The 144,179-nt window shown below is 37.5% G+C and overlaps 5 protein-coding genes across 6 annotated transcripts in view; 2 read left to right on the forward strand and 3 right to left on the reverse strand.

Annotated features, from left to right (window-relative positions):
• Positions 1-8,972: 8,972 nt before the first annotated feature.
• Positions 8,973-61,547, reverse strand: STX7 (syntaxin 7). Of its 2 annotated transcripts, none has more exons than XM_023230574.2 (10): positions 61,120-61,547; positions 51,703-51,853; positions 24,335-24,404; positions 21,016-21,109; positions 20,199-20,336; positions 19,309-19,361; positions 18,705-18,801; positions 17,172-17,244; positions 12,779-12,861; positions 8,973-9,724 (listed from the first exon to the last, which is right to left on the reverse strand). In XM_023230574.2, exons 2-10 carry the CDS (start codon positions 51,785-51,787, stop codon positions 9,632-9,634), a joined length of 786 nt encoding a protein of 261 aa, XP_023086342.1. In that variant the 5' UTR covers positions 51,788-51,853; positions 61,120-61,547; the 3' UTR covers positions 8,973-9,631. The 2 variants fall into 2 exon arrangements, with proteins under 2 accessions (XP_023086342.1, XP_023086343.1); XM_023230575.1 differs by lacking the exon at positions 8,973-9,724 and adding an exon at positions 10,348-10,698.
• Positions 61,548-80,721: 19,174 nt separating this feature from the next.
• On the forward strand, positions 80,722-81,767 carry TAAR9 (trace amine associated receptor 9). Its single transcript, XM_023230735.1, is given in 2 exon segments — positions 80,722-80,941; positions 80,944-81,767. Coding segments are annotated over 2 exon segments (1,044 nt in total).
• A 6,718-nt stretch (positions 81,768-88,485) lies between these two features.
• TAAR6 (trace amine associated receptor 6) lies at positions 88,486-89,523 on the forward strand. The gene has a single exon (XM_023230736.1). It carries the CDS (start codon positions 88,486-88,488, stop codon positions 89,521-89,523), a length of 1,038 nt encoding a protein of 345 aa, XP_023086504.1.
• A 17,096-nt stretch (positions 89,524-106,619) lies between these two features.
• On the reverse strand, positions 106,620-107,751 carry TAAR5 (trace amine associated receptor 5). The gene has a single exon (XM_023230738.1). It carries the CDS (start codon positions 107,706-107,708, stop codon positions 106,695-106,697), a length of 1,014 nt encoding a protein of 337 aa, XP_023086506.1. The 5' UTR covers positions 107,709-107,751; the 3' UTR covers positions 106,620-106,694.
• Positions 107,752-143,320: 35,569 nt separating this feature from the next.
• The window catches only part of LOC111554985 (trace amine-associated receptor 1-like), a 24,444-nt gene continuing 23,585 nt past the window's right edge, over positions 143,321-144,179 (reverse strand). Inside the window, 1 exon segment of the mRNA XM_023230737.1 lies at positions 143,321-144,179. This exon segment is cut by the window's right edge and continues 106 nt beyond it. Coding sequence (XP_023086505.1) covers positions 143,790-144,179 — 390 coding nt within the window. The 3' untranslated portion in view covers positions 143,321-143,789.

A 144,179-nucleotide genomic window follows, 5' to 3' on the forward strand; every position in this document is an offset into this window, starting at 1 on the left:
TAGTGTAAATATTCTTCATATATGAAGGGAAAATCAAGACATTTTCAGATGAAAGAAAACTAAGAGAACTTGTTGCCAATGGAACTACAATAATAATAATAAGGCTAAAGGAGTGTTCTAAATAGAAAGGAAACAATAATAAATGAAGGAGTTTTGGAATATCAGACATCAAAAGTCTAACAAAGTACAACCAAAAACTCTACATATAAATCTGACAGCTTAGATGAAATGGACTAATTCCTCTAAAAATATAAACTATCACAACTCAATATGAAACAGATATATTAAATAGCCATATAACTATTGTAAAAGTTGAAATGATAATAAAAAGAACTCCCTCCCCAAAAATCTCCAGGCCCAGATGATTTCATTGGAAAGTTCTATCAAATGTTTTAAAAAGCACTGACACCAATTCTATACAATCTCCATTAGAAAACAGAAGAGAAAGGAATACTTCCCAGTTCATTTTGAAGCTAGTATTACCCTGATACCACCAACCAGTATGTCTCATTAAAACAGATGCAAAAATCCTTAACAAAACATTAGCCAAAAGAATGACACTATATATACAAATATACCCCATGACCAAGTGGAGTTTATCTCAAGGATGTAACAATGGTTCAACATTCAAAAATCAATGTATCTACCACATTAATGGGCTAAAGAAGAAAAATGACATGATCATAAAAATTAATGCAGAAAAAGCATTTGACAATTCAACACAAATTCATAATAAAAACTTTCAGGAAAAAAAAAAGGAATAAAGGATAACTTCCTTAATTTTAGCAAGAGCATCTGCTTTAAAAACCTACAGCTAACATTATACTTCATGATGAAACACTGAATCCTTTCCTCCTAAGACCAGAAACAAGCCAAGGATCTCTACTCTCACTGCTCTTATTTCTGCTGGAATTTCTACTCACTGCTTTAAGGCAATGAAAGGAAAAAAAGGAATACAAGTCAGAAATGAAGAAATAAAACTATTTATTATTTGCAGATGACACGACTGTCTATGTAAAAAAAAAAAGTCCCAGGAATCAATCAAAATCCCCTAAAATGAGTAAGTGGGCTCAGTAAAATCTCAGTATACAAAATAGAAAAATTCACTTTATTTCTATATACTTAGAACAGACATGTGAACACGGAAATTCAAAATACAATGCCATTTGCAATCTCTCTCAAAAATTAAATTGCTTAGGTATAAATCTAACAAAAATGTACAGAACTTGTATGCTGAAAACCACACAATACTGATTAAGGAAAACAAAATAAAAAAGAAGTGAAGTGAAGTGATCCTGTGATCATGAACGGGAAGGCTTAACATGGTAAAGATGTCAAATCTCCCCAAATTGATGTATAGGTATAACATAGTTCCTATCAAAATCCCAGTAAGATATTTGGATAGATACAGACAAGATTATTCTAGAATTTATATGGGAAGACAAAGGAACTAAGTGGCTAAAACAATTTTGAAAAGGAATAAAGTGGAATAAATCAGCCTATTTGATTTGAAGACTTACTACAGTAATCAATATTCTGGTCTTGGTGGAGGTATAGACACATAGTCTAATGGAAAAGAATAGAAAACCCAGCTATAGACCCATACAAATGTGCCCAATTGATTTCTCGTTAACTCATTTTTGTTCAACTGATTTTTGACAGAGGTGCAAAAACAATTCAATGGAGAAAAGAGAGCCTTTTCAACAAATATCATGTTGGAGTAATTGAATATCCATAGGCAACAACAACAAAAATGAACCTAGACCTAAGTCTCACATTTTATACAAAATTAACTCAAAATGGAAAAGTAAAATGTAAACTCTAATACATTTAGAAAAGAACATAAAAGAGAACATTTTGGGGATCTAAAGAGAGAGGCAAAGTTCTTTATACCAGAAGCATGATCCATAAAAAGAAAAATGGACAGAATCGACTTCATCAAAATTAAACACTTCTGCTCTGTGAAAGGCCCAGAAAAGAGAAATGAAAAGACATGCTACTGACTGGGAGGAAATATTTGCAAATCACACATCCAACAAAGGACTAGTATCTAGAAAAAAAATACACACACAGACACACGGATACACACACACATTATTTAAAAGCCCTCAAAACTCAACAGAAAAAATTCCAATTAGAAAGAAAAGACATGAAGAAACATGTCACTAAAGAAGAGATAGAGGTGACAAATAAGCATATGAAACAAAGATGCTCAACATCATTGCCATTAGCGCAGGGTAAATGGCAAATCAAAACTGCAATGAGCTGTCACTATACACCTATCAGAATGACTAAAATAAAAAGTAGAGATACCACCAAATGCTGAAAAGGACATGAAGCAACTGGATCACTCATACACCACTGGTGGATATATAAAATAGTACAGCTATGCTATATAAGTTTGGCAATTTCTTAAAAACTAAACATTCAACTGCTATATGCCCCAACTACTATATAACTGCTGGGCATCTGACCCTGAAAACTAGATTATGTTCACACAAAAACTTGTACACACATGTTTATAGCAACTTTATTTACAGTAGCCAAAAACTGGCCCAATGTCTCTCAGCAGGTGAACAGTTAAACAAACGGTGGTACTTCTAGGCTATGGGATTCTATTCACACTAAAAAGTACCTGTCAATAGACTTGATACACACAATAAGCTGGATTAATCTCCAGAAAATCATGCTAAATGAAAAAAAGCCAATCCCAAAAGGTTACATATTATTATGATTCCAGTTATACAGCTTTATAGAAATGAAAAAAAAAAAAAACAAAAAAACTATAAAAATGGAGAACAGAGTAAGGTTGCCAAGGGTTAAGAAGGGAGTAGGGATGGGAGTGAAGTGGGTATGGTCATCAAAGGCAAGATGAGGGATCTCTGTGCTAGAAGAAGTTCTGTGTGGAAACGTTCTCTACCTTAGCTATACCAGCATCAATATCCTGGGTATGATATTGTACGACAGTTCCGAAAGATGTTCACTGTGTGGGAAAAGGTACACGAAAGAGGTCTCTGTATTATTTCTTTACTTCTTTTCTTTTTTTCTTTCTTTTTTTTTTTTTTTTGGAGATAGAGTCTCGCTCTGTTGCTCAGGCTGGAGTGCAGTGGCATGATCTCTGCTCACTGCAACCCATGCCTCCCGGGTTCAAGTGATTCTCCTGCCTCAGCCTCCTAAGTAGCTGGGATTATAGGCGTGTGCCACTGTGCCCAGCTAATTTTTTGTATTTTTAGTAGAGATGGGGTTTCACAGTGTTAGCCAGGATGGTCTCGATCTCCTGACGTCGTGATCCACCCGCCTCAGCCTCCCAAAGTGCTGGGATTACAAGTGTGAGCCACAGCATCCGGCAGGTCTCTGTATTATTTCTTACAACAGCATGTGAATCCAGTTTTCAAAAGTTTAGTTAAAAATACTAGCATTATACATATTTTACACTTTATAAAGAATGGGATCTTTATTTCAAATGTCCATACCATTCCAAAGGAAAGTATTGGTCCATTCTAGATTTAAAGAAAATTTAAAACAACATAGAAAATTTCTGAATAAGAAAAATGTTTGACAGCCGATCAGGAAAAGACATAAAGACAATAGTGTAGCCCTAATTTTGAACAAAAAATGTTTGTGTATTGCCTCCAAGATAGAACTAACGTGAATTTCTTGAACAAGAAATGTTTATTTATTGCTTCCAAGATAGAACTAACATGAATGATATATAAGTAAGGTTATCTTACTTATTAGCAAATTTTGGTATATACCCCACTATAAAATAGTACTTAAATGTTAAAACTATGGTAACCTTTATGAGGCTGAACATTAAATGTGGACCTGGAAAGAGGTTGGATGTGGTGAGGCACATTGAAAATGCCTCAAAATGAACTCAAAACGACCACAGCACCTAGGTTTGAAATAAGAATAAAATAAAATATAATATTCCCCATTAAAATCTTGTTTTATTTTTAAAATCATTACTGACAGAAGGATCAGCTTTGATCTGAGAGCTTTACACCATCTAGTTTTTAGCTATACAAGTTATTAAAAAAGCAAAAGCTTGTATCTTACTTGGATTAAAAACCTAATTTCTAGAAAATAGGTTCTTTTCTTTCTGTTCTGAGTTTAATATTTCAGATCTCCCATTAAACAACTGATTAAAAAACTTTCAGAGGGCATTAGAAAGTGAAATTAGGTATCAGAAAAATCTTAGTCTAGGCTAAATAACTGTATTTATAAGTTTTCTACCAATGCTATTAGATGTTGGAGTTAGTAACTACTGTCTAACGATACTTACAGTAAACACTTAAAAATTTGTACTTTGGGTTGGCCAAAGTGGGATTTAATGCCCTTTCAAGTTTATTTAAAGATTCAGTTCAGTTCTAGAAAACTCCCTCTCCAACAAGTAGAGGTGTTGTGCGTGTAACGACTGCACAGGAAATCTGGTTTTGCCTTCTACCACTTACATTTTAAGCATAAATGCCATCACTACATAAAACCTACGGGAATCCCACTCTGAGTAATTAAGTGACCAACCTCTTAAAAACTTGCCAGAAGCAACAGTGTCTAAAAAACCTATTTAGTGTGTTATTTAGCTCTATTTCTGCATTTAAAATTAGGATTTGGAGAAAAATATTATGTAATATTCATATTAGCCAAATGATTATCAAAACAAAGAAATAAAATTGGTGTATTGATACGGCATTTAAATTATGAGAAAATGCTCCAATAGGAGGATTTTATCTTTATTCCTATTTGATTTAGAAGACAAAGATTTGTCAAGGGATGGGGTAGGGTTAAATTAAAAACATTTTAAGATACGTTTCTTATATGGAGCATACTTACTGTTTTTGCTTTGAGTGCATTCTGATGAAATACAGATTCCAAATTCCCTTTGGCTCTCACCCTTCTGTCTAGTGCTTTGCCCTCTATTTGGGGCAGTAATTCTATACATATCCTGTAAATGTCTGTCCTGATGATCAGGATGCCCAAGCTCTGAATCCAACTGCTGTCACCAAGAGAACGGCTCCTTTTTGGAGCCTTTACACACAGATCATCACTCAAATCAGTAGTTTCTCTTTAGAAAACTAGTAATTTTCTGGTAGTCTGTCAATTAAGAAAAGAAAATGAAATTCGGTTACTTAGTAAGGAAAACTGGATAAACAGGAGGCTGGTCCAAAGGGAGATTCATACTTAGACATTTCCTTTTTTCCTTGCCTCCTTCCTTTCACACAGATATTTCCCTTCTTTTAACACACCAAGTGCTTTTCATATGCCAAATAACAAAACGCAAACTCCCTGAGGACAGGAAGCTTATTCTTTTGGTTCACTCTTAGAACACCCTGTGCCCAGGCATTTGGTAGCCCAGCAAAACCCTGGCCCCAAATAAGTGCCAAATTAAGTATTTATTAAGGAACTCCTATGGGAGGGAAGGAAGAAGGGAAGGAAGGAAACTATGTTAAGTCTTGGGGCCCCAGAAGCTTAGTATACGTATTTTTTATTTTGGTTGGAAAAAAATGACTTGCTTACCATCTAGAGCCAATGCTTCTACATTTGTCCATCAAATAATCTTTAATGAAAGTGAAGAAAATTCTGAGGCTTCCACTTCATGTGGTTTGAACTGTACATCTCAGTGCTCGTTTCACAATTATGCTAGACTGACAACTCATTGCTCTTTCTAGAATGTCCTCTGCAGTGCAGGTAGACCAGAAACCGCACTTCCCACAAACTCCTTCTGTCTCTGGTTCTAAGTTAGAGTTGACCAGTGACAGGCATTTCCAGGGGAAAAGGAGAGACCATCTTTCCTCAGAGGCCACTGCAGGCAGAAGTGTAGGCAGGCAGCGGACATGAGTTTCACGGCAGTTTCAAAATCTCTTGCAAGTCACTGGCTTAACAGCTGACAGCTGGGGACAGCTCCCTGAGACACACTGTCAGTGCTGCATGCCAAGATAGCACAGCCTTCTGGATGTTCTCAAGAGTCAAAGTAGTGCCTGAGCCAGCTCCTGAGATCCACCCACTTTGCAGCTGCAGACACCTCCCTCACCCACCATTTTGATGTCTAGTTCCCTATGTTAAAACACTTTATACTTATAATCCATCAAGTGGTTTCTATTTTTCTAACTGAATTGTTAAAATATGCAAAATTCACATTAAAGAAGAAGGTTTCCTACCTATCTTGTGATCTCAGTGAATGAGATGCTGCTTCATCCAATCTACTGACTTTGGAAAATCCAGCTGAAATGAGGAAAGATAATCATGCATGTCTGGCAACCAAGTAATTTCTTGTCCTATCTCTCATGTCACAGTATTTTGATGATGCAAATTCCTAAATACTCAGAAAAAATGGTTTCATCTTAATTGATTTATAAATTATGTTAGAGTAGCTGTTAAACAGATACTTTTGTCAAAGAAGCAGTATATTGTAACACTTTCAGGCTCCCATTGGCTTAAAATTTGATTTCTTTGCTGATGAGTCAAACTGTTCAAATGTTATGGAGGACTAAAAAGGCCTGGGATTCACAGGTTTATTTTTTGTTTTAACTGAATCATGAAAATACAAAACTTTTTTTTTTTTTTCCAAGAAAGACAGATGTTATTTACCACCAACGAATTTTTATCATATTTAAATGAACTTGAAAATGTCATTCAACTCAAATCCCTCAATCAATTTACTTCAACCCATTCTGAAACTTTATAGTGCAGCAAACCAGCCATGTGAAAGTAATAAATTCAATTTTGACTTTCAAAAAAAATAAATGCTGAATAAGTTACCTTGTGAACCTTAGCTATTAAGGTGGACAATGACTTTATTTTCTTTACATAAGTTTTATATTTTATTATGACATTCATTTTTCTACATGAAGACACAAAAATTATACCAACTACATAAACTGTTTTGTACTTTCCTTGCTAAACCACAGATGTATTTCAAGGAAAGAGGGGCCTTTAAAGGCACTTATTTATCATTGTAGGTGTGTCTAAAAAATTGATATTCAAAAACACAACATTTTGATATTCAAAAACACAACAAAATTTTACAATTTTTAACAAAAGCAGTGAAGACACTAAACGACCCAGTGGCGACCTCTTCAAAGTGCAGTGTCCTTGGTCACCGATGCAGATGCTACTGTGGCAGCCAGCGTGCTCAGAGGGTCCAACTCCAGACACTGCATCCACGGCTGTCCTAGACTGAGCTGTACTTGTAAAAGAGATGGTCCCACGTCTACTAAAAAAACAAGCTACTCTATATCAATATGACATCACTCTTTTACCATCAATCATATTGCAAGACCATAGTATTTAACGACGAATACAACAGCCAAATACTTAATGCCACACTGTCATTCAATGTACCTGGCTGGTTAATATCAATCTGTGTTTGAGAATTTCTTTTGAGCACACAAAAACAAATGTATAGTCACTTGAGGAGGAAATTCTTCAGTTTGACTCAAATGGACTCACCATGCCGTCAGTTATGAAAACAACTCTAATCTTATTCTCCACAGGGCAACCTTCACTTTTCACAGCAATTCTAAAACTGACCTACAGAAAAATTCAAATTTTTTTTTTAATTTGGCTACCATACTATGTTTCTTATTTAATTTTTTTCTAATCAATACTACTCTTACGTTCCAAATATTCTGTGGGAAGTTTTTCCCTCAAAATTAATGTTTCTTAAAAGAATTGAAACCACTAAAGTTCCTGTTTAAACCACTGATCACTGCCCCAGTTAAAATAATAATAATTTAAAATGATTACACTTCAAATAAAGGTACTAAAATCCCCCCCAATTTTAAGTGCTTTTGTTGTTACTGGGTACTCACTGTGAAATGAATAGAAGTAAATGTACTTGACCTGTATGAAAATAAACATTTTATCAAGTACAGCGAAAAAACTGAACTGATGGTGAAAGTCATGGGGCCGGGACTTTAAAACAGCAGTAAGATGCTGGTTTATCACCAGAAACCTCATGTGCCTCTGTGCACTTGAAGACCACATTCGAGAAGGCCTGGTGGGCTGGCCGGGCCTCAGAACAGGTGCTGTTTGTGTGAATTCTCCTCCCTGCATTGTCCATTCTGTTCTAGGGCGGTCTGATTCTGGCAACAGGAGTCTCTGAGTTCCAATCATTTACTCACAAAAGAGTTTTCTGTAATCCCTTTTGTGGAAAAAAATGGAGTTTTTCTGACATGCAAAGAAACTTCTATCAGTCTGACAAAGTAGGTAAAATCGGTGCCACCCTAAAATAAAAACCTGGAGTGAACTGGTGCTCCAGAAAGATAGTGAATGGCCACAGTGCATGTGGTGACGTCTCCATGCTGAGGTTTCAGGCAGCGCAGCACTAAGTATCAGGTGACCTGTGGTCCCACCAGAGCATAATTCTCATGAAATAGGCCTAACTAGATACCTTTTAACTCATCTTTATTTTGGTTGCAAAGATATGGTTTACTTAGCTACTTACTATTTGTTCCCATTTGAAGTCTCAGAGCTTGCTAAGTTAAGCACTGCCTTCAGTTCTGAACTGCTATACAAGAACATTATAAAATACAAAGCATAAACTAAGATAATCCTCTTTACAGAATTCAGATTAGTGCATTAAAACAACATTGATTTCAAAAGGGAAGTGAGATAACTGGCAAACATCCAATTGCTTTTCTAATGAAGGATGGCACAAAAGGTAAACACTAAATTTTAAGTGTCAGGCGCGCAGAAACAGTTACTTGTGGGAAAGTTACTTTCCAAAAGTAATTTGGACCTAAAAATAGTAGCCATTATTCTATAAGACATAAGAGAAGGTAAATAATGGCCCACAAAACCAGATGATACGGTTAAGATAACTAGTTTAGTGGAATAACAAACTGAGATCTTTAGAATCCAAACACGATAGGAATTGGTATTGGTTTTTCATACTCTTCTTCCAAATGATGTTAAACATTTATAATAACTACACTTTCCCCAGTAAACATCAGACTTAAATAGGCCATATGTAAAAACAACCTGTCCTTAGTAATTTTACTAGGCAATCTACAGCAAAAGCTTAATATATACACAGAAGTAGTATCAAATAAACTAGAAAAGTATTCACCGACTTCAGAGTAAAAAGGATCTTAAAAGAAAACCAACAGAAAAATGAAAGACACTTTGTGCTGTTGTGAACCAGAAAAATACACCCCATGAATAGACCTTAATTATTTTACATTACTGGGAATATCTTCCCTGCTGAAGCAAATCAAAATTAAATTTGAGAATTTTAATTGAAGTAACACAAATCTAGGTGTGTCACAGTGACAGGGAGATGCAGACAGAATGCACACACCTTTAAATTTACAAATTCCCAAAACTAAGTCAAGCAGGGTAAATAAATTACAAATGAAAGGCATATGCAATGTGGGCAAAAACTTAACAACTATTAAATTGAAGACCATGGCAGTTATGTCAGCCGTGATATTTAGAAAATCTTTCAGTATTAGAAAATATCAGATTTAATCCAAAGGAACCACCCCAACCTCCCAATAAAAATAACAAAGTATGGGAACCATCCTTTATACAATAGCTTTAAAATAATAATTTTAAAAAAAAACATGATTACAGGAACCTTCCTACATAATTTAGACAATGTAGTGCAACAGCGTGCTCCTTCATAACTTCAGCGGTTCAGTCCCCATATGATGAGACCAATGATCACAGCTCCAATGACAAGAATAAGAATGATGATGCACAGGGTTTTTCTGGATTTGCGCTGCAGATGCAAAAACAAAAAAACATGTTTGCAGATTTAGTGGAGTATCTCCACAGCAACTAAAAATAATTTGGTTCATTTCTAGAGTAAAATCAGTAGTAGTATATTGCCCTCAAATTTTTGACTGCGTTTTTTGTTTCTCAAAAATCTCTTTAATATATATGGCAATATTCTTTCAAAAAAAATTATTGAACTAATGCTACAATTAAGGGAGCAATTTTTCAACTTTCATTGGTAATTTTTCTAAGGGTGTGGCTGAGCTTAAGAAAGAAGACACCATGAATAAGTTACTGACTTAAGAGACTAAGGTTACCTATGTATGAAAACAGAACAGCTTAAGAGCTTCAACATTCTTTACCTTTTATTACAGTTTTTCTTAAAAATGAGTTCTCTGAAGATATAAGTATAAATTGGCAACTTTTCTTCACATGTATTTCTTTCTTTCTTTTTCCTTTTTTTTTGAGACGGAGTCTTACTCTGTCGCCCAGGCTGGAGTGCAGTGGCACAATCTCGGCTCACTGGAATCTCCACCTCCCAGGTTCAATTGATTATCCTGCCTCAGCCTCCCAAGTAGCTGGGATTACAGGCACCTGCCACCACACCCAGACAAATTTTTTTGTTTGTTTTTAGTAGAGATGAAGTTTCACCATGTTGGCCAGGATGGTCTCGATCGCCTGACCTCGTGATCCGCCCACCTCAGCCTCCCACAGTGCTGGGATTACAAGCCTGAGACACCGTGCCCAGCCCCTCACACATATTTCTTGTTTCCACATATTTCTTTGATATTAATGGGAAACCACATTCAAAATCTCAACAAACAAGTAAAAACCACAGAGCAAATAAAATCATAATGCTGTCACTGAAAACCGAATCGTTAAGAATTTTCTTTCATTCTTCATTCCTGGTCCAGTTGTAGATTTCTGTATTTCTTTAATGGCGTTTGTATCTCACATCAACATGCAGGAATCCTTTTTCTTACAAAGCAGAAAAATTTGTAAATTTACTTTGTGTCAAGTAGAAGTACCAAAATATTTATAAAAAGATACATTTCTGAGTCTGAAATTACCCTGAACACCATAGTTTGAATATTCCACATATTCATCTAATTTTTCCAGTGAATACTCCTCATGTATCAAACACAATTTCTCTAAAATTTCAATATCATGCATAAATATTGTTCCCAGACTCCACTTGGTTACCACAAACACACATGTAATGTACTTGTGAGTCATCACGGGTATCCCACAATGGTGTACCTGATGCCTGGGGTACTTCCCTAGTGTGGGGTAATGAGACTCTGGGGCAATGTGGTGATAAGCGAATGTATCACCTTCGTATCAAGGCTTCCAAACAGAACTATTGGAAAGCTGCCTCTTTTCTCAGCACTTGTGCTGCTTAGCCATCTCGTCCCCCTTTGGGAGCTGGAGGAATGAAGCCTGGGGACAGCTTCCAGTCCTGGGGTGTAGCTTGGGACATGTGCTTTTTCCTGTAGGCTTGGGCTTCCACAAGGAAGAGAAAGAGTAAAACTTGGCAATATATCCACATTCCCCCCAAATCCAAAAGCAAAATAAAATACCACGTGAACCTAGTCACTGATGGCTCCTGTTAAGTTTCGGCAGTTATATGCTAACAGCTCCATAAGACTTCTGGCATTTGCAGATCTGTGTGTGTGTGTGTGTGTGTGTGTTTTCAATTATTCATGAGGGATACCTAAAGTCCATGACACAGTGATATAGTGATACTAATTCCACTGAGCTGCGTATCTGAATGATATGCACAAAGATAATAAACAGGAGTGACTGTTGGTGAATACCATTGGTTATAACTCAGCAAACTCCATACAGCTTCATTATTATTTACTTATCACTGAATATGCAGTAATTTGTCCAGTAAAAGATGGACTGTGAAATGAAAGGCAACTACTAAGGTTAGTGAGAAAAGCAAGAAGCAATTGAAAATGTCTGAGAAGGTGACAATATCTTAGATAGTTTATAAGAAGTTAACAGCAGCTGGGCATGGTGGCTCCCATCTGTAACGTCAGCACTTTGGGAAACTGAGATGGGTGGATCGCTTGAGCCCAGGAGTTCCAGACCAGCCTGGGCAACACAGCAAAACTCTATCTCTACAAAAAATACAAAAATTAGCCAGGCGTGGGGGTACACACTATTCGGGAGGCTGAGGCAGGAGGATGTCTTCAGCCCAGATGGCAGCGGTGGCAGTGAGGCGAGATGACACCACTGCACTCCAGTCTGGGCATCAGAGCCAGACTCTGTGTCAAAAAAAAGTTAATAAGGCAAAAAAAAACCGATAATTACGAATGACAGCAACAACGGAATGGAGTTTTAAAAAGGAAATCAAATGCTACATGGTATTTAGGGGTTTCCAAAGAGCCTGGCCTTATCCATGCTGAACATCAAAGGTCTGCATATTGTATGATGTATTAATAGTTGATAGTTCTAATATTTGTATAGTACTTGACACATAATTTATATTTGACACATGCATGTGGGCTCCCCATATTAACCCGACTCAAGAAATAAATTCATTCCTGGTGAAGGGTCTGCTGCATGTGGACAGAATATATAATGAACAGTGACACTCCAAGCTAATACGATTTCCACAAGACCTGAAGCAATCTCTCTAGGACAAGGAAATTTACCTCTTTAGTCCAGAGTGTCAATGACAGAAAGAAAAAGTAAAAGGGAGCAGCAAGAAATGGAAGGAGGGGCCTATTACAAAAAGGTTTCTGAGTAGAAATGTCACAACGACATCAGAGATCCCCGGCCATCAGAAAAGCCTAGAATTGTCTCTGCGGCCCAAACACTAAACTTTCTCTCCCCGTGGGCCAACAATTCTGGTTCAACCCTAAGAAGAACAAAGGCTAAAACCAGTTCTAAACTGACTGGTATTATTTAAACAGACTTCTCTTCCATGGGATTTTAATTTTTAACATCTTCAGCCACTTTAAACCTAATCTTTCCCTGCTTCCCCAACACAAACACACACACACACATGAAAAGGCTGTTATAAGAAAATCGATAACAGTTAAATTACCTGATAATCTGCTGCCCTTGACAGCTGCTGATTTGCTTGCTGAACGTGCACCTCTGCATTTTCCACATTGGCTTCTATGCTATCTGTAAAATAAAATACACACACACCAATGTGTTAAACATGTATTGATGCTGTAGTAACAAATCACTAGATTTCATTCAAGGTAAGACTGAATATGCTCATTATTCAAAGGTTAATCATAGTATATCATAAAGTTGAATTTTTTTTAAGATGGCTGTAAGAATTATAGTATACACCTATACTATTTTTCAGGTGATCCAAACAATACACAAGCATTTGTAGAACAGAACCTTGATCATCTTCAGTACAGAGCAACTCTGGCTCTACCTGGCAACCCCTGAAAAGTATTGTCACCCTGACATTATCAAATCAGTGTCAGCACAAGGGATGTCTCAGTGTCAAACTTCACAGCTTGTTCTGTGTCAAGACCAATGCACAAGAGATCAACTCTCTTCTTTCTACTGCTGAAGATTTTGTTCATCATGTTAAAAACTGGTACCTTGATGTTTCAAAGAACATTATCTCCTCAGAGGGAAACAAACAGAAAAACCCAAATGCTACAACTTGATCCCTCACTCATTATGTTAGTCATCAATGTTTCTCAATTTCTTTTCCCTCTATGTCTTTGTAAATGGAGTGTACTTTAAGTTATTGGAGCATAATACCTACGCTCTACCTAGTTTGTGTTCTATAATGGCCGACTCAGTAGCAAGCATGTGACAGTATTTATTTAGGGTAAATACAGAGTGCTGAAAACCATTTACTCTGTGGTCATCAACATACTTCTGTGCTAAAATCTAGCCCTCACCAAGGGCCCATGCAGGCTTCTCAAATGGTGGCAGTTTTTCTTCCCACCCTCCAGGGGCCTGGAGGTGGAACGGGTATCATTTTGAAGCATGAGACCCTCGTCTCTTCCTCCCTACCAACTCTCAGCTTTAAAGCTCATGCTATCAAACTCAGCCAACCCTCCTTGTTGCAGACATCTATAAATTGCATGGCCTTTTCTTCTCATTCCTTGAATATTTTAGCCTCTGACTCACTGATGCTCTCTCAAATACTTCTCTTATACATACTGGTGACTTCAAGATCCAACTGGTGAGCCTTCTAACACCCCGGCCTCTCAGTTCACTGACCATACTTTTTCCAAAGACGAACACCTTTCCTCATCCACCTATTTCCATGGTCACATCCCAAACCCTGACATTCCAGTAACTGCAGTTGTTCCATAATCTCAATTTGAAGGGTCTCACTCTCTGATCACCACCTTCGATCTCTAGAGCTCACTCCTTCTAATTCCTTGGCTCCAACAATTTTCAGCTTTCATTGATCCTACCACTTTTTCACTGTCCCTCACATATGGCATGTCCTCACTTTCCTCCTTACCCTAGCCTTAGAGTCCTTGGACAATCACTTAGCCTCAGCTTACACTCATCCCCAGCTCCTTGCCCCTCCACTTTAGTCATATGACAAAACCCCAACCAGTACCCATGCAGCTGACAATGGATGTAAAAGGGATTAACCATGTTTCACTTTAAAGTCATGACTGCCCAGCAGGTCTCCTTCATTTCCCTGATTCCTGAAAGACTATGTCATACTTTCTCTTCTCTCTTCAAGCTTCTCAAGCCTCCTCCGGCATTATCATTCTCAGCCCATGACCTTGATTTCTAGTTCTCTGAGGCAACAGGAACCATCAGAAGACATTTCCACACGTTTTCACGACCCGATCTACATGCAATATCTGTGTGCCCTGACAACTTTCTTGTCGCCAAGAAGAACTATCATACCCCGAGCAAGAGCCAACTTTTCCACTTGTGCATTTTATCACATTTCCCATCATTTAACTCAAAAACCTCAGTCCAGCAAACTCCCTCCCTCTCTTACTTATCATCAATATTTCTTCCCTGGTAGATCACCTACATCAATCCTACCTTACAAACAAGCAAACCAAAAACCTCTCGTTTACTCCACATCCATTTTTGCAGCTATGCTTGCATTCTCTGTTTCACTTTCCCTCTTTACTCCTCGAAAGAGTCATCTATACTTGGTATCCACCACTGTTCTCCTCCCATTCTCTCTTGGGCCTACTTTTATCATGCTTTCACCTACACTATTTCACCAACGCAGCTCTTACTGAGGTCACCTATCCCTACACATTGTTAAATCCAGTAGTCAAATCTTAATCCTCATTTTACTTGACCTGACACAGCAGCATTTGAAACAGCTGACCAGCCATTGTTCTTGAAGCAGTTTTTTTCCCTTCCCTTCTAGGATGATACATTCATTTGGATTTCCTCCACATCACTGGCTATTCTTTAGTCTTTTTTATTTGTTCTCCTTCAGTTGTCTGGGCTCTAAATCAGAGGTTAAGAAGCTTTGTCTGCAAAGAGCCAGAGAATGAATAAGCTTTGTGGGTTGTATGATCTCTGTTACAAGTATTCAACTATGCCTTCACTGTGCAAAAGCAAACATAAACAATACATAAATGAATACATGTAGTTTGAAGACACTGTTCTAAACATTTAGAGGATCCACGGCTAAGTTCTCAGACCTCTTCTATTCTCTATCCAGACTTAATTCCTGGATTATCTCACCCAATCTTGTGGTGTTAAATACTATGTGTACACAGATCACTCCTAAATTTAGATTCCCTGCACAGACTTCTCCCCTGAACTCCATATTCACTTTAATAATGTCTAGAAAACCTTCACTGGGTGTAAAGGGGCACCTCAAACTTAACATATTCAAAAATGACTGATTTATACCCATCTAAGCCTGTTCCATTTACAGATTTCCCTATCTCAGAAAACAGTAACTCCACCATCATAGTGGGCCAAGCTAAAACCTTAGCATCACCCTCAAATTAACTCTTTCTTTCACACTCATACCCAGGTAGTCAGTAAATCTTTTTGGCTCTCCACTTAAAATATATCTGAAATCCATTAATTTCTCACCATCCCTCTAGTTCCAGCCTGATCCAAGCCAACAAGATTGTGCATCTGGATGACTGCAATAGCTTTTTAGGTGATCTCCTTGCTTTTGGTCTTTTTCCAGCAGCCAAGTGAGTCTTCTGAAACCTAAGCAGGGTTATAGCACTCCTCTGCTCAAATCCTCCTTGGCTTCTCATTCATTTGTAAAACCTGAAGTCTTTACATCGGCTCAGGGTCCTAAATGACGTCATCCCCTGCCCTTGGACATGATCTCCATCTCCTTCTTGCTCATTAAAAATGTCAGCTACACTTCTACCTCAAGGCCTTTGTACTTGCAGTTCTCTCTGCCTGGAACACTTTCTCTTACTTACTCCCTTACATATACTAAGGCTTCACTAAAATGTCACCTATCAGTAAGGTCATACCTGACTACCCTGTGTCAGGCAGCAACAATTTCCACCCCAGCAGTCCCATCCCTCTACCCTGGCCTTATTTTCTCCATCACTTATCACTATTTACTTGCTTTTCTCACCTTTTTAAAAAATTATCTTTCCTCCTATTATAAGACCAATTGAGATAGGGTATTTTATCTGTTATCTAATTTCAGCTGAATCCCCAATGCCTAGATTTGTGTCTGGACATAGTAGCCACTCCACGTATTTTGGATGATGAAAAAATTAGTTTTTGAAATTTTACCTGTGATCTAATGGGGATACACAGGAGGGTAAGAATAGATAAAAAATAGTTACACTGAAGTAAAGATGCAAATATTTCAGTTGGACCAAATTCAGAAAATAAACTACAAGCATCTTTAGATATACCAATAGCTAGCTCCAGATTTCAAGATGGTCAGGATCCTGATGAATGCTAACAACTACCCCCTAATTGAAATGCTATTACATTCAATATTTAAGGGATTCTTAGCAACTTAAAAAAATCACTTCTAAAAAGAATTCCTAAATTCTATGTAATACTACTAAATTCATCTACCAAAAAGCTATTAAAATGAATGACTAGGCAAATGGCTACCTATTCCCTATTACCTAAAAGACAAGATGTCATGCACAGTTACATATACCACAAGTTTCCCCAAAAGTGCTTAGCATGATGACAATTAAATTGGAGTAAGACTAAAATCGGAGGCCCTGGAAATAAGCTGGAATAATGTTTCATGGTGCCTTCCATGGTCTTGGCAGCAGTAGGCCCTGATTAAATTTGGGCTTCTGAAATAAATCAAGCTCGTTATTTCAACCAGCAGGAGTCAAAAATGAGATCTGTTTTAGATAATGCCAAGGGTGATGCTTACTGTGTTTTATAGACATGCTTTTGGTTCCAGGGAAACCAAAAAAGGGATGGAAAGTGGTTACTCTTGTGTGAGAAAGTTACAGCAGGTAAACTGCATGTAGCTTGCTCTCACCTCCAAAATCTAAGTCGGCAGGTCTTACCTATTACATCTCCTTGTTCATGAATCATCATTCCCAAATCTTTAAATATTTCATTAATATCCATAATATCAGCCTAAGAGAAGAAGGCATATATTATTATAATCAGAAATTCAGTCCCCATTCCACAAAAGAGGAAAAATTTCAAAAACCCAAACCACTACTCACACATGGGTGAGCATGTATCTATAATACATAAATATAATACATAAACTTTGGAAATATCAGGAAAATATTCGACAATAATTAAGAGGAATTTGAACAATAGCCACCAGCTCTCTAAAATAAGTTTGTGGCATTAAAAATACCAAGTGAGTGAGGCAGGATGGAAATAAAGGATCTATAATAGAGAAGAGCCATGGATTGCTGAGTTCATTTTATACAATCTGATAGTTTTGTTACCACAAGCAGCATCTACTTACAAGGGTATAAAATATTTTTGGCACGTATTTCTAGTAAAAATTTACATATCAATTTGACAATTTAAAATAAGAAAACACTAGATGTAAATTTAAAGTCTCACATTAATAATTTGATTAGTGAAATGTCACTACTGAATAAAAAAGTTATAAATTTAGTGAATCAAGAAAATATAAATTTACTTTTCTTCAATGACACAATTAACTACTTCATAAAGTTTTTATAAGGACTAAATGAGATAATTAACGTAAAGAATTCATCCCACAGTGCCTGGCACATGGAAGGTCTTCAATAAATTGTAGCCATTATTAGCTATTATTAGCCTTCTTTCTAGGAACTAAGTAGGTTCCATAAGAGCTATGACTTAATAAATCTTTTAGATCTCTTTGATGTCATAAACATAGTAAAGAGAAGTAGAATTCTTTGAAGGCTTTATAAAAGGTCTTACTCATGCACATATGATGTGTATCACGTATCCTGGGAAGGCATCCAGACTCTCGGACAGACATTTATCTCTACACTGGTATTTTCTCAATACTAAGGTAGTCCACAGATGGCTTAATAGAATAATAATAATTTTTAAAAAGCTGCAGTAGGAGGGAGTATGTTCCCTCATCCTAGCACAAACAGTAAGGACAATATTATTTTTTTAAAAAAGGAATTATTGTAATTTATACATTACAAATGCTACCAAACTGATACATTAATTTTCTTTCTCTGGGCCAGACATGGTGGCTCACACCTATAATCCTAGTACTTTAGGAGGCTAAGGCAGGCAGATTACTTGAGACCAGGAGTTTGAGACCAGCCTGGCCAACGTGGTGAAACCCTGTCTCTGCTAAAAGTACAAAAAATTAGCCGGGTGGGGTGGCACATGCCTGTAATCCCAGCTACTCAGGAAGCTGAGGCATGAGAATCGCTTGAATCTGGGAGATGGAGATTGCAGTGAGCCGACATCACACCATTGCACTCCAGTCTGGGCGACAGAAGGAGACTGTCTCAAAAAGAAAAAAAAAAAAATTCTTTCTCGTGCCCTCTCCCAGCATTACCTAAGCATTTTGAGAACAAACTCACTAAGAACAGAGCAGCAGCCCAAGTCTACAATGTAAGCCTTACTTCAAGTTGCCTGATAGAAGATTCTCTCTCATGAATAAGGCGGAGGTCATCCTCTGTAATTTCTTCATCCTGCACCTGCACCTGAGGTTGCGTTTGGCTAACAGAAAAAAAAGAATGTGGAAAAAAGCAAAGATTGGTATTCAAAACAATGAGATTCATTTCCTATTTAAGATATATTCATTAAATAGTACGTTTTACTCTTCAAAGTCACAGAACTACTCACTTAAAAAATTCTAAGAATATAACAGATACATGAATAAAATTTTATTCATTTTCCATTTCACTTATATCATTTTATCTAACATGAGTTTAGAGTTATTACTTAATTATTGGGAGCTATATTTGTCAACTGGGTATTTCTTCTTAGCTGATTTAAACCTCATATAAGGGAAAGTCTATATTATTAATTAAGTCCATAAACATTTATTTGAAAAATTTTATATATTTTATGATAAATACTTTATAATTAAAATTTTTTTCAAATTTACTCTGTTTTCAACATATAAACAACTTATATTGAAAGCTTTAATTCTGTTCCAAGGGCCTTAATGTATAAACTTTGAAAAATTACCTTTTGATCTGTAAAATGTTTTATATTTCTTACCTTTCCCAAGATACAAGATTCCTTTCTTTTGAGCTGTCCTCAGGAAAACCGCCCTGAATAATTTAGTAACAGGATGGAATGAGAAGTGGCAAAGAAAGCAAAAATGAGAAAAAATAAACAACACTCATATTTTCCCTAATAATCTAAACGATTTATGTACATGTCTGTGTGTGTGTGTGTGTGTGTGTGTGTGTGTGTGTGTGTGTTGTGTGTGTAGAGAGAGAAAGAAGTTCTTGTTCTAATTTTTCAGGTCAACTGCTTCAAGTAATAACATAATTATAAGTAATTTTATATTCTAAGTAAACAAACACTAATCATTCTCAAGGGCCAAATAAGTATTATTTAGTAAGCTTAATGTAGTCTTGGAATCCATATGTTAATGAATAAGAAAACTCGTGATAGTTTGTAAGGGAATTTAAAATTAAATTAATTCAAAATTCTATTGTAAAGCTTCATTGATTTTCTCCAGGCTCATGTTCATTTTCAATATTCAGACAACATAGTTGCGCCATTCATCTCCATCATCTTGGTGTAATCCAGGAGGAAAGTGCTTTCTATACGAGCATGTACACAAACAGAAAGCCTCCGTACCAAAACGATGTGAGAATACTACTCACGGTGTGATCCCTAATCTTTTTTGACAAAATACGTCTCTGTATTTTTATATACTCTGTAATCTTCTGTACAATGACACAGAAAAAAAAACCACAGTAATGTATAATTATCATCTTCCCTAAAAATGGAGCAGAAAAGCATAAAAATGAATATTCAAGTGCTGATTTCCAAGATATTCACAGATCTTTACGACTTAAAAAATTATGCTACTATAGACTTTGATAGGACCCTTAGGAAGTAAGGGTCGTTTCTAGAATGTCTTTTAAAATACTCACAGACACTCTGGAACTGGCTCTTACTCGAGCAACAAACTCTTTCTCTCGCTCAGCAGCTTGCCTCTGAACCTTTTGGAAGTTTGTCAGTGATGCTGTGAACTCTGCCACTAAGCGATCCTTCTGTATTTTCCTTTGACGCTAGAGGAAAGAGAAGAAAAAGCCAACTAGAATCTAGCTGTGAAGTAAAACAGTTTGCAGTAGTTGGTTCTTTATTTAATCCTGAAGTTTTCACTTGCTCCCCAATTACAGGGCCTTACAGATTAACTCTCAGCAACATTCTGATAGTATGTCAAATACTGAGCATATTTAACTGGAGGCAAAAGACCCATTATGCTGGATTTCTCACCTCAAGTTTTCATGCTGCTAAAAACTAGCTCATTATTTTGAGGCTATTTTAAAGTAATTCCTTTTCAGGCAAATAAAGCCTTATACTTTTAGCTAAGTAATAACTTCCATTAAATAAGCAGGGAAATAAATATGTGCCCCCAGGACACCTCACATCTTGAATGAGCCTGCATATTCCACGCACTCAGCCCCGGAAGGCCAGGAAATAATTACTCAGGAAGCCTTTTCTGAGAACTTACTTAATTATGGGTCAGGGCAAATGCATGGAAATAATTTTTGCTTTATTGAACCACAGGATACTACCTGAGCAATTAAATATAGTTTTGTGTTCTGTGAACTAATCTCAAACAGAATTATTTTTGATTTCCTTTCTAGCATAATTTCCTTTCTAGCGTAACAGTTCAAAGATCCTACAATGTATTTGGTTTTTTTCACATTCAATGCATCAACAATGTGTCTTAAAGCTTGATACCTGTTCACTGGGGGTGGTGGGCAGAGATCCAAACTCTTTAATGTACTTATCTGTTTCTTTGGCAAGCTGGTTAGTATACTGCTGCTTCTGTTGCCTAAAGTGAGAAAACACGCATTACAACCAAAGGACTAATATACTTCTTTAAGCTACAACTCTGCCATTTGAATCAACACTGACAAAGAGTTGTACAAAAAATTGCCTTTTCATAAACTGGCTCTCAACTTTCTCTATCAAAAAAATTTCATATCCTATTCTTTGATAAATATTGAGCAAATACTACATGTCAGGTTCTTCACTGACACAGGGTAGGTGAGCTTAGAGAAATCAGTATCAACGACCATTTAGAAACACAGATGACTCAAATCAGAAGGAACTTGAAGGAGAGACTGTTGGATGTCTGATCCTTTGTTTGAGATACTGGGGATGTGGCAACCCTTAATCTGCATCTCACACCTGGAAGGTCAGGTGAGCAAGAAAAGATTTGTTGCCTTAGACTTTGCCCAGTTCCCAGATCTAGTTATAACTGGCCTCTCTTATTTCTCTATGTGAATAGATGCTATTCTCTATATGCTATAGATACTTAAAAAAAAAAAAAAAAAAAAAGGTGGTGGTGGCCAGGCACACTGGCTCACACCTGTCATCCCAATACTTTGAGGGGCTGAGGCAGGCGGATCACTTGAGGCCAAGAGCTTGAGACCAACTTGGCCAACATGGTGAAACCCCATCCCTACCAAAAATAAAAAAAATTAGCCAGATGCAGTGGTGCATGCCTATAATCCCAGCTACTTGAGAGGCTGAGGCAGGAGAATCACTTAAACATGAGAGGTGGAGGTTGCAGTGAGCTCAGATTGCACCACTGCACTTCAGCCTGAGCAACAGAGGAAAACTCTTGTCTCAAAAAATAAAAATAAAAATAAAAAGGAAAGAGACAATATTGATACAAATTTACTATTATTTAAGTTTGCGCTGGAAAAAATAATAGCATTTCCTTATAAAGGGAAGGAACACAATAAATAAAAGAAGTAAATTACAGTTATTCCTCAGTATCTTCAGGGGATTGCTTCCAGGACCCCTGTGGATACCTAAATCCGTTGATGCTCAAGTCCCTGATATAAAAAGGTATAGCATTTGCATATAATCTATGCATATCTTCTCATATCTTTAAATCATCTCTAGATTATTTGTAATACCCAATAAAATAATGTAAATGCTATGTAATAGTGGCCATATTTTATAGTTCAGTTTTTGTTTTTTTATTATTGTATTGCTATTTTTTTCTTGAATATTTTTGACCTGCAGTTGGCTGAATCTGGAGACATGCGATCTATGGCTACAGAGTGCTGACTACATACCCATATTTTATCTAGCTAGCTTATAAATTGAAAAGATTTCCAATTCGAAAACATGACACTAAAGAAAAAGCTCATATTGTGATGTTTTACAAATTACAACATCAGTATCTCTCATATATTTCATCTCATTTTAAATGTGGTCTGGTCACACTTAGGGTCCTTTAAAATAACGAGATATTGTATAAGAATATGCTTAAGAATAGGGAACTGTATTTGGCTGACAAAGGGTAATTAAAATCTATTTCTATCTCTATTTACCAAATACCCTATCTTTAATGCATTTTTGTAAATCTTTGGAAATCATAACATAGTCAAAGTTTTAAAAAGAAAACCTTAGGCCGGACATGGTGGCTCATGTCTGTAATCACAGCACTCTGTGAGGTTGAGGTGGGGGGACTGTCTGAGTCCAGAATTGAAGACCAGTCCAGGCAACATGGCAAAACACCATCCCCACAAAAAATACAAAAATTAGCCAGGCATGGTGGACATGCCTGTATTCCCAGCTACACAGGAGGCTAAGGTGGGAGAATCGATTGAGCCTGGGAGGTCCAGGCTGCAGTGAACCGTGATCAAGTCACTGCACTCCAGCCTGGGTGACAGCATGAGATCCTGTCTCAAAAAAAAAAAAAAAAATTCTTAGTGACTACGGATATATATTCAGAATCTTCACTATTAACTCTATGAAAATATTAGAACTATTATGAATTAAGTGCTTCTATTCCATTTTAATTTAGTTTAATGAATTGTGGTTTGGAGCATTTTTACCATTCTGACACTTACCCACTGTGGAAAAATAAAATATAAATTGGAGATAATTGTAAGTTCTTCAAATTGTACTTCCTAAAAATATGAATTCCTATTACCTACCTTTTAATATCATTCTCTTTGCAATTTTCCCTCTATAGTTAATGTTGTTTAGAAGTATCGCTTACTAGATATATGTGACTTGAAATTTACAGCTGTAACAGTACTGAAATAAAATTTAAGAGTTAAGTTTTAAATGACATTGGGCAACTCATTAAACCCATAAGACACATGAACAAAACGGAAACAGTTCTTTTGGTCTATTTCTCTCACTCCAATTCTGTAAGGTTTAAATGAGAAAATATGTAAAAATACTCTAAATCCATAACATACCACAGACAAAATATTATTGCTATGACTGCTGGTCTTCTAACAGCATATTAATTTACTGGAATATGTACTACATAATTCATTATAACTTTTTTTTTAAACGGAAGCTAATGCTCTCTGAAATTCAAGGATGTAGGTATAAACTTGTGGGAAGACAGCTCACGTAGCTGGATATGTATTGGATCTAAACCAAATAAAACTCTGGTGACTGCAGGGATTGTTAGCTATGGAAAGTAAATCACATAAATTGAGATACTAGAGTATAATTTTTCAACGGCTGTCAAAAACAACCTACCTAAAAACTATAAGAAATGCAACTAAAGAAATTCTGCTTTGATAGGGTAAGCCTATCAAAGAATTTTCTTTTTTTTCTTTTTTTTTTTGAGACAGAGTCTTGCTCAGTTGCCCAGGCTGGAGTGCAGTGGTGTGATCTCGGCTCACTGCAAACTCCACCTCCTGGGTTCAAGAGATTCTCCTGCCTCAGCCTCCTGAGTAGCTGGGACTACAGAAGCCTGCCACCACGCCTGGCTAATTTTTGTGTTTTTAGTAGAGATGGGGTTGCACCATATTGGCCAGGCTGTTCTCAAACTCCTGAACTTGTGATCCGCCTGCCTCGGCCTGCCAGATTTTTTAAATAAAAACACCTTCCTACTTCAGACAGGGAAAAATCTACACAAAAGCTTGGTACAAATGTATGGATAAGGTAGCAGAAAAACTCCATTGGTTTTCCATTTTTTTCCTCCAATAAACATAACACTACATACTGTAAAAGCAACAGAATAATAGCAATAGAGTTTTTCCTTTCTCTTTTATTTGTTTAACTAGATACTTACAGCTGTTGCCTCAATTCAGGTGAATCTTGAGGTGTTCCAAGTTGATTCAGAGTTCTTTGTATTTCTACAGCTATTATAATAGAAAATTCATGTATTAATTGTCACAGAGGTTAAGGCAACAGAAACAATGAGTTAAAAATATGTATAAGCAATTGGGCAGTTGAAAACAGACAGAAAAAGATGAAAATAGAAAATATTAACTGGGAAAAAGAATAAATGGTTTACTTAAATCTAATTAGTAACAAAAATGAATTAATTTTCAAGAGGAAATTGTGTAGGAATGTTAACCTGTGAAAATGCACTTATGACCCCAAAATACTATCTTCTTCCTTATCCCATCAGGATATTAAATACAATGGCACACAGACTTTAATGCTACTAGCATAAAAATTGTGAGGAAAATAAGTAACGATTACACATTTCATTAGAATATAATGTAAATAAGTTATAGTTAATAAAGGAGAAAGGAATAATAGAATTAGAAAAAATCATTTTTCAATTATCCATGTAATAACTGATTTTAGCAAGATCATCAAAAAATGCTAAAATCACAGAACATTCACACAACTTAAATTACCACCACACAGATGACATTAATTACAAAAGACATAACTTTATCATATATAAATCTGTTGTCTGAAAACAAATGACCAAATTTAGCAGTGAGAATGGAAAAAACTGACATTATGAACCTTGTGACATGCTGCAGTGAGAAAGTCACAATATGATCTATGGGTTTTTCTTGCCAAAATATTTAACATGAATCTAATCACAAAAAGAAATTAGACCAGTCTAGATTGTGGGACAATCTACGAGATAACTTGCCTGAGCATTTAAAGAAGTCAATGTCAAAAAAGGGAAGAAAAAAGTTGACAAAGACAGGGATGCTTTCTAAATTAAAGAATTAAAATACCCAAAGACACTGTATGATTTTTGACTGGATTCTGAATCAGGAAAAAGCAAGTACTATAAAAAAAAAATTGTAGGAACAATTGGAGAAATTTGAATACAGAAAGTAAAAAACACATTAAACAGAAGTTGAAAAATGCCCACAACTGGTGAATCCAGATGAAAGGTTCATTGTACTATACTTTTATATATATTTTGTGAGGTTTAGAGTACTTAAAAATTTTAAAATAAGAAGTCCAGGGCTTAAAAGTCACGTTAAACTCACAATGTGGAAGTCTACGACTATTGCAATTTTTTTTTAAAAAAAGGCTCTACACAAAAGGGGAGGATCTATACAGTTTTATGTGGGGGAACATAAATAAAATGTCATGGTACATAAATAAAACGTCAAGTAGAAACAATCTGAAAATCCAAAGAACTCTTAACAATCTAACCCCCCCATTCTTTTTATTTAAATGAGTGGTTTACTTGTATAGCTTAAATGCTTTAAAAATATTCATTATTTACATGCTCAAGGGAACAATAAAGTATTACAAAATGCAGGATAAGTTTTGGTCACTGGGAATGAAGTAATAAACACTGCTTTTAAGTCAAAGCTGAAAAACAGAAAGACTAGAGAGGAATCAAAGCATATAGCAACTGTTAGCATTTGGCTAATTTAATAAGAATTTATTTTTGCTTTTTAGGAGTTGATTTTTCCTTTCATAAGATGAACAAATTTTGTTTGCTGTGTTTAACTTATGGCTGCTTGTGATTAGCTATATATTCCCTCTCAACCTCAACAGATTTTCTTGAACTGCCTTATAGGGGCTTTATTTTCTTAAGTGTATTGATAAAACAAACTGTAGTATGGGCATCGATAGGCTACTGGAAGGTGTTTATCTCAACTCTAAACGGTTATTGTTCTTTAGGAAAAAATCATAGCAAGTGAGAAAAAATAAATTATTTAATAAATGACACCAGGAAAACTGACTAACCATTTGGGCGGGGGAGAAAGAGCCCTACCTCCCAGCATATAGCAAAATACATTTTTAATAAACCATTAATTTAAATAGTAAAATTGAAAATATTAAACTGCTATTAGAAATATAAATGTTTTTATCATATGATCTTATATATGATCTTAGAGTAAGAGATATAAAAGATTAGCTAAGGATGATACAAAACCAAAACCCACAGAGGAAAATATTGACAAATTTGACTACATAAAAGAACTTTGTTAAATGTTATATAAAAAATGTGTACATATATCACAAGTACTTATGTAAGTGTGTGTTTATATACACATGGGAGACAGTAACTGCAGGAAATGAAGAGGAAAGAGGTTAAACTACAATGGTAGTTATTTTTGGTAACAGAAAAACAGCCCAATAACAAATGGACAAAGGTTATAATCTTGCAATTTACAAAAGCCAAATGTATATATAACAAAATTTCAACTTCACTGATAATTAAATTTTCACATTTCTGATTGGTAAAAATTATGAAAAGCAGTTGAGGATATAATTGCAACCAAAAGCCTTAAAAACAAAAGGTATAGACTACATAATATTTAAATAAGAAGGAGGGAGCAATAGTCAATAACTAGAAATAATTTAGAAAATGTCAGACAATCCAGTGGAAAAATGGGCCAAGACAACGTGTATACCTATGTAACAAACCTGCACGTTCTGCACATGTATCCCAGAACTTAAAGTATAACAAAAAAAAAAAAAAGAAAAATGGGCCAAGAATAGGAACTTTAATATTCATGAATAAACCGAATAGTACAAAAAGGACTGAAATGCATATCAATCTTGCAAAGTACAAACAAGTACACTACATGAATGCTATATAAAATTACTCAGCCAATTAAAGAATTGAGTAGAAATGGATTCTGACAGGCCCAGTGGGTGCCTAGTTCCACTATGTGGTAATTTCCGGTTTCTGAACAGGTAACAGATATACTCAGCAACCCCCAGTTCTCACTCATACTCCCTAAGTAAGGGCTCTTATGGAAGAAAGAAATCATTAGAACTCCTTGGGGACCCACTCTAAAAAAACAATAAAACCAAGGGCATTATCTGTTCCCTGGGAATTACTCAGAAATGCCACCAAAAAGGACAGAAAGAGCAGGGAGTGGACATGCCTCTCATTCCCATTTAACCGGCCTATCTGGAGGATGCAGAAGGCTAAAGCTCATGACAACTAGGAAAAGCTATTCAGGTGGTGACTCCAACTGCAATATTCCTCAAAATGTGATGGATGTACTACAACAGAGCATCACAATCTCTAGCAACTTGTATATACATGCTGATGTGGTAAATACTTTTTGCTCTATCCTAAAAGACAGAGAACATGAGGAAGGATTTGCTATCAATGGGATGGGACATCAGCAAGCCTTCACAGGCTTATCTCATGGTTATGTACACTCTCTATCTCTGTACTACAATTTCGTTGTCAAGGATACGGATCATCTCCTCCTACAGAACACTACATTAGTCCAATAGACTGGTTACATCTGCTTTCAGGACCAGAAAAGCAGGAAGCAACATGTACTCTTAGATGTCTGCAAAGCATAAGTAAGCCAGCAGGTAGAAAATAAAGCCACGAAAATACAGGGCAGTGTTTCCTGAGTGAAAAATCTTCATGAATTAATCTGTAGATAACTGACATACTTCTGCAAAGTGCTTTTCTTTGTAGACTCAAGTACGAATGAGAAACAGACTTTTTAATGCTGCTCCCACCCTTTACTGAATGACCCAAAGGTTACCAGCTTCAGCTTCAACTCCCAAAAAGAAAAGGCTATCCAGAGAGTTCAAGTGGTGGTATAAGCAGATCTACAACCTGGCTTTAATGACTCAGCTAATCCAAAGGTACACCAAGCCTGTGTAATTTCAGGGCACTGAAGAAAACTAGTAGCAAATCCCAACAGGAAAACCATAGGGGTCCCTCAGAATGTTGGAGCAAAACCATCCTTTTGAGGACTCATTCTGGCCTTGCTGCTGAGCCCTGGATAGAGTACACAACGGTACGAGGTAACCAAGCGAGCCAAGCTGTTCACCATGAATTGGGTGTTCCCTTGTTGGTACAGCCTTTCTACATTTTGCTCTACGTATGTCAGTCAGCCTATCCCTCACCCCAACTCCTGAAGCACTTGTTCAGTGAAATAATAAACTAGCAATGGTTGTCAGAACAAAAGCCAGAGGGAGGCTCACCAATATGGATTTCCCCTTACTCAGATGGACATGACCATGGGCATTGCCATACACCAATTTGCAGCAATAGCAATCTCATGTTATACCCTAGTAAATTATTTTTGATTTTTTGTATTAATGTTTTCATTCATCCTTTGGACTTCCCAGATGCATATCCATATGCTCTACAGACATGATTTTACCCATTTTATTTTCTATGGCTAATTATCTTTACAAACACTTTGAATCACGTGCTAATTTAAAAATAAAAAGCAAACTAGTGATGTGACGTTGTTGAGGGTTGACCCAGCTAGCTGGTGACAAGATAACTGTGCTCCTTCCATCTTGGAGGAGGCAGAATTTTATATTCACTTCAATGGTACTACTCTGGGTTCTGTTGTGCATCCTCTAAGCACCCACTGCGCCCCCTGCTGCCCGTCCCCACTCGCCCCACCCCATGCTTCTACCAGACTCCTAGTCCACCTATTAGTCACAATCAAGGTGTTTCACACACTGATGCTTCTGATCAAGAAATTACAGAGAAAAAAAATTAACGGTGTTCGAAGGACAATGGGATTCACTGCTCTGCCACGCATTCTGTTATCTAGAAGCTGCTGGACTTCTAGAATGTTTATGGCCTACTGAGACTCAATCCTGGCACCACCTGGGAGACAAGCATCTTGGGAAACTGAAGTGCTGTCCTATAGGATTTTTATGGTCTCAAAGAACCAGCACTCCAGGGTGCTGTTTCACCTACAGCCAGAAAGAAACTTGGATTTGGGAAGTAGGGGGACAAAGTGCAGTATTTCACAATTACACCTAATTATCCATTTGTACAATGTTTTCCATCTCTCAAGGTGATTTAGAGACAATATTCAAGTGAGGAAAACAATCACGTTTTCAAGACTACAACTGGTCATTTAGGGCCAAGGTAGTATGTTGATTGAGGTAATTATTAAGCAGAAGTTGGGGTATGCTCATACACAAGTAAAAGGGAGATGACCCGGAGGGGACCTGATAATACCGCCATCTACAATCATAAAAGTGAGTACCGCATAGCCTGTGAACAGGAGCAACAAGGACCCAGGGCTGAAAATCTGGGTCATCCCAAATAGCTGAGGTGCTGAAAGAAAGCAGAGGAACGTGGAATGGTTATTATAACAGGAAAATAGTAATACAAACTGCAGCCTGTGATCAGCTGTAGAGTGGCAACTGAGGACCTACCAATATTCTTTCTCTTGCTCTGCAATGTATATATTTAGATATATTAACTGTCTCCTTTCCTATCTATTTCCACCACTGTTATATATAGAACATACTGTTTGTGGTTACACTGAGACACTGTTCGACAGGCTAAGGGATACTGCTGTTCAGTTTTGCTGAAAGAGAGGAGCGCACAGGAATCACCCCCTAGATTTGGCATTGGCTACAGGAACTGAATAGACCTGTTTTATCCCTTCTGTGGAAATGGGAAAGGAGTTCTCGTTGTATGAGGGATAGCAGCAGTATGTCAGGCAGGAGCTTTTGTTTTTAAGCTTAGGTACAAAAAAAAGAAGTGTATTCACTGTAGAAAACAAAAGGGATAAATTACAGTGAAATTTATTTTGGGTCACCTAATACTCAAAGCTACTATTACACTGGGATCTTTTTGGTTATAATATTATGACCACTGAGAAGTAGCATCACAGAGCCAGTCTTTGGAGGGGGAAAAAAACTGATAGTCAAAGCAACAAAACTGTTTTAAGATTCTTTGAACATTGCTTACCTTCATTATAATTCAGGTGATTAATAATGAAAGTATTAGTCACTATCACTAACAATCTAGTTATAATCAAAAGCTACATTCACTCTGTGCTTTTGGTTTTGTAGATTTAGGTTTTATAGATACTGAAATTTCTTAAAAATCAAATGCTCTGGCTAACAACCTCCTTGTCACTCTGAAACAATTTTTTAAGATAATACAATGACTCATAAAATGAAGCCTCTTAGAAAACAACCATTATATTATTGCCTAATAGAATGCATTTAACTAATGAGAGCGAGTTGCTTCTCATGAATAGAAATGGAAGACAAGTCCCCCTACACTTATGCAGCATACAATCTAGAAAAGGACAAAAAGAAAGTACAAACACCATATAAACTCAGAGGGAGCAGCAGCAACAAATGCTATAACAATGTTTCAAACAATGACCTATAATATATGTGTTCTATTGGAGAACAATCCAAAAAGCTGTAATGAAGGTGGCATTTGTAATGGTTTGAAGGGTAAGAAATAGGACATTTCAGTTTGGAGATTCAAACCTCTAATGTCATACTCAGACATACACTGAAATGATCAGAATACCTATTAGTCAGCCTAACTAGAAGGCAAACTTCTTAAAGGCAAAGACTAAGTTTTATTCATTTTGTTATTTCCAGAATTTATCATATTGTTGACCCTCAATGAATAGTTTTATGAGTGAACCATAAAAAGAATACTGGAAAGACCAAAACTTATATAATAATATGTATTTCTAAAACATAAAGCATAAATAAACAGAGAGTTAAGAAAGGTAGTTATGCCCATTTATTATTCACTCACTGATTCATTCGACACACATTTACTGGGCATCTACTATGTACTAGGCACAATGGGAGGGCTGTTGAACATCAACATTAATTTGGTTGTGTTCCTTTAAATTGAGCAGGTCTACACTTGAGGATCAATCAAAGGCATCATCTGATCAGGTGATAAAGGGATTACAGAAACATAAATCTGAAACTACTAAATCAAATTTGGAAGAAATATTACATGGTATTAGTTCAATCCTATTTTATAAACAAAGATGTTGAGAACCAGACAGAATAACTAACTTGTTCCAACAACTATAGCTATTTATTAGAAGAGTTAGGGTTAGAATGTAGATTTCTTGGTTTTCAAGAAACTTTTTTCAGTGTGTTAAAAGGACTGAAAGTAAAAGATGTTAAAACACATTATTTCATAATCCAGGTGTGCAACAGTTGACAAAGCAAACAAAGAAAAAATAAGTGTGTCTAGATTGAAAAAGTAAACTGAAGGAGTTGAACTGAGATGTTTAGAGGTTTCCAGCAGTGCTCAAAGTAAGTTCAGGTCCGGCAGTGGATCACAGGGGTCCTTCTTCCAGCTGAAAGTGATCAAGAAAGAAATGCCTGCTCTTTCTCCGGGTTTTATGAACTGCCAAGATTCCAGAGACTTCATTTTATATACAACTAGCATTACCCTCCTATACCAGGGTCAACAAATTATGGCCCGTAGAGCCTGAAACCTGGTTTTGTATAGACTTCCAAGCTAAGAACTGTTGCTACAGTTTTAAAGGGTTAACAAAAAAAAAAAAAAGAAAATGCAAGAAAGTCTAAAAGTGTCTGCCCTTTACAGGGAAAGTTGGCCGGTCCTTGTCCTCAATTATTAAAAATTACTAAAACCTTGTATTTAAAAACTCAACTTGGCATGTTATTTGAATGTACTGTCATCCTTCACTATCCCTAGAGGATTGGTTCCATGCCTCCCTCCATCCACCTCCCACAGATAACAAAATCCACAGATGCTCAAGTTTCTAATATAAAATGGCAGAATATTTGCATATAACCTATGCGCATCCTCCTGAATATCATCTCTACATTACTTACCATACCTAATATAAAATAAATGATATGTAAATTGTTATAGTGTGCTGTGTTTTATTTGTATTTTTTATTTTTTAAATTTTTCTGAATATTTTTGTTCCATGGTTGGTTGAATCCATGCAGAACCCACGGAAATGGAGGATCTGCTGTAGTCACTACATTGTTAAGTCTATCTAGTAAAATATTTAACAATGTTACAAAATTTTCATTGAACATGCATGCATGTACACTGAGTTGAATTTATTTGATTCTCAGGTTATTCACCCATCATAGGTGCTGGCTTGAGTACCTCATTTTCATCTGTTGCTCTTATACTAATTTAGAAACAAAATACTTTTTCATTGTTTTGGATAAGCATTTTTATAGCATATTTGCTGCAAAAATATTGTTAGCACTCTATTATTTTATTACTCTCTGGTTTTTGGCTATCTCCTAAGTTCTTCCTCTTCTAGAAGGCATGGAGAGTAGGATATGTGGGTTCACAGGATCTTCTGCCACACCCCAATTGACCATATTCAAAAATGCTTGAGAAAAATAAGCTTAGAGAAAGGGAGATAAGAGGTTTCTAGTCAGATGACAAGCAGTATGGTGATCTGGAAAAATAAAAAATCCTCCTACTTTCTCCCAAGTCCAGTCTGTAGGATTTCACTTCATCATCTAGGCTTAGGTGCTATGAATTTATAGGACAGTCATCTTCTATTTTGATTGGCCTAAGTCCAATTAAAGAAAAAAACTCATGAAACAAGCTGCAGTTTTTCCAACCATAAAAAGAATTATTTAAGCATAAACAGTTTCTTGAAGAAAAGTTCATCTAATGCATAGAGATAGGATTAAATCAACATGCGTCTCTATGAGAATACAAAGAAAAAATTATTTTGGCATTATCTACAATTTTGAACTATCTGTACCACTACTCACTTCCACAGACCTGACTTTAAAGAGTATGTTACATTTTTTCATAACAGAAAAAGAATACCATTTCCTACACATCCAAAAATGAGGCACTACTGGGTCATCAAAAACAAAACAGTGTCCCATTTCTGGCTCTTCAGCTATAGCAATGAAGACCCATTCTATTCCACATGGATCTGCTGCCATCTAGTGGATTATTTAAGAAAAAAAGCTTTACAGTAAAGAATAGTTTGTCATAAAATTGTAGGCTGAATTTGGTATCAGGGGCTATTAATACATAATGTTACCACCTGTCAGAGTTCACCAGCGAATGGATGCTGTCTGACAAATGAGACTGGCCAGGCTGTGGCGGCATGGCAGATCAACCTAACACACACACAGAGTACCTTCAAAGAACTGTCTCCAAATAACTAGGAATAGCTGTCTTCTCTTTTAGCAGAAAACATCTGTTTTCAACATAAAATAACCAACTTGTAACAACCAAACATAGAAAAAAATAATGGTTAGTAAAATCCCTGGACAGGTGATTTTGAGATTCCAACACAGACTTAGCCACATCACACTGAGGAAAGAAGTACAATTGAAGGCTGACCAGCAAGCACAGTTGGAGCCAGAAAGCCTGATTTGGAAACCTTATCTCACTTCTTCCTGGCTGCTGACCCTGGACAATTTACCTAACGTCCCCAAGCTATAATTGCTTCAACAGTGAGAAAGCACCTATTTCTCAGTTGTCATAAACTTTAACCAAGAACAATATAGGTAGGCACCGTGTACTGGATATAGCAAGAGTTCAACAGAGTCTGTTGTTCTCTTGAAGGTCAGAAATGAATTAATAAGAATATTCTTATTAACATTGTTTTATTAAAATGCCACTTTATTGAGGTACAGCTGACAAAGTGCATATATATAAACTACAGTTTTACAAGTTTGGACATATGTGTACATCTGTAAAACCATCATCACACTTAAGACAGTTATTAGATTCTTCACCCTCAAAAGGTTCCTTGTTGTAGTTTGCAATTTCCTCCCTTCTGCATATATCTGTTCCTTCCTCCCTTCATCACCAAGCAATCACTAATATGCTTTCTTTATGTTATTTTGCATTTTCTGAAGTTTTATATCAATGTAATCACGGAGTATTTACTCTTTTTTGAAAAAGTGTGGTGTCTGGCTTAAGTTAGCCTAATTATTTTATGATTCATCCATGCTGTATATATCAACAGTGCATTTCTTTTATTGCTGAGTATCCCACTGGATGATACAACACAACTTGTTTATTCACCTATTGAAGGACCTTTGTGTTGTTTCCCGTTTTTGTCCATTACAAATAAAGCTCCTAGTAGTATCTGTCTACAAGTCTTTATATCGGCATATATTTAATTTTTATGTGTGAATAAACAGGAGTAGAATGCCTGGATAGTACGATAGGTGTTACATTTAGTTTTCTTAAAACAGCCAAACTATTTGACAAAGCGGTTCCATTTTACACTTCCACCAGCAGTGTATGAAAGCTTCTGTTCCTCAACATCCTCTCCAGTACTTGGTACGTTCAGTCTTTTAAATTTTGTCAACTAGGTTAACAGTGGTATCTGTGTGTTTAATTTGTATTTTCCTAATAACTAAGGATGCTAAGTATCCAAACATCCATAGTTGAGATGGTAAATATGTGCTATTTACCATCTGAATATCTTCTTTGTTGAAGTGTCCGTTCAAATAACAATACTGTCTTCTGATGCATGATCAAGGTATATCTTCCCACTTGTATAGGCTTTCTTTAATTTCAGCAATATTTTGTATTGTTCAGTGTTCAAGTATTTCACTTATTTTGCCCCCTAAGTATTTCATAATGTTTGATGTTATTGTAAATGCCAGCTTTTTAAATTTCAAATTTTTATTTTGATTGCTCATTGTCAGTATAGAGAAATACAATTTATTTTTGTACATTGATCATATATTTTGCAACCTTACTAAATTGACTTTTTTGTTCTAGTAGACTTTTTTAAATTGTAGATTCCATCAGATTTTCTAGACATTTATGTCTATGAAAACAAATGGTTTTAACTCTTTTCCTAATGTGAAGACCTTTTATTTGTTTATATTATCCATCTGCACTAGCTGGATCCTCCAGTACAATTCTGAATAGAAGTGGTGAGGGCAGACATCCCTGTCTTGTTCCTGATCTTATAAAGGAAAGTATTCATCTTTCACCATTAAGTGTGACACTGTAAGTTTTCATAGGTGCTCTTTTGTCAGGTTAAAGAGTTCACTTCTACTCCTAGTTTACTGATAATTATTGTTAGGAATGGAAGTAGAATTTCTCAAATACTTTTTCTGCATCTAATGAGATGATTATATAGGTTTTCTTTTTAAAGTTTGTTAATATAATGAACACCACTGATTGCTCTTTGAATATTAAACCAACCCTGAATTCCTGGGATATACTCCACTTGTTATATCCTTTCAAAATATTGGTGGATTTGATTAAATTTTGTTTAAATTTTTTGCATTTATGTCATGAAATGAAATTGATATGTAGTTTTTTTTTTTCTGGTTTTTTTTTGTTTTTTTGAGACGGTGTCTCACTCTGTCACGCCCAGCCTGGAGAGCAGTGGCGTGACCTCGGTTCACTGCAACCTCCCGCTCCCAATTCAAGCGATTCTCCTGCCTTAGTCTACCAAGTAGCTGGTGCCCACCACCACTGCCAGCTAATTTTTTGGATTTTTAGTAGAGACAGAGTTTCACCATGTTGGCCAGACTGGTCTTGAACTCCCAACATCAGGTGATTCACCAGCCTTGGCCTCTCAAAGTGCTGGGATTACAAGCGTGAGCCACTGCACCCAGCCTAGTGTTCTCTTCTTTTACTGTCTTTATCTGGTTTCAATATAAGGATTATATTGACCTGATAAAATGAAGTCTTCAATTTTTTGAAACAGTTTGTGTACAATTAGCTAAATATTTGATAGATTACACTAGTGAAGATATTTGAGTCTGGTTCTTTGTGAGAAGGTTTTAAGTTGTAATTTCAATTTGCTTAATATAGAGCTAGGCAGGTTACTGACTTCTTTTTGAGTGAACTTTGATAATTTGTGTCTATCAAGGAATTTATCCATTTCATCTAAGATGTCAACTTTATTGTCATAAAGTTGTTTATAATATTCCCTTAATTGCAGCCACAAAAAAAAAAAAGAAAAGAAAAAAACCGAGCTCACGTCCTTTGCAGGGATATGGATGAAGCTGGAAACCATCACTCTCAGCAAACTAACACAGGAACAGAAAAGCAAATACTGCATGTTCTCATTCATAAGTGGGAGGTGAACAATGAGAACACATGGACACAGGGAGGGGAACATCACACATCGGGGCCTGTTAGGGGATGGAGAGCAGAGGAAGGAGAGCATTAGGACAAATGCCTAATGCACGTGGGGCTTAAAAACTAGATGACGGGCTAGTAGGTGCAGCAAACCACCATGGTACATGTATACCTATGTAACAAACCTGCACGTTCTGCACATGTCCCAGAACTTAAAGTAAAATAAATAAAATAAAAACCATTTAAAGTAAAATAAATAAAATAAAAACCATTTCAAAGGAAAAAAAATCCTTTAAATGATAGATTCTGTAATGTACAGAATTGATGTAAATATGTATAGATTTTTACATATAAAAATATGTAGAATTTGTAATAGATCATCTCTCTCACTCCTGATATTAGTAATTTGTTTCTTCTATTTTTTTCATATTCAGTCTGGTTAGAGGTTTATCAGTTCTATTGATCTCAAAGAAATAGCTTTTGGTTTCATTGATTTTTTTTTTTCCCTTCGATTTCCACTATGACTGAATTTCATTTTTCCTGCTGACTTTGTAATTTCAGTTGTTTTTACTAAATTTCTTAGTGTGAAAACTGAGGTCATGATTTGAGACCTGTCTTCTTTTCTAATGCAGGTATTTAGTGCTCCCTTAAGTACTGAGTTAATACCATCCAACAAATTTTGATATGTGATGCTTTCATTTACATTCAGTTCAGAATATTTTCCAATTCCTCTGTTTGGCCTTCTCTTTGATCCACAGCTTATGTGAAATGTGTTTAGTTTTCAAAGATTTGGGGATTTTCCAGGGATCTTTCTGTTACTGAGTTCTAATTTCATTTCACTGTAGTCAAGGAATAGATCTTGTATGACTTGAATCTTTTAAAGTTTGTTGAAACTCTTGCTTAACGCCAGGAATATAGTCTCTCTTAATAAATGTTCTGGGTGCACTTGAGAAAAATGTGTGTTCTGCTGTTGTTGAATAGACTGTTGTATAAATGGCTGTCACTATCAAGGTGATTAGTACTTTCAATCTTCTGTATCCTGATTTTGTATCTACTTGTTCTATCAATTATTCAGACAGGGGTATTGAAAGCCATAATTGCGGCTTTGTCTATTTTTCCTTGCAGTTTTGTCAGTTTCTGCTCCATGTATTTTGAAGCTGTCTTATGGGGGAGTTCTGTCAGTTTTTTTAAGTGTTCAGCTTCTTATTTACATTTCTTAACTATCTAATGTGAACCATACTTGAGTGCTAATACTTAATAATCTATGATATAATTATAAGAACTACAGAGATGATAAATATCAATTGATACAAGATAGTTATAGCCCGTAATTGGGAGGGAGGAGTCAGCTACTATGTGACAGTGACATGTATCTAGTAGCTGCATATAAGTGACATATTTAAAACAGGACTAGAAAAAAAAACTTAAATATTAAAAGAAACAAACTCTGTTTTAGACTCCAATCTTTCCTCGTCTATCAAGCCCTCTATCTTTGTCAGAGGGTGGTTTGGAGTATTAAACAAGATGATATAGGCCAGGCGCAGTGGCTGATGCCTGTAATCCCAGCATTTTGGGAGGCCAAGGTAAGCAGATCACTTGAGACCAGGAGTTTGAGACCAGTCTGGCCAACATGGCGAAAACCCATCTCTTCTAAAGATACAAAAATTAGCCAAGCGTGGTGGCACATTCCTGTAGTCCAAGCTACTCGAGAGGCTGAAATAAAAGAATAGCTTCAACTCAGACGAGGAAGTTGCAGTGAGCCAAGATTGTGCTGCTGCACTCCAGCCTAGGTGACAGAGGGAGACTCTGTCTTAAAAAAAATAAATACATACATACATATATATATATATATAAACATTTTAGAAATGGCACAGATCTTTGTAAGAATAAAAGTACAAGATGGTATTACTAATAAGTCTTGGACAATTAGAGTTAGGATCCGGTTTCATTATATGGTACAATGTGCAGAGAAAAATGTATCATTAGAAATATCCACGTCTATCTATTTCTTTTATCAAGAAAAAACAAGAAAAGTGTATTAAAATTCTAAGAAGCGTATCACAAGTGGAAAACTTTCCTGGAGAATCTGAAGGATGGCTACCAAAACAATTTTGGCTTCTCCCCTCTAGCATTAGCATATCTCATGGTCTGTCTTATGACCTGAAGAGAACACGTGTCTTCTTTGTGAGCAAAAGCACTGATCCAAACTGCAGAGACAAGAAGGGGTGGAGGGAGATGGAGAAGGATCTTCTAAAGGATGAGTCTCGAGGCTGGAAGCTCAATGGAGAGTGTCCACCCGCAGGGCCCAACTACACTGGCTTCCTGTGCTCCCCTTCCCAGCACAGAATATCCGAAGGCATAGCCCGCTTCCACAAAGCAATCTCAAATTTACAACACATTTAATTTTCACTTTGTCATTAGTTTTCTTCCCAGATACTTTAAAGGCAGAAAGGCATAAAGGTCAAATCAGTGGAAATTTTGGGCATTTTAAAGCTACTGTAGATTAATAAAGGGTTAAATCTGAGGGCACCGTTCTTAAAAATAAAGTATAAAAACAAGTCATCTAAAATTGTATGTAAACAATAATTTGGACTTCTAGATGGCTGGAACATTACAAGCTGGGTCTTTTAGCAAATTTATTCACCCTAACACTTTTCACATGGACCTGCTCAGTTTACCTGCTCTGAGGTAGTCTGGAATCAGAAGCAACAACGGTTCCACGAAAATGTGATTTGTGTAAGAAGCAAACAGGTAAGGACTGGGCAGTGGTGAGGCCCTGAGCCCTGCAGTTCCCCAACCCCGCTGACACATCTTTTGCCCATCATAATGAGCTTCCTTCCTGTCATCCACTCAAGGGCCCAATAATTCTCCGACTGCTGCAAAAGCAGCTGAACTCTTGTCGCGAGTTCCCCTCTAGTTTACAGGCAGTGATTCCCAAACCTTTTACTTCAGTCATTTCTGATCAGTTCTAACTGCCAACACATGCTGGCAGCTGTATCTAAAACACTGAAAATCGATTTCTGCTTCTTATAGAAACACAGTAGAAGCATGTTTCTGAATATTCCTCCTTCTTCCCTCCTCAAGGCATATTACAGAATGGTGGAGCAGGGAGAAAAGCCACAAAAATTACATTTCAGAGAAATTAACACAAAATGTGTAAATACGGTAAAATTCTTGAAAACATGTAAATATGGCCAAAAGCAACAGAAAATAGTAGGTCCTGAGCAGGAAGCCGCATGGGTGCGGCGGAGAATAACCGGGGTTGCAGAGCTCCACACTGTCATCAGCAAATCATCAGAAGAGCTGATCCCACCCGGAGCTGGGAATGGGCAGAAGCAGGGATGAGAAGCACCTGGGACTGTGCTGGAAGTGGGAAAAGGAGACACAGAACAGATTCAGGAGGCCATGGGCTGCCGACCCTTCTCAAAAACCAGGGGAACACCTTGGAAAGAGGTGTCTGTGCATCTTGGGGCTGATGCAGTGATTGGGATGACATCAGGGGTGGAGCAGGAAGCCCTCCTACACCAGGCTAGGTGCTGAGAGGCAGAGGAGGAAAGAAACAGTCCTGTCAGGGCAGCACAGCACAGCACAGCAGAGAGAATGGAGCCCTTGAGCAGAGAAACAGGCACTTCCCTCTCCCTCCACTGTAATCTCCTGCCAGGAAAATCAAACTCATTCCATTGAAAAAAAAAAAAAAAAAAAAAAAATGGGGAGAGTAACCACACAAAAGACTATTTTAAAATATGGAAAAGAACAGTAAAACTCCCTAAGAGAACTCGCAGCAGGAAAACATGTTGCCACAAAGTGAATATGGTAAAAATTATACCCCAAAATACCCACAGGATTTAAAAAAAAAAAAAAAAAAAAACTCGATGAAGCAATCACAGTTTAAAGGAAGATCACAAGAGAACTCCTCAGAGACGGCCAGATAACATGCATGCACTGACAAACTAGAGACTGGAGGAACTCAGAAAAGAAGGACAAATTCAAAAATCAAGGCCCCATGAAAAGGAGCACAACAACAGACGGACACACAGAACACATCAGTCCCTATGATCACCACCCACTGCAGGGTTAGTCATTTTTGGTTCCTCGGGCCACCCCTCACTCTTCATTGGTTGTAGTTCCTGGCTCAACGCCATTCTGTCCAGTATGACTCCTGTCTTAATTTTTTTGTGATTTCAATCCACAGGTTGACGATCCTTCCACCATCCTGGCTGGCCTCCATTCTTTCAATGTCTCCTATTGAAATGATCCTGTCCTCCAACCTCCCTGAGCCACACACTCCAAGATCCCATCAAACACCTTCTCATTACCAGGAACTGTCACTCTTCCATCATCTTGGTTTCAGGCAATCTACTTACAAATCACCTGCATGTCCAGCTCAATCTCCTGGCCCCAACTCCAACCTGCCATCCATTGATCCTGCCACTTTGCCATGTTTCCTCACCTCCAATGTCTTCACCCACTCCCTACCCAACTTAAATTCTGGAGTCAGTCATCATATCCAGACTCTTGCATGTATCTTAAGCCCCTCTCCCCCTTCTTAACCACTTGACAAAATCTAAAACTCTGGTTGAGTCCAACATTGCACTGCCTCTGCACCAGCACTGCACTCCTCTCCCCGCAACCCTGGCTCCACCCAGAGTAAAAGTCCTTACACCAGCCTGCAAGGCCCTACCTGACCTGGTCCCAACTCTCTCTCCTTCCTCCTCTCCATTCCTCTAAAGGCCAGGGGTGCTTACATCTGACGGCCCATGGACATGCTATTTCCTCATCTAAAATACTCTTTCCCTAGATACTATGGGACATATTCCCTTCCTTCCTTCAAACATGTGCTCAATGAGGAACTCCTCAGTACGGTCCATCCCGACTCCCCATGCACCCTATTTGTCAAATGCAAACCCCTCTCCAGCACGGTGGATCCTTGCCGGTGTGTTTTTTGTCATTGTTTCTTTTCGTAACACTTAACATCTCCTTCTGACATACTACATAATTTACTTATTTATTTATTTTATGTCTGTCTTCTCTCACTAAAGATTCACTCCATAAAGGCAGATATTTTTATTTTATTCACTGACAAAGCTTTAGCATCCAGACAGTCTCTAGCACATCACAGGTGTTTAATAAATACTCAAGCAGGGAATAAACATAAATGCACAAGTAACACCCTGGTAAAATATACAGCATGATCCAAATGCACCATGTTATATGCACCAGACTCTCCTGGGCTCAAATACCAGCCTTGCCACTTAACAGCTGTACAAACTTGAGCAAGTGACAACCACTCCAAACCTAAATTTTCTCACCTGACCAGGGTGACTGGAAGATCAAAAACAACACACAAAGAAAGGAATAAAAGATACCTAATACAAGGCACAGAGTAAACAATTAAAAATAGTTTTAAAATACTAGCTTACATATCTTCCAGAAAGAGATTACTGAACAAAGCAGGGTATATAGGAAATACCATACAACTAAAATCACTGGATGTACTTGGGCCACCCTGCCCTACTCTCCTCCCATGCCCAGCAGCAAAGCAGTGAACTGGGTATTCACAAATAAGCAGGCCTTGGCTGGATATTTGTTGAAGGCTGCCAAGCAGGAGACTAGGACAGGATCTTGTTGATGTCTGTGGGCATTTTCTTTGACTTTGTATGGAATAAAAGGCAAACTATATCAAAGAAGTGAGTGGCCACACTCAATATCATTAATACATAACTTCAAATAATGATCATGATAATGATACTATAATGAGAAAGAAAAGTAAGAAAAATAAATGTACCAAGACTTGCAGAATAATACCTTGTATGACTTTTAGTTTTTCCTAAACAACTAATAGGCAAACAAATTAATAATTGCTTTAAAAAAAAAAAAAAACCCAGTTTGGATTAAGTATAAAGGGCAATCACTGTTTGACATGGTTTGGCTGTGTCCCCACCCAAACCACATCTTGAATTGTAGCTCCCACAATTCCCACATGTTGTGAGAGGGACCCAGTGGGAGGTAATTGGATCATGAGGGCAGGTCTTTCCTGCGCTGTTCTCATGATAGTGAATAAGTCTCATGAGATCTGATGGATTTTTAAAGGGGCGTTCCCCTGCACAAGTCCTCTCTTGCCTGCAGCCATGTAAGAAGTCCCTATGCTCTTCCTTCGTCTTACGCCATGACTGTGAGGCCTCCCCAGCCACGTGGAAATGTGACTCCATTAAACCTCTTTTTCTTTATAAGCTACCCAGTCTCAGGTATGTCTTTATTAGCAACATGAGAATGGACTAATACACTGTTTAATAAAAACACTATTCAGTAATTGGTCAAAACAACAAAAAGGGATCAAACTGATGAGGGTGATGATTGCCAAAATCACTACAGGAAACCAAAACTAAATGCCAAGCCTAACTCATACTGTTCGATTCCTACTTCAGCACCAAATCAACCAAAATGTACAGAGGATAGCCTCACAGGGCAGTCGAGTAGCCACTACACAACTAACGAATATGTGTAATCAAAGAGAAGCTACCCTGTCACACAATTACTGAGCATAGATTATGTTGGAAGAAAACTAATAATTATTATAGAAATTCTTAAACAAATGTAGTATCAAAACAGACATATGGGGATTTTTATCACATGGTCACCATGACACTTTATCTACAGAGAACTCAGAGGAGTCATTTGTGGCGGCAACACAAATGGTTAAGTTCTCAGGTTTTTAAACATATACACCTAGGACAAAATGTCTGTTAATGGCGAATTAATTAAATGACGCATGGCATAACCACATAAAAAAGTAAGCAACCAATAAGAAGAGAAAAAAAAGTAAGCACCAAAAAACCTGTATAGTGTGATCTCAATTTCATTAAAAAAATGAAAGAATAAAATTATGTGTAAATACTTTTGTAGCCAAGATATATTAAGTTCTTTATCTCTGGGGGCCAAGATTTTAGCAGGAAAGTCAAAAAATAAGTAAACACTAACAGTACTTTAATTTACTGATAAAAGGCATTATAAAAACAAAACAGGTTAATGAGAAAAAGAATGACTGGAGGAAGCAAAACGATAAGGCAAGGAAGACATTGCTAAGGAAGTGAGCTTTGGGCCCTGAGACCTGAATGCCAGAAAGGAACCAGTTACACGCAGAACTGGGAAGATGTCTGAAGCAGAAGAAGAGCAAGTGCAAAGGCCCTGAGGAGAGGATGAGCTGACTGTTCACTAAGCAGAAAGAAGATCTACCTGGTGGAATGTGGAGCAGCAGAGCAGCACCATGGGACAGAGTGGTAGTTGACAAGTGGGGGCAGGGATCAGATCTTGGGGATATTGTGGGGCATGGTGGGGATTTATATCTGATTATAAAAGCCACAGAAGTAACTGTTGCCTTTCAAGCTATAGGATGACATGATTTGATTTATAGTTTTAAAAGTTTACCTTGGCAACTATTTGGAGAAGACTGAAATAGGTGGGAATGGAAGTGAGGAGAACAATGTGGAGACTGCAGACATTCAAAGAAATAGCAGCAGCTTGGGCATATGTGATAATGGCAGAGATGGAGAGACACAGATTTGACCAGCAGAACCACTAAGATTTACACTTATATTGAATACGGGGAATGAAGACATCCACTACTATGGTTTGGGGTTGGAACCAAGGGTAAGAAAGTTCATGTTCAGGGCAGAAGCATGTGTACAGTTCACAGACAGGAGAGTGAGGGATAAAGCTCCCTGAAGCATCCTGGAGCCACATCTTAAAGATTTAGTTCATAAAACAAAGAATTCACTCATATCTGGCCATAAACACCATGTTCAGTCATATAGGAAAAGTCACTGAAGAGAAGAAAAGTTGTCATACTGTTAAAATTTCCTTGGATAAGATATTAACCTTCACATCTATCTCTGCTTTATGTCAGCATGTTAGGCATGAAGAAAATCACAATGAAATAAAAACTACTGAAGTTTTTCTCCTCCAAGGCGGGGAAAAAAAACCACCCACCACATATTTTCAGATGTGCGATCTTAGACATAAATACCTCAAACAGCATTTTAGGAAGGGGGAAGGGACAATTTTTCAACTCTTTTTCCTCAAATAAACTGCCTTTCCATCCCACCAACAGACTACCCCGAAAAAAAGGAAACATTCTTAATTCCTGAGTAAATATACGGTTCCAATAAATTTATTAATTTCTCAGGACTGGAGCTCCTTTTTTAAAAAAATATTTTCCCTGGCACCAAAAAAAAAAAAAAAGCTGATAATATTAGCTTCCCTTTTGTGCAGTCATGTGTTAAAATGCAAAAACAAGTGTCCCCTTCACCAGACCCTAACTAATTAAAAGAACTGTGATCATTCTCAAAAGTAACAAAAGGGCTCACACTTTTATATAGTTTTAATTTCATCTCAAAGTCATAAGAACCTTATGGGGCCAGGAGCCATGCACCAATTCTTAATAAACAATTTTGAAACATACACTCGTAGCATGGGAAGCTAATTACGACACAGAGAAACCAACAGCATCTGTTTCGATTTGAAACTGAAGTCTGTAATCTGTAGGAGAGAGATGATTAAAAATGAAACAAGTGAAGATTCAACAAAAATATTTTTCAGTCACCTTCTCTTAGCACTTATAAGCTTATGTTCATACTTTATGTGCCCCTAGAAGGTTCTGTCTTTCCAAATTTTCTGGAAAAAACACACATACACAAGCCCATGTGATACATGACGCATATTTTAGCAGAAACTTCTATACTCATACACTCGGATGAGTAGATTTTATGTATCCAATATATCTGTTTTAATCACTTTCCAACTTTAGTCACACTACATCCTCCTCTTTCAGGTTATTATTTTAAAAAGAAATACTCATATGCAAGAATTCACATTAGCACAAGTGGAAAGGCTTACCATGTTATTTAGGGGTTAGGGAAATTTTTATCTCAAGGACTATGTTTCACAGTCAGCTATTCTCATTTCTATTCACCAATATCCTTCAATACAAAATTAATTCTGACAGGATTCAAACCTCTGTGCTCCAACTTTACCATCTCCTAACACTTAAAAATAATACATAAGCCTTGGTGGAACTCTAGCTAGTCTTGAGTGTGATGGCCTCTTCTATTATGGGTTTTTATGAGCATGAATTATAGATTCAGATATGGCAATTGGCCTCTTAACAACACAGAATAATTTTGTACCTATTAGAAGAGTTTCAGGACTCTTAAAAAATTTTGGTTACAATTATTGCCTGTTAAAGTTTGAAGAGACCATAATCTAGCCCACAGAAAATACACATGAGAAAACCATGTCCTGGAAGGCTCCAGAGCTTACTCAAGGTCTTACACTGCTTACACTGCTATTTGTATGATTTCAGGAAATGTACATGCAATCACATACAGCTTGCCTGATTAGAAACGTTTCCTATTATCTCACTGATTTCTTTAACTCAGCTACATTCTAAAAACTCTGATTCTAATCAGAGAATCGCAAAAGCAAATCACGAGAAACCTATGACTAAAATGAATAAAAAGCTGTAAACATCAAATGTTGGCAAGGACTTTGAGCAGCAAAATCTCTGATACACTGGCTGTACTCATGTCTGGTACAACCACTTCAGGACACTGCTTAGCTGTTATCCACAAAAGCTGAACATACACATATCCTATCAGCCAGTAACCCAATTCCTGCACATACATGCACCAAAAGAACATATAACAATGTTCAGGGAAGCACTGTTCATCCTAGCAAAAAATAAAAACAAAATTAAAAAATGGAAACACTACAAACAGTAGAAAGAATAAATAAAGTGTGGTATGTTTAAATGTGGAATACTATACAGGAATGAAAACAAATGACCTGCAGCTACATGGATGAATTCCACAAACACAATGAAAGAAGCCCAACAAAAAATAATTCTACTTGATTATTCATTCTATTAGACTAAGAAAAGGAAAATTAGTCAATGATGCTAACAGTCAGGACACTGGTTATCTCTGAAGGGCATGGAGGGGTGTAAGCACAATAAGGGTTTTAGGGGGCTAAGTAATGTCCTATTTCTTGTATGATGGAGAATTCATTGAGCTATACACAAATAATTTGTCTAGTACTCAATGTATACATTATACTTCCATTTTTTAAAAGTCTGAAAAAACAAGCCCGTGTTTACTTATGTGATGTATTTTGATATATTGATTCTGCTGCTTTTTAAAACCTGAGTTTCTCTGTGTGTTCTCAAGATATTTTTCTACATTGTTCGTGTTTGGGGAAGGATGAATGGCCCCTGTGAAAATGCCTACTCTGGGTTTACCTTTATGATAGGTACCTTATACCTATATGACGACCGAGCCTATCATATAGGTAAACCCACAAAGGCTTGCTTATCCTTATACTATACATCACAGCTAGGAGTATGTCTGATAGAAAATATGGAGAAATGATAGAAGGTAAATGGACATAGATGTTGCTAATAAAAATGTCACTTTTGAACATCTCAATCCAAAGTTTGAAAACTAAATCTAAGCATTTCTAAGAGGCATGATGATCTTCTAGACCTGTGAAGACCTAAACAAACAGTTTTGTTTGCCTGCCAACTCCAGTCTACTTGGAATGGTTGCCTGGAGCCTCGGGTTGAAAAAGACTGGATGGCATGCTAGGCCAGCAACAGAGAATACTGTCTATGCCATGGGCAAAAGACGGAGCATGTGTGGCACGAGGGCCTTGCTGGCTGTTATGGAGTCAACACTTTCTCTCATAGGACAAAAATATTTTCTTAATCATTTTAAACTGTCTACAGAACCTGTAATAAAGTCATAGCTTGTTATAACTATTTAACAGTTTTATTATTTTAATACAATTACATTTCTAATCTATTTTACATGTAAGCATTTACAATATTCAAATATTTTATGCTTAATATAAACTCTATCATTATAATATGGTTTAAATGCTTTACTAGTGAAACAGATTCAAAAAACTACAGATGATCTTTAACAGAAAATGGTTTAAAATATTTTTGACTGCCATTTTCTTTTTTTTGGTATAAACTAAACCATATAACTTAATATTTTATAAGTGTTTATTTATTTCATCAAAACTAATGTGAAAATAAACTTTCCCACCACAACATTCAAGAAGACTTTAGCTTTAGTTTGACAGATGCTGCTCATATTCTAATTACAGGTTACTTACAGCATCTTCTCTTTAGTTTTCTTTTGTAATATCAGATAATTGTACTGACACAATTTCAAAAGTTGCAAATGTAGTGTGAAGAGAACCTAAATGCAGTGCAAAGTATCATTTTATTCAGTCGCACCCAGTATTATTAGCATTACCAAATGGGGAAAAAAGTGAACTGAAATTTCACACTTCTGCCTTTCACTTCCACGTGATTTCTGCATAGCCCTTATCAGTACACATTCTTGACAGTAGTTAGATTTTTAACAATATTTTATCTAATCTAAACTCCCCTTCATTTAGACATTGAATCTCAAAATTAGAAAAAGTACAGTGATGACTGGTTTCACTAAATTCGTTACCCTAAATCTTAAATGTATACTCAACACATGTGCTAAACCCCCTTCTTTCCCTCCCATTCTCTATCTGATGACCTTGTTTCCCATTTCATTTAAGAACAGACCACTCAAACAGGAAATCTATGTTTGCCCACCACGTTTCCATCTGTTCTACACGTAGCCTCGCCTCTATACAGTGGATGAAATGTGAACCACTTTCTAGTGGTCCATTCCCATGCCCTCTCACTTTCAAAACATTTCCTTTGCAATTATACTCTTACGAGAATTTCTCTGTTGCAGTGTAAAACGGAACCCTTTCTTTGATCCTCTTCCTACTTTCATGGCAGAGTCTGCTAGTTGCCTACTAAATATTGATTCTCTCACCCTTCTTTCTCAAATAGAATAATCCCCAATTTTAGTGAGCACACTGAAATCCTGCTAAGATGTTTTCAGCCTCTCTGGCAGCTAGGTGTAGCCACATGATCAATTACATAAGCAGAGGTGAAGAGGAAATCTGGAAAGTCTCTATAAAATGGAAACAGTGGGTGCTTCTCCTTCCCTTCCTCCATCTACACTTGCAATATGGCTATGAGAACATTATTTTCAAAGTCACCAGTTTACCAAATCCAATTATCTGCTTGTACCTTAGTCTCTCAGCGGCATTAGAGACAGATAATGCCCCACTCATTCTTGAAACATTCTTTGTTTAATTTCTAGAAATCTACCACATCTTGATTTTTATCTTACCTCACAGGTCACTCCTTAGAGTCTTCATGCTACTTTCCTGATTTCAACATTTTTTGATGTTCCAGGCCTCTTCTCTTTACTCACTCTTACATGATTACTTTACACTCATGGTGTTAAATACCATTTATACTGTGACGACACTCTGACTTCCAAATTCCTGTATCTAAAGTAGATGCTTGATATCTCCACTTAGATATCTAAATGATATCTCAAAATATACTTAGTCAAAACAAAACTCTCCCCTACTTGTCCTGAACTATAGTCCCTCCCATCTCAGTACACATTTGCCACCAACTAGTTGGTTGCTCAATGCAAAAACTATGGAGTCATCTTTAACTCCTTGCTTTCTTTACCATCCCTACCCACATGCATCAGCAAGTCCCGCTGGCTCTACCTCCAAAATACACTCATTGCTTCTCTGCATCCCCACTGCCATCACCCTGGTGCAAGCCAGCATCTCTCTCCCCAGACCTCTGTGATGACCAGCATACCTCCCTGCTATTCCCCCAATGTCTATTTTCTAAGCAGCAGCCAAAGTAATTTTTTCACAATGTAGATCTGATTATGTTTCTCCCCTGCTTAAATGCCTCCAGTGATTTCCACTGCCTCGTAAAATGAAATCTAAACTCCCTGAATGACCTGCAAGGCCCCAGCTGACCTACCAGACTCCTCTGGTTTCATCTCCTGGCACTCTTTCCCCAGATGCTGTGCTTCAGCCACGTAGGCTTTTTCCCTTTTCCTTATTTTCTGAGTATTTCAAGCCCAGGTCTGCTTTTGAATTTTTAATACTAGTTATTCCTTCGGTCTGAAATGCCCTTTCTCTGAATCTTCTCACTACCAGTCCCTCTTCATCCTCAAAGACCATCTAAAGTAAAGGCAGCTTCCCCGGTCACTTGCTCTCACCTCACTTTCACTGTACTTTCTTTACAGAAAATTAAGTTGCTCATTATTTCTCCTTACTACACTGTAAACTACAATGAGAATAGGACCTTACAGATTGTTTACTGCTACATTCCTATAGTTTGGAACAGTATCTAGCAAGTACTATGTGCCCCCAAAATTATTTGTGGAATGAATCCCAACACAATATCAAAATTAAAACCCTCTTAGTCTGAACCATTATTCCTATGTTTAAAATTCTTATTAACAAATCTGAGAAATACCTGACCATCCTTTTTCTGGTCACTGATAAGGAATCTCATTCCTCCTGAGGGAGGCAATTCTCCCTTAACAACTTGGATTATTCAAAAGCGCTTCCCCCTTCTCAAGTTGAAATCTGACTACCTGTAGCTTTTGTACACTTGTGGAGGCTCCTACGTTCATGCAGAACATATGGCTTCTGTTTCACACATGACAGTGATTCAAATATCTGGAGATGGTAACTGTACCTTCACCTGCATGAACAGTCCCAGTCTTAACAGCTCTTCACATAGACTGTGGAGTATCATCGCCAGCCCTTCACATGCTCCAAGAGTGCCCCGAATGTACTCACACACTTAGCTACTAACTGTGCCAAAAATATTCAACTCTGGCCCAGTTTGTCACTTCTCATCCACTGAATCAACTGATCTCTTTCTTAGGGAACATGGCCTGATTTAAGTCAACGCTTTTCTCCTTCCAGTTCATGTTCACACACAATCTTCAATCCATGTATCTTTCATACTAACTACTGCAATCTCAGTACAGGACAGTCATTCCTCATCCTCAATTCCTGACACTGTTTAGCTTTCCCAACACAGGATGCTTATTCTAGTCTTTGGAGGAAGGCCTCTTGGCCTCCTTTCTTGCATAAAGGTCCTAATTTTCCACATATGTAATTAGAATTATAAACTTCCTTAATTTTTGCACAGGTAGCCAGATACACTTGGGGCAGATCAGTGTTATTTCTAATCAGCAGCAAGGGAGCCATTAAAAAAAGAAAGAAAGAAAAGAAAAGATAAGAAAAGAGGCTCTTCTGTGGCCACCATCAGAACAGATCTGATGCCAGAGGAGCAAAGCAGAGCCAATGCTGGTGGCCTGTGACAAACTGCCGCAGTTCTCAGTGTACCGTTCCTATATTCCCTGCTGTGGACAACACGGTGCCTGGCACTGTGCACTTTCTTGTTCTTCCAGGAATAGGTAAAAAACCCAGAAATCTCCCAAATCAGAATAAGGGTTATTTTATACCATTGTACACAGCAGCACCTTTTTAGAGTCTAGTTTTATTCTCTTTGCTCCTAAAACACACTGGCATCTCATTTAAATCATTCAGGTAGAGGAACAGCTGTTGGGGAGTTAATGATTAGGTAAAGAAACACAGTATGGTCATTTGAAAACATTATTTCTGCCATGTGTTAACATTCTGTAAAAAAGAATAGCCTTGTAAGGAAGTAGGCTGAAGAATAAAACTGTATTAACATACTCTGAAGGATGAAAGAGTTCAGGTAATGCCCCGAGGGCCAAACACTGAGAGCAAGATGACTAGATGCACCTGATTAGCCATAATTTAGAAACAAAAAACAAAGTTTAAAAAAAAAAAAAAAAACTTACCTGCTCCAATCTGCTATAATGATTTTTTTTAATACATATCCTGACGATGAGCAGTTCTGAATGAAGTATCACACTGCATCAGTCTACTGGTATTCTATCTCTGACAAGTATAGCAAAGAGTAGTTTGTGTGGAATGCAGGTCTGATTTTCTATAATATCTTCCTCAATAGACTAAAACTTCCCTCCTTAGGTCTTCTTGCTCCTTAATAAGGTACCACATACCTGCCTGTCCTAAGATTAACCTAACCCATATCCAGTTAGATTTTACTTTTAATAAGCTTTATGTTCCTTAAGCCCTTGGTAGTGCTACCTGGTTCCAAACCTATGAGACTGAGTCATCAGGTCTCATCATCTCATCTAGAACCAGATAGCTTTAAAGCAGATATAAGAATCCATTATCCTTTTAAATCTTTATTTTATTTAATGAAATAATGTATTATGTGCCTGGCCCTGACTTCCTATGGAAAAATGCAGTAAGTGTTATCTCAAATATAATTCTCTTGCATTCATTCTAAAGAGTGTGAGCCCTTTAAAACCTGTTGTTAGAGGAATGTTCCTCCCTCTCTCAGAGTTGTGCTTTTATGAACCTCTACCAAGTTCAGTTAAGAGTGGATACAAACAGTGAAGTCCATTTAAAACTCAACTCACAACATTGCGTGATCTTCTGGATGTTGGAAGAGATCCTCTGGGCCAGTTGGGCGGGGTCACCACCAACTCCTGGAGTGTAAGACATGGCTGATGTGCTTATTCGCTAATTTCATCAGATGTTGGTAGGCTGTGCAGTTTTCTAAGCAGTCACCTAAATAATATAAAAGGCACACAATTATATTTTTTAAGTTACTGGCTTACATTTTCCAAATTAACAAACTGTTGAAATCTGGCAAAGTGACATATCAAATAGCAAAACTCTCATGTCTATTAAAAAAACTGGACTTCAAAGGACAGAGTCATGTTAAACACATCAAACAATTAAAATAAGGTTTAAATTGCATATTCCCTTTGAAAACGTCTTTGATCTCTTAAAGAAAAATTACTAAATCCCTTTCCTGTATATAATTTTAGTTGTTGACATATTTTTTCCTTAACTAAACCCCAAACAATTATAAGGCAGGGCCCACATGCTATTTATCTTTCTCCAATATTAAAAACAACTCTTAGCACACACAGGCATTTAAATATTGATTAAATGGAACACAGACTCCAGCCTATCCCCAGAAATTTCACTGTATTAGGTTGGTGCAAAAGTAATCGCGGTTTTTACCATTACTTTTAATCGTGGTTTTTGCCATTAAAAGTAACGGTAAAAATGGCGATTACTTTTGCACCAACCTCAATATCTAATTTAACAAACACACAGGACTTGCTCAGGAATGTATGGTTAATAGGGCTCTAATTTTAATGGAAAAGGTTAAATTTGAAATAGCAGAGCCAACTACTGAGAAGCAAATGTCATATAAAATGTTTATCAAACCTTCCTGACAGAGGAAGGAGAATGAATGACTCTCCCCTTTCAGCAGCCAGCATCTCAGAATGGAAGAGACACTGAGATATTGCCACTGGAGGCAGGTGAGATGACATTCTCTACCTCTTCAATCCACACCACTCCAATCAGGGTTTGGAAAGAAGGTTGAAAAGGAATGTCCCTGCATACTGAACTGTGCACAGCAAAGAATTTCAACTACTGCCACTCCATCTTTTCCATGAATATGCACTGGAATACCGCAAAGTTGGTGGTCAATTTGTAAGCCAGCTCTCTACAAAGAGCCTGCTATATGCCCAGCATTAAACTAAGCACTTGGGAGGTGCAAACAAAACAAAACAAAACAAACAAACACACTGACACAGTATCTGCTTAAATCAAGTTTGTCATTTAGGAGGAAGGATACAGTTAATAATGCAAACCAACAAAAAAACCCACAAATCCATAAAAGATCACGTGCTAGGCTAAAATGAGAGGGGCTACAAAAAGAAAACATGACCATCACCCTCGTCTAGAAAGAATTTATGAAACAGAAACATAAGATCTGGATGCTTGGTTATGACCAGTATGCAGAACAACAAAGGCAAGGACACGAAGGCTGGGGTAGAGAGACCCAGAGCACATGGAAAGGCCACACACAGTATAGTATTTACTAAAGGAAGGGAAGGTTCCTGGTCAACCCTGGATCAGATGATTCACGGCCGGGACAAGGGGAAACAACAGAAAGGGAAAGAGAAGAATAGCCTAACATTTCTCACACATTTGCGACATGAAAAGTATTTCACATAGACTAATTTTCACAACCTCCTCCTTAAATTAAGTGGTATTATTCTTGTTTTAGTGATGAGCAAACAGCAGGCTTATTATGATTAAGTAATGGCAACCCAACCCACCCACAGGTGGAGGTGGGATTCAGTCCCAGGGTTCTGATGCCAAGGCTATCCATGCTTGCTACCACATAGAACTAAGGCCACAGAAGATTTCTGGGAGAGAAGAAGCCACAGTGAAATGTGTCTTCGCTCTAAGGGAGTGTTGGCAGGAAGCACAACAGCTGTACTGTTGAGACCATTAGAACAGTACTGGTTCCATGCCCGGAACTCTGGTGCACTTTGAATGTGTCTGGCCACCCTGAGAGCCCTGGCTGCTTTTAGATATTCTCCAATTTCCCTGTCAGGTACAGTTGATCTATTCTGCGCTCTTTGGGTGGCACCAAATCCTAGAGGTAGATCCAAAAGCAATTTCATAAAAGGATAAATTCAAACCTAAAGTCAGAGAGCTGGACCACTACAGTGGGGAGACAGGAATAAACTTCCTTCCAGGTAGCCTTGGACTTGGGCCCAGGCAGAACAAGAGCAGACATGGGGATTCATTGACACCAACACCATCCGGGACATCCTTGAAACCATGCAATTTTAAAAGCATCTCCAAGTCACTTAAAAAACAAATACAGGTTTTGAATAGCCAAAACAATTTTAAGCAAAAAGAACAAAGCTGGAGGCATCACATTACCTGACTTCAAATTATACTAAAAGGGTATAGTAACTAAAACAGCACGATATTCATATAAAAGCAGACACATAGAACAATGGAATGGAATAGAGAAGTCAGAAGTCAAGTCACACATCTACAGTCAATTGATCCTTTTGGCAAAGTTGACAAAAACATACACTGAGGAAAGGACACCCTTTTCAATACATGGTGCTGGGAAAATTGGATCACCACATGCGGAAGAGTGAAACTGGACCCTTATCTGTCATTATATAAAAAAAAAATCAACTCAAGATGGATTAAAGGCTTAAAAGTAATACCTAAAACGATTAAAATACTAAAAGAAAATCTAGAGAAAACTCTTCTGGACATTGGTTTAGGCAAAGAATTTATGACTAAGACCTCAAAAGCACAGGCAACAAAACAAAAAATAGACAAATGAGATTTAATTAAACTAAAAAGCTTCTGCACAGCAAAAATAAATAATAAACAGAATGAACAGACAACCTGCAGAATGGGAGAAAAATATCTGCAAACTATACATCCAATGAGATTAATATCCAGAATTTACAAGACACTCAACTTAAAAAAAAAAAAAAAAAAACCCCACAAATAACCCCATTAAAAAGGGGCCAAAGCCATGAATAGACATTTTTCAAAAGAAGACATACAAATGGCCAAGAAGCATATGAAAAACGCTTAACATCAATAAGCATCAGATAAATGCAAATTAAAACCACAATGAGACATCATCTCACAACAGTCAGAATGGCTATTAAGTCATCCACAAACACATCTTGAGCAGAAAAAAAAGAAAAAAGAAAAAAAAGTCAAACAAGTACAGATGTTGGTAAGGATGCAGAGAAAAAGGAACACATTGTTGGTGAGAGTGTAAAGTAGTACAACCTCTATAGAAAACAGCATGGCAAGTCATCAAAGAACTAAAAATAGAACTAATAGTTGATTCAGTAACCTCATTAGTGGGTATCTACCCAAAAGAAAACAAAAAAATTATACCAAAAAGATATCTACACTTGTATGCCTATTGTAGCATTATTCACAATAGCAAAGATTTGGAACCAACCTAAGTGTCCATCAGGTGTCTATTAACATTCTTGAAAGGATAAAGAAAATGTAGTGTATATAAACGCAACGGAATACTATTCAGCCTTAAAAAAGACTGAAGTTATGTCTTTTGCAGCAACACAGATGGAACTGGAGGCCATTATCTTAAATGAAATGACTCAGAAAAAAGTCAAACGCTGCATGTTCTCACTTGTCAGCGGAAGCTAAATAATGTGTACACATGGACAGAGTGTGGAATAATAAGACACCGGAGACTCAAAAGGATGGGAGGGTGAGGGATGAGAAATTACTTAATGGGTACAATGTACATTATTCAGGTGGTTACACTAAAAGTCCAGAATTCACCGCTATGCAATATATCCATGTAACAAAACCGCATGTGCACCCCTTAAATTTATATAAATAAAATGGTTTTATTGAGATATGGCAATACAATACACCTACTTGAAGAACACAATCCAATGGTTTTCCATATGCTCGCAACATTGTACAATCACTACTTTTAGAACATTTCTATTACTCTAAAAGGAAAGTTTGTAATCATTAGCAATCACTCTCCACTTCTCCCCAACCTCACTGGCCAAAGGCAACTCCTAATCTACTTTTGTATCTTTATAGGTTTGCCTATTCGGGACATTTCATAGGAATGGAATCACACAATGTATTCTTCCAGACTAGCTTCTCTGTCTTAGTATGCTTCCAAGGTCCATCTGTGCTGTATCATATATCAGTACTTCATTCCTTGTTATCGCCAAACAATATTCCAAGGTATGGATAAAGACAATTTTCTCTTAGTTCAATGACATCTTCCTTTCTCCTTTCCCTCTATCAAGTAGAGCTCTGGAAAAACTGGCTTACAAGCCAAAACAAACACATTGAGTGAAAAATTGTTCAGTTTGTTATTCCTGTACTCTCTGGGGACGCTCCTCCATACACATGGTTCCATTTTAATCTATACCTGAATGAGTTGCACATCCATGTATCCAGTTCATACCCTTGGCTTTCTCTCGTGTCTACATGTCTGTGAAGCTACAAGAACTCAGCCACTTCCTGTGCAGCACACAATGGAAGTAGCAACAAGAAACCTCTACTTTGGGCAAGACACGCAGCATTTGGGCCCATTGCCAGGATCAAAATGAGATAATGCACATCCAGAGACAATTGCTTTTCCACCCTACACAGAGGAAAGTTATGATCTGTTCTTGCGGCTGCAGGACCAACATCAGCACAAGATCATCAGAAACTCACCTGTCTAAAAACCATGCAACCACACCTGAGGCCTACTCTCTCTCCCATAAACAGTTCTATCAAGTCAAGGACAGTATTCTACAGCATTTTCCTTACCCCTAAAACTCACACCAGTGAAGTCCAAGTCTTCTCACTGTTTTCTTTCAAAGCCACCTTTTTTCCTCTCTGGAAAATCAACCACTTAGTCACAAACACAATCAATTTTCTTCATCACTTTCCTCAAGCTACTAAATGTGAGAAGGTTCCTGCTGGTGAGACAATTGGCAACTGGCTTCATTTACCCAAAGTGCTGCTACTTAGATTGACTGGAATCGTAAGTTTTGTTTTACTTTTTCTTTGTTTGGCATTGCTGTTGTTGTCATTGTTTTTTGAGACAAGAGCACCCAGGCTGGAGTGCAGTGGTGTGATCACGACACACTAAAGCCCTGACTTGCAGGCACAGGCAGTCCTCCCATCTCAGCATCCCGGGTAGCTGGGACCACAGGCACCTGCCACCACATCGCACTAATTTTTTGATGTTTTTTATAGAGATGGGGGTCTCACTTTGATGCCCAGGCTGGTCTTGAACTCCTGGGCTCATGCGATCCTCCCGTCTCAGCCTCCCAAAGTGCTGTGATCACAGTTTTGAGCCACTGTATCTAGCCAGGAATCACGAGTGAAGAATGAAAAGCAATTTGCGAAAGATAGAAAGATATGTAAAATAAAACAAAGTTAACAATGGCCAACACTCATCTAGGACTTATATTTCCTAAGCATTGTGCTTATGACTTTTAAATTTATTTTCTCAGTTAATTCTTATAAGCCTATGATGTGGGTATAATTACTAATGTGATTTTTTTACATGAAGAAATTGAAGCATAATGAGAATAAATAATCTGCTTAAGCAAAGGAGCTAAAATTTGAAAATAACCATAGAGCCGACATTTTTTAATCACTAAACCATACTGCTTCCTCGTACAACAAAATTGAGGGCAGATGAACTCACTCAGTTAGAAAAATCAAATTTGGGCTGGGCGTGGTGGCTCACGCCTGTAATCCCAGAACTTTGGAAGGCCAAGGTAGGCAGATCACAAGGTCAAGAGATCGAAAACATCCTGGCCAACATGGTGAAATCCTGTCTCTACTAAAAATACAAAAATTAACTGGGTGTGGTGGCATGCGCCTGTAGCACCAGCTACTCAGGAGGCTGAGGCAGGAGAATCGCTTGAACCCAGGAGGCGGAGGTTGCAGTAAGCCGAGATCACACCACTGCACTCCAGCCTGGCGACAGAGTAAGACTAGTCTCAAAAAAAGAAAGAAAAAAGAAAAACCAAATTTACCACTTTTCTGCAAGCCCCATATGAAGTTTTGCTATTCCCACTCCTAAGATGAAGGAACATGCTTGGGATAACTACAGGAGTTGATCAAGGTAACACAGAGGAACAGCTTACTCCTTTTCTCTATTATTCTTCTAATATGTGGTATCCAAAAGGCAACAACAGTTGGCTCTTTTGATAATGAGACACACAAAGGAAAGGAACCAAATGGTTGTCTTTAAAAAATATATATACAAATACATGCATAGACAGATAGGATAGGTAACTACAAATTGATTAAAAGCTTATGATCTCTGCATATAGGCTAAATGGGTGCTGATTCAGATGTCTGCTTTTCCACATTAGTCTCCATTACCTAGCCCAGAGCAGCTATGTACTAAAGTACTCTTGTTGAATACTTTTGAAAACTCACTCAGAATTCCTATTTCATTGCTCAGAAGAATAATTATATAATTCATTACCTAGACCTGCACTAATAGAGTAGCCACTAACTAAATGGGCTGTTAAAATTTAAATTATAGTGGTTACTAGAAGCAGGGAAGGATGGCGGGAGGGGGGATAGCCAAAGGTTGGTTAACTAACACCAAAATACAGCTAGGTAGGAGGAATGAAGTCTAGTGTTCTATACCCCTAAAAGGTGACTATAATTAATTACAATTTATTGCATATTTTCAAATAGCTAGAAGAATGAATTGTGAATCCTCTTAACACAAAGAGATGTTAAATGTTTGAGGTAATGGATATGCTAATTATCCTGATTTGATCATTACACATTGTATACATCTACTGAGGTATCACATGTACCCCACAAATATGTATAATCATTATCTGTCAATTAAAATAAAAGCAAAAAAAAAAACTTATTATAAGCTGCTAACAAGGTAACTGCAGTAAGAAACTACACTTTTACTCTACATTTCATTTTTTGATGTGGCAATTTACACCGTTTTATATTGTATATCACTTAAATTACATTGTAGCTCTTGTTTTTAAAAAATTAAAATTAATTAAAATTAAGTTAAATGAAAAATTCAGTTCCTCGGTCATACTAGACACCTTTCAAACGTTCAAAAATGCTGTGTGCCTAGTGGCCAGCAGCTTGGACAGCTCATTCACAGACTACATCCATTATCACAGAAAGACCTATTGCACAGTGCCAATCTCCAAATCGCAATAATCATCTTTCTATGAAGATATACAAACACCATAAAGAGAAAAACAGGAAGGGAGAATCAAAGTGCAACACTCAGATGAGCATCTTCTCAAGACTGCTTCTAAAGAACACAAAAGAATGAACAAAGGGAACGTTAAAATGTCATCTTAAAGTATCAAACACTACTCCCAGTTAAAATCAGATATACAGTAGAATCCTTAAGATTTCCATTTAGCATATATCTCATGCTCTATAAATCTACTCTGGGCAAAGAAGGGGTCACTTTCGCTTTCTTAATCATTAACATCAGCATAAACAACTGGACTTCTCTCTACCTTCTACCCCAAATAAGTTCTGAGGGGTGGGGGGGGGGGGGGGGTGAGCATTTTTTTGTCTGTTTTGTAGATTGCACTATTCTCAGTGCCTGGCTACATCATAAGTGCTTAACAAATATTTGTAGAATGAATGAATGTACCCACTTCCTAAGAACACACACCCAGCATGAGGGTAAATATTACCATTTCTAAAACATAAAATTCCAGTGCCTTCTTTCAGATCCCGAAGGTCCCAGGCTCCTTGCTGCCTCGGGCCTTTGCTGGGTGCCATTTCCTATTTCTAGAAGGCTCTTCCCATGATCTCCATGTGACTGGCTCCTTCTCCCCAGCAAGGCCTCATCACATGCTAGAGAAACCTTTGTGACCACTCTGATCTGAAAGTGAGAACTCACCACTGCTTCACAATACTCAATAGTCTAATTAGTTACTGTTTATTATTGATCCCTACACCTCTGGAATACAAACGTTTATTACTGATCCCTACACCTCTGGAATACAAATAGGAGCTACTTCTGGAATATAAACAGGGGATAGATGACCTTGTCATTCTGTGTAATCTATAGTGCCTGGTGCATACTAAATGCTCAAGGAACTGTCTACATAAGTATCCTCTGCACGAACTACATTAACTGCATTCTTTGGCATTTCTCTTCCATCACTGAACTTTTGTACTACTTGGTTTTAGTTCACAATATCAAGGATTATTTTTTTCACACTTTCACACACGAAACTTGCAAATTAAATGGAATCACAGCAAACTTTACTCAGACTTACTGTGGATATTTTCTATTATTTACTTTTCAATCATCAACACTTAAAGCTTGGGGTCATAATCAAAATGAGGATTGATTTTGTTATCAAGAGCAACATAAGTAACATATCTGAGGAAAAATGATGATGTTAATGAGTTAATATGGTATCATATTAACCTCTGCAGACACTGTGAAGTTAAGAGCATAATTCTTAACTAGTCACAAGTCTGAGGCCAACTTCTCAAAGCGGCCTATAAGGCCCGGAGACATCACAAACACAGTTTAACACCATTATCAGCCTCTGCCCAGGTGTGCTCAGAGAACCTGCAGAAGAAACGTTCACTTCCAACATTATTAAATAGCACAGCATTTCATAATTACTTTCTTTTCTTCCAGATTCTGGGCAAGTTTTATATACTATATATAATTATAGTCAGAATACAACGATCTGAGGTAAACAAAAATTAACACATATAGATAAGAGCCAAGCAAATGTGAGAAATTTGTGGGAGAAAACACACAGCATTTGATCAGAAATGCAACTTTTTTTTCTTTGTCTGAATTTAAAGAAAGTAAGTAACTAGAAAACAAGGTGGAGGAAATACTAGAAATATTTTATATATGTTTAAAGGTTTTTATGTAAATTAATTAAACGTGTATACTAAGAATGTCAAAGAAAGTATGTTAAAGTCATCAAGTCAAATAAAACAAATACTACGAGCCACTGAATAAACAAACATACGGTTTGTCTACTACAGCCATACATTTTTCAGTTCCTCTATATTCGGGAAGTTTAAAGTGTGTTTTTCAATCCGTGAGTTGAAAAGAGGAAGAGGTCATTTGCTCGTGTCTGGATTCCTGAGCTGGGCCCCAGCCGGGTCTGGCGCCCGCCCCGCCGTGCGCCTCGGGAGCGCTGCCCAGGGGACAGCGGCGGGTGCGTGGCTGGCCAGGCCCACCTAACCACAGCCGCGCGCTCCAGGAATGCGGAACGCGCCGCGCCCCTGCACCCGGCCTTGGGGGCGTGGGGAGCCGCAGGCGCTCCGGGAGCCGGGCAGTCCGGCCCTTCCTTACCTACCCAGTGCCTGCTGCAGAGCGCAGGGCGGCGGCCACCTGACCACGCGCACAAACAAGGAGGCGCAGCGCGGCAGGGGCACTGCGCCTCCCTGTCGCACGGCCAGGGAACCCTCCCTCCCCAGGGTCCTCTTACCTGGACCTCCGCGGCTCCCTCCTACACCTCCGACCACCGTCACCCACCGGCCCCGCAGCCCTCAGCTGCAATTCTCAGCTGATGGGCGGTGGCGTGGGGACGCCCAATGCGCATGCCCGCAGCACAATTCAAGGAAGAAGGCGGGGTTCACCCCTTTACTATTGGTCCGCGGGGCTGAGTGACAGCGGCCCTCACCGCCCCTCCGGTTCCAAGCTAAGGAATGGGGGTATCAGCAAAATTGCAAGGGAGCTGTTCTTTGAAGCCTGACGTAGAGATGGTGAACGCCTCTTAGCCTGCGTGCAAAAAAGCAGAGGACAGAATGGAGGACGGTTGTCTTCTTTATCTGGTGAAGCCAGCCTTCTTGCACGCGGGTCTTCACCCCGCCCCTTAGCTCCTGCCTATCTTGTTTGCTAAGCTTTAACTGCAGTAGATCGCGTTCACAGCTCTATCGAAAAATGCAAAGGCGAATACACAATCCTAGCGGGAACAATGAAGGAATAAGTGAAGAGTCATCTCTGGGTCCTCACTTAGTAAACAAGTTTTCCTAGTACATACAAGTCATTCGAAGCATTCCTGAAAAGCAGGGCGTAGTTTTCACAGGGTTTAAAACAAGCAGAGACTGTTCCAATGATAAATATGCAAATATAATGTAATTGTTAGATGAAAAGCATCAATTGCTACAAATGAAAGCAAGCCCTCAACAAATTAATTAGAAGATAGATTGGCTTAGCCTTTGCCTATATTAAGGAAACACTATTTTCTAAAATGATTACCCGGATATGTGATATCAAAAGTCCAGATGCACTTAAGTGGAAAAAAGCAAAACCCAGTGTAGAATTCTGGTTGGAACTCACCAACACTAAGTGTGGAATATTATCTGTTTAAGAGAGATGGACAGAGAAAGAATAACCCAGAAAAGGAGTAACCCACAAGATAGGAAATAAACCAGGAAAAGGCAAACTAGAGAATGAGGGGAAAAAAGAGGGAATGGTCCATCATGTCACCTGTCACAGAAAGTTCAAGTAAATAAAGAAATGAAAGTAGTGCATTGTACTTGAGAATTAGGAAGTCGCCGGTGAACGTAGGAAGAGACGTTTCAATCATTGAAGGAACTCATGAAAGGATCTTACCTCCGTGTGAGGTTTAGTGCACTTTCCAAATACCATTCATATTATCTTTGATAGAACTCTGGGCTCTGGGAGGGGAAGGTACAATGCACTACAGAAGAACCTGAGATTAAGTGGCCTCTTCAAGTTGCCCTGATAGTTACTGACTATGCTGGGACCAAAACTTAGCTGTCTGAGCCCTCATCCTGGGCTTATTGCAATTTCTTGCTTTAAAATATGTTATGAGTGGATTCCTTCCAGGTCTTTTGAAAACTTAAGAATAATATTTCATCCTTTGGTATTCAAATGGAAAAAAATAAATATAGTCTAGACAACCTTGCAAAATTTAGAAGTATTAGGATAAATGAATTACAAAGAGTTCCTGATACTTATAATATTTCACCTGTGAATCTGGTTGCTACCTTTAAATTCAGCCAGGTGTCTTGAACCTGGTAGGGCTTAAAAAGTCTCCTAATTTGATGAGTAATAATGTCACATCTCCCCAAATAAATCCTTTCCATGTGCAGAAGTTACCTGTGACTGAAGGCTTGTAATTTGGATTTTCAGAAATAGTAATTTGGAGATTTGGGCCTTCTTGGAGAGATTTTGAAGGAAACCAGAAGTTCTTGAGTGGGGAATGTTATATGCATTCCTGTTGTGTCCTTATTAATATAAATACCTCCTATGTAATGTCTCTCATGTAGGATGGAGAACTGTCCACTGCTATATCTCCAGTGTCTGGGATAGCAATTCCAGGGAATAGAAGGAGATAATTGCTGGTTCATTTAGTAGTTACTAAACTAAAAATATTTTTTACATGACCACTGTATGATCTTCTGGGAAAGCCAAAGAAGTATAAGACACAAAAAGGTGAATAGAGCAAGATAGGGACTTATTGGTAAGTGAGAAGTACAAGCTGACTTAGGAAAGTTTGTTTTTTATTTATAATACAGTGGGAAAACCACAACTAGTTTTAAAAATCTGTGCTAGATTAAAAGGAAGTTTAAATTAATACTTAATAAACAAGAGTTAGTTCAGTTGTACCTTATTTTTAAGCACCTTCCATGTCTCTCTACAGTCTACTTGTTTTCTGTTTAAGATCACACAAGTGCCTAGTCATATGCCAAGTACAGGATTGATTTTGCCCTAGCTTTTGAACACGGAGGTAATAAACAGGTATCCCATGGAAATCTTACATAGAGCATTATAGCATGATGATTGGTATATTTGTTTCTAATTTTACCTCCTGATGACTGGTATTTTCATTTCTAATTTGACCTCCTAAGTGTTTATATGTGCCCTCGTCTCTCTGTCCCTCACAGTTGACATTGCAATAGCCTCCTTGTTGGATCTTCTATCCCTGGGTCTTCTCAACTTTATTATTGTCAAAGCCACCACTGAATATTTGAAGCTCCAATCTGAGAATTTTGCTCCAGGCTTCATGCCATTTCCATGATTGCAGCATTCCCTGAACTGTAAATCTTAAGAAAAAAAACCAAAATGATTAAATTGGGGAGAGCCGGGGAATTATGTGGGTTGAAGTAAGGAATCAGGGACTTGGTCTACAAAGAAATGTTTGGGAAACATATTATATTACATTCTTGAAGATTCACAGAGCATATTTGTAAATTAAAGGCACTGAGAAGTGGTTCAGAAAAGAAACATGTATAAATTTCTTTTGCCTGGTATTTTATGAGTGTATTTGATGGTGGAACTTGTCTGTAAAATTTTTAAATATGCATAATGGAAAACACTGCTCTCAAAATCAAGTTCAAGCCCCCTGCATATACACAGGGTGACCACACATTTAGTTTGCTAGGACAGTCCTAGTTAATGCTTGTTGTCCTGGCCGCCTGTCTTCTGAGCATGCCCTTTCATTCTCAAACGTGCTTCAGTTCAGATGATGCATCATATAGTCCCTATACATATAAGGACCACGTGGTCTCAATCCTGCCTTTCCAAACATCAAAATTTATGCTTGAAATATGTTGACTTAAATAACTTCTCTATATCTGTCTGCTCACCCCTCCCTCCCAGCAGCTAGCTCCCCAATCACAAACCAGGGGTTTTCTTATTTCTTTGCTTCGCTCACATAGTTCCCATTAGCTAGAACGCATTTTTTCTTCTCCCCCATGTTTTAAATAATTCTTTATTTTGAAATAACTTTAGATTTATAGAAGAGCTGCAAAAATAGTACAGCGCTCCTATATATACCTCACCCAGGTTCCTCTAATGTTCTCCTAATGTTCCCCTAATGTTAACATCTTACATAACCATGGTCCACTTGTCAAAACTAAGAAATTAGCATTGGTATAGCAGTACCAACTAAACTAGCTTGTATTTTCCCCGCTCCAGCTCTAGAAGCCGTCATTTTGCTATTGAGCTCTTCTTCCTTTTCTTGGAAAACGTTATTTAGAAATCAAGGGCCAGGACCACCAGGCACAGTAGCATGGCTCACACCTGTAAACCTAGCACTTTAGAAGGCGAAGGCAGGCACATCCTTTGAGTCCAGGAGTTCGAGACCAACCTAGGCAATGGGGCAAAACCCTCTTGTGATCGTTAATACTGAGTATCAACTTGATTCGACTGAAGGATGCAAAGTATTGATCTTGGGTATGTCTGTGAAGGTGTCACCAACAGAGATTAACATTTGAGTCAGTGGGCTGGAGAACACAGACCCACCCTTAATGTGGTGGGCACCATCTAATCAGCTGCCAGCAAATATAAAGCAGGCAGAAAAACGTGAAAAGGCTAGACTAGCCTAGCCTCCCAGCCTACATCTTTCTCCCATGCTGAATGCTTCCTGCCCCCGAACATCCAAGTTCTTCAGCTTTGGAACTCAGACTAGCTTTCCTTGCTCCTTAGCCTGCAGACAGCCTATTGTGGGACCTTGTAATCATGTGAGTTAATATTTAATAAACTCATATATATATATAATTGTATATATATGTATGTATATATATGTATAATTCATATATATGTATAATTCTGTTCCTCTAGAGAACCTTGGCTAAAACACTCATTTCTACAAAAATTAGCTGGGTGTGGTGATGTGCACAGTAGCTGTAGTCCCAGCTACTCGGGAGGCTGAGGTGGGAGGACTGCCTGAGCCCAAGAGGTCAAGGCTGCAGTGAGCCAAGATCATGCCACTGCACTGCAGCCTGGGCAACAGAGTGAGACCCTGTCCCTCACCCTACCAAAAAATAGAAAAGAAGAGAAATCAAGATCAAGGCACTAGCCTTCTCATTGTTACTAGGGTGTCAATGCTTCTATGCTCCCCTCAATGGACAGAGCTAGGAAATAAATGTATATATACTAATTCATGTATGTAGGATATTTACTCCAGGCTTCATGCCATCCTCACGTTTGCTGCATGCCCCAAAATTTATTTGGTAAAAATAAAAGTGCTTGGACTGGGCAGAGGTGGGGTTTGTGTGAGTTGGGGCAGGGAATCAGGGAACTGGTCCATAGAGAAATGTATGTAGTATAAATTATATGCAGTATAAGCCTTATAAAAAATATGTCTATATATTTAATTTTACAAGAAACTGCCAAATTGTTTTCCAATTGTTTCATATATCCATAACTGTATCAGATTTTATCTATATACATAAAAACATGAATTCATCTAGGCATTCTCAACTCTAATCCAACATTATAGAGGTCATTCTAACCTTCCCTCATCCTAATTTTTAGCTTCTTCCTCTAGAAGTGAGAAACCTAGCTCCCATTATCTACAATTTATGTTCTTATTTGTATAATGTAAAAAATTAGGTTGGTACAAAGGTAATTGTGCTTTTTGCCATTATACCGCAATTACCTTTGCACCAACCTAATAGCTTCAAAATTGCTAACTCCTACTCTGTGTGAGAAAAAAGTATTTAGTGCAGTAAGTATAGTTCTTTTTGTCTTTAGTCTTATAATATTGAGTCAAAACAACATTTTCTTAAAAATCACCATGGTTGGCTCTTTACCTATCCCCTTCAGTGAAATTAGGTTATGTTTGCTTTGCAGTTAAATTCATTTGTCATAGGTCTACATTCTATCCTATGATCCACAAATATACTGATTGATTTTCTTGAAAATTGTATAAAGCTCATTGTGGTATATAGTTCTGTGGATTTTTGACAGATGCATAGAGTAATGTATCCATAACTCCAATAACATAGAGAACAGTTCTATCATACTGAAAATTGCCTTTCACAACAACCTTTATTCAACCCATCCCCCTCCTCCCTCCCTTGGCAACCGCTTGTGCTTTCTATTACCAAAGTTTTGCCTTTTCCAGAATGTCCTATAAATTCAATCATACAATGTATAACCTTTTGGGTCTGATTTCTTTCACTTAGCAGAATGCATTTAAGATACATCCACATTGTTGTATAAATCTATAGTTTTTTTTTTGTGGCTGAATAATATTCATTGTTTGGATATAACATGGCTTATTTATCCATTCACCTCTTCATTGTTTCCAATTTTTTGGCAATTATGAATAAAACTTCTATAAATACTTAAATACAGATTTTGGTAACAATAGAAGTTTTCAATCACTTGAGTGAATATCTAGAAGTAGGTTTGTTGGGCTGTATAAGTGTATATTTATTCATTTATTTTTGCTTTAAATAGTGCTCTGGGGGAGGGGCCACCACACTTCTACTCAATGAAGACAAATGTTTTTACAATCTAGAGGTAATTTTTTTACACCTATTATGGCATGAATTCATAGGAAATGAGTTCTAGCAGGCAAGCTCCTTCCTATTGGTTCTCACAAAGTGTGTTTCTCTGGATGGAGTAGGCTGCTGCTTTAATTGCACTCAGGTGACTTTCTCCTTGAGATCCTTCTTTTTCTGATCATTTTCCTTCACATGTTTCAGGAAGCTATCTTGGCACTTAGCGTACTTAATATGCTCAATATGCACATTAATTATCTTGGCAAGAATCATGCCCTTAACTTGTTTGTTTACAACAATGCCAACAATATGCTGGGTAACACTGTAGACTCTCCCAGTTTTTCCATGGTGACACTTGTGGGGCATTCATTTTTGAACAGCACCCATCCTCTTGATGACTACAGTATCACCTTTCTTGTAGATTTGCGTGTATGTGGCCAAAAGAACAACTCCATGTTTTCTAAAAGGCCTAGAGAACATGTATCAGGTGCCTCTCCTCTTTCCGTTTGTGTTCATCATTTTGGCAAATTACTGGAAGATGTCAGTTCTGGTTCTACATTTAATTTTACAAAATTCCTCCAAATTGTTTTCCAAGGTGGCTATATCATTTTGCATTCCCATCAGCAATGATTGAGGATCTCTGTTACTCTACTTCTTTGTCACCTTTTGATATTGTTGAATTGAAAAAATATTTTTCATTCTCATATTCTCATGGGTGTGTAGTGACATCTCATTGTGATTTTATGCATGCTTATTTGAAATCCATACGTCTTCTTTAGTGAAATGTTAATTCAAATCTTTTGCCTATTTTTTATTGGGTTGTCTTCCCACTGTTGAGTTTTAGGAATTATTTTTGTATTCTGGTGCTTTATCAAATTTATCATTTGCATGCATTTTCTCCTAGTCTGTAGCTCTGTAGCTTATCTTTTCATTCTCTTCTTTTAAAATTTTTAAAATTTTCTTTCAGAAAAGATCTGGGATCTGGCTATGTTGCCCAGGCTAGAATGCAGTGGCTATACATAGGCCTGATCATTGGACATACAACTTTTTAAACTTCTGGGCTCAAGCAATCCTTTCTTCCCAGCCTCCAGAGTAGCTAGGACTATAGGCACATGCCACCACACCCTGTTCATTCTCTTAATGGTGTCTTTCATGGAGAAATAAATCTTTAATTTTGATAAATTTCAGGTGGCCATATTTTTGTTTTATAAATTATGTCTTTAGTGATTAATTTAAAAGCTCATCACCAAACCCAAAGTTATACAGATTTTTCCTGTATTTTATTCTCAAAGTTTTATGGTTTTACATTTTACATATAGGTTTACAATTCATTTTCAGTTAATTTTTGTAGAATGTATCAGGTATCTTTTTTTTTTTTTTTTTTTTTTTTTTAGACAGAGTCTCGCTCTGTCGCCCGGGCTGGAGTGTAGTGGCCGGATCTCAGCTCACTGCAAGCTCCGCCTCCCGGGTTTACGCCATTCTCCTGCCTCAGCCTCCGGAGTAGCTGGGACCACAGGCGCCCGCCACCTCGTCCGGCTAGTTTTTTTTTTAGTATTTTTTAGTAGAGACGGGGTTTCACCGTATTAGCCAGGATGGTCTCGATCTCCTGACCTCGTGATCCACCCGTCTCGGCCTCCCAAAGTGCTGGGATTACAGGCTTGAGCCACCGCGTCCGGCCAGGTATCTGTTAAGATTCATTTCGTATGGTTTTTTGCATATGAATGTCCAATTATTTCAGTACCTTTGTTGAAAAGTCTACCTTTTCTCCAATGAATTGCCTTTGCATTTTTGCCAAAACTCAGTTGACTATGTTTCTGTGAACCTCTCTCTATTTTTCATTTTCTGTTCTATTAATCTATGTTTATATTTTCTCCAACATCATGCTGTCTTGATTACTGAAGCTCTCTAGTGTATGTTTTGAAATTGGATAATATGAGTCCTCTGACTTTTTCATTTTCCAGAATTTTTGATCATTTCAAAATTTCAAAGTTTCTTGGCTTTTCTACAGAGATTTTAGAAGCAGCTAGTCAATATCTACAAAATCATGCCGGAATTTGATTGGGATTGTTCTGACTCTACAGAACACATTGGGAAGAACTGACATCTTAATGTTGAGACTTTCAATCCATAAACATAGTGTATCTCCACATCTATTTAGATTTTCTTATATTGTTTTTCATCAGTGTTTTGTACTTTACAATATACAGATTCTGCACATATCTTGTGAGTCATATGTAGTTTATTCATTTGGGTACTATTGTACATGTATTTTTAAATTTTAATTTTTACTTCTTCTTTGCTGAAATATGGAAATATAATTGGTTTCTGTATAACATCCTTGTTTTCTGTGACCTTACTAAATGAAGGTATTAGTTGTATGAGCTTTTTGTGTATTCTTTAGAATTTCTACATAGACAGTTGTTCTGTGAAAGGGTATATATAAAAAGTGACCCCCAAATGCCAAAGAAGGCAAGAGACCAAAGAAGGAGGCAGACAAACCTAGTTCATTGATACTGGTATTGAGTGACTTATTAGAGGGAACTTACAGACAGCAGCATGGTCTTGGGTGGCCACAAGACAAATAGATCTCTGCACTGCAACCCTCGAGATCCAGGGCATGTATCTTGAGGGAAAAGTATATGTGCTCTGGAAGGAATATGTAGGTGGCTATGAGCATCAGGGCCTAAGATTTCTGTAACAGCATCAAGGGAGGTTTTGGAGAAAAACTTACAGTAAATAGGCATTTCTAAATAAAAAGTAATACATCAGCAAGACATTTTGGCGGCATTCCTGGACTTGGGGTTAGTCAGAAGTCGCATGGCAGATTAGCATTTAAAATAAAGTCACTCTTTTCCCCACAAAAACAAATATAATCTGTGAATATAGTTTTATTTTTTTCTTATCCTGTATGCATTTTATTTCTTTTTCTTGCTCTGTCAAAGTAATTAGAACTTCCATTATGACACTGAATAGTACTAATGAGAGAGGACATCCGTGCTGGGTTTCTGATCTTAGGAGGAAAGCATTCAGTTTCTCACCACTAAGCAGGAAGAACAGTATGATGCTTGCTGTAGATTTTTTAAGATTTCTTTTCCTACATTAAGGATGTTTTCTTCTATTTCTAGCTTGCTGAGAATTTTAATCATTAATTAATGCTAAGTTTTGTCAAATGCTTTTTCTCCACCTATTGATTCTATACTTTCACTTTTTAGTCTGTTAATATGGTGAAGAGATAGTAATTGATTTTCAAACATTGAGCCAGCCTTGCATTCCTAGGATTAATCCCACTTGGTGGTGATATATTATTCTTATTATACATTGCTGGATTTTATTTGCTAATATATTGTTGAAAATGCTTGTATTTGTATTTTTGAGGGCTATTGTCTGTAGTTTTTGCTTGTTTTTTACTTATAATATTTTTGTCTGGTTTCAGCATCATGACAATGCTGATCTCATATAAGTGGAATGTGTCCCCTCCTTTTCTATTTTCTGAAAAAGATTTTGTAGGATTGGTATTGTTTTGTCCTTAAATATCAGTAGGATTCACCAGTGAAACCACAAGGGCCTTACTTTGTATGTTTTTAAAGATTTTTAACTATACAGCACATTCATTAGATGTAGGACCATTCAGTTGATCTATCTCTTCTTGAGTGAGTTTCGGTAGTTTGTTTCTTTTAAGAGGTTTGCCTATTTCATCTAAGTTGTTGAATTTATATGTATAGGACTATTTGTAGCATTCCCTATTTTCTCTTTGATGTCTCAGGATTAGTAATAATATTCTTTCTTCTGTTTCTGATGCTGTAATTTGCATCTTCTCTCTTTTTTTCTCTTAGCCTGGAAACAGGTTTATTAATACTATTGATTTTTTTAAGCTTTTGGTTCCATTGATTTTTTCCCATTATTTTTTGGTTTTCAATTTTATGTATTTTTGTCCTAATATTTATTTCCTTCCTTCTACTTGCTTTAAGTTTAATTTGTTCCTTTTTTTCTCTTGTTTCTTAAGTTGGAAGCTTAAGTTACTGACTTGAGATTTTTCTTCTTTTCTTATATAAGCATTTACTGCTATATATTTTCATTTAAGTACTACTTTAGCTGCATCACACACATTTTGATATGTTGTATTTTTTACTTTCATTTAATTCAAAATATTTTTTAGATAACCCTTAAGACACCCTCTTTGACCCAGAGTGATTTTTAGAAATGTATTGTTTAATGTTCCAAATATTTGAGGTGTTTAAGATAATTTTATTTTATTAATATTTAGTGTATTTTTATGGTCAGAAAACATACTTTGTATGATTTCTATTCTTTTAAATTTATTAAGTTTTGTTTAATGGTCAGGAAATCATTACACCTGACTCTGAGTGGATCAAAGATGGCAGACAGGGCCCAACTAGGGGCAAGTTCGAACCTTGTCAGTTTGATATTTGGTGCTAGGCAGAGTGGCTAATGTCTATGTTTTGCCACATGTATTTTACTCTGGCCAGAATGGAAAACATTAATTCGGTTCCCCCATGCAATCCCTCATGTGGCGTCATACAAAATTGAGAGGCTTCTGCCTGTGGATCCATGAAACCAAAAAAGATGATTTTCCTTTGTATTGCAGTTTGAGCCCCAAGACTGTGGTGAAGCCAGCAGGGTGACTAGGGGCGCTCAAGGAAAGGGAACCCAGAAATGTGGCATGCAAGCAAAAATGGTAAGGATTTCTTACCAGTCAGACTTCTGGCCTCTCTGTCTCTTTGCAAATCAGTTGTAGGAATGGTAAAAAATCACTGTCTCCTCTGCAAAGTTTTAATTAATAAGAAAAAGGATGCATGAGGGTAGTCTTAAGCTGTAGTGAATCTGGTGTACTTTGTGCTAAGAATTTGTCTTTCTGTGTTGTTCTGTCATAAAAAGAGGTCCTTAGGATAGAATGCGGACCTAGGACCCCCATAAGCTCACTGTTCAAGCCAGCCCGGCAAACTGGTCAGGTACACACTTTGCTGCAGGTGCCTGAAACAAAAAAAAAAAAACTCATTAAGATTTTCCTCCCATCCTGTTTTGTGTCCTTGGGAGCTTCACCCCATAACTACATGGTGCTACTTTCTCTTGGTCTCTGCCATTCAGGAAACAAGAATTTTGGGGTTCATATCATAGTTAGCTCTACAAATTATCTTAATCAGTTAAAATTATCTTAATCACTTTTGCAAGCTCAGAAGTGACTGCTTTCAGCTCCTTCTGGGAAAAGCAATGGAAACTGCCCAATGCTATAGCTTGGTGCCTTAGGCTTTATCTTTTCACAGTGGCAGCCAGGGCTCAATTCCTGGCTTAGGAAATGAGACCTTTCTGGTTCGTTATCTCTGTGACTTTTGCCATTTATTGATTCTCTTCCCATTTATAAACAACTTCTGACTTCCCATCTTGAATTTTCCTTTCTCTGAGCATGTGGGAGGTTACCTTTGGTAAGTTCAAAAGTCAGAAATATTTTTTGTTTGTTCTGGCTAGAGTCTGGCAATAAGATATTTGGTTACAAGTCAGCTTCATTAAAAGCAGATATTCAAGCTATAGGTATATTTGAAAGGCCTTCATGGTTTTTTCTATTCTTGGATCTTGGTTTTTTTAGAAAAACTTTTTTTTAAAATTTCTTTTCAGTCATTTGAATTGTTTTACTTTATTTGTCTCCTTGCCATGCTTGATGCACACATGAGAGGACCTAAGAGAACTTCAGAAAGCCTGGGACTCCTTGGGGAAAACAGAGGAAGTGCCACATAACCGTTTTGGGAAAAACATCTGTTTTCCTCATGAAACCCCAGGAATTAAAGCTAAATATACTTTTGGGGATAGTTAATGGCACTTATGGGGGAATACATGGCTCTTTGCACATTTGGATCAGAGAAGCATGTTCTTGGCCACCTAGAAGATATGGCTATATCCCCATTCCCCTCTCCCCCACTGAGAGATGACTCCCATGGGAGATGGGTTGATTCCCTCTTTTTTGGGTGTGGGGAAGGATCCAGGATCTGGTATAAAAATAAGAGCCTTAATTTTTGGGGATCTCTTTTGCCTTCAGGATGTGCCTGCTTACTAGTCCCTAGAAACTGATGTCTTCCTAGCCCTGCTTTTCCAAGGACTCCACTCTGAAGCCAGTAATCCAATTAAGAAACTTGAAAACTGGCAAATGAAAAATCTTACCAATACTGGATCTTCTGTTTTTCTGTGTATTTATATGTGTTGTGTGTGTGACATTCATAAATAAAAGAGCTCTGGTTAATTGGCTTAACAATAATAAGCACTTAAATCAATTTTTTTTTTCAGAAAAATAAAAACTGTAATGTCTTTTACTTTACGTGACTGTAGTAAGCTTTGGGAGATAAAGAGTGTTAAAGACTATTGGTAAAACAAAGATAGTTGGTCTAAATTAGGCAGGTCAGATATTAGGTTTGCTAAATTCTTTAAGGTAATAAACTGCTTCTTTAACTTTTGAAAGTTGTTCAACTTACCTGCTTTGGAGCCATTAGATTCCAGGTAAGGTCTGGAGACATGTGGAGTTAGCTAAGCCCCTGGCTATGCTAAAAAACAGTCAGTCTTGTCTGTCTTGGGCCCTAGGCTTCACACTTAGTACATAATTAAAATCCACTTACTTAGCAGGTTTTTCACCAAAAACAAAAATCACTAAGAGTTTACACTGCAACATGTAATTAAGACACAGAAAAAACAGTTTTACATGCAAGCTGTGTGAGGCAGGTGAAATGTGCTTTTGACAAAAGATTATAAGAAAGTATGGGAATGTGTGTGTTTTCTTTTTGTTGTTCGTTTTCTTGTTTGCCTAGATTAAAGGGCTAATGGATTGTTTTAAGTTACAAAGGATAAAGCTGAAAGTTTGAGCAAGTTGTGGAAGGTTTGTGAAAAATTAATCTTGTAAAAGAAATTCTGTGTGTGAACATATTGGCTAAACTTAAAGGGGTATTATTCAGTTTTTCCATAAATTGAACATTGGAATAAAAGCACAACAGGGTTCTCTTAGAGCACTGATCTCTTTAACAAAAATTTATAAAGGATTATTAAAGGTTTATGAGAATCTCACCTTATGGTCAAACTGATTAAAATAGGATAGATTTGTCTATAAGATGCTATTAAAAACCGGGGTTGACACTAATAGTACACTAATGCAAAGGTGAAATTTGGCTTTCTCTCTTGAACAAGATTTTCGTAGAATATTAAAGAATGATGAAAGAATTTTGTTTTTCTTTTGAATAAACCACAGGAAAAAGAAGGAAAAAAAAGAGACAGATTGTTTGGAAAGTTAAGTCTTCCCTTATCAATGAGTAAATGTTTTTGCCTTTTTAAAAATTTCAGGTAACCATTTTGACTAAATGAATGACCTGTGGTGGCCTGGAATTCTATTTTATAATAGCAAGTGTTTTAAAGTTTTAATATATTCAACAGGCTTCATAAAATCAAATTTCAGTTTCAAAATGGTCTTTCCTGACCTCTAACTTCAGGATGCAACAGAGGGCCCTTGAAGCATCCCCAAAGAGAGGTAAACAGGATTATTTGACATGTTAAGTGATATGAGAAGCATTGTCAAAATAAAAAATAATGTTTAACCCTCTTTAGGTTACATTTTAGTGAATTTGATTAATATATGTTCCAAGCCGAATGGAATGTCTAAAATTCTAATACACTCAAGTATATGCTATCAATCATAGTTATGGTTAAGTTATTTCAGACCACAGAAATAACCAAATTTCTTTGTCAGTTGTGTCTTTAACTATGACTATTCAGTCATTTCCACAGTTAATTGCTTAAGGCTGATGCAGTATCTGGAAACTTCATAAGCATGGAAAAAATCCTAGAATATGGCGTCTTTTAGGAGGATCATGAAATGATGGAAAGGACCAAAAGCACCTTTGAATACAGGTTTTATTTATTTATTTATTATTTATTTTTTTGAGACGGAGTCATGCTCTATTGCTCAGGCTGGAGTGCAGTGGCATGATCTCAGCTTATTGCAACCTCCGCCTCCTGGGTTCTGCAGGGAAGGGAGAGAGTAGAGAGTAGCCATACGTTAAAGTATTTGGGTGGGGATGATTTTAAAATAGACATTTCCGTTTTGGGCATTTACCTGTTTAGCCTTGGCGTCCCGTCGTTTGATCAACCCAGTACTGTTCAGGTTGACCGCTAAGGGGCAGCAGAGTATGGGAAAATAAGAGGGCCATGAACAAGAATGACGTTATCTTAAAAATAGTTCAGCAATAAAGAAATGCCAAGGAAATAATGAGTAATAGGTCACAATCCCCTTTATATTTTTACCTACAACTTTAAAAATTTTATTTTCAATCACCATAATTTATAATATGGTTAAGTAAATTATTTCTAAATTATGAATAAACTTTCCTCAAAAATTAGTATTTGAAAATACTTTTTCAGAGAAATTAAGAAAACTATCATGACTTAATATTTCTTCCGATACTGATCAAGAAGTGGAAATTTTTTTAAGTTGTTGAAAAAAAATTATATCATTTGAACTCTGTAAGAATATCAATTAGATTTTGGTCTAGAAAGAATCTAATAATAGAAATTTCAGACCATTACTATATGATATGATTTGCCTGTGTCTCCACCCAAATCTCATCTTGAATTGCAGCTCCCATAATCCTCATGTGTCAAGGGAGGGACCCGATGGGAAGTAATTGAATCATCGGGGACAGGACTTTGCTGTGCTGTTCTCATGACAGTGAATAAGTCTCACTAGATCTGATGGTTTTGTAAAGAGAAGTTCCCCTGTACACGGTCTCTCTTGCCTGCTACCATATAACACATCCCTTTGTTCTTCCTTCAGCTTCCACCATGATTGTGAGGCTTCCTCAGCCATGTGGAACTGTGAGTCCATTAAACTTCTTTCCTTTATAAATTAACCAGTCTTGGATATGTCTTTATTAGCAGCACGAGAACAGACTAATGCATTGTATCTAACTAGTTCCATAAGTCATAAAGTAAAATACAGCATTTTGAACAATTTTGTTCAGGCCATAGTGCAGGATAGTAATTATTTGACTTGCGTGTGACATGAGAAAAGCAATTTCATTACTTTACAATGATATTTGGTAGATACCTGACACACAGTAGATTCATAATAAATAACCATTTCTTCAACTCTTAGTTTCCTGGGTGATTAATTGTGACATATAAGATGATGGCCCCCAAATAAATCTCTCTAGTCTTTTGAGCTCCACACAGATCTAGCCATTTGTTTATTGGACAGTTCCCAACATGATTGTTCCAAGGCATCTCAACATCAAGATGTGCCAACTGGAAATCTCCTCCCCTTCCACCCTCTACCCAAGCTTTTTCCTCTACCAGCTTATATAGGCCAGAATGTAAGAAATCATCCTGGAATTTTCATTTTTTCTCATCCACAACATCAAACCCATTTTCAGATTGTTTCAGGCAGAAACTCAATTTATTATAAAAGTTTCAGGAAGACCCCATAATTTACAGGAAGACATAAGAACCAGGCTCAGAGAGGAATCAGGCGAACATTCCACCACTGAATGATCTGCTTAGAAAGCCACTGCAGCAATTTGCAATCTTAGCTGAACCCTATCACCATCCCCATGGAACAGCATCACTGCAGGTGCTGGGAAGAATCTCTTACTCCCACTCGGTTTGTGTCACATCTTCAGTTTCTGAGTGGCTGTAGGGACAAGAATGACTTGACTTTAAATGCTAATCTGCTGACTAACCCCCAGTCTGGGAATGCCACCAAAATGTCTAGTTGATGTCTAGAAATGCCTATTCATTGTAGGTTTCCTCTAAAGAAATCCGAGATGCTGCTGAAGAAATCATAGACATCATGCTCATAATCACCTGTACGTTTCTTCCAGAACACATATACTTTTCCCCCAAGATAGAAGCCCTGGATCTGGGAGGTTGTAGTATGGAAATCTATTTGTCTTGCAGCTGCCTAAGACGATGCTTCTGTCTATAAGTTCCCCCAATAAAATATTGACAAACTGAATTTGTCTGCCTCCTTCTTTGATTTCTTGGCTCCTTTGGCATTTGGGGGTCACTTTGGCGTATATGGCCCTTTCATGGACCCATGTGCATGCATGCGTCTTGTAGACACTGGGGAGTCATGGTGCATGGAGAGGGCCAATAGCATAACTTGGGCCCTGATTTCCCCTCTCTTGATATTCCTCACCGATAGGAAGAATATTTGAATATTAGGCAATCAAATTAATACATATCCCCTACAATTCACACACTTTATCTCCCTCTACTTACATCTAAATGGTTTTCTCTTTCTGTTTATGTAATAATTCCTTATATAACCCCAAACACATTCATCTCTTACCCAATGGCAACTTAGTCATCCCAGTTACTGCTTCAGCTTCAAGTTCATGACTTCTAGGTGGCATATGTTCCTACTCTAGTCCTCTTAAAATCCTCTCTCGATAATTAATAACTTATTGACTAAATTTTACAGTTACATACCACTACACGTTGAGCATCTAAAGTCCAAAAATTTGAAATACAGAATTTCAAATCTGAAACTTTCTGAGCATCAGCGTGGCACTTAAAGGAAATGTTCATTGGAGTATTTCAGATTTTGAATTTTCAGATTTGGGATGTTTAATACGAAAGTACAAGTGTTTCAGATTTGGGTTTTTTGTTTTTTGTTGTTGTTGTTGTTGTTGCTGTTGTTTTTTGGATTTTGGAGTGCTTGCATTGTACTTATTTTTATTTATTTATTTATTTATTTGAGACAGAGTCTTGCTCTGTTGCCCAGGCTGGAGTGCAGTGGTGAGATCTTGGCTCACTGCAAACTCCACCTCCTGGGTTCACGCCATTCTCCTGCCTCAGTCTCCCGAGTAGCTGGGACTACAGGCGCCCGCCACCATGTCTGGCTTTTTTTTTTTTTTTTTGTATTTTTAGAATTTTTTGTATTTTAGAAGAGACGAGGTTTCACCATGTTAGCCAGGATCATCTCAACCTCCTCAATCTTGTGATCCACCCGCCTCGGCTTCCCAACTCTCTTGCCCTTTAGTCTCCTTTATTCTGGAGAAGTTCTTTAGGCTTTTACAACATTAACATTTTTGAGGAATATAACCTCAACCCCCACCGCCCTCCACCCTTTTAAAAATAGGATGTTTCTCAACTTGGGTTTTTCTGAAATTTCTTCACGATGAAATCCAGGTTATGCACTCCAGACTAGAATACCATGTACCGTATATTTTGTGCTTCTCACGGCATCTTATCCAGAGGCATACCCCGCCATCTGCCCTTCATTGGGGATATTAATTTTGATCATCTTGTCAGGGTCTTGTTTGATGTCTCCACTATATAGCTACTATTTTTTTCTTTTGCAGGTAATAAACAATTTCTTGGAAACATTTTAAACCATATAAATACTACCTGATTCTCATAAAACTCCACCCCTCCTCAATTTAGCATCTAGTGATGATGATTCTTGCCTAAATCAATATTAATGTGATGTTTCCAAAACAATGTTTCACATTTATACTCTCTTCATATGTACCAGTTGGCACTTTGCATTCTATTGTAAGAAAGAGCTTTCATTTATCATCTATCTATCTATCTATCTATCTATCTATCTATCTATCTATCATTTTATCTATATCTGATTAGTGTGGCCTCATTCTTTTTCAACGGTTTATAGTTTTTATTCCCCATAGTTACATAAGGGCTCAAATTGTCCCATATTCAGTCAGTAGGAGCTCATTTATGCTAGCAACATCATTCTTATTAAATACTCCAACATTAAAAAAAAATCCTCCTTAATTTTTGGCATCAAAATGTGTTCCAGTTTCCTCCTGTACTACCTTCCCTGTGCCATATGGGAATGAACCATTTCTTTGAATAAGAAAGAAGCACTCGTCGCTCTTACTGGTTAAAAGTATTAAACACCAATATGTGGGTCTTAGGGGTGCTCCTTGCTACTCAAGTGTCTTTGCTTCCAGGAATGGGCAAGTTTTAAGACACTCTACAAGACTGAAGGCTACTATTTTAGGGCTCGAGTATAAAAAACTGAGGAAAGTGGTCACTATCTTTTTGCACAATAGCAGCCTTAATTGGGTACTAGTGAAGTGGAGATTTTTAAAGTTTAGGAAAAGAGCATTCTTTAAATAGACATTCAGAATCTCTGGCAGAGCACCATGGATGTGGCAGTGGTGGAATTTGTTTAGCCATTCTGAGAGTAAAACAAGAGATGTGGTGGACCTTATCAGGAGACCTGGGGAAGAAGAGAACATGGGGATACGGAATGTCATTTTATTGGGTAGACTGATCTGTGTGCACATAGATGCACCCTTCTGAGGAATCCTAGGAGCAACCAGGAGACATTTTGCAAGGAGGAGATTAAGTCTTGTGCCATCAAACTAGTGAGGGCTCTGGTACGAACCAACTGGGAAATAAAAGTAAAAATAAATTAATTTAAAACTCATAGATCAGTGAAGCCAGGAAAATACTAGAGAAACCTGAAAATACCTGGGCACACGCCTGTACACACACAAACACACACACACAAACACACACACACAAAATTTAAAGTTCACAGACTAGTGAAGCCTATTACCTAAAAACTGTAGCTATATAGAGAAAAGATATACACACTTATATGTACACATGTAACCTTTTCTAGGAATCTACACTTTCAACAGAGCCCAGACCCATGGCATAGGGTTAATGCCAATAAAAGTAGTTCAGTCTCTAGCTCACAGATTAAGATTCAGATGCAAGGTTGCGCTTATTCATGGTTAAATGAAGTAAAACTATTCACTGTTGTTAGGTGAACTCTTTAAACCTTCTTAAGACCCTATGCCTCAGTATACCAACAAACTCACACACCTAGAGGAACCAAGTTAGTCTCTATTTGCGCCTTGGATGACTCAGCATGAATCTATTCTTCAAGGATATGGCTTATCTAAAAATATCCCTCTCTGGTCCACCCCAGTTTTTGTCCATTCTTCTGTGATAGGTTTAAAACTACACCATTTTTCTAAGCATGGGAAGGTGAGATGTTAGGTGAGTTATTGGTATTTTAATAAATTATTAATTTTAGACACCTAACACTGCCTATTAGCCTGGAAAATACTTTTACACTGACTAATATCAATTCAATAAGATTGGTTCTCTAAATCATCTCAAGCTGTCTGAATCATGAAATAATATAAAAAGAAAAAAACCCACAAATTCTGAAAACATAAGTAGTAGAAGAAATGTATTCCTAAAGTAAGTTTAAAGCTATAATGAGGAAACTTTTCCTCAGTCTTCACACTCTATACCATAGGGATTTTGAAGGTATAGTTTGAAGGAGATGTAATTTACCTCTACCTTCATGAATAAATGAAGCATAGTTTGTCATTAATGCTAAAGTGCTGCTCAGGGGAGATAATGTAATAAAGCTCAGCTTTGACAGCCAAATTACTTCTCAACTGTGGTGGTTACAGACGAGATTTTTCAGAAGGTAAAGTAACACACAAGAAAATATTTTTTTAATGATTAGCAAATTATATCTATATATCTCATTGGACTAAGTGTATTGCCAGCCATTTATTTAGGAGCATATTTGACTATATTTTTAATGGCTTTCTGCAACACATTTCCACTCTAAATATATTAAAATGTGAATGTGGGAACACTTTTTAGAAAGGTCAAGAGGTTATAGTTAATATGGAAAAATATTGGTAGAAATATCACAAACTTTTATCAGTTTAACTGGAGATTTTTTTTCCCCTCCTAGAAGACTTTGAAATTGCTGCCTTTTAAAAAAATTTTTGAAAGCAGGAATTTGAGAACTTTAAAATAGTTCAAACAAGAAAGCAATGGTGAACAATTTCTCCCAAGCTGAGCCTGTGGAGCTGTGTCACGAGAACGTGAACGGATCCTGCATTTAAACTCCTTACTCACCACGTCCTCGAGCTATCCTCTATGCTGTCCTTGGTTTTGGGGCTGTGCTGGCAGTGTTTGGAAACTTACTGGTCATGATTGCTATCCTCCACTTCAAACAACTGCACACACCTACAAATTTTCTGATCGCGTCGCTGGCTGTGCTGACTTCTTGGTGGGAGTCACTGTGATGCTCTTCAGCACAGTGAGGTCTGTGGAGAGCTGTTGGTACTTTGGGGACAGTTACTGTAAATTCCATACATGTTTTGACACATCCTTCTGTTTTGCTTCTTTATTTCATTTATGCTGTATCTCTGGTGATAGATACATTGCTGTTACTGATCCTCTGAGCTATCCAACCAAGTTTACTGTGTCAGTTTCAGGGATATGCATTGTTCTTTCCTGGTTCTTTTCTGTCACATACAGCTTTTCGATCTTTTACACTCAGGCCAACGAAGAAGGAATTGAGGAATTAGTAGTTGCTCTCACCTGTGTAAGAGGTTGTCAGGCTCCACTGAATCAAAACTGGGTCCTACTTTGTTTTCTTCTATTTTTTATACCGACTGTCGCCATGGTGTTTATATATAGTAAGATATTTTTGGTGGCCAAGCATCAGGCTAGGAAGATAGAAAGTACAACCAGCCAAGCTCAGTCCTCCTCAAAGAGTTACAAGGAAAGAGTAGCAAAAAGAGAGAGAAAGGCTGCCAGAACCTTGGGAATTGCTATGGCAGCATTTCTCGTCGCTTGGCTACCATATGTCATTGATGCAGTGATTGATGCTTATATGAATTTTATAACTCCTCCTTATGTTTATGAGATTTTAGTTTGGTGTGTTTATTATAATTTAGCTATGAACCCCTTGATATATGCTTTCTTTTACCCATGGTTTCGGAAGGCAATAAAACTTACTGTAAGCGGCAAGGTCTTAAGGAGTGATTCGTCAACAACTAATTTATTTTCTGAAGAAGTAGAGACAGATTAAAAACATTACTGTGGAGACCTCAAAACTAACTTGAAATTAAGGTCAAATGCAAAAACAAACACTTGGACATAGAGAGGCAAGCATGAACATCTGCCAGGTTGGAGGATGATACGTTCAATAGTTGTTCTAAAGCATTTGTTGTCTTCATGTATTTTGACATATTTTAGATTTAGTGATAGGTGAATAAGATCTGTCCATTCTTTTCCATTTAACATTCTCTTGTGGTTTTCTGGTTCCTTACTTTCTTCTCTGAGATTCCTACTTGTATCTTCAAATATTTTCAAGTTTTGTAGTTTCTCCCACACTCATGATCAGTGTTCAGCTGTCCAAAATACACAAAGGGGAAAATAAAGCTCCTGCTTTATTTATAAGTTAGATTCTCTGAGGACAAAAATCTTTAATGTATATCTTGCTTGAGAAGAAGACACAGGATTATAAATTCTTGAAACTTTATTTTAACGTAAAAAGACTTATAGAGAGCTGGAATGTAGAACTTTCTAGTGCTTGGAGATCATCTGAAAAACGCTTGAGCACTTTTATTTTCTGAACCCTGGCAGTTCTTTCTGCTCCTTTTACAAAGACTGTGTTAGCAAAGAAGATGTTTAATGATTATGTGAATACACACTACATCTTACTTTTGGAGAATATAATTTATTATTGTGGAATAAGCATGTGAACAAAAAGATGGTTTCTATAGTTCTTTTTTTGGCAATTTTAAATAAAATAAGAATTTTTAAAAGCCAATTCAAATGAGCAGTTTTTCACTTTTGAGTCCCTACTTTGTACCAGATATTGTATTTGGCATTGAAATTGTATAAAGCTGAGTAATCCAAATATAGCCAAGGATTGTTTCAAAATAGCAAATATCCAAATTGGTATTATACACTCTAGGAACAGCTTCAGTTTTCCCATCTGATTATACATTTCTCAATCAATAGAAATTTTAATTCTTTTAAACTAAAAGTATACATTGAGTGTTTCCAGATACAGTCAAAATTTGAAAAAACAAATAATAAAACGATTTGCCTTCTCAAATCCCTGAATCACAGCCTGAAATCTTTGTTTAGGTAGCTGATTTTCCCAGACAATTCTGTAATAGGTTTGTTTTATAAAATGAAAAGAAAAAGTAAGTGAGTAAATAGAGCTACACAAATATTACATGTCATACATTTTGTAGATGAACCAGTATGGAAATACTTTACACAAGATTAAGCTCTTTCATATTTATGTGTTAATATCTTTCAAAAAGATCAGATAATATTTAGGAGGAAAACAAATTAAAGGTAAAAGAGGACAAAAGGAAGATGCAAGTGTTCATACCAGGGTACCTATTTGTGGTTCAGATAATACTGTTAAGGAACAGCTTTATTGATCAACTTTCAAATGCTCACAATTAAGGTCCTGTATTCTCCTTCTTTAAAAAGGAGCTCAGAACTTGAGAGTCAGGTAATATCTTAATAGAAATGTGAGTTCCTTCCTTCAATTGCAAGTGTGAACTTACATTGACACATAAAAAATAAGGAACACAATTTGGGGGAACTTTAAAAATATATACCATTCCATTTACTTGTACTATGTAGAGTGTAATTTTAGATGAACAGATTATAGAAATAAATACTGTACAGTGATATTTCCAAGATTGTATCCACATCATAGTGGAGAGTACACTTCCAATCTCCTCTTTCTTGCTTATTTTCTTTTCCTCTTCTTGTGGTGCTTAAAAAGGAAGTCTTTTGATCAAAAATTTATTTTCCCCAAAACTAACTAGACTGTTAATGCAACACCACTCCTCTCTTCTACACATCATTTATTTATACAAATAAGCTATAAACTTCTTCACCAGCTGTATACCAGGTTGCTGCAGGGCCGTGTATATATTTGGAACAAGACACACTGAGGGTGGAAGTAGGCTTCACTCGGCAAGACTGTCTGCAAGTAAAATCTGACTTTGGAACATGCTGCTGAGCTTGGTCTCAATCCTGGAGCACTGTGGCTCCAAATTGTCTGCTTCAGCCAATGGGAGGTTACAGAACTATTGCAAAGAGGAAATTAATCCACTTATGTCCCACGTGGAGGCTATATAAATACTATGTCTCTTATGTATATGTACTATTATAAATAATACATGTTTATTTTTTATTGATAAAATACATATTTATTTAACACCATTGCTGAATTTATAGTAACTTTTGTCCACATGTATTTTTCTCAATTATCTGATACTAAAAGGACAGCTACTACATTACGTGAAGCTCTTCGTATTTTTAAAAAATATTAAAATAGAGAGTTCAGACATAGAAACTTATAGAATAATTGCTGTAGTTTGCCCCTGTTGGAGCAACTTTATCAATTATTTCGTGGCAGTGCTGTGAATAATCCATCACTAATTCATTATAGTAGATGATCACGATCACCTAGCTCTTCTCAGAGAGCTGTCAGTATAACTGGCTATTACTGCAACAGAGTTTCCTCATTTTTTACTGATGTAGTTGATGATTAGCTGGATTTCCTGAACTTCTCATGTGTTTGCAACCTTTTAAGATGTTATATTTATTTTTCTTCAGCTATGATGCCCTTGACTTATGTTCTCACTATTCATTTTTGATACATTACAACCTATTTAAAGGTCAGTCTTAAAGAATGACATTTCAGAATTGCATCTGAAAAAAGCAGAAATACATTAGTGATGTTAATTTAAAAATCAAATTATTTTGAAGTGAGCATTAAAAGCAACAGATATGCCCTTTGACACACAAACTGTATTCTGTTTACTATACTTAAATACTAAGTCTGTTACAGTACATCAGCAATAATTTTTAGATTATTTTCTGCCTGTAGACAGATATATTCCTATATTTTATAAATCAAGTAATTTGATGTTTACTGACTATATTAATTTGCTATGTACTTTTTGTTTGCTAGTAAGTCTTTGTTCATATTATTTCAATACCTAGCACAGTGCCTTGCACTTATTAAGTTCCTAAAGGTATATAACATGAATAAATCGCCCAGATACTGAACTGAGTGAAAGAAGCTGGTCACAGAGGAGTACATGTTGTGTGGTTCTCTTCACATGTGATTTTTAGAACAGGCAAAATAATCTATAGCGATAGAAAGGAGATCAGTGCTTGCCCATGGCAGGAGAAAGGAAGTGGGGGTAAGATTGGCTGCAAATGGCAATTAATGTGTCTAATAGCATCATCTTACACAGATAAAATTTGACATTGTAGTTTCTACAAAATCCTAATTAGTCTGCTTACCATAATTGTAACATAATTGGCATAATTGTCAATTTGAGTTTGATAAATGAATAAAACTGATTCTTATACTTTGATTCACAGCAGTCGACAATTACTTTTGTATACAAAGTTTCAGAGACTGTATTGTGCAATTTGTAAACCAAAAAATATTTAACTAAACAAATATGCATAAAATTTATTTTAATGTTACAAAATACAAAGTAATGTAGTTTTTAGGATTGTAGTTAGAGATAATTCATATTCATAAGAAAGATAAGTTTTGTTGGAATTATAATGGATAATAAGACATTCATGAATTTAAAATTATATAGTTAAAATGTCCTAGAGATTTATGATTGTTTTAGTATAATGTTACATCAATGTATCACAATAAACTTGGTTTTGAAAATAAATAAATTAATTCAAAAACAAAAACAATAGAATCCTTTGAATCAAGGATTCCAGTGCATGATTCATTTTTCAGTGGATCTAAGTGTCAGTGTGTTTTACAAATTTGTTTTGACAAAACACTTATCTAGAATTATTTAATTAAACTTGCAAAAATTTATATAGCAAATATATGAAAAAATGAAGAAAAATGACTGAACAAGTATGAGTTCTACTCAAGATACAAAACTAAGGGATAAAAAAGGAAGATTTGCTAGAGCTCATTTGGAGGCTGTGATTGAAGAAAAATTACTTTCATACTGTTTCTCATCCTACTCAAAGTATTCCACAAGCTGTTAATCTATATTTCTAAGAAATACTTGCCAAGCACAAATGGATTATGGATTGAATCAAGCTGAGCACTGACTCAGCTATGCTTAGACCATAACTTAGATAAATTGATTGCATATAATCAATGCTCGCCACTCTTCATTTACAGTTGAACACATTGACCCTGCTTTGTGTTTGGTTGCTTTTAGCCTCTAATCCAAAGAGACAAGAGTACAAAACAGTTGTCCCCCCTTCCTCTTATTAACAAACTTCTGAGTTTGGGTACTGCAACAACAGGGCCTCATTATCACATCTTCCTCCCACCTTGGTCATAATGAAGAATGTTTCACACTCTGGGTCACTGGGGAGATGGTTTACTTAGTGGACTTTTATTTTAGAAATGTCTTTAAGGAGTTCACAACCTGCAAACTAAAGAGCAAGTGTGGAAGTGAGACTGAAAACTTTAGCTGATGCAAGACACTCAAAAGTTTGCCTCTAAATTTTGCCCCGGGTGTTAGAATCATAAAACTCTGGGAAAGAGGACTTCTGCTTACTCTCAATCTTATCTGATCCAAATCCATTTATGATGATTGCCTTAGGAGCAAGAGTGAAAGAGTTGTATATGTGCAATAATTTTAGAGGCCCTGAAAACACCCTCAAATTGACATCCCATCTCAGAACTGGACTAGGGCTCTTTATTCACTAATCCAAAACATAAAAGCATAAAACAGAATCCTCTAGTAAGTTTAGATGGTACAATTAAAAAAAGAATATCTAAAATTCTATTCATATTAAAGTAGAATTTTTGTTTTCTCATGTTTTTAGGGACCCCTTTGTCTCATCTGCCTGACATTGTGCTTACTGTAGGCGCTATTGTCTTTCACCTGTGTAGTACTTATCACAATTTGAAATCATAAATCTGTCCTTCTATTTCCTTAAGTTTTGTTTCCCTCTCAAGATTATAAACTTCATGAGTATTGTGGTCATAACAGTTTTGTTCATTATCTTAACACACAGCTACTGGAATTCAATAAATACGTGTTGAACAGATGAATTAATAAATATCAGAATGATGAAGGGGTATAAAGTTATTTCTCTATTTGAAATGGAGGCATCATTTGACACTTTTTTATTGCGTACCACAATGGTCTTAATGAAGGAAGGGGGTTGATTTTGTCCCTTGAGGAATTTGGCAATGTCTGGAGACATTTTTGGTATCTCAACTAGAAGGATTTTACTGACATCTCACAGCAGGGATGCTGCTAAAAGCCATGTGATGAACAGAATAACTTCTCATATCAAAGAGTTACCTGAATGCAAATGTCTATTGTGCTCAAGTTAAGAAAGCCCTGAACAGGGTTTTGTCTATATAAGCAATTGACATCATTTCACAAAATCAGACACTCAGAAAATATTAAGAAGAATCTGAAAATTACTTGGTTAAGAGTGTTAATTTTATTGACTAGGAATCAGATAGCAAGATGAATTAATAATAACACTTATCACTCTTTATAACTTGAAAAGCAAGTTCACAAATGTCTCTAAAGTCACAACCCTGTACTGGAAAGAGAGGTGAACCCTTCTCCAGGAAGAGAATAATATTTTTCTTCACTCTGCAGTGTTTTTGCTTTCCAGGACTGGGAATGTTACTGAGGATTCTCTTCCTATTTTCTAGTTTCCTGTTCATTACTCTTATTTTTTGACTACCTTTAGCATCGGGAGCACACATGCCAGTCACCAGGAATTGCAAACAAATGTGTAGCCAGAGAGAGGGCTCATTGCCCATTTGTCATGTGGATGCAGACATGTTGTAGATGTGTTTCCAGTAACTGTCTTGAGAGGAGGACTGTTCTTTCCACCAGCATCTCAGAAATGCCGGTGTGTCTAAACACCATGTCGTTCTTTAATGCTTTCATGCAATAAATTTTATCAATCTCAAGTTCCTCTCGCTATACATTATAATAATTTCTGCTTGTTGGTAACCTGTGCAGATGGAAAAGTGATTCTTAACAGGAGAGAAAGAGGCAAGTATTGATACTTACTGTTTACACCCCATTGTATCTTTGTAACAAAAACCCGGGTGGCTAAGTTGTGATTGGGAACAAGGGAATGGTTTAAGTCTATGCACTAAAGAAAAATAAATCTTTGGCCTAAAATAATAATGGTAATAGAATTTAATATACAGTAGAGACCTATTTTGTAGAATAACTTTCCTAGTAGTCACTGTTGAAAGTAATCCTACTAGTTCACACCTCACACCACAGGGATTCCATTGAGGGATTTTCCCATTGAAGGCATTTATTTAGCTAAAAGGATTTCATGTTTAAGGCTGTAATGCAAGACAGATAACCGAGATAAAGGTAACAGGAGGTGATCTTTCAGCTCCGTGATTACATCCCATATCAGCGACTATTGCACAGAGAAACTCAAAAGGTAAAAATAAAATATAAAAGGATATTTATGACCAAAAGGGAATTTTATCAAATTAAGAGCATGAGACATTTGTCAGCTGAAACAATCTCCAGTAATATTGTTCAATATAATTTTGGTCAAATTTTATTTTGCCATAAAAAACATTTAGGATTTATAATACAAATGGAAACTTGAAAAATTATATCGGAGATAATATCTTATAATTTCCTCTGACATCCTGGTGAATATGTGTTTTTTTTTCCCCAGGAGCACTGAAAATCAGAAACAATCCTGTATTTTTTGTGACAATCAACAAGGACAAAACTTCTCTACGTGTAAATAACAGCGTTATGAGCAGCAACTCATCCCTGCTGGCAGCTGTGCAGTTGTGCTACACGAACGTGAATGGGTCCTGTGTGAAAAGCCCCTACTCGCCTGGATCCCGGGTGATTCTGTACATAGTGTTTGGCTTTGGGGCTGTGCTGGCTGTGTTTGGAAACCTCCTGGTTATGATTTCAATCCTCCATTTCAAGCAGCTGCACTCTCCGACCAATTTTCTCATTGCCTCTCTGGCCTGTGCTGATTTCTTGGTGGGTGTGACTGTGATGCCCTTCAGCGTGGTCAGGACCGTGGAGAGCTGCTGGTATTTTGGGAGAAGTTTTTGTACTTTCCACACCTGCTGTGATGTGGCATTTTGTTACTCTTCTCTCTTTCACTTGTGCTTCATCTCCATTGACAGGTACATTGCGGTTACTGACCCTCTGGTCTATCCTACCAAGTTCGCCGTTTCTGTGTCAGGAATTTGCATCAGCATGTCCTGGATCCTGCCCCTCGTGTACAGCGGTGCTGTGTTCTGCACAGGTGTCTACGATGATGGGCTGGAAGAATTATCTGATGCCCTAAACTGTATAGGAGGTTGTCAGACCGTTGTAAATCAAAACTGGGTGTTAATAGATTTCTTATCCTTCTTTATACCTACCCTTGTTATGATAATTCTGTATGGTAACATATTTCTTGTGGCTAGACGACAGGCTAAAAAGATAGAAAATACTGGTAGCAAGACAGAATCATCCTCAGAGAGTTACAAAGCCAGAGTGGCCAGGAGAGAGAGAAAAGCAGCTAAAACCCTGGGGGTCACAGTGGTAGCATTTATGGTTTCATGGTTACCATATAGCATTGATTCATTAATTGATGCCTTTATGGGCTTTATAACCCCTTCTTATATTTATGAGATTTGCTGTTGGTGTGCTTATTATAACTCAGCCGTGAATCCTTTGATTTATGCTTTATTTTACTCATGGTTTAGGAAAGCAATAAAAGTTATTGTGACTTGTCAGGTTTTAAAGAACAGTTCAGCCACCATGAATTTATTCTCTGAACATGTATAAGCAGTTGGATAGAAGAAGCTCAAGATACCTTTAAAATTACCAAGTGAACTGTGTTTTAAAAAATCAAGCACGACTATGAATGAATAGCAAATAAATTGCTCTTCAAATGAAACAAGATAAATCAATGTTTTTCAGTCTTGTTAAGATGTACACTTTCCTGTCCCTTCTGCAAAAGTATTTACTTGACTAATAAATGTTAAGTTCCTATTTGTCAACTGCTTAAGAGCTCAGCATATGCCACTCCCTGCAGATACTCTTTGTCTTTTAATCCATTGACTCTTCCCTCTCCTTTGGTATTTTTCCTAAAAGTATTTCTGTTCTTTTTTTAATTCCCTTTCCTCTTTTCTTTACAAAGCATTCTACTCTTTCTCAGCCTGCCAAAAATTTCATTTGTGAATAGCCTTTATCGAGTTCCTGGTTCCTTTTGCTTTGGTTATTTTACCACAGGAGCCCTTTTAGGTATCAGTTTAATCTATTCAATCTTGGGAGAGATCTCAGGGTGTGTGGGGCGATTTGCAAATGTAGACATCATCTTGACCAGGCTGTTGTAATTATCAAACCAGTTACTGCCATTCTTGTAATTATTTCCTCCCCCAAAGTAGGAAGTAGAAGCCACTGTACTTCCCAGAATGATGTTAGGATGATTATTTGGCTGCTGTTCTTGCTATTTCACAAAACTGTTTAAAGAGTTGGTATAAATAGAACTCTATGTTACATTATTCAGTTCATACACATTGAATATTACTTGTTCCTTTAGAGAGGATATCTTTTAAGTGCAGTCTCTAGCTTTCTTTTTCCTATAGTAAAACTTAATTACAGCAAGGAATTTGCAAGTTTTAAAAGCCATGTGGAATATACGTCAATGAGAAGCATTCAGGTATTCATCCATTTTTTTCCATTTACCAAACATGAAACCTATGCCTATATTTTACTGAAATCAGTGCTAGATGCCTTAGACACAGGCATAACATCCCACTTTTGTCTTTAATAAGCTGTGCCTATGGCAAGAAGCAATGTTGGTCACTGGAAATTTTAAAAACGGCAAACACTAACTCAACCAGGTAATTAAGGCTCAATATCAGTAGTAGTAAGGCATGTGGCTATTGTGTGTTCTTGACATTATGTAATGGGAATGGTTTTTACCTCTATGACCTTTCTTCTCCAAATCCATAACCCCCATGTAGTCATGAGAAAAACATCAGACAAAACTTTATTGAGGAATATTCTGCATAATATTTGATCAGTGTTCCTCAAAACTGTCAAAGTCATCAAAAATAAAGTATGAGAAACTGTCATGATCTAGAGGAAACTAAGAAGACATGACAACTAAATGTAGTATGGCATCCTAAATGGAAAGCTAGAAAGAAAAAGGACATTAGGGCAAGTGAGGAAATCCAAATAATGAATGGAAATTTTATTGCTATATTGATAACAATATTGGATCATTAATTATCACAAATGTACTATACTAGTTTAAGATGTTAATAATAAGAGACACTATTTGCAGGGTATATAGGAATTCTCTTTACTATCTTTGCAATTTTTCAGTAAGTCTACAACTATTCTGAAATTAAAAGTTTATTCAAAAAATATAGAGTTCACAATTCCTGCTTGATAAAGTTTCTAGCCTGTCTATGTGAAGACAACAACACACTTATCCTTCCAGGCATTCATTTATTCATTCCAAAAATATCTTTGAAGACTTAGTGTGTACTAGATTCTTGGTTCAGTGTGATCAGGAATAGAAAACCAGGAACTTCGAATATTTTGTGGCAAAACCCAAAATACCAGTGATTATGACTTGGAATGCATGGAAGTTTAAGCTATAAAAGGATGTGTTTAAGGAACACAGGAGAAAGGAGAATTCAGACATGGATGGAAAATGAAGGAGATGTATTAAAGAAGTGAAATTTAAGTAGGACGCTACATTTTAAGAAGGATTTCTATAGGAGGGAAAAGATGGGAAGGGATTTTCAGGCATGAGCAAAGAAACTGAGAAAGTGCAAAGTGTTCAGGGAATATGAAAATGAAACAACTAGACTGAGCGCAGTGGCTCACGCCTGTAATCCCAGCACTTTGGGAGGTCAAGGCAGACAGATCACAAGGTCAAAAGATTGGGAACAGCCTGGCCAACATGGTGAAACTCCATCTCTACTAAAAATACAAAAATCAGCTGGGCGTGGTGGTTTGAACCACCACGTTTGGTTGAACGAAACTTCAACCAAAAAAAAGAAAAATAAAGAAGGAAGGAAGGGAAGAAGGAAGGAAGGAAGGAAGGAAGGAAGGAAGGAAGGAAGGAAGGAAGGAAGGAAGGAAGGAAGGAAGGAAAAAACACAACTAAACAACCACCAAGAAGTAGTCACACTTTTATTTTTTTATTTTTTATTTTTTTGAGACGGAGTCTTGCTCTGTCCCCCGGGCTGGAGTGCCGTGGCGCGATCTCGGCTCACTGCAAGCTCCGCCTCCTGGGTTCACGCCATTCTCCTGCCTCAGCCTCCTGAGTAGCTGGGACTACAGGCACCCGCCACTGCGCCCGGCTAATTTTTTGTATTTTTAGTAGAGACGGGGTTTCACCGTGGTCTCGATCTCCTGACCTTGTGATCCGCCCGCCTCAGCCTCCCAAAGTGCTGGGATTACAGGCGTGAGAAATCCTCCCAAGGTTGGCATCTGAACCCTGCACCTCTACTTCTCCTGGGGATCCTCCATTGTGGTTTGGAGACATTCTCCCCACTCTGCTCAAGTTTCAACTCCCAGAATTTTCTTTTTTTCTTTTTTTTGAGACGGAGTCTGGCTCTGTCGCCCAGGCTGGAGTGCGGTGGCCGGATCTCAGCTCACTGCAAGCTCCGCCTCCCAGGTTTACGGGCCATTCTCCTGCCTCCGCCTCCCAAGTAGCTGGGACTACAGGCGCCCGCCTCGACGCCCGGCTAGTTTTTTGTATTCTTTAGTAGAGACGGGGTTTCACCGTATTAGCGAGGGTGGTCTCGATCTCCTGACCTTGTGATCCGCCCGTCTCGGCCTCCCAAAGTGCTAGGATTACAGGCTTGAGCCACCGCGCCCAGCCTCAACTCCCAGAATTTTCATTGTTTTCGAAGAAACATTTTTCAAATGAGGTTTTACAAAACAGTCATCACATAAAATATATCTGATTCAACAGGAAAAAGATACTTGATTCAACAATGTTTTGGAACTGTTGCATACTGTTTTCTGCTCTTGGAGAACAACACTATACATTGGCATATTAAAGACTCGGAGAAGCCCTGTTTGAGCAAAAACCTGTCCAGTTTTGTTTAGATACGCATTCTAAAAATTTATTAAACCATGGGGACCCTTCTGATGTGAGGAACTGAATAACAGAGCTATTGTCCAAGGAAAACATTTAAGGAACTCCATCTCTATCATTGATTTGGTTCTTACCAAATGTATTCTTAATTTTTGTATTGGTCTTTTACACACAATGTACTTCATTCAATTTATATTTCTAAAAGGTAGACGTGATTTTCCAACCCATGGTATAATAATGAGTAAGCACTCATAACATGTTTTTCTGTCAATTATGATGTATAAGATAAATTATACAGTATGTAAAATAGGATAAATTATGTGACTTTGAAGGAAGGACTGGGTACTATGGGCTGAAAAATCTCAGAAGGTTCCATGGAGAACTCAGAATATACTACCAGCTAAGCAGTGGAGGATTGGTTTTAATAGGGGAAAAAAAAACATAGAAAAGGAATTTCTAGGAGAATAAAATTTTCAAGAAAGGTATAAATTTAGTGGCACATCAAATGCAATTAAGCATACAAAAAAGGATAGCCAATAAGATCAGTCTGCCTGAAGCACACCATCTGGGTAGGAGAGTCACAATCAATCAATCCATCAATCAAGATACTATTTTAAGCCCTATATCTGCACTGTCCAATATGGTAGCCATGAGAAATATGTGCTTATTAAGGACTTGAAATGTGGCTAGTATGAGCTAAGATATTTTATAGGTAGAATTTACATATCAGATTTCAAAGACAAACAAAAGAATGTAAGATGTCTCTTTTTAAAATATTGATTACATTTTGAAATTATCAATTTGAAGATGTATTGGGTTAAATAAAATATATTATTTAGATTAATTTATCTTTCCTCTTTTTACTTTTAAAAATGTGGCTACTAGAAAAATGTAAAATTATGTATGTAGCTTAAATTATATTTCTGTTGCACAGCACTACTCTAGAGAAAATAAAAATGAGCCATAAGGCAATTCTAGCCCTCCAGGACTTAAAAATCAGGATGGGGAGACAACGTATAAACATAAACAATGAAGTAAATATACATGAACTATGGTAAAAGTTAAATAATATTCATTTAGCAATTGATGTTTAAAAACAGAGGTACAAAACCCATATTAATCTTATATTCTGGCCATTTTATAAATGAGGAAATTGGGACTCAGAGAGAAACAAATTAACCTGCATGAAATTACACAGCTAGTAGGCCAGGTGCGGTTGCTCATGCCCGTAAACCCAGCACTTTGGGAAGCAGAGGTGGGAGGATCACTTGAGTTCAGGAGTCTGATACCAGCTTGGGCAACATAGTGAGACCTTGTCTGTACTAAAAATGAAAAAGTTAGCCAGGCATGGTGGTGAATGCCTGTAATCCCAGCCACTCAGGAGGCTCAGGTGGGAGGATCACTTGAACCCAGGAGTTCGAGGCTGCAGTGAGCAGTGATCGCATCTAGAAACAAAGTAAGATCTTGTCTCAAAAAAAAAAAAAAAGAAGAAGAAGAAGTTATACAGCTAGCAAAAAAATCTTTGCCATACTTTGAACCCAAATTATTTGAATTCTAAGCTCTTTTTTTTTCCTCGACATGGAAATGAGAGTTTAGGAGAAACAAGAAGGGATATTACCAAGAAGTACAGTTAAATAAATGCTATCCACAGGAAGATATTTAGCACTTAAGAGTTTCTCTCATAAGTCAGTGGTTCTTGATAATTTTTAGATCATAGTCACAATGAAATATGCTGAAATCTATGTATTCTCTTCTCTAGAAAAATGCACACAATCACATATACACAATATTTAGTGTACTGCTCTGGGGGTTCCATAACCTTTGGGGCCAATTATAGGTCATGGATACACTGTTTAGGCATGGACTAGACATGGCTGAAGTGAAAATGACCTCAACTAACTCTGTGACTTAGCACAACAAAAGTTTATTTCCTGCTCATGTGAAGTCCACTATGAGTCTGAGGAGCTATCAAGGGCAGTTGTCTTCAACATAGTGCAGGCTGCTTTGATTTCATGGCTCCATCTTTTCAACAAGAGACTTCTATACTTCAGCCTGAAAGACCACATGAACACCTTAACCTATTAGCCAGAGCCAAGCAGACAGTCCATCTAATGGCTTGAAAAATGCAGGACAGTAAGCACAATGTTTGCTGCATGCTAGGGCCTCTTCCAAACACTGTTTTACTGAATGGGACATCACATTGTGTGAATGATGTATCCCTCAGGGTTTGAATTTGGCAGAAAATATTTTAAACACATTAGGGTTTATTTTAATTAATATTAAGTCTACATGAGATAGTTGCTGGCTTCGGGTGGGTGACTCAAGTATGTTAGAGTCAAGGATGCTGTACAGATTTTCCTGATGCTTGTCTAAATGGTTCCAAAGTAACTACAGGAGTTCCAGCCAAATCATACATGTTCCTGGAAATAGGGAGGAGGAAGACCCAGGCAGATGGGGCTCTCTGAAGCCCTACTTGACAACTTCAGTTTCCTCAAGGGAGAGAAGATTCTGATGCTATGGAGGAAATTAACCCAATGGTTGTTAGGTGGGAAATAAGCATTTCTGCCACATGAAGTAATCTGGAAAATGAAATCTAACAAGTGAAAATAAAACTTCTTACCAAATTCTCTCACAAGTATTTGCTGTATAAATCCAGAAAAAAGTGAACTGAGAAGAAGAGAATGGAAGAAATAACAGGTTTTCTTGAAGACCTCTATACCATCTTTTTCTTAAACTTCTCATTTTGTATTATTTAGTATTACATTTTCAGCCAATGAACATGCACTATATATGTATTACATAGTAAATGCCCTGTTGGCAATGAAGAAGTCCTGAGAATGAATGAGACTCAGTCACTTTAGTAGAGTTTTCAATATTTCCCAGAAGGTAGTGGTTACAAGCAGAGTCAGACAACCAGTCCTATTTTGGGACAAAGATACCTTGCTGGAGATCACACAGTGGGTCAGCACCAGGGACAGAGTCCCCAGAATTTGAAATAGCCTGGTTGTTACAGTCTTGGAGCAATCAGTAGAAAAACGTAAAGGCATATTATTTTATTTTACATTTCAAGGTACATGTGCAGGATGTGCAGGTTTGTTACATTGGTAAACATGTGCTATGGTGGTTTGCTGCACCTCTCAACCCATCACCTAGGTATTAAGCCAGGCATGCATTAGCTATTTTCCCTAATGCTCTCTGCCCCCACCCTACCCTCTTCCAACAGACCACAGTGTGTGATGCTCTGCTACCTGTGTCCATGTATTCTCATTGTTCAGCTCCCACTGAAGAATCAATATCATGAAAAAGGCCATACTGCCCAAAGCGATTTATAGATTCAATGCTATTTCCATTAAACTACCATTGACATTCTTCACATAATTAGAAAAAAACTATTTTAAAATTCATATGGAACTTAAAAAAAGCTCATATATTCAGGACAATCCTAAGCAAAAAGAACAAAGCTACAGGCATCATGCGATCTGACTTCAAACTATACTACAAGGCTACAGTAACCAAAACAGCATGGTACTGGTACAAAACTGGCACACAGACCAATGGAACAGAATAGAAAACTCAGAAATAAAGCCACACATCTACAACCATCTGATCTTCAACAAACCTGACCAAAATCAAGCAATGGGAAAAGTATACACCATTTAATGAATGGTGCTAACCATATGCAAAAATACTGAAACTGGACCCCTTCCTTACATCCTATACAAGAATTAACTCAAGATGGATTAAAGACTTAAATGCAAGAACAATTAATATTTCACTAGTAAGGCTGCCCTCTACCAGATGGGTAATGGAGTCACAATGCAGGGCTAGGAGATGGAGGGCAGGGGATGCTGTGGCTAATTTTAACCACAGCAGCAAACACAGAAAAACCCACAAGGTCCTATAGACTCCTGACTAACCCCAGCATCAGATCTTGGTCTCTGTGGGCTGTGTGATTAATTCATAATTCAAAGCCCAAAGCCTAATTTCTATTGTGTTTGGAATCAAATTCTAACTCTGTGATTCTGATATATGAGGTTTTGCATAGTCTTACCCCTGCACAACTCTCTACCCACTATTCTGTTCTCCCCTTACTTGCTATGCTCCAGATATATCTGTCCAATCCCAGCCCCTTGGCTACCCCCCACAGGATGCCTCAGGAGCTGTGCACAGGCTATCCCATCTATTGTACGAGGTCACTCAGGATATTTGCACAGGATATTTCATCTGCTGGATCACTCAGTCCTCAGATCTTCACAGGGTTGGTTCCTTATGTAGGTCTCAGCTTTCACATCACTCCCTCAGAAAAATCACCATCTCAGCTAATGTTGGTATCTATTTTTTATTCTTTTATTTACCTTGCTTTTCTTTCATTTCCTTAATGGTACAGATCAGAATGTGTTACAATCTTATTCATCTGTTTATTTTCTTGTGTTTTAACTGTCTGTCTCCTAATGACATGTAAGCTCTAGGAGGTCAGATACTTGCTGAAGTATCACTATGAGTAAATCAGATAGCTTGTACTGGTGTTTTATTTCTTTGCTACTTTGTTGTTGTTTTACCTTGGTCAGCTGAGTAAATAAATGAGTAAATACATAAAATAGGAATCGATTCCCCAGCGTTGGGAGGATACATTAAATCTTTTTTTTAAGTTTTGGGGTACATGTGCAGGATGTGCAGATTTCTTACATAGGTAAATATGTGCCATGGAGGTTTGCTGCACCTATCAACCCATTACCTAGGTATTAAGCCTGGAAAAATGTATTCTTTTTATAAACTTTTTTTGGGGCAGGGCAGAGTCTTGCTCTGACCTGGGCTGGAGTACAGTGGCATGATCATAGCTAACTGCAGTCCCAAACTCCTGGGCTCAGGTGATACTCCCATGTAGCTGGGGCTACAGGCATGTGCCACCATGCCTGGCTATTTTTTTTTAAAACTTTATTTTTGTAGAAAAGGGATCTCATTTTGTTGCCCAGGTTAGTCTCAAACACGACTTCAAGCAATACTCCCATTTTGGCCTCCTGAAGTGCTGGGATTACAGATTTGAGCCACTATGCCCAGCCTTAGATGCATTTTTAAAATAATAAAATAACTAGGTTGGCCTTATCTGAAGACTTGTTGAATGTGCCACTAAATCTCTTAACATCTAGTGCTCAGCAAGCTTTTTCATTCTTAGAACTCAATCAATAAAACTCAATAATAGAAAACTATTTCAAAAGACTCACTCTCTGAAATAAAAAAAAAAAAAATCTTCCTAAAGAGTTTATGGGGGCTGGGGATGGTGGTTCACACCTATTATCACCTATAATCCCAGCACTTTGGGAGGTCAAGGCAGGTGGATCCCTTGAGGCCAGGAGTTAGAGACCAGCCTGGCTAATAATAGTTAAACCCCCTGTCTACTAAAAATGCAAAAAAAATAGCCTGGCATGGTGGTGCACACCTGTAATCCCAGCTACTTGGGAGGCTGAGGCACAACAGTCATTTGAACCCTGAAGACCGAGGTTGCAGTGAGCTACGATCACGCCACTGCACTTCAGCCTGGGCGACAAAGCGACACTGTCTCAAAAAAAAAAAAAAAAAGAAAAGAAAAGAAAAAAAATTTATTGGAAAATATTTGAGACCTGAGATCTGAACCATTCATGAGTTTCACGTTACTATTAAACATATCTTTGCTTGCTAATCGTTTTCAGAGAAACCTCTAAGCTGTTTTCCAGCTTGCACTCTTTCTGAAGCCTACACAATTCAAGCAGCATGGCCCAGAGCAGTGTTGGTAAGAGGCAGACTGGGATTTGGAACCAATTCTGTTAACTCTAAAGGTCCTACTTTCACCTACTGTGTAATCCTCCTTCAAAGCAAGATTGAGGTGATGGAAATTGTGCTGGCCAAACATTAGGTTTCTGGGTTCTGGGTCCTGTCTCTACCAATCATAGTTTGTGGGACTTCAGATAAGTCAGTTTATCTTATTGGACCTTAATGTGAAATAATGTTAACTCCAATCCATGGCCATTAAAGTTCCTTCCAGCCCTAGAAATTCTAATACAAAGCACATGTGAGCAACATAGCAGGGCTTTCTCTGTGTACCCACAGTGGAGTCTGATGTGGTAAGGCTCTCAGAAGCCGATTTTGATGATAACCCAAGTTACTTGAGAGATGGTCAAGCCAACACTGGGACTGGAATTCACAGATTTGATCATGGGGTTAGATGGAAACCACCAAAAACAAGAAAAAGAGAAAAGATTACCCCAAGCACTGTCAGGGGAAGCAGTATTGGAAAATGAGCTCCAAGCAGGCAAGGAATTCACCTGAAAGCATGGATGAAGGGCAGGTCTGGAATGCACCAAATGACTAGGGTCAGGAGTGTCTGTAAGTGTCAGAATGTAGCAGAGAGCATTGTACAGAGTTCTACCTGGAGACTTTAATACACAGACTTTCAAATGCCATGCTACATTTACCATCAAATGCAGTCAGTTAGGAAGCAGATGATCTAAGCTTGCCTGACTGAGCTGCCGCATATTGCAGGACAGTCTCCTGTAGTGTAAAGTGGAGCAGTTTGAAAACTTGGGAAGAGAAAGAGAGTAGTGAGGGCTGTGGTGAAACTCAGCGTCAGAGGCCAGGGTAACCAATGCCACAGTAGCAGCAGAACATGAACTACCTGGGACTCACAGAAAAGAGTAGTGCTGAGACCTGGGGAGTTTTTTTTCTCCTAATGTCTTTTTGGCCTGAAATAAAAGAACACACAGAAACAGTCTTTGGATTGAGTTGCAGGGGCAACAGGTCAATGAAATAAATTCTCCTTTCCCATCACTTAACTGCATGAGGACTTGAGTCAAACTCATCTAAGCTACTGATTGTTCCTCAGGATGGTTGGTGTTATCTAGAAAGCTGCCCTTAACACACCCAACCACTGAAATGTCTCCCTGCTTGAGTTGTGCTTTCTTTAGTGTCATTTAGTAGCTGTGTTGTGCTTTCAGGCTAAAGCCACATTTTTTCAAGCTAGAATTGAATTAGGGTGTGTAGCTGGAAGCCAAGAGAATGCAGTCATTTTTAAGTCAGAAGCATGTGGGAATGTGTGGCTTTGATAGTACAGCATTCAAAGTAATTGATAGTGAAGATATAAGGTCTTGGATTAAATAGAAGGGAATAACATCCTAGGGGCCTGTGGTAGGCAGCACCATTCCCCCTCCCCCAAACATGCCCATATCCTAATCCCCAGAACCTGTTAATATGTTACCTTGCTTGGTCAAAGGACCTTTGTTGGTGCAATTTAATTAAAGATCTTGAGATGTGAAGATTACCCTGGATTATCAATATGGACTCGATGTAATGTAAGAGTTCTTATGAGGGAAAGAGCGAGGTAAGAGGGCCACGGTCAGATGAGATGCAATAATGGAAACAGAGGTCAGAGTGATGTAGCCACAAGCCAAGGAACGCAGGCAGCCCCTAGAAGCTGGAAAAGATGTGGAACAGTCTCCTCGGAGCCTCTAGAAGGAACACAGCCCTGCTGACATCTTAATTTTAGCCCTACAAAACCCAGTTCAGATTTCTGACCTCCAGAACTATATAATAATTTTTTTTGTTTTAAACCACTATATTTGTGGTGATTAATTACTGAAGCAATAGGAAACTAGCACATTGCCATTTGCTACCATTCATCTTTTAGCAAGGATGGTGTTTAGGTCTGTCCCATTTCCATCCCTACCATGCTGACATATCTGGAATCCTTAATTTGGTCTATCACTATGACCCTCTCCTGGAAAACAGAAAATGAGTATCAGCTTCACAAATTATTACAAACCCACAGAAAAATAAATATAGAAAAATACAATCAAAGAACTGTATTTCAAAACAGCATGCTTTGAGTGGAAGGACTAGAACGTATAAAATGTTGACAGCAGTTCTCTCTAGAAAGTGGGAGTCAGGAAAAAATTCTTTTCTTCTCTGTGCTTTTGGGCATTTCCTAAATTACACACATGTGCAATGAGTTATAATGTTTATAAACCAAAGAACTTATTTTAAAAAGAAAATAAAAAGCAAAAGCATATCATCTGTATTGTCTCAACCTTACCCATATCCAACAATACTCAACCCAGCTGAGTCCTTTAACTTTTGCTCCTGGAAAAGAGGAAGAGTGGTGTTCCAGAAATCACATAGACACTTCCAGAGAGCACAGATGGTTTAACTCTCAGCTCTTTTCCTTGCTGACTGTATGAATTTCGAACAACATTCTTAACCTACCTGAACTTTACTCCTTTGCAGAGATTTTCTGAATAAGAATTCAAGTTTATTAAAGGCGATTTTTAAAAAGTAGCTATTAGTTTGTATACTGCTCTTTTGCTTTAACTTCAAAGTATATTTTTCTACCTTTTATGCCTATTGGGAAGTGACCTATCTCTAAAACCCAGTTCAAATTTCACTTCTTTTTAAATTAAGTCTTTGTGATTGTGACAATTTATGGAGAACTTACTATGTGCCAAGTACTATGACAATTGGTTTATGATAATCACATGATTATCTGATCTCATTTTCACAACACAATGAGGTAGGTGTTATTATTTTCATTTTACAGATGACAAAACTGACGCTAAGGAGAGGTAAGTAACTCACCCAAGACACAGGAAATGCAAAGGCTTCAATTTGAAATTGGCCAGGCCTGCCTGACTCATTAGCCCTTGCTTTTGAATACTGGCCCCTCTAGAAAGAAGCCACAACTCCCTCCTGTGATCACAGTAGCTCTTTGTTCCACCTCTGTTGAGAACTGATTTTACACTGCTTTGTTCATTCTTATTTATAGTTATTTCTATTTCTTTGGACTGAAAGCTTTTTAGGTGCAGTGTTGACATTTCTGGAATTTTGGATTCAACAGATTTTAGCATCACATTCTGCACATAGCAGGTTTCCAATAAACATAGAGAGGCTGACAAAAATCACATTTGAAGTATTTGAAGTAATATTGCACTTCTTCAAACTTAAGGCCTGGGAGAAATCATTCAGGGCCATGCGCTCTGGACTTCCAGCCACATATGCAAGGCTTTCAGAGCCCCTGGGCTTTCTGTTCAGGACCCAGGTCCACAGTGGATGTCCAAGCCCTCCCTAAGAGGGAAGAATTGAATAGGCATGCAGGAAAATTGCCTGCCCTGTGAATTCAAACTATTCCAGGATCACTGGTGTTGCCCCTCACAATACACTTAGGTGAGATCAAGATATGGAAATTGAGAAAGGTCACTCTTAATGCTGGCAGGTACTTTCAATGTTAGCAGGACAGAAACAGAATAGGTAGATGGCAGCATGGAACAAACACAGGGATTTTGCCTACATTCATCAACTTTCCAGCACAACAAACAGACTTTCAGTGGTTTATGACAATAAACATTTATTTTTGCTTATGTTCCATCAGGGCTGCAGGATGGCTGCAGCTCTGCTCCAGCTGTGGGCTAATTGTATGTCTGCTCTTCTTGTCTTCTTACTCTAGGACCCAGGCTAAAGCAGCAGCTCCTACTGAGACAATCTGTTCTCAGGGCAGAACGAAGAAGTGCAAAAGCTGGACTGAACCGTGCAATTACATTTAAAGTTTTGTTTGAATATAGCAAGTGCCACATCAGTCTGTGTTGATGGATTGCGGCAAGTCACATAACCAAGCCCAACATCAGTGGGTCTGAGACATTTGCTCCTTCCAACGAAGTAGAGAGTGAGGAAAACTACAGTGAGAAAAGAGCATAAAATAGAGGTGGAAAGTGTAGAAACCAAACCTTTTAGTGACAACAGATGATAGGTGCCCAGGGCCAGCTCTGAGGATGGTAAATCCCTTCTTTTTGATGGTCAGAGGTTTCCTTTACATTTGCAACGTTGCAGCCATCAGAGTTCCAGAGACAAGGTATGCAACCTGTAAAGCTCTGCATAGGAGAAGGGGCCTCATTCTCTCTCACTTTGTAGGCTACTGTTAGTGCGACCTCTTGATTCTCGGTGCTCTCTACAGAACTAACTTTATGAAACAGAGTGAATCAGAAGCAATACAGAGGGGCCCTTGCTAGGGAAATTGCCTTCCTCAGAACCTTTGTCCATCTATATGGCATATAGGTCATATATTTCTACTCATACTCACAACATATACTCATACATATACACAGCTCTTTCTACTCATACACACATACACTCAAGTGTATTACATACTTAACACACGCTGCCAGTTGGGATGAGCTATAATGTGGTTTGACTGAGTTGTAAGAAAACAATATAATTAAGTTGAGAGATCTTTGTAGAAAAATATAATGGTCAGGTTTATATAAAACAAGAAAGATCTATCATGAAATTTACAACCATGCTGATACATTTAACGAAGCAGGAAGTTTTTTAAAATACCAAAAAATTCTAAGCAAGCACGAAAGCACCCAAAAATGATTGTATTTGTCCAGCAATCTTCCAGTAGAATGCTCTTGATAAACATGAGTTTTTATTAGGCTTCAGCCTTTCAGTAGTTAATGGTGAAGTGTGACTGTCACTGCCTTCTGTTCACATATGATCACAAAGCTTTCATGCTCAAAAGAATGCCCCAGTGTTCACATTTAAAGGAGATTCTTAAATCAGGAGGTCCCTGAACTTATATAGGAAAAAATTCTATCTTTACATTTACTAACCTCTATCTTAAATTTTATCACTTCCTTCCATTTTAAATATAGGCAAAACCACAGTGGTATTAGCACTACCTCTCATGTTTGTCACTAATAGAAATTAATGGTTTTATATCTCAATATAGTTGTTGTGGATATTATAAAATTTCATTTATGCTCATCACTACTTTGAAATTACAGTAGTTTTATTGCACCTGCCAGCAGATCTTGTTCTTTGATGCTTTCAGAAAGAAGCACGGATATGATTACATTACAAATTTGACTATTTTAAAGATTTTTATATAATAAAATTTTAATAATTGTTTTTCTTTATAATTCCATGTTTTAAAAATCTTTATTCCCTCAGAAGTTTTCATCATGAGTAGGGGTCTGTGGTCTTTACCAGAGTGTCAAAAACATCCATGGCACAAAAAATCGATAACACTTGCCTTACATGTGGTTAACTCTCACTCAACTAGAGAGAGTGAGTAAGGGTTGTTATCACCACAGACACTCTACTGAGATCTCAAGAGAATGTCATTGAGTACAGGCTTTCATTTGTCCAAGGGCCTAACCCAATTTTCTGGGTGCAACAGATTTGCTTCTTACATTCTATTCTCCTAACAAAGAGGATGAAAAAGCTGGACTTCAAATCCTGGGGTCGGGTGCCTCCCCTCTCCACCCATCAGCTCACGCTTCCCTTTGTGGTGTCCACCGAAGGTGCAATTCTTGTTCTCATCTCCCCTGGTTCTTTGGTGATGTAAACATTGTATCATGACACTCATGTCCTTGTGTTTCTGTGATTCACTGGAAACTGGAGTCTCCTACCTGCTCTTCAGTGTTAGTCCTATTCACATATTTGTTAGCTGTCCAGGTTTCCCCAAGATTTCAGAGAAATAGTAGACAGGTTAACAGCTTTCAAGTAAGAAGATAGGTTAAGAGCTTTCAAGTAAGGATGCCAAGGTAGATTACCAGATCTTTGTGGGCCTCATCTGTTGTGCCCTGTAAGGGTAATAATATCCACCTCACAGGTGTATAGGCATTAAGTGAGATGCAGAACATCATAGGTTCTCAGTAACTGTTAGTTCCTTCCCTTCTTTTCAATGGGGGCCTGTCTGGCTAAGGCAGCCTTCTCCACCTAACGGGAAACAATAATGTATGCAAGAAGCAGAATCACTTCTTGCTTCTATCTAAGTGACTAGTTCAGAGCTCCACCTTGTGAAGCAGCCAGGTCTCTTACTTCCAAGATGGAGACTGCTATGCCTAGTTGATTGGGAATGGGGTGGCTTATATCTAGAAAGGCAAGAGAAAAAAAAATGCTTTTTTAAAGTAATGACTCACTTATAGGTTGCAAATTATATTTATTGTTATACAAAAGACACAGTATTTCTAGCTTCTTAATAACTCAAAACTATATATACTAGGATAAGTTTTAGTTTATAATTTATCTGTAATTTATTTAATAATGCCTAAGAGTTAACAAAAAAGAAACTATCTTTACTTCCAAAGAAATATTAAGCACTAAAGAATACACAGAAAAATATTTTTACAACAACTTTTTTAAATAAGGAGGAAAGTTTGGGGTTAATAGCACTTCTCTCTCTCTCCATAAATCTATATATAAATAAATGGGATAAACCCATTTTAGCTAAATTCATTGACAAAATAAGATTTTTACTCCTTTAATGATTATTTATTTATTTATTTTTGAGATGGAGTTTCACTCTTATTGCCTAGGCTGGTGTGCAATGTTGCAATCTTGGCTCATTGCAACTTCCATCTCCTGGGTTCAAGCGATTTTCCTGCCTCAGCCTCCCGAATAGCTGGGATTACAGGCGTGTGCCATCACGCCCAGCTACGTTTGTATTTTTAGTAGAGACAGGGTTTCTCCATGTTGATCAGGCTGGTCTCGAACTCCTGACCTCAGGTGATGCGCCCTCCTAGGCCTCCCAAAGTTCTGGGATTACAGGCCACTGGGATTATGAGCCACTGCACCCAGTCATTCCTTTAATGATTATTATTGAGATGTGAATGGTTGTTTTAAGTATTTGTTTAATGGCTGCTTATCTGACTATTGACATATGAATTACTCTTGAAACACATTCACTCCTTCATTGTCTAAGTTTCCTGTTGAGATTGATACACCTGTGTCTGTATCTGTATCTATAGCTACACTTATCTGTGCATCTGTAGTTGAGAGGCTTTGAGGCTTTGAACTAACTCATAAAGAAGTTTTTCAAATAAGCAATTATTAATTTGAAAACATCTCGGTAATAAATATAAAGGAATGGTGATTAGAGGCTTTAGGAGAATATTCAGGAGAAGACAGGCAGGCTGTACATAAAGGTGCTCGGGCCCTTACTAGTAACGCTGCTGAGAAACCTTTGGTTCAACTCTGAGCAAGCATGTGGCACAGGGGCTTGTTTTTGTAAAAAGCAAAACCAAAAACATGTGCTGGTATTCCTGGAGAGATAGCAGGTCTAACTTGTGTGAGAAAAATTTAAAGGAAGAAATAATAAGATGAAAAGATGTGGATAATTACCACTTAAAATATTCCAAGTATGTTCAGGTTTAAATTATTCAAAAAGATAAGAAAAACATTCCTTCAAGAATATGATACTTTTACTCAGTGATCATCACAATGGACAAACCTGGCTGACAAATCAGCCTAGTGCTTGGGTTTTTAGGAGATGGGGATTCTAAAATGAGCACTTTGAGAAAGAGACATTCTAAACACTTGATTATGATTATGAAATATGAAATGAAATTATGATTCAAACCAGGTTTCTTGAAGTTAGATTATGCCATATTTTCACTTAAGAACCTAGTAGAAAGGAAATAGTACAAACACCTAATTTTAGTTGAAGAAACTCTGTGGTGGGAGGAGGGAGGATTCAAAGATCGTTGATATCTCTCCTGACTGCTCCGTGTGGCAGAACCAGTGTGAGAACTCAGAAAGCCAGACCTCAGTGCTCTGTTCCTTCCATCGTTGCATCTTAGTTGTTTCAAGGAAGCAATGAATGAGGAACCAAATACGTGCAGAGTGTTCAGGCTTATCCAGTGGATATTAAGATGATTTCTTGCTCTCCTTTTCCTCCAACGTACTATAATACCATTGAATGAGGGGAGTGCTTACCCTTTTCCAAATTAAGGAGCTTGTCTTTCTCTTCTACTTAACCCATGCTGTCCTGGAAGCATGCCCACAAACCCAACACCACACAGCCCACGGTCACAGTGCCGCTCATCCTTCCTGTGAGGTTCTACTCCTTGCCTGCATTTAGTAGAAGGAATCATTCTTGGTACAAGTCAACAGTGCGTGTCTGCGGTGAGAAGACCTTCTTACTCAGCGTGAGTTTCAGTGCCTTCCGAAACCACCGGTAGGAAAAGACATAGATGATGGGGTTGCAGGCTGAGTTGAAGTAAGCAAACCAGATAAAGATGTCAAAGACCAGTGGGGGTGTGATAAAGTGAAGGAGGCTGTCGACCATCGTGTCTATGGTGAAGGGTAGCCAGCACAAGAGGTATACGCCCACAGCAATGCCCAGGGTCTTGGCAGCTCTTCTCTCATGCTTGGCAGCCCCAGCCAGGCTATTGCTCGATGTAGTAATCTGCTGAGCCTGCCTGGTAGCAACCGCAAAGATCTTCACATACGAGCTTATCATAATAAGGCAGGGGACAAAGAACAAAGGGAAGTTTAACCAGCCCCAAAATTTATTGAGCAGCAGCTGGCAACTGCCCACACAAGGCGTCTCTTCCAGCCACTGCCTGAGCCTTGTCTCTACCACGTCTGTGTAGAGGAAGAAGGAAGTGTATGTTGCGGGCACCCCCCATCCTGCTAGGATGTACCTGAGGGCCACCCTCACTGTGAACTTGGAGGGATAGAGCAGGGGGTCACAGATGGCACAGTGGCGGTCAATGGAAATGAAACATAGATGGAAGATGGAAGTGAGGCAGAAGAGGGTGTCCAGGTAAGTGTGCAGGCGGCAGAGGAAGTCCCCGAAGAACCAGCAGCTCTCCACTGAGCGAATGGTGCTGAGGGGCAGCACGAGCAGACCCAGAAACATGTCAGCCAGGGCCAGGGAGAGCAGCAAGAAGTTGGTGGGTGTGTGAAGCGCTTTGAAGTAGGACACAGCAAATGCTACAAATAAATTCCCTAGCACGATAATCAGCATGCCTGCTGCACAGGCCAGGTAGATGACCAACTGGACGCCCAGAGTATGTACTGTCCTGGGGCAAGACCCATTCACCTGGTAGCAGAACGCCGCAGGGTGCTCTTCAGCACCTTGGATAAAGACAGCTCTCATTTATGGTTTCTACTCTTCCTGTCTGAGAGCTGGCCACCTTCTCCACTGGGGGACCAAAAAAAAAAAAAAATCTGTCTGCTAAATAATCACAAAGTGAAACGAAGAGGAGGAAACTAAAGTACAATTTGGAACCTAGTGCACGTCCCTGGGTACTGAATCAACTGTGCCCTGAAAATCAAATGCAGCATGGTATTCAAGGTTTCATGAGAGTTATTTCTGCTAGCCCTAGTTTATATGACTAGGTAGTTTAAAACGAGTGTAGATAGTATTCTTAAAGAAAGAAAAGAAGAATGTAAACTGAATGTTTCCTCAAAGAAACTTTGATTATATCAGTAGGTAGTATTAAATAATAGAGAGTGTCTCTTGCATTTTGATAAGGTACTTTTTGTCAAATGTAAAGTGAAATTTAAAGCAATGATCTGAATCAAGTGACCAATTAATTCTTGTTAAATTATTCCTTGGAAAAAGTGTAAGTTCTAGTTTCCCTCTTTAAGAATTACACACATTGACAATAAAATCAGCAGATTAGGCTTTTTAGTTACATGTCAACTGTTCCCAAGAGAAGAATTCAGCATGCAAATACTAATAATTAAAAGAGTAAAAAATTGCTCTATTTTAGTTTTAAATGCTGCACATTTTATGATGATAGTACAAAGTGTTTACACATCTTGGTAGAACTATTTGATAGGCAAAATGATTTTATCTGTTTAACAGCTTAAGTCTGTGAACTATTCACCAAGTCCTAATATATTGAATTCAGGGTTTCTAAGCTACTTACACAGGTAGGAGTCAGAATCCCTTGCTGGGAAGCAATGTTTCTTGGAGCAGGTGGACATAGGGAATGTTAGAGTACTCTTCTGTTGGCCACAATGACAGATGCGCAATCAGTTAATGATTTTATACTCTCAATAGAAACTACTCCTCCGTGTGCTATGATACAAATAAGCTGTGAAGAGGCACCAGGGGACCTAGTTTGCACTATTCGCAAGTCTCAGTTGTTTAAGGTTCCTCCTCAGTACAGAATCACTTACCCTGACAATTAATTACAGATAAGATTTAAAGACACTGGATGTATATATTCTTTTTTAGTTCTTCAGTTCTGGGATGTTTTGAAGGTATTCTTGTCTGCTGATGGCTACTATATATTCTCTAATTTCATTTTTAGTGACTTCCTTATTTCTCTCCAGCTTTAGGGTTATTTGTGCATATTTCTCTCAACATGAGAAATCGCTGAGAATAATTGATCATGAGTTTTTTGGTTCATCAAGGGGTGGTTTGTGACTTCCACACAGGATTCATTATTATGTGTTTTTTGAGCACTATATTTTGTGATGGTGAAAGAAAGCATGGTAGATGAAACAGTTTACCTGGAAAAAGAATAGTTAAATTACTGTTTCATCCTTTCCTGTGCCGTCACCTATCCTCTCTCTCTGTTTCCCCATTGGTAAGATTATGTACAATTATACCTGTGTAACTTGATTTCACAGGGATGTTATCAAGGAAAATAACTTGTTGAATCATATTCTGCTCTCTGCCTCTTGATATCTTAGAAGTTGGTATGCCTCTTTATGGTTACAGAGAAACCACTTCACAGTATCAGTCAAACTAAAGTTGTAAAAATGACAGAATTCTAGAGATGACACCAAATTACATCTACCAGAGAGGCCTGGAAGAGGAGGTGGGTCAGGTTATAAAGAAGGAAGGAGGCTGGTATGCACCTCTCCTTTCTCTACAAATCCATGGCTAAACCCAGTGTTTTCCAAGGCAAAGCTCCTTTGGCCTGGTGACCACTGGAATCTTGCCTTATCCCAGCTTCATATGTGTGGAAATAAGTTTCTGGCTCCAGAACTTAGTCAGACCAGAAAGAATATTGCATTACTATGTACCTTGAAACCCCTTTAGCTTAAAAGTCATAATGCACATATAATTGGCTAAGGAGTCCTATGAACTTATATTTAATTTGACCAAGAACTTGTGAAAAATACAAACAAATGTCTTGTAGTTGGAATAGGACTGAAGAAGAAACAGAGAAAGGTTTTCAGTTCTGGGATAGATTACATCAAACCTACTAAAATGTAACACAATTGTATTTGAAAATGCAGAATTTTATAGACTGTTTCTAGTATGATCTCTATGTCTCAGATTACTTAACACCACTGTGTCCAGTTTCCTCATCTATTAATTGAATATAATACATTATCTATGTCACAATTTTGTTGTGAATATTAATGAGTTGAAATTCATAAAGTGTAGCCTCTGGCATGTAGAAAGTTGAGTTGGGCAGACAGGAGTTTCAATGGATATCTAGTGCATATAACTCTTAACCTTCCCAAGTTAGGGCTCTTATCCCTTCTTCCACTGACTTTTAGAAATACATTCCATTACATAACAATCACAGGCAAAAGTAACTGGATTCTGGATCTTCTAAAGTTTCTCACTTACCTTGGGGATTCATTAATGTTGCAACAAGCTGCTAAAGGTCTTGAATAGAGGAACGTTTTGATTTCTTTTAAATCTCCCCACTGCATCCTGTGTAGCCTCCTCTGCACTGTACTCACATGTTGAAATAACTAGTGCCCAGTTCCCAAAGACCATACTATGTGTCCCACTCACATGCTTTGTAAATACTCCGTACTTTCTTCTTTTACAGCATCCTTAAGACGCTGGGTTACAGATTAGCATTTACTTCTGGTCCCCCATCCAGTATAACCTTCATGAGAGGATGTACTATGTCTTATTTACCAATACAGCCTAATACCTATCACAGTTCCTGGGTGTGTTATTATTAGTTATTATTATATGAAGGTTATTGTTAGTCACAAGAAAAACAAATTGAATGTAATTGATTAGTCCCTGAACAAACTAACATTGTAGGAATGCTATGAATAGATCACTCACATTGTGTGACTTTTATCAGCAGCTTTTCTCCTAATACTCAGGTACTAAATCTGCTATGAGACATGGGGAGCAACCCAATTTAGAAGTTGTACTGTTATTACATGATCATATATATATATATGTGTGTGTGTGTGTGTGTGTGTGTGTGTGTGTGTGTGTATTAATAGAAAACCTGAAAGACTCCACCAAAAAACTGTTAGAACTAATAAATAAATTCAGTAAAGTTGCAGGATACAAAATCAACACATAAAAATCAGTGTTTCTATATACTAATAGCAAACTATCTGAAAAAGAAAATCAAGAAAGCAATCCTACTTACAATAGCTACAAAAAATGAAATACCTAGGAATACATGTAACCAAAGAGGTGAAAGATATCTGCAATGAAAACTATAAAACACTGCTGAAAGAAATTTCAGAGAACACAGATAAGTGGAAATATATTCTATGTTCACGAATTAGAATAATTAATATCATTAAAATGTTCATACTACCCAAAGTAATCTACAAATTCAATACAACCTTATTAAAATACAGTAACATTTCTGACATAAATAGAAAAATAATCCTAAAATTAATATGGAACCACAAAAGACCGTGAATAACCAAAGCAATCTTGAGCAAACAGAACAAAGCTGGAGACATCGTATTACCTGACTTCAAAGTATATTACAAAGCTATTATAACCCAAATAGTATGCTATTGGTATAAAAATAGATGTATGTACCAGTGCAAAATAATACAGAACACAGAAGTAAATCTATGTACTTACAGCCAACTGCTTTTATCTATGTACTTACAGCTAACTGATTTTTGACAGTTAAGAACACACATTAGGAAAAGGAAGATCCTTTCAATAAATGGTACTGGGAAAATGAAATATCCACTTGCAGAAAAGTGGAATTAGACCCCTATATGTCACGATATACAAAAATCAACTCAAAATGAATTAATATATGTAAGACCTGGAGCTACAACATAGGGGAAACACTTGATGACATTGGCCTGACCAAAATGTTTTTAGGTAAGAACTCAAAAGCACAGACAACAAAAGCAAACCTAGACAAATGGGATTGGATCGAACTAAAAAGCTCCTGTGCAACAAAGAGAGCAAGCAACAGAGTGAAGAGACGACCTGCAGAATAGGAGAAAATACATGCAAACTCTACATCTGAAAAGAGGTAAGGAACTTAAGTGGCTCAATAGCAGAAAAAGCAAATAGTCCAATAAAGAAATGGGCAAAAGACTGAAACAGACATTTCTAAAGAAAAACATCGAAGACATACAAATGGCCAATAGATATATTAAAAAATGCTCAGCATCACTAATTCAGAGGTCCTCAATTCCTGGGCCACAGACTGGTACCAGTTCCTAATCCCTGGGCCATGGACCAGGGTTCCAAAATTGTTTTGGAACAAGGAATGGAGGTGGAAGTAACATATATCTTATAATGGCACCAGTAATGGTACTCGTTTGTGGCCTGTTAGGAACTGGGCCGCCCAGCAGGAGGTGAGCAGTGGCAAGAGAGCATTACCACCGGAGCCCTGCCTCCTCTCAGATCAGCAGCAGCATTAGATTCTCAAAGGAGCACAAATCCTATTGTAAACTGTGCATGCAAGCGATCAAGGTTACGCGCTCCTTATGAGAATCTAACTAATGCCTGATGATTTGAGGTGGAGCAGTTTCATCTTGAAACCATCGTCTCCACAACCCCATTTGTGGAAAAACTGTCTGCCACAAAACTGGTCCCTGGTGACAAAAAGGCTGGGGACTGCTGACTAATTATCAGGGACATGCATATCAAAATCACAGTGAGATATCACTTTGTCCCAATTAGCATAGCTATTATAAAAAATGCAAAAAATAAAAAATGCTGGTATGGATGTGGAGAAATGGGAATATTTATATACTGTTGGTGTGCATATAAATTAATATAGCCATTGTGGATAACAGTATGAAGGTACCTCATAAAATTAAAAATAGAACTGCTATCTGATCTAGCAATGACACTACTGGATATTTATCCAAAGGAAATTAAGTCAGTATGTTGAAGAGATATCTGCACTCCCATATTTATTGCAGCACTATTCACAATAGCCAAACTATGGAATCAACCTAAGTGTTCATATATGGATGAATGGATTTTTAAAAAAGGTACATACACACAATTGAATACTAAACAGCCATAAAAAAGAATGAAATTCTATTATTTGTAGCAACATGGATAAACCTGGAGGCCATTATGTTAAGTGAAACAAGCCAGTCACAGAAAGACAAATATTACAGTCTTACTCATGGTGGAATCCAAAAAAGCTGATCTACTGGAAGTACAGAATAGAATAGTGGTTACCAGAGGCTGGGGAGTGTAGGGAGGAGTGGATGGTAAGGAGAAATTGGTAAATAGGTACTATGTTGCAGTTAGGAGAAATAAGTTCTGGTGTTCTGTTTCACAGTGGGGTAACTATAGTTAACAATATTGTATGTTCAAAACAACTAGAAGAGAGGACTTTGAATGTTCTCACCACAAAGGAATGATAAATGTTTGAAGTGATAAATATGCTAAATATCTTAATTTGGTCATTACACAGTGTACGCATGTACCCCATTCATATGTACAATTATGTGTCAATTTACAGTAAAATTAAAAGAAGTTATGTTGCTGCTCTAGGAAAGGTTTTATTGGACAGAAGGGTCTGTGGCCCCCAGAGGGAGCACAAGAGCAATGGGATCCAGGAAGTGGTTTCAGAAGAGCAGGGAGGAAGCACAGAGAGGATGATCATGAGACTCACAAGAAGAGCATAGGCCCAGGGGTCAAGAGGCTGGAATTAATCTCCAACTGCATTTGACTGAGTCTTACAGCCTTGAACCATTATTGGTTACGGTGTCCTCATATTGCCTTTCCTAGTCTCATTTCCCACTTTGTTCTGTTTTCATTTATTTATAAACATACTTAAAAAAAAATCTAGTCAAGTCTCTTTTTCTTGTATACATTCATGTAAGCCATTCTTAAATCCTTTTGGAACAAGGGGTGGAAGTGGAAATAACATATATCTTATAGTTACAATGAATCCTTGGAACCAACAGTACCAATTCAAGGAATATGTCCCAGGGAGATGGTCACACAAGATAAACTATGCATGCTAAAGGATATTCTGTGAAGCATTATTAATAGTAGTAAAAAATGGAAACAACCTGAATGTTCTCCAGTAGGGGATGGATTAAACAAACTATAGTAACTATAGTACAATTCATGCAGAAAGATCTTTTGCAGTCATTAAAATTAATGATATAGTTCTATTGCTATTGACCAATATATTCATGACATTTTCCTGAATAAAATCAACAGATACCAAAAGACAGAAAACAAAATTAGCAAAATCGATCCCTGTGGGTCCATGTATATACCACAAATTTCCTGGGTTCTGTAAAGAATTACTTAAGTGTTCTCTTTTAATTATGTAGATGGGAGACAAGCAGGAGAAGAAGGTTAGAACTTAATGTGTATTTTTAACACGCAAAAATGTGTTAATGTGGAGCAAAGAGAATGAGACTTGTCAAGCCCAGGAGTTCAAAATCAGCCTGGACAACATAATGAGACCTCATCTCTACAAAAAATTGAAAAAATTAGCTCGGGACAGACCATGACAAATGGCAGGAGGAGAACCAGGATGAAAAGTTAAAATCAAAGCCCGGAAACAAACAATATACAGCTGAGCCTAAGAAAAGTCTTCAGAACCAGTGTCTCCAATCCTGAACGCAAGATTTAAGAATAACAGCTCTGTAGTGATGCAAATGTAATGAGTGCCAGCTCATTCCTCTTGGTTTTTTCTAAGCCCTCAGAAACCACAGCTTCTCCCCACAACCTGGTGTCTCCACATCATGGCAGTGGGAATGGCATCATCAGAGAGGGTGACCATCTATTTTCAACAGTGACACCTGCTGGCAGCCTGGGAAAACAGTCTTTGGATTCATCCCCAGAGAATATAACCAAAAGACAAGCCCCCAAGGGAAATGGGAAAAATGCAAATTAATTTGAATATTACAAAGAAATATGATCTTATTTTGTATCTTATGCTAAAGAAAAGGGGTATATCATGAACATAAGTTCACATTTTTTAATGAAACTCAGGTACAAATAATTTGAATTAATTACAATAATTATGCCAATTACGTCTTGCTCTCCTTATGTGTTTGTTTCTAACAAAATGAACATACATGACTATGAACTAGATTAACAATAGCTTGCATACATCTCTATCTCTATGGTACTTTCTGCCTATCACCTCAGGTAGCTACTCTCTTAACTTTTGTGCTTATCATTTTTGGTATTCATTTAATAGTTGTGTCGTGTATAGGTATATAAGTAAATCAAAACATTGTTTGGCTTGTTTTTCGAACTCTTTATAAAATGGATATCATGTTGCCTTTTGGAATGTGTTTTACCGTCTTTTGGAATTTGTTTTGCTCTTATTTTTTCATTTAACTTTATACTACTTGTAGCTGCACTTCTTTCATTTCACTGCCATCTAACAAATCTTTTCTAACAATTGTTATTTTTTTAGTTTTTTAGCTACTATGAACAGTGCTATTTTGAAAATTCTAATGCAAGTCTCCTGGAGCATGTATATTCAAGAAATTTCCTGGGAAATATACATGAGAAAGTAATTGCAAATTCAGATGGAATATGAATACTCATCCTCACAAGACAAAACCAAATTGTGTTTCCAAATGGCTATCCTGATTTATATCCTTATAATCAACATATAGAAATTCGATTGGCCTATATCCAATGCATAGTATTCTCAAAGTTAAATTTGTGACAGCAATTTAACAAGTAAAACATAGTATTTTATTGCAGTCTTGATTTGCATTTTCCTGATTACCAGTGAGGTAGAAAATGTATTTACTGTCCTTATTTGTTTATCCTTCTGTGGAATTCTGTCATTTTTTTTTTTTTTTTGGCCAATTTTTCTTTCCTCTTGGATTTATAGAAATTCCTTTTATGGCTGAGTACTGTGGCTCATGCCTATAATCCCAGAGCTTTGGAAGGCTGAGGCAGGAGCATCACTTGGGCCAAGGAGTTGGAAACCAACCTGGGCAACACAGTGAGAGCTTGTCTCTACAAAAAAACATTTTTTTAAATTAGCTTGGCATGGTGGTGCATGCCTACAGCCCCAGCAGCTGTGAAGGTAAAGGGAGGAGGATCACTTGAACCTGGGGAGGTTGAGACTGCAGTGAGCCATGATCACGCCACTGCACTCCAGCCTAGGTGACAGAGCGAGACTCTGTCTAAAAACAAAAAAAAAAAAAATTCTTTTTATGTCCTTAATAATAAAATTTTATTAGTTGCATACGTATCAAATATATTCTCCCAGTAGATAGCTTGCCTTTGCCTTTCAGGTATTTTTTGATAACCAAAAGTTGTTTCATATAGCTCAATTTTTCAATCTTTCATTTTTTTGTGTGTTTTTAATTTAAGAAATTTTTCACTACTTCAAAGTCAGAGAAATAATCATCTATATTTTCTACTGAAAATTTCAAACTTCTTCTTTTAACATTTAACTTTTTAATTTATCTGGAATTATGTGTGGTATGAAGTAAAGACAGAATTTAATTTTTTAATGTAAACCATTATTTGCAATTCCACTAATTGAGTAGACCTTTCTTTCCCCATTGATCATCCCTGCAGATATGTCATATATCAAGATCCATAGCTGTCTTTTGAGCTCTCCATCTAATTCAAGTTACTAACTTGCATATTGTTGCACAAACCATATTGTCTTAGTTACCATAGCTTCATGCTGCCTTTTATAATTAATAGACCAAGGCTTCTTTTTTTTTCTTGTTTTTGTTCTCCTTGTCTTCCTCCTCTTCTTCTCTTCCTTTCCTCTTCATTCTTCTTTGTCATGGTTATTTTTGTGTTTTAAGCACCTATATTAATTAGCCTTCTAAGTTTCATAAAACCTATGTTTAAATCTTGAGTGGATAGCATTAATATCTCTTCAGTATTAAGTCTTCCTCTCCATAAACTTGAACTAGCTTCACATTTATTTGGTCTTATGTAATACTCTTCAGTAAACTTTCTTAATAGTCTACAAGTAGGTCTTGTACATCTCTTGACAGCTTTATTTTCTAGATGCCTCATAACTTTTATTTATGGCTTTTTAAAAAGACATGTTCTATTTACAGACATTCAATAGGATTTTTGTATGTTGGTCCATGCTGTATCCAGGCAACTTGCAGAGTTCTTCCATCATTAAAAAAATTTTATCTGTAGCTTCTTTTGGTTTCCATGTGGTCAATCATATCATCTGCAAATCATGATTATTTTATTTCTCCCTTTCCAATCCTTTAAGTCTTCAATTCTTTGTTCTTAATATATTGCACTGTTTAAGACCTCTGGAATTATGTTGATTGAGGAATAATCATAAAATGATGAAACTGCTTTTAAAAAAATTCATACCTCTTATGACATTTAAAAAGTCTTTCAGAGATGATATCTTAGTTCAGAATCTTTTGGGCTTTCCTTTCTGCCAGTCTTTATTTCAGTCAAAAAAAAAATTAACTTTTCTCATTGTATCTTATGATGATATATAGAAAAGAAACATCACAGTTTATCCTCCAGTCAAATCACTGATACTTGGCTTGAAATGTTTCCTACTGTTTCTGAAACCCAATCCATTTCAATCTGAAATAAGTAGAGTTAGTATTACCTAGGTCTGATAAAGACTTGTTAACTTCTCTGAATTATTAAAGCAGTCGTTGTGAAAGCTTTTGTAGCCACTCAGATGTTCCTTATTGAGGTTTTTTGGGTACGCTCCTTGAGACTTCAGTAATGCAGTTTATGCTGCATTACTATACCCTGTTCCCACTTCATTTTTATCTGTGTCCTCCCCCACTCCAAATATACACTAATAAAGTAGATTTTAAATTAAAAAAATATACCACAAAAATGAGGAAAATATATGGGAAAAGGGAAGAAAGGAATCAAAGAAGAAAAAGAAGGAAGGAAAGAGGAAAGGGGGGAAAGATGCAAGAAAAGAAATAAGGAAGACCTGGAGGAAGAAAGATATGCATGACACGATTACCCTCAAAACTCACCAATGGTTTCCCTTCTTAAAAATGGAGATAGGGCTCTTACTTTGGCATAAAATCCTGAATGATCTGGCCCTCAGATATCTATCTGACCTCAATTCCTACAACTCCTCTCATCGATACAAAAAAATCAGATTTGATAGAAGAAGAAATATCTCACTATAAGTTGTCTTAAGCATAGATCTAAAACATAAGAATAAAGAAAATTTGGAAGTAAAAGATTTAAAGAGCATATACCAGAAAAATGTAAACCAAAGAAAGCATCTATACCCATATTAATATCAGATAACAAATATGTTAAGGCCAAAAACATTACAAGTTAAAAGGATAAATAGTAAAAAAGAGTTTCATTTACCAAGAAGATATATTTCTAGATTTAATAACAAAGTTTCCAAATATTAGGTAAAAGTGACATCTACAAGAGAAAACGACAAAATCTATATTTGTGGGACATGTTTTGATATACATCTAGCAAAATTAATAGAATAAGTGGATTAGATATTAGTAAGTTTTTTTATTATTATACTTTAAGTTCTGGGATACATGTGCAGAATGAGCAGGTTTGTTACATGAATATACATGTGTCGTGGTGGTTTGCTGCACCCATCAACCCATCATCTACATTAGGTATTTCTCCTAATGCTATCCCTCCCCTTGACCTCACCCCCTGACAGGCCCTGGTGTGTGACGTTCCCCTCCATGTATCCATGTGTTCTCATTATTCAACTCCCACTTGTGAGTGAAAACATGTGGTGTTTGGTTTTCTGTTCCTGTATTAGTTTGCTGAGAATGATAGTTTCCAGCTTCATCCATGTCCCTGCAAAGGAGATGAACTCATTCTTTTTTATGGCTACATAGTATTCCATGGTGTATATATGTCACATTTTCTTTATCCTGTCTATCACTGATGGGCATTTGGGTTGGTTCCAGGTTTTTGCTATTGTGAATAGTGCTGCAATAAACATATGGGTGCATGTGTCTTTATAGTAGAATGATTTATAATCCTTTGTGTATATAACCAGTAGTGGGATTGCTGGGTCAAATGGTATTTCTAGTTCTAGATCCTTGAGGAATCGCCACACTGTCCTCCACAATGGTTGAACTAATTTATACTCCCAAAAACAGTGTAAAAGTGTTCCTATTTCTCCACATCCTCTCCAGCATCTGATGCTTCCTGACTTTTTAATGATCACCATTCTAGCTGGCGTGAGATGGTATCTCATTGTGGTTTTGATTTGCACTTCTCTAATGACCGGTGATGATGAGCTTTATTTCATATATCTGTTGACCACATAAATGTCTGCTTTTGAGAAGTGTCTGTTCATAGTCTTTCCCACTTTTTGATGATTTTTTTTTTTTTTGTAAATTTGTTTAAGTTCCTTGTAGACTTTGGATATTAGTCTTTCGTCAGATGGATAGATTGAAAATTTTTTCTCCCATTCTGTAGGTTGCCTGTTCACTCTGATGATAGTCTCTTTTGCTGTACAGAAGCTCTTTAGTTTAACTAGATCCCATTCGTCAATTTTGGCTTTTGTTACCATTGCTTTTGATGCTTTAGTCATGAAGTCTTTCCTTGTGCCTATGTCCTGAATGGTATTGCCCAAGTTTTCTTCAAGGGTTTTATGGTTTTACATTTTATGTTTAAATATTTAATCCATCTTGAGTTACTTTTTGGATAAGGTGTAAGGAAGGGGTCCAGTTTCAGTTTTCTGCATATGGCTAGCCAGTTATCCCAACACCACTTACTAAATAGGAAATCCTTACCCCATTGCTTGTTTTTGTTAGGTTTGTCAAAGATCAGATTATTTGTAGATGTGTTGTTATTTCTGAGGGCTCGGTTCTGTTCCATTAGTCTATAAATCTGTTTTGGTACCAGTATCATGCTGTTTTGGTTACTGTAGCCTTGGAATATAGTTTGAAGTTAGGTAGCATGATGCCTCCAGCTTTGTTCTTTTTGCTTGGGATTGCCATGGCTCTGTGGGCTCTTTTTTGGTTCCATAAGAAATTTAAAGTAGTTTTTTTCTAATTGTGTAAAGAAAGTCAGTGTTAGCTTGATGGGAATAGCATTGAATTTATAAATTATTTTGGGAATACGGCCAATTTGATGATATTGATTCTTCCTATCCAGGAGCATGGAATGTTTTTCCATTTGCTTATGTTCTCTCTTATTTCCTTGAGCAGTAGTTTGTGGTTCTCCTTGAAAAGGTCTTTCACATCCCTTGTAAGTTGGATTCCTAGGTACTTTATTCTCTTGGTAGCAATTGTGAATGGGAGTTCAGACATGATTTGGCTCTCTGTTTGTCTGTTATTGGTGTATAGGAATGCTTATGATTTTTGCACATTGATTTTGTATCCTGAGACTTCGCTGAAGTTGCTTATCAGCTTCACGAGTTTTGGACTCAGACTATGGAGTTTTCTAAATGTACAATCATGTCATCTGCAAGTAGAGACAATGTGACTTCCTCTTTTCCTATTAGAATACCCTTTATTTCTTTCTCTTGCCTGATTGCCCTGGCCCAAACTTCCAGTAGTATGTTGACTAAGAGTGGTGACAGAGGGCATCCTTGTCTTGTGCCAGTTTTCAAAGTAAATACTTCCAATTTTTGCCCACTCAGTATGATATCAGCTATGGGTTTGTCATACATAGCTCTTAGTATTTTGAGATATGTTCCATCAATACCTAGTTTCTTGAGTGTTCTTAGCATGAAGGGGTGTTGAACTTTATCAAAGTCCTTTACGTCTATTGAGATAATCATGTGATTTTTGTCATAGGTTCTATTTATGTGATGGATTAAGTTTATTGATTTGCATATGTTGATTCATCCTTGCATCCCAGAGATGAAGCCGACCTGATTGTAATGGATAAGCTTTTTGATGGGCTGCTGGATTCGGTTTGCCAGTATTTTATTAAGGATTTTCATATCGATGTTCATCAGAGATATTGGCCTGAAATTTTCTTTTTTGTTGTATCTCTGCCATGTTTCAATATCGGGATGATGCTGACCTCATAAAATGAGTTAGGGAGGAGTCCTTCTTTTTTTATTGATTCAGAAAGAATCGTACCAGCTCCTCTTTCTACCTCTGTTAGAATTCAGCTGTGAATCTGTCTGGACCTGGGCTTTTTTTGGTTGGTAGGCTATTAATTACTGCCTCAATTTCAGAACTTGTTATTGGTCTACTCAGGGATTCTATTTCTTCCTGGTTTAGTTTTGAGAGGGTGTGTGTGTCCAGGAATCTATTCAGTTCTTCTAGATTTTCTAGTTTATTTGCATAGAGGTGTTTATAGTATTCTCTGATGGTAGTTTGTATTTCTGTGGGATCACTGGTGATACCTCCTTTATCATTTTTTATTATGTCTATTTGATTCCTCTCTCTTTTCTATTAGCCTGGCTAGAGGTCTATCTATTTTATCAATCTTTTCAAAAAACCACCTCCTGGATTCTTTGATTTTTTGAAGGGTTTTTTGTGTCTCTATCTCCTTCAGTTCTTCTCTGATCTTAGTTATTTCTTGTCTTCTGCTAGCTTTTGAATTTGTTTGCTCTTGCTTCTCTAGTTATTTTAATTGTGATGTTAGGGTGTCGATTTTAGATCTTTCTCACTTTCTCCTGTGGGCATTTAGTGCTATAAATTTCCCTCTAAACACTGCTTTAGCTGTGTCCCAGAGATTCTGGCGCATTGTGTCTTTGTTCTCATTGGTTTCAAAGAACTTATTTATTTCTGCTTAATTTCATTATTTACCGATTAGTCATTCAGGAGCAGGTTGTTCAGTTTTCACACAGTTGTATGGTTTTGAGTGAGTTTCTTAATCTTGAGTTCTAATTTCATTGCACTGTGGTCTGAGAGACTGTTCTGATTTATGTTGCTTTACATTTGCGGAGGAGTGTTTTACTTCATGTTACATGGTCAATTTTAGAATAAGTGCTATGTGGTGCTGAGAAGAATGTATAGTCTGTTGAGTTGTGGTGCAGAGTTCTGTATTAGGTCTGCTGGGTCCAGAGCTGAGTTCAAGTCCTGAATATCCTTGTTTGTTTTCTGTCTTGTTGATCTGTCTAACATTGATGGTGGGGTGTTAGAGTCTCCCACTATTATTGTGTGGGAGTCTAAGTCTCTTTGTAAGTCCCTAAGAACTTATTTTATGAATCTGGGTACTCCTGTATTGGGTGCATATATGTTTAGGATAGTTAGCTCTTCTTGTTTCATTGATCCCTTTACCAAAAGGTAATACCCTTCATTGTCTTTTTTGTTCTTTGTTGGTTTAAAATCTGTTTTATCAGAGATTAGGATTGCAACCACTGCTTTTTTTTTTTTTTTTTGCTTGCTTTCCATTTGCTAAGTAAATATTCCTCCATCTTTTTATTTTGAGCCTATGTGTGTCTTTGCATGTGAGTTGTGTCTCCTGAATACAGCACACTGATGGTTCTTGACTCTTTATCCAATTTGTCAGTCTGTGTCTTTTGACTGGGGGCATTTAGCCCATTTACATTTAAGGTTAATATTGTTATGTTTGAATTCGATCTTGTTATCATGATGCTAGCTGGTTATTTTGTCCATTAGTTGACATAGTTTCTTCACAGTGGTCTTTATATTTTTGTATGTTTTTGCAGTGGTTGGTACCAGCTTTTTCTCTCCATGTTTAATGCTTCCTTCAGGAGCTCTCATACGGCAGTCCTGGTGGTGACAAAATCCCTCAGCATTTGCTTGTCTGTAAAGGATTTTATTTCTCCTTTGCTTGTGAAGCTTATTTTGACTGGATATGAAACTGTGGGTTGAACATTCTTTTCTTTAAGAAAGTTGAATATTGGCCCCCACTCTCTTCTGGCTTATAAGGTTCCTGCAGAGAAATCTCTGATGGGCTTCCCTTTGTTGGTAACCTGACCTTTCTCTCTTGATGCACTTAACATTTTTTTTATTTGTTTCAACCTTGGTGAATCTGACGATTATGTGTCTCAGGATTGCTCTTCTCAAGGAGTGTCCTAGTAGTGTTCTCTGTATTTCCTGAATTTGAATGTAGGCCTGTCTTGCTAGGTTAGGGAAGTTCTCCTGCATAATATCCTAAAGTATGTTTTCCAACTTGGTTCCATTCTCCCCATCACTTTCAGGTACACCAATCCAACATAGGTTTGGTCTTTTCACATAGTCCCATATTTCTTGGAGACTTTGTTTATTCCTTTTCATTCTTTTTTCTCTAATCTTGTCTTCATGCTTTATTTCATTAAGTTGATCTTCAATCTCTGATATCCTTTCTTCTGCTTGATTGATTCAGCTATCAATACTCGTTTATGTTTCATGAAGTTCTCATGCTGTATTTTACAACTCCATCAGGTCATTTATGTTCCTCTCTAAATTGATTATTCTAGTTAGCAGTTCTTGTAACCTTTTATCAAGGTTCTTAGCTTCCTTCCTTTGGGTTAGAACAAGCTCCTTCAGCTCAGAGGAGTTTGTTATTACCCACCTTCTAAACCTACTTCTGTCAATTCATCAAACTCATTCCCCATCCAGTTTTGTTCCCTTTCTGGTAGGGAGCTGCGATCCTTTGAAGGAGAGGAGGCATTCTAGTTTTTTGAATTTTCAGCCTTTTTGTGCTGGTTTTTCCTCATGTTCATGGATTTATCTACCTTTGATCTTTGATGCTGAGCACCTTTGGATGGGGTTTTTGCCTGGGCATCCTTTCTGCTGATGTTGATGTTATTGCTTTCTGTTTGTTAGTTTTTCTTATAACAGTCAGGCTTCTTTTCTGCAAGTCTGCTTGAGTTTGCTGGGGGTCCACTCCAGACCCTTTTGCCTGGGTATCAACAGCAGAGGCTGCAGAACAGCAAACATTGCTGCCTGCTCCTTTCTCTGGAAGCTTTGTCCCAGAGGGGCACTCACCAGATGCCAGCCAGAGCTCTCCTGTATGAAGTGTCTCAGTCAGGAAGCACCGGGTTCTGGGACCCACTTGAGGAAGCAGTCTGTCCCTTAGCAGAGGTCAAGTGCTGTGCTGGGAGATTCTTCAGAGCTGGCAGGTAGGAATGTTTAAGTCTGCTGAAGCTGTTCCCACAGCTGCCCCTTCCCCCAGGTGCTCTGTCCCAGGGAGATCGGAGTTTTATCTGTGAGCCTGTGGCTGGGGCTGCTGCCTTTCTGTCAGAGATGTCCTGCCCAGAGAGAAGAAATCTAGAGAGGTAGGCTGACTACAGCAGTTTTGCAGTGCTGTGGTGGGCTCAGCCCAGTGCAAACTTCCCAGTGGCTTTGTTTACACTGTGAGGGGAAAACAGCCTACTCAAGCCTCAGTAACGGCAGAAGCCCCTTCCCACACCAAGCTCGAGTGTCCCAGAACAACTTCAGACTGTTGTGCTGCCAGCAAGAATTTCAAGCCAGTGGATCTTAGCTTGCTGGCCTCCATGGGGGTGGGACCCTCTGATCAAGACCACTTGACTCCCTGGCTTCTGGCCTCAGCCGCCTATCCATGGGAGTGCACAGTTCTGTCTAGCTGGCGTTCCAGGTGCCACTGGGATCCACAAAACAAACAAACAAAAACCCTCCTGCAACTAGCTTGGAGTCTACCCCAACGGCCGCCCAGTTTGTGCTTGAAACCCAGGGCCCTTGTGGTGTAGGCACCTGAGCAAATCTCCTGGTCTGCAGGTTGCAAAAACCATGGGAAAAGCATAGGATCTGGGCCAGATAGCACCGTCCCTCATGGCACCCTCCCTCACAGCTTCCCTTGGCTGGGGGAAGGAGTTCCCCGACCGCTTATGCTTCCTGAGTATGGCGACGCCCCACCCTGCTTCAGTTCGCCCTCTGTGGGTTGCACCTGCTGTCTAACCAGTCCCAATGAGATGAACCAGGTACCTCAGTTGAAAATGCAGAAATCACCCGCCTTCTGCATTGGTCTCTCTGGGAGCCACAGACCAGAACTATTCCTATTCAGCAATATTGCTCGGAACCAGCAAACATTAGTAAAATTTTTTTTTTTTTGAAACGGAGTCTCCCTTGTCGCCCAGGCTGGAGTGCAGTAGCAGGATCTCGGCTCACTGCAAGCTCCACCTCCCGGGTTCACGCCATTTTTCTGCCTCAGTCTCCAGAGCAGCTGGGACTACAGGCACCCACCACCATGCCTGGCTAATTTTTTGTATTTTTAGTACGGATGGGGTTTCACCATGTTAGCCAGGATGGTCTCGATCTCCTGACCTCGTGATCCGCCCACCTCAGCCTCCCAAAGTGCTGGGATCACAGGCATGAGCCACCGCTCCGGCCTTAAAATTTTTTTTTTTTTTTTTTTTTTATTTTTGAGACAGAATCTCGCTCTGTCCCCCAGGCTGGAATGCAGTGGCGTGATTTTGGCTCATTGCAATCTCCACTTCTGGGCTCACCCCATTGTCCTTCCTCAGCCTCCCGAGTAGCTGGGACTACAGGCACCCGCCGCCACACCTGGCTAATTTTTTTTTTTTGCATTTTTAGTAGAGACAGGGTTTCACCGTGTTAGCCAGGATGGTCTCCATCTCCTGACCTCGTGATCTGCCCGCCTAGGCCTCCCAAAATGCTGAGATTACAGATATGAGCCACAGCGCCTGGCCTAGTAAGATTTTAAATAAGCTACACCTGAGCAAAATCTGTAAAACATTGTATGAAGCAACTGCAGGAAACACACATTTCGGGTGTAAACAAAACATTCACAAAATTGATAAAAATGTTGAAATGTAAACTAAAGTCTCAACTAAAATCATTTATATCATGTTCTCTGAGAATGAAGCAAGAAGGTAAAAATAGGTCAACAAAAAGGTAACTAGAAATATTCCCTATTTGTGGATATAAAAAACACATACTTCTAAACAATTCATTAACTAAAGAAAGAACCAAACATTAAATTAGATTTTACTTTGAAATGGAAAACGAATAATTTATTAAGGCTTGAAAAAGGCAGCCAAAGCAGAACCTAGAGGGATAATTTTTCCCTCAAATTGCTCATGTTAGAAAAGAAAAAAGACTTAAAATTAACTCAATAATCATTCAAATTAAGAAGTTAGAAAAACAACAGTGTAGAACCCAAAGAAACAGAGGAAAGAAGAGTTGGAGCAATGATTGACACAGAAAACCAACACAATAGAAAGGATCAACAAAGCCTGGAACTTAGAAGATTAAGAAAGATAGGTTGTGGTGAGGGAAGATAAACAAACTCAGAAGTTAAAAATATGGCATATCTACATACTTAGCAAATATTTAAAAAGCAATAAGAAAATGTGTTGAACAACTTTTGCTGATACACTTGATAACCTATGTGAAACTGACAAATCCTGGGGAAAATGAATTTTGGGCAAACTGACCCAAGAAGAAATGGAAGATAGTCTGTGGTTCAACAGCATGTATTTCTATAAGAAAAACGTGTTCATATCTAATTGCTATGTAGGAGGATGATCTCAATATAATTCAGAATGATTTGTTGGTTCTTATATGATTTTCCCCAACACATTCATGTTTTCAAGTGATTACGCTAAACCTCACAATTGAAAAAAATGCCTTGACAGTATATGGAGACCTTACTGAAGTTCGAGCAGTTGCTGCTTTGGTGGCCATGAAAATTGCCAAAGTTTCTACAGCATTAAGCTGTCTGGTGAAGCTGAGAATTGAGATGGAAAAGCTGTGAAGTCATTTCCTCCAGCGTCGAAAAATTTTTTGATTGATAATGAATGGCACTCCATAGGCTAAGTTTTCAATTTTAATGTTTTTAACTAAATTGATCTCTATGGAAATTAAGTGCACGTGCGGACCCACAATTTAAAGGAACAAATGTGAGCTCTAGGCTCCAAGATATTGACTATGAACCTGAGTGCAAATGCCCACAGATATTCAGTCTGCTAGTGTTTTTGTAAGGCTTCTCATTGCTTTTGTTAGGTCCCTGGTTCCAGTGCTACAGTGCTACACAGTACTTGGGTGATCTGCCATTAATCCTATTTTCCATCAACTCTATTATTCTTTGTGCACAATATTAAGGACATTAGTTTTTCAGGTACCTGCACATTATGTCAAAGTAAGTAGTCCTTGACCATTACAAAGGAATTAGTTGTTTTAAGTATTCCTATGAAGAAAACTCCATGTCATGTCCAGGAGGTTTCAATGGTAAGCTCTACTGAATATTCAAGGAACAAATAATTCCCATCTTACACCAACTATTCGGGAGACCGAGAATGGTTAACTTGCCAATTGATTTTATGAAGATAGCATAAACTAGATACAAATCCTGACAAGAATGTACAAGACAGAAAAATTAAAGTTTAATCTTACCTATATATGCAACAGTAATAGAGTTCCAAGTTACTTGAAAAAAAAAAAGATAAATTATACCTACATTGGTCTACCCCAGGGACATAAGCATAGTTTGATTTTTTGACATAAAGACATTACTTAAAGTAATCTATCACAATATCAAATTAAGAGAGAACAATCATTTACTTATCTCAACAGACACATGACAAAATTCAAACCTATTTGTGATTTTAAAAAACCCTCTTGGCAAACTAGGAAAACATGGCAATTTACCTGATGAAGGGTATCTATAAAAACAAATAAAAAGCATTTTAGCAAATATGTTATGTAATGATGAAACACTGAAAGTATTTCCTTGAAGATGAGAAATAAATCTAGAGAACCCTCTAAAGCAGGGGTTTCCAAATCTTTTGGCTTTTCTGGGCCACACTGGAAGAAGAATTGTTTTGGGCAACACGTAAAATACACTAATACTAATGATACCAATGAGCTGAAAAAAAAAAGAATGCAAAAAAAATCTCATCATGTTTTAAGAAAGTTTACAAATTTGTATTGGGCCACATCTAAAGCCATCCTGGGCTGCAGGTTGAACAAGCTTGCTCTAAAGCCATTTCAATTTCTTGCTTTTGCTGGAGACCCTAGCCAGTGTAGTAAAGCTAGAAGAAAATTTACAAAGATTAGAAAAATGAAAAAAAATTGTCATGATTGACAAATGATATGAATGTCTATATAAAATATCCAAGTATGTGTATGCATTTTTAGAGTTAATATGAGAGATTAGCAAGGTTGCCAGTTAGGAATATTAAAATACATGTAACAAACCTTCATGTGTACACCCCAACCTAAAATAAAAGTTTTTAAAAAATTAAAATACAGAAATATATTGCTTTTCTGTCTAGTGACAAGAAAGGACTCAAAATCGTAATTTGTAAAATACAAATTATCTTTACATAATCAAAAAATAGAAAAAGTACCTTTAAAGACAGATGTACCAGTTGTTTATGGAAAAATTTTAAAATTTTATCAAAAGACATAAACAAACGCCTAAAGAAGGATTAAAAGAATCACTGTGGTAAAGATGTTAATTTTCCCCAAACTCATCTATAGATTTAATGCACTCTCTAACAAAATCTCAGAGGATATATGTGTGTATGTATGTTATTTGACAAGTTGTCCCCCAAATTTATAAGGAGTTACAAAAGGTTACATAAAGCTAAATTCTTCAGATGAAGAAATAAACAAGGAAGAGGAAAAGAAGAGAAAATAGAGTGAAGGAATTTTTCATTTTTTTTGAGATGGAGTCTCCCTCTGTCACTCAGGCTGGAGTGCAGTGGTGCAATCTCAACTCACTTCAAGCTCCTCTTCCCGGGTTTGCACTATTCTCTTGCCTCAGCCTCCCAGATAGCTGGGACTACAGGTGCCCGCCACCAGGCCTGGCTAAATATTATTATTATTTTTTTTATTTTTAGTAGAGACAGGGTTTCACTGTGTTAGCCAGGATGGTCTGGAACTCCTGACCTCGTGATTGGCCAGCCTTGGCCTCCCAAAGTGCTGGGAATGAAGGTGTGAGCCAGTGCACCTGGCAGGAATTTTTCTTAGCCTTATTTCAAGGCTTAAATTAGAGGTATTTGTAAAGCAATAAATAAATTGATAAATGGATCCTTTAAGGAACCTAAACACTCTCCCACCAGGTGTGTATAATAACTTATATTAATTATAAATTATAATAAATTATATTGCCAACATACACGTTGGCAATATAAAAATCTACACACACGTATGTATGTGTATATATAAATTTAATTTATTATAGTACCAACAGCAGGTTAAAGGGGAAAAGTTAGACTTTTCAATAAAAGGTGCTAGGACAATTAGTTATACAGAAATAATAAGGGAAATTAGGCCCTATCTCACATCATACACAAGAATCAATTCCAGAATTAAGGTAAGTTAAAAATCTAAATGTGAAAGGTATAACTATAAAACTCTTAGAAGACAATATAGAGAAATTTCCTTATGATCTCGTGGTAGGAAAGGATTACTTAAGTCACAAAAAGCACAAAACTTGAAGGAAAAGATTGATAAATTTGACCTCATTAGGATGAAAAAATTACGTTTAGCAAAGGTCATAATAAATGACTGAAAAAATAAGCTACTCATTGGGAAAGATATTCGTACCAAATATAATTGACAACAAATTAACATCGGGAATATGCAGACCTAAAAATCAATAAGAAAATTTTTAAAAAAACATGATTTTTCCTAAACTGGGTGTAGGCTGCAAGGATGTTCATTGTGAGTTTCATATCTAATATTCACACTTTATATTTATTCTGAAACTTATTTTAATCTATTTATTAAAAACTACTTTTTTTTTTTGGCCGGGCGCAGTGGCTCTTGCCTGTAATCCCAGCACTTTGGAAGGCCGAGCTGGGCGGATCACGAGGTCAGCAGATCGAGATCATCCTGGTCAACGTGGTGAAACTCCATTTCTACTAAAACACAAAAAATTAGCCAGGCGTGTGGTGTGTGCCTGGAGGCCCCAGCTACTTGGGAGGCTGAGACAGGGGAATCGGCTGAACCCGGGAGTTGGAGATTGCAGTGGGCCGAGATCGCACCACCGCACTCCAGCCTGGCAACAGATCGAGACTCTGTCTTAAAAACAAAAACAATAACAACAACAAAAACCTGTTTTTTGTAAGGAGAAATCATCACCATGCAATATGTTATGTACAATAATAAAACTATGCCTAAATTGCTTTTAGGTAACAGCAAAGGATACACCCTCCCCAGCCTGAATGGGATGACATCAGGAAAGCTTTAGAAAACGGTTGCACTTGAGGTAAAGCCTCAAGAACAAGTAACTAAATTATTTGGTGAAGAGCATTCTGAACAGTTGGAACAGAATGGCCTAGCCTAGGAGTTCTGAAAAGGCATTGGGGTTTTCAGGAAATTCAGGTAACTTGATATGGCTGAAATATAATACACTGGTAAGAAAGGGGCAGGAGATACAGAGACAAAACTAGGTCAGACAGATGACAGAAAATGTTTCATGTCAGCTGAGAAATGTGGACATTATGGTGTAACTCAGAAAGTAGTATATAACCATTTAAGGATGTTCAACAGCAGAAAGACAAGGTCAAATTCAGGTTTTAGATGAGTCAGTGGCTACTGTGGGGAGAATGAACTAGAAGGGTGAAGACTTGAGGAATGAAAACCAGTTTGGGGATTAATCCAGAGTTCATAGAACGGAAAGTTAAGACTTGCATGAAGATGCATTGCCCATCTTTGACTGGTGGATGGCGAGTAAGGAGAAGGAGAAGTGAAGGATTACCCCCAGGTTTTCAGCTTGAGCAATTGCAAGGAGAGTGATTCAACAGAGAACATGGGAAGAGAAGGGTGAGTAGTGAGATGATTCGGTTTAGTTCAGCACATGTGCAAAGGAGAAGACCCATTGATGGGAAAACACCAGTATATTTTATGTGGGTTGGACAGTCAAAGAAGGAAACTAGATGTCAGTAAGAATATGATCACAACAGTAAGCTTCAGAGTTTCCTACAATACATCATATAATGATATAGGATGATGTATAATGCTGTGATCTGGGCTCAGAATTGGCAGTTAGGGATATAGGTTTAAATTCTATCTCTGCACCTATGAACCAGGTACAATGACGAAGTGAATTGTAAATAATAATTATAAATCGAATTTATTGACAATGTGCTATGAACTACATGCTGTACATTATTCAAGCACATGACAAATATCTCACTTCATTTAGCAAAGATTATCATAAGTGACTGAAAAAAATAAGTGATACAAATAATTTCCATTTTGTGGGAATGAGAACTTCATTTAATTCCCATGGAAATTCCAGAAGATTGGAGAACATACTGGTCTTGTTCACATCTGAATCCTTAGCATCTAGCTAACACACCTATAGGCATATAATACATACACAATAAATACTAGCTATAGGAATAAATAAATAATTTAATTAATGAATCTCTTCACAAGAACTCTGAAAATTATGTATTATTTGAACCTTGAAAGCTATGTATTAAATATGAATATAAATATTACTCATATTTCTCTAGAAATAAGAAACCTGATAGTTAAAGAGGTTTAGTAAAACACTTTCTCTTGTGAAACATTGCTAGGCAGCCAGTCATCACAAGTGTTTGAAAACAAACTCAGGCCAGTATATTTCCAGGTATATCATAAGTAATGATTCTGGCTTCCTTTGTTTGTTGGTGGTAATAGAAGTGATGAAGAAGACAATTCAAAGGATTTAATTACCGAGGTAATGATTGCCATTTTGCATTTCTTTTCTTTCCTTTTTTTTTTTTTTTTTTAACATAGAACTAATCTGTGATCTGGCTGCACATGTTCTAATAGAGCATTGTGGTAACTCCACCTCTAGTCTAATATGGTTGTAAAACACATTGTACTGTGGCGTTTCATTGTGTTTTGTTGTGTGTTTTATTTTACTGTCCCTAGTAATATAAACCATGGAAGGAAGACCAGTTGATGATCTGTATGTTCTTCCTTAATCCCAAAACTTTCTGTAATGTCCCACATTTAGGAGAAGACACAGACAAGATGAAAACTTTAAGCCATTTGGGCTTAGAGTTATCAACACATTTCAAGCATATGAGATTGAGATCACTGTTTACAAACTCTCTGGTTGTTAAAAGTAGTCTTGAGAGGATTGCTTATAGAAGTAATTAAAGGTGTTGATTGGCTATTTACCAATGCCTACCTCAATTCATTTACAGTTTGACACTTTGAAGTTGTGATTTGGTAAACTTGAGTCCCCTGTCCAAAGAGACTCCTATAAACAGCATCTCTCTCACATTACTCTTATTTGTCAAACTTCAGAGTAAATAGAGACCAGAGGGCATCATTAACACGTCTGCTCTTTGGCTTTGGTCATGATGGGAAATAATTTCACACTAGAAGTCAGTGGGGAAGTAGGTGTACTTAGTGGAGATAGGAAAACATTTATCACCAAACTTTATTTGAGGAACCAAATACCTGGGGAATTCTCAGACTATTAAGCAAAGGTCAAATGTAAACCTGAGAAAGAAAACTTTAGCTGATGCAAGATAAGCAAGACAGTGACCTGTGCCTTAGTCTATCTACTTATTTTATGTAAATGTTTATAGATTTGGCACATGAGCAAAGAGCAAGGAATTTCTTATCTGGAAGATAACAGAAGGTTCAGGAAAACCATTCAGCTAACATCATGCCTCAGCCCTGGTTGGCTGATACAGAAAATCCTTAATTAAATACTCATTTGGTTTGTCCCTTAATAAGTAATTTCAAATATTAAAATTATAAGTATACTGCGCACATTGAATAAGGTAAGCTCCTCCACCAAAAGAGGGAATAATACAGAATAAGGTCAACTTTTTTCTTAGTAGCAAAAATTTACTTGTGTTTGGCTGTTGTCTTTGTCACCAGTCTCTAGTGAATTGTGACTGTGGGTTGTTAGGAGTCCCTGGGCCTTTACTTTCCTTGATAATTGGCACTGACCATAGTCTCCCTGGTCCTTCTCAAGCCCACTATAAGACCTTGTTGCCCCAAACACCTTTCTTGCCCCTAGGGCAATTGAAAAGCTGGAATAGTGCATTCTGATATTTCATTAATAAACTTTTTTTAAACTTAAGGAGACAAATGTAGGTTTATTCAATACCTTCTATTATCACTATATTTTCGTAAATGAAAAGAGCATATTATTCCCGGAAATTTAGTAAGGACATAATCTTACACAACAAACAGTCTATTAAATTGAGTAAGTTTTCCGATATGGAAAGCTCACCACATTGTTTTGATTTTCTCACTTTACAATTACCTGTATGAAGTTTGTCACAACCCACAGCAATCTTCATACTGAGAGGATTTGGGAATCCCTGACTTAGACGATCAAGGTACCATTAGTTTGAGAAAATATTAAAACGCTGAAATCTCAAGAACTAACTTTAGAAATAAATTTTTTCCTTGCTGGTTTGAAATTATTGCATTCTAGTCAATATATCTTTTTTCTCTCCCTTCCTTGAACAAATGTTCATCGAGCAGCAACTCTGTACCAGGCTCTGTGGCAGGGACGGGGGATGAATGAGGCTGCCTACAGGAGCTCATAGCCGAGGCTTCTGAGTGAAGTTTTAAACATTGTAGTCTTCATAATTCCTCTAAAATTTCAACCTACTATATACACTTAAAAGCTTAGAATTCCTTTTTATTAAAGATCTAAATCAATGGTTCTTAGAACTGCATTCATTTCAAAGAAACCAAGTCACTTATTAAAATTGCAGATTTCTAGGTCTCAATCCCATCCTCCCAGATAATTTCAATGCATTTAGGGCTTCCAACACAGTAAAAAGCCATAAGTCAAATCTAGTTAATGGTTTCAGAATATATGTTTTAATAACTTTGCTTTTAAAATTGTATTATATTAATAAAGAATACACTTTTTGCCAAAATTTAACCCATATAGGCACATTCTCTTAAATTTAATTGGGGATAAAATTATGAATCTCTATTTCCTGAGACAGGAAAGTGGGTAGAGTTTGTAGCCTGATGTGGTTAGGCTTTGTGTCCCCACCCAAACCTCATCTTAAATTGTTATTGCCCATGATTCCCATGTGTCAAGGGAAAGAACGGGTAGGAGATGATCGGATCATGGTGGCAGTGTTCCCCATGCTGTTCTCGTGATAGTGAGAGAGTTCTCTCCAGATCTGATGGTTTTATAAGTGTCTGATGGTTCCTCCTACATACACTCTTTGTCTTCTGCCACCTTGTGAAGAAGGATGTGTTTGCTTCTGCCATGATTATAAGTTTCCCGAGGCCTCCCCAACCATGTGGAATTGTGAGTCAATTATACCTCTTTTCTTTGTGAATTACCCAGTCTTGGGCAGTTCTTTTTAGTCATGTGAAAATGGACTAATACATAGCCTGACAGATTTGGGCTCAAATCCTATCTCTAACATTTATTAATTGTGTCCCCTTGGATATCTTATTATTCATTATTTATTCAGCTAAAAAACATGCAGTGAGTGACTTTCTCTGTGCCAAACATGATGCTAAGTGCAGCAGTACTTAATAAATCACTGTCCCTAGCTTCTGTAATACACTGTCTAGAGAGGGCAGAGGGCACCACAATGAATACATGCACTGACAGGGATGGGTGTGGGATATTTTGAGAGTTCAGAGAGACACTTACCTGGCCTGAGGGGATAACAGAGAGCTTCCTGGAGAGGCAATCCTCAAGATGAGCCCTTTCAGATGAGTAGATGTCAACCAGTTACAGCGAGGGATATGGGGGAGGCATTTCAGGCATATAGGGCTGTAGGAGCAAAAACACAAAGGGGGGAAAGTAAGGAAACTACAAAGAGAACTGAGATTTTAACCCCAGCTGACATGGTTCCAAAGACTGAGCATGTCCCCATATGCCAGGATGCTTCAGAGTGCTCTACACTAGTGTGCTTCAGAGAATCCACAGAGTTTTCATGAAGCTTAATTACATTGGTAGATAATGGGTGTTTTGCAGATTGATATCAAAATATAAATTACTTTCATGACTTTACAATTTACATATTTATAGATTATGTGCTATATGATTATATATACATATACCAATAATTTCTTATATAAATTATCTTATGTGTATATATACATACTATATAAAATTTTTTCAAAATAAAATCCCCCCAGTTTCTCAAATAACTGACATATCACAGACTATGCACAAATGTGCCACCAGGTTACTTCCTTTTGTATAGAGCTTGAAATTGATCTTCTGCTATCCTTTTTGCATAACTATAATTGTAAAATTTATTAGGAAGGAGGATACTGGGATTCTGCACTAGTTTTTTTTTTTTAAAGAACTGACATGTTATGTCTGTGTATGTCAACATCTCTGTGCGCAGCACCATAGCATATGCTGAGTGAACACCACTACAGCATACACCGATAAAATGACAGAGAATATTACTAATAATATATTGTTCACCAAGGGTTTTTTACATGTAAGACCCATGCTAGGCGATACTTCTCATCTGGTAATCAATAATCTACTGAAGGAGGTGAGATCATTGCCCTCACTTTATAGCTGAGTAAAGGAAGGTTTTGCATTTTTAAGTAACTTTGTCCAAATAATAGCTGATAAATATTGGAGTCAGAAATGCAGACCCATGGCGTCTGGCTCCCAAGCCTGCCCTCCTCACCATAGTTTATCTTCAATGATGAGGGCTTGAATATTCTCAATTAAAATCTCCCTAGGAGCAGCCTGGCTTGAAAAATACTACTTTACCACATCACATTGTTAATACATTGATCAAAAAACAAATTTTAGAGTTTGGTATCTCAGTGATTTCGTATCTGACTTGTACATTTATTAAGAGGGGTACTGGGGGATTCCTGGACAGGATGGCCAAATAGGAACAGCTCCAGTCTGAAGCTCCCAGTGAGACCAATGCAGAAGGCTGGTGATTTCTGCATTTCCAACTGAGGTACATGGTTTATCTCACTGGGAATGGTTAGAGAGTGGGTGCAGCCCCCAGGATGAGCAGAAGCAGTGTGGGGGCATTGCCTCACCTAGGAAGTGCAAGAGGTTGGGGAACTCCCTCCCCTAGCCAAGGAAAGTGCTGAGGGAATGTGCCGTGAAGGACAAAGCTATCTGGCTCAGATACTACACTTTTTTCACAGTCTTCACAACCCACAGACCAGGAGATTCCCTTGGGTACCTACACCACAAGGGCCCAAGCACGAAACTGGGTGGCCATTTGGGCAGACACCGAGCTAGCTGCAGGAGTTTTTTTTTTTTTTCATACCCCAGTGGCGCCTGGGATGCCGGCAAGACAGAAGCATTCACTCCCCTGGAAAAGGGGCTGAAGCCAGGGAGTCAAGTGGTCTTGCCCAGTGGGTCCCTCTCCCATGGAGCCCAGCAAGCTAAGATCCACTGGCTTGAAATTCTCGCTGGCAGCACAGCAGTCTGAAGTCAACCTGGGACACTCGAGTTTGGTGTGGGAGGGGCATCCACCATTACTGAGGCTTGAGTAGGCTGTCTTCCCCCTTACAGTGTAAACAAAGGCTCCTGGAAGTTTGGACTGAGCAGAGCCCACTGCAGCACAGCAAAGTCGCTGTAGCCAGACTGCCTCTCTAGATTCCTCCTCTATGGGCAGGACATCTCTGAAAGAAAGGCATCACCCCTGTCAGGGCCTTATAGATAAAACTCCCATCTCCCTGGGACAGAGCACCTAAGGGAAGGGGCAGCTGTGGGAGCTGCTTCAGCAGACTTAAACATTCCTGCCTGCCAGCTCTGAAGAGAGCAGTTTATCTCCAAGCATGGTGCTTGAGTTCTGCTAAGGGATAGATGGCCTCCTCAAGTGGGTCCCTGACCCCCATGCCTCCTGACTGGGAGACTCCTCCCAGAAGGATTTGACAGACACCTCATACAGGAGAGCTCCGGTTGGCATCTGGCAGGTGCCCCTCTGAGACAAAGCTTCCAGAGGAAGGAGCAGGCAGCAATTTTTGCTGTTCTGCAGCCTCCACTGGTGATACCCAGGCAAACAGGGTCTGGAGTGGACCCCCAGCAAACCCCAGCAGATCTGCAGAAGAGGTGCCTGACTTTTAGAATGAAAAACAGAAAGCAATAGCATCAACATCAACACAAAGGATGACCACGCAAAAACTCCATCCAAAGGTCACCAACAGCAAAGGCCAAAGGTACATGAATCCATGAAGATGAGGAAAAGCCCAGCACAAAAAGGTTGAACATTTCAAAAACCAGAATGCCTCTTCTCTTCTAAAGGATCACAGCTCCTCACCAGTGAGGGGACATAACTGGATGAAGAATGAGTTTGACGAACTGACGGAAGTAGGCTTTAGAAGGTGGGTAATAACAAACTCCTCTGAGCTAAAGGAGCTTGTTCTAACCCAATGCAAGGAAGCTAAGAACCTTGATAAAAGGTTAGAGGAATTGCTGACTAGAATAACCAATTTAGAAAAGAGCATAAATAAACTGATAGAGCTGAAAAACACAGCATGAGAACTTTGTGGAGCAAACACAAGTATCAATAGCTGAATCGATCAAGCAGAAGGAAGGATATCAGAGATTGAAGACCAACTTAATGATATAATGTGTGAAGACAAGATTGTAGAAAAAGAATGAAAAGGAATGAATAAAGCTTCCAAGAAATCAGGGATGATGTGAAAAGACCAAACCTATTTTTGATTGGTGTACCTGAAAGTGATGGGGAGAATGGAACCAAGTTGGAAAACACACTTTAGGATATTATGCAGGACAACTTCCCCAACTTAGCAAGACAGGCCAACATTCAGATTCAGGAAATACAGAGAACACAAAGGTACTGCTCAAGAAGAGCAACCCAAGACACATACTCGTCAGATTCACCAAGATTGAAATGAAGGAAAAATGTTAAGGGCAGGAAGAGAGAAAGCTTGGGTTACCCACAAAGGGAAGCCCATCAGACTAACAGTGGATCTCTCTGAGAAAACCTACAAGCCAGAAGAGAGTGGGGGTCAATATTCAACATTCTTAAAGAATTTTCAACCCAGAATTTCATATTCAGCCAAAGTAAGCTTCATAAATGAAGGAGAAATAAAATCCTTTACAGACAAGCAAATGCTGAAACTATTCCAAACAATAGAAAAAGATGGATTCCTCCTTAACTCATTTTAAGAGGCCAGCATCATACTGATACCAAAACGTGGCAGAGACACAACAAGAAAAAGAAAATTTCAGGTCAATATCCCTGATGAACATTGATGCGAAAATCCTCAATAAAATACTGGCAAACTGAATCCAGCAGCATATCAAAAAGCTTATCTACCACAATCAAGTCAGCTTTGTCCCTTGGATGCAAGGCTGGTTCTACATACACAAATCGATAAATGTAATCCATCACATAAACAGAACCAACGACAGAAACCACATGATTATCTCAATAGATGCAGAAAAGGCCTTCAATAAAATTAAACACCCCTTCATGCTAAAAATGCCCAATAAACTATGTATTGATGGGACATATCTCAAAATAATAAGAGCTGTTTATGACAAACCCACAACCAATATCATACTGAATGGGCAAAAGCTGGAAGTATTCCCTTTGAAAACCGGCACAAGACAAGGATGCTCTCTCTCACCTCTCCTATTCAACATAGTATAGGAAGTTCTGACCAGGGCAATTAGGCAAGAGAAAGAAATAAAGGTATTCAAATAGGAAGAGAGGAAGTCAAATTGTCTCTGTTTGCATATAACATGAATGTATATTTAGAAAAACTCATTGTCTCAGCCCAAAAACTCCTTAAGCTGATAAGCAAATTCAGCAAAGTCTCAGGATACAAAATCAATGTGCAAAACTTACAAGCATTCCTATACACCAATAACAGACAGAGTGCCAAATCATGAGTGAACTCCCATTCACAACTGCTACCAAGAAAATAAAATACCTAGGAATACAACTTACAAGGGATGTGAAGGACCTCTTCAAGAACTACAAACCACTACTTAATAAATTAAGAGAGGACACAAACAAATGGAAAAACATTCCATGCTCATGGAAAGGAAGAATCAATATCATGAAAATTGCCATACTGCCCAAAGTAATATATAGCTTCAATGCTATTCCTGTCAAGCTACCATTGACTTTCCTTACAGAATTAGAAAAAAACTACTTTAAATTTCATGTGGAACCAAAAAAGAGTGCCTATAGCCAAGACAATCCTAAGCAAAAAGAACAAAGCTGGAGGCATCACGCTACCTGACTTTGAACTATACTGCAAGGCTACAGTAACCAAAACAGCATGGTACTGGTACCAAAACAGATATATAGACCAATGGAACAGAACAGATAACTCAGAATTAACACCACACATCTATAACCATCTGATCTTTGACAGACCTAACAAAAGCAAGCAATGGGGAAAGGATTCCCTATTTAATAAATGGTGTTAGAAAACTGGCTAGCCATATGTAGAGAACTAAAACTGGACTTTTTCCTTACACCTTATACAAAAATTAACTCAAGATGGATTAAAGATTTAAACATAAGATCTAAAACCATAAAAACGCTAGAAGGAAACCTAGGCAATACCATTCAGGACATAGGCATGGGCAAAGACTTTATGACTAAAACACCAAAAGCAATGGCCCCAAAAGCCAAAATTGAGAAAAGGGATCTAATCAAACTAAAGAGCTTCTGCACAGCAAAAGAAACTATCATCAGAGTGAACAGGCAACCTACAAAATGGGACAAAAATTGTGTAGTCTATCCATCTGACAAAGGACTAACATCCAGATTCTACAAGGAACTTAAAACAAATTTGCAAGAAAAAAAAAAAAAACCACCCCATCAAAAGTGGGCAAAGCACATGAACAGACAGTTCTCAAAAGAAGACATTTATGTAGCCAACAAACATATAAAAAAAAGCTCATCATCACTGGTCGTCAGAGAAATGCAAATCAAAACCACAATAAGATACCATCTCATGCCAGTTAGAATGGCAATCATTAAAAAGTCAGGAAACAACAGATGCTAGAGAGGAAGTGGAGAAATAGGAATGTTTTTACACTGTTGGTGGGAGTGTAAATTAGTTCAACCATTGTGGAAGGCTGTGTGGCGATTCCTCAAGGATCTAGAACTACAAATACCATTTGACCCAACAATCCCATTACTGGTTATATACCCAAAGGATTATAAATCATTCTTCCATAAATTCACTTGCACATGTACGTTTATTGCAGCACTATTCACAATAGCAAAGACTTAGAACCAACCCAAATTCCCATCAACGTTAGACTGGATAAAGAAAATGTGGCACATATACACCATGGAATACTATGCAACCATAAAAAAAAAAATGATTTCATGTCTTTTGCAGGGAAATGGATGAAGCTGGAAACCATCATTCTCAGCAAACTAATACAGGAACAGAAAACCAAACAGAGCATGTTTTCATTCATAAGTGTGAGTTGAACAGTGAGAACATATGGGCATAGGGAGGGGAACATCACACACTGAGGCCTGTCAGTGGGTAGGGGGCAAGGAGAGGGATAGCATTAGGAGAAATACCTAATGTAGATGACGGGTTGATGGGTGCAGCAAACCACCATGACACCTGTATACCTACGTAACAAACCTGCACGTTCTGTACATGTATCCCAGAACTAGAAGTATATTTAAAAAAAGAGGGATATCTGCCATTGATAAAACATTGTGGGTGGCCTAATTTTAAGCTCCTACATCACTTTAATTTATAAATATGTTGAGAACATTTTAATTTGTGTGAGTCAATAATGTCTTCCCACTGTGAAAAATGAAAGAAACAAAGGAAATGCCAAAGCTAAATCAGAACAGAGCCAGCCTCAATGGAATGAATGTTAGAGCAGCCTAAGTTCACTGGGAGCTTAAAGGCTTGGGGCAGAAAGTTTAGAAGGATGAGAGATGTGGAGAAGGTGGTGAGGATCTGTCAAGTTTACTTCCAATATTTCTTATAGCTGGCCACATACTCCATGAGTTATATTAAAGCACTTTGGAAAATGCATATGTACTTTATCTTTTAAAAAAGCAAAAGACAAAAAACAAAACTCTCAATCTGAGTCTTACATCATCTAGATTTTCTGAGTGCATATCTCAACTACTAAATAATAATTTTGTCAGTACACTTTATTATCTACTAAATATAGAACCATAAATCATTCTGCATGTTTCTTTACACCTTTAATGTTCAAATTCCTCTTGGGAACTAAAGGGAAACTGGCTCATCAGAATCGACAACGAATTGGAGTTCATCTGCTTTGCACTACTTTTTTGGCAAATATTTATGAGTCTCTAAAGATTGGATTATTGACTTCAAGAACTGATTTCAAAATCAAGATGGATTCTAGTTCACTGATCTCTTAAGATGGCATTATTATTATCATTAATAAATCAGTTCCAACAAGCTTCCCTGCTAACACTTCTTTTACTGATCTGGAGTGGAAATTTATATGAACATTCCTCTTTGAGAAGAGGGTGAAAGTTGAGACAGTTTTGATTGCAAATTATCTTGACCTGGGGAAGGAGTGGCATTGAAATTGCTTTCCTGGTATTCACTATAATCTTGTATGTCAAGTTAAGGTTCTTTCTGTAGATGCAACCAAAAACTATTCTCAAAGGGAATTAATTAGAAGGCTATCTATAGGGACTCATGGAATCCATGCTGGAAAACTGAATTTGGAAATGGACAGGCGGGTAGTTCTGGAGTTGGGGAAGAAAGAAACCTTGATATTACCATGAGCAGTCTGCTCATGATCTTACTGCTTGGATAAAATGGACACCCACATGATTTCATTGTTTTCTGCTAATTATTCTGCTAAGAATCACTGTTTCTATCCCTTTGTGAGAGATTCAAATTCTAGAGAAAGGTCTGAAAATATAAGCTTGGGTAATTTACTCATCTGTTTAATTAAAGGGAGAGGCAGGGGGTCAATTTTTTTTATTACAGTTCCAATGAACTATAAATAGTTGGGATAAAAAACATCTCAAAAATGAATTGGATTCCAGTTGTTAAATAGACTCTGGAAAATCAAAAGACAAAAACACCTCTGCATGAGGAAAGGGAAGCTACAGCAAAGCTGGGAATATGGAAAGACAAAGCAAATCTTTCTTCCTGTTGTGCTGAGAGGGTCAGTTATTACATATTATAAATATTAAAAACAGAACCAACAATAAAGATAGACTGTAAGAGCTTTAGTACCGAGTGAACAAATGTAAAATTGAGTCGTGAACTTGTCCGAAGATAAATGTGGAATCAATGCTAAAACCTGAATAGTACTTTAAAGTAAATGTAAGACAAAGATGATTGTTATCACCATTATCAATATTGATTTAGAAATTCTAACTAGTGAAGTACAGTAAGGAATATAAATCAGAATCATAATTATTGGAAAGAAGATAAAACAGCCTTGTTTGAGGATAATATGATTTGTATAATGAAAACCCAAATGAGTCAACTGAAAAGCTAATATAAACTTTGTTATAAAACCAGCAGTAATGGTTACATAGAAAACATAATGGTTTTAGAAAAAAATTCAGAATAGGCAAAACATACATACAGAAAAGTACAAAACACTTCAGAGTAATCTTAAGAAGAATTATGGGAGGAAATAAAGAAAAGCATATAAAATTACTAAACTGTAGAAAACTCACTAAATGCTTGTTTCCTTTTTAAAATTTGACAGACTGGTCTTACAGGTGAAAAAAGTCACACTGGTCTCACAGGTGAAAAAACTCTTCTGAAACTGAGAGTGGTTAGGGACACTACTTATTTTGTCTTGCGTATACTAAATTAAAAACATAAAACATAATGCTTTTAAAATGTACTAGAGCAAAAATTGATGCAGATCATTCAGACAAAATATATACTCCAGAAACAGACTATAATTTCTGGAAGGATTTAACATATCCTCAGGAGATCCTCAGATTTGCAAACAGAAATTTATATGCAGCAGTGTGCCTTTAGTTATGTTTAAAATCATCTGCCTTACCCTAAGTTATTCATGGGCCGAAGGTAAATCCAAATCCCTGGTGATACTCAATCTGAAACAGACCATGTGAAGTTTGTATTCATCAGCTCAATTGCTGATGAATGCTTGTAATTTAGAATGTTTGCCCACTTCCTTTAGAGAATCTTATTTGAAACCATTATTTGTTCCTCTTTTTTATTTTTATATATGCCATCTAAATAGCCATGGTGTATCTAGTCTGATTATACCTCTTGTTGGCCCTCATGTTTAGCTACTTTGATTGGCTGCTTCTCTTTCTGTGTACTGCGGAGCCCAGCAAAGTGAATTTGTTTAATGCCAGATAGCCTGTGTTTTGAACCCTACATGCCAGATATGACCTTAAGACATGGTAAAATCCTTCTAGACATTTTCATGACTTCAGTAGCAGGTAAAAAGCAGAAATTTCATTTAATTAATATTATTTTTAGAAAAGTTGGAAACAACTGGAATTGTTAACAATAGGGAATGGTTAAAAATATATTTCTACATCTGTGCAAAGTCACATTATACAGCCACAAAAAGGGATTACTCGTAGCCCAAACCTCAGCAGCATGCATTATATTTAGTTAACAAATGTGCACACATACCGCCTGACTCCAAAATAAAAGTGAAAAGGAAAAATATTAATATAAAATAAAGAATTTTAGATGATATAATCCTTACCAGGAAGTATACTGTGAGTAACATTTCTAAAATTTCATTTGGTTTGTATATATTTTATTTTCCTTCATTTTTCAAATTTCTCAGAAGTATGAGAATCAGAAAAACATACTTTAAAAATATGAAACTCAACATATTTAAGGATTGGAATATATATTAACAATATAAATAAATTATGTGTCAACACTTATTTAGCAGTAACATTTAATGTGTGTACTTTTAGTTGATTTTACTAAAAGACATATACACATATGTGACAAGGACATGTACACATATATGACAAAATCATTCTAATTTGCATCCTCAAATTCAGCCCTATAGTTTCCACCACTGAACAGCTAAGGTACCATAGTAAACTCATGGCAATTCTTCTAAGGGCAGGAAAAGTTATATAAAATGCAGGCCTTTAAATGCTGGAGTTGCAAAGTTCCGATATGTGTGGTAAGAATGGAAAAGATTATACCTCCTATGTCCCAAATAGGAAATTACCTATAAGCATCATAATTTAACTCACCAAACATATTTTGACTCAAGTAACTGATTAAAAAAATCCATGTGGTTCGGTTATGTTGTGTTCATAAACATGATCACCAATTTGCAAAACAGTAAAATATAATAATTCTATGAACTCGATTCCAAAAATAATTTACACGTGGATGGATCTTTTTGGAAAATTTTACCAAACAGAATCATCTTCAGTGCTTTTCTAAACCAGGGATAGAAAAATGCATAAACCATTGGATTAAATGTAGAGTTCAAGTAGCCAAACCAAATCAATACATCGTTCAAAGTAGGTGGAATAGTGTAGTGAAGAAAAGGGTCGATGACTGTACAGACAAAGAAAGGGCACCAGCATATTAGGAAAACTCCCATCACAATCCCCAATGTCTTCGCAGCTTTCCTTTCTTTGCTTTGTGAAATTCCATTGTTCATTTCCAATCCAATTTGGAGCTTCTGATTGGCATCATTAATTGATCTTGCCTGCTCTTTAGCTATAAGATATATTCTGTA

This window comes from Piliocolobus tephrosceles, chromosome 5, assembly GCF_002776525.5.
Source record: "Piliocolobus tephrosceles isolate RC106 chromosome 5, ASM277652v3, whole genome shotgun sequence".
NCBI lineage: Eukaryota > Metazoa > Chordata > Mammalia > Primates > Cercopithecidae > Piliocolobus > Piliocolobus tephrosceles.

What these genes read in the sequence shown, in the direction of transcription:
- STX7 (XM_023230574.2), bottom strand. Translation starts at nt 51,787, where the DNA reads ATGTCTTACACTCCAGGAGTTGGTGGTGACCCCGCCCAACTGGCCCAG. An exon ending in CCTGAATTGAGGCAACAGCT is followed by an intron (nt 21,110 to 24,334) that starts GTAAGTATCTAG and finishes TTCTCACTTTAG; the next exon opens with GCAACAGAAGCAGCAGTATA. An exon ending in AATCTTGTATCTTGGGAAAG is followed by an intron (nt 18,802 to 19,308) that starts GTAAGAAATATA and finishes TTTTTCTGTTAG; the next exon opens with CCAAACGCAACCTCAGGTGC.
- TAAR5 (XM_023230738.1), bottom strand. Translation starts at nt 107,708, where the DNA reads ATGAGAGCTGTCTTTATCCAAGGTGCTGAAGAGCACCCTGCGGCGTTC.
- TAAR6 (XM_023230736.1), top strand. Translation starts at nt 88,486, where the DNA reads ATGAGCAGCAACTCATCCCTGCTGGCAGCTGTGCAGTTGTGCTACACG.